Genomic DNA, 144,179 nt, shown 5'->3' with positions numbered 1-144,179 from the left:
TTACAAACAACATGGTATTTTGGTGTGTGTTGACTGCAATTTATGACCACTGAAACTTAGGAATGTACCGTTTCACACACATTCCTGGATTGATGGCGAATGTTGGTTTCCATTACTCCATCTTCCTGAGAGTTTCCTCAAATGGGTCAGTGTGACTTCATTTACAAACTTAATTCCTCTTTTCTATCCACCCTACAGCTAATGATCCAAAGCACTTTTTTTTCAGCTAAAAATACCTAAGCAAATGTCAGGGATTTAATGTGAAGGAGATTAATTAGAGCATTAATCAGAAGCCATGTGGTTACTCCTGTAATTTAGTTTCAGAGATACAGTGTGGAAACCGACCCTTCGGCCCACTAAGTCCGTGCAGACCTACGATCGCCCTTACACTCGTTCTATGTTATCCCAGTTTTGCACCGTACACACTAGGGGCAATTTACAGAAGTCAATTAACCTACAAACCTGCACGTTTTTGGAATGTGGGAGGAAACCAGAGCACCGGAGAAAACCCGTATGATCACAAGGAGAAGGTACAAACTCTGTACAGACAGCACCTGTAGTCAGGATTGAACCTGGGTCTCTGGCGCTGTAAGGCAACAACTCTACTGTTATGCCTGTGTGCAGCCCTAAAGTGTTAACTTTTCCCACAGAGTAGTTGTTTGCACATTTGTGTTTTTTAGTTCCTGATTTATGAATAGGGCAGTAAGCCCGGGAAGTGAAAATTACTGCATTAGAAACCACAGAATGATTCAGTCTTTCAAAACTAAAATCAGGAGGAGTAAGTAATAATAATACTGAGCCTCTGCCTGTTCCACCGTTCAAGAATATCATGTGCTCCAATTCCATGTGGCAGCCTTGCCTCAATGTTTTTTAATTCCTTAGGTTAAAAAACAGATTTAATAATATCAATCTATTGGCATCAATTGCTGTTAACAGAAGAGTTCAAATTTCTATAAACAACATATGTAGATATTTTCTAATCTTGCTCCTAAGCCTCATCTAGTTTTAGACTGTTCCCTGGACATAGATCCCAAATCAATAGGAGAAAGCTTCTCTCGCCTGTCGCCAAAGGATCCTGAACCGAAGCGTCGTCTGTCCATTCCTTCCACAGATGCTGCCTGATTCATTGAGTTCCTCAAGCACTTCTGTGTTTTGCTCAAGATTCTAGCACCTGCAGTTCCTTGTGTCTCCCTTTCCTCGCATGCAGTCTCATCTGTTGCCTTTTTGAGAGAAATTGTACAAAATCAACCCACACAAGTCAAACAGGCTTTGTGAGTTCCAAAAATACAAGCTTGGTTTCTATAACTCATTCATAATTTGATTCTTGGTATCCAGTAGCTTTCTGATTAATGGGGTGGGTAACTCCCTGAACCAGAAGGTTCCAGAACTACACACCATGCTACAGATATGATTTAATCAGGTTTATTGATGCTGCAGCATAACTTGTACCCAAAATCAACATCTACGTTTAGTTTAGAGATACAGCACGGAAACAGGCCATTGGCCTGCCGAGTCCGCCCCACCAGCGATCCCCACACATTAACACTATCCTACACACGCAAGGGACAATTTGCATTTACACCAAGCCAATTAACCTACAAACCTGTACGTCTTTGGAGTATGGGAGGAAACCAAAGATCTCGGAGAAAGCCCATGTAGGTCACTGGGGGAGCATACAAACACTGTGCAGACAGCACCCGTAGTCAGGATCAAACCCGGGTCTCTGGTGCTGTAAGGCAGCAACTCTCCCGTTGTGCCACCATGTTGCCCAAATTTGATTCCATTTCAGAGTTGTTACCAGGCCTTGTATGAGTTGGAGTTGCAGGGAGAGTTATGGAATGTTTTCATTACCATGGGACTGCTGTGGTTTAGAACAGTACAACACGGACTTTCGGTAGGCAGCAGAGCATGGTGGCTGATTAGACGGAAAGCTCCGTACAGTCGGACAAATAAACCTCCCCTAAATTCAAAGTAAGTGAGTCTTTAAGTTTTAAATGAGTACAGTATGAGTGGGGGAGTCAAAACAAGGAGCAGAAAGATACACGAAAAGCAAGAAACAGAAGGTCAGGCTCGAAGCAACACAAACGAAGACAAAAACAAACAAGTTGGAGGAGACGATGCAACAGAGGTCCTATCATGAGTGATTAAAAAGCATAAGTACACAAATCAGCAACTTGAGAAGAGAATTAAAAGCGGACCACATCATTCAAAGACGAATTCAAGCAGAATATGAGGGAAGAGCTGGCCGAATTTAAACATGAAATGAATCATCAGATGGCGGTGAACACACAAACAATACAAGACCAAAATAAAAAAAACAGAAGAAGCCGCCGCCCGAATAGAGGAGCTGGAAACATGGAGTGCTGCTGCAAACAACGTACTCCAAGAAACACTGAAAGATCAGAAGATACTTGTCGACAAACTGAATGACCTGGAGTCCAGATCCCGAAGAAATAATCTGCGGATATACGGTTTGCCGGAGGGTGCGGAAGGCAGCTCAGTACCTCAGTTTGTCGATAAACTGCTCAGAAGTGAAATGTCAATCCCTGAAACGACAGATTTACAGATTCAATGAGCACACAGAGCCATGGCACAGAAACCATGGCACTGCTCACCTCCGAGATCCATAATTGTCCACTTTCTCCAGTTTAAAGTTAAAGAGATGATACTCAAACAGGCATGGCAAAATAAGATCCAACTTGGAGAACGAATGCTGTCTTTTGACCACGACTATACTACCGCTGTAGTACAACAACGCAAGGCATACAAACATGTTAAAAGCATCCTAAAAGTGGAAGGAATCCGTTTTCAGACACCATTCACCAAGATGCGTATTCACTGGGACAGCGGACCCCAAACCTACAACAATGCAAGGGAAGTCATGCGAGAGCTACAATGGAGAGGCTACAAAGTGAAGAGCCGCGGGGAGACACGGACATGCCGTCGCTACTTGAACAACTCTGCCAAACGGCGCCTCGTCGGGAGACACGGAGAATCAGAGACAGTCAGACGGGCACAAGAGCGTCTCCAAGAATTCCAACGAAAGACTCGTGCTTGAATTGAGATATGATTATGAAGGTACGCATAGACATGGATAATACAGTGGTCTCCGCCACAATATGTTAGAATACTGAGTTCTTATGGAATCCTAGGTTTACAAATAAGTGCATAGATATGCATATTCATAGACAAATCCGTTTTTAAGCCTGGTTCTAAGAATATCACCAAGCATCTAAATGTGGACTATAAAATATATTCTTCAATTATCTCCAAACGATTTGAAAAGTTCATGCCAGATTTAATTGATGAAAGACCAGACTGGTTTTATAATAGGCAGACAAACACAGGACAGGTTTAGAAGAACCCTACATATAATACACGATTCAAAAGGAAAGTACGCGTGCTGTCCTGATAAGCCTTGATGTGAAAAGGCTTTCGATAGGGTTAATTGGGAATTCTTATATCAAACATTAGGAAGATTTGGCTTTACCAAAGATTCAATTCAAGTTATTAAAGCAATTTACCAGCAACCTACTGCAAGAGTAAAGGTGAATGGGTCCTTAACTGATAGATTTGTGTTGGGAAGAGGAACGAGACAGAGATGTTGTCTTAGTCCTACCCTGTTTGCTATATATATTGAACCATTGGCTCAAGTGATCCGTCAAGATTGGGAACTGAGGGGCGTAACTATAAGAGACAGAGAACATAAAATTGGCCTTTTTGCAGATGACGTAATGATGTATCTCACGGATGTAAACACCTCCTTTCCAAGGATGATGGGGATCATAGAGAAATTTAATTTCTATGCAGGATAGAAATTGAATATTTCAACAACTCAAATCCTCCTATTTAATTGTGCTCCTCCAGAAGAAATCAAGCAAAAGTATAATATTAAATGGGATTCAAAATCAATCAAATATCTAGGGGTGTATATAACAAAAAATATATCAATGTTGTATGGGGCCAATTATAATCACATCAACCAAAACATAAGAAAGGATATAGAAAGATGGTCCACCTACCCAATGGATTTTAGTAGTAAGGTAAATGTGGTGAAAATGAATATTTTGCTAAGGCTATTGTACTTGTTTCAGCACTTCCAATAGAGGTACCACTAAAACAATTCACAGAATGGAATAAATTAATATCTAGACTTATTTGGGGAGGAAAGAAAGCCAGAGTTCGATACATTACACTCCAGTTGCCAAAGGACAAAGGTGTAAGGGCACTTCCAAATTTTAGGATATATTTCTATGCAGCCCAACTTCGACCACTAATTAATTGGTGTGAGGATAGCTACACAGCTAGGTGGAAAGAGATTGAGACATATATCCCTGACTTCCACATCCAAACACTCTTGGGAGAAAAAAAACGCTTCCTGGACATATCAGGAGTATAATCGATCCAATAACGATATTTACTTTAGAAACCTGGTTCACTCTTACCAGACAACTTAAATTGAATAAAGGACAAAAAGTGTTAAGATGGATAGCTTTGGATAGTGAATTTAAACCAGGGATGTATGACTCGACATTTAAAGAGTGGATGAAAAAAGGAATGACTGCATTCCGTACTGTTACTGAAAATGGAGACCTAAGAAGTTTTCAAAATTTGAAGGACAGGTTTGCACTTCGGAACCAAGACTTGTTTAGATACCTCCAACTGAGAGAATATTACAACAAAAAAGTAAAAAGGGAGGCACCAGAAGAAAAGAATCCAGTAGTAGAAGTGATAGTCAATGCGTATCATCAAAAAACATCAAGGATTATTCTAAACTTTATCATAGTTTAATGGAATGTCAAGCTAAAACTACATTTTATGTAAAATTTAAGTGGGAAAAGGAATTGAACATCACAATCTCAGAAGAAGAATGGCATCATATGTGTGTAACACTACAGACATCCACTAATTCACAAAAATTGAGAGAATTTAATTGGAAAAATTTGATTCGTTTCTTTATTACGCCTAATATAAAAAGCAAGCAAATTCTAAGGCAACAAACATGCTGGAGGCAATGTGGCCATACAGACGCAAACCATGCACACATCTTCTGGAGTTGCCCCAAAATAGAACCATTTGGGGACAGAGTGAATTCAGTATTAAAGGAGGTATTAGGATATATAGTCTCCAAGAAGTGTTCCATTTTATACCTGGGTAATATAACTACAGTGGTGCTGAAGGAAGATCATTACTTGGTTAAAATCCTACTCGCAGCTGGCAGAAAGGCCATTACGAGAAACTGGCTTGTAGTGGACACATCCAGACTTAGACAATTGTTAGACATAGTACGGGAAATATTTGTGATGGAGAAAATGACATATTCTCTAAGAGTGAAAGAAGATGAGTTTAACGGAAAATGGGAAACATGGATTAGGTATAGAAATAAAGACATAAACACTATAATTTTATTGACAATAATGTAAGTTATTGGAAAATGTTTTAATAAGAAAATAGTTCTGTATACTGCATCATTAATTGTAAACTGAACCCCCAGCTGCACTGTTGTAAGTTTCGTTGTTATATGTGTGTTTTATTTGTGTATGTATAAAAGCAATAAAGATTAAAGTGAAAAAAAGAACAGTACAACACAGGAACAGGCACTTAGGCCACAAAGTCTGTGCCGAACATGATGCCAAATCAAACTAATCTCTGCTTGCACGATCTATTTCCTTCCATTCCCTGCATATCGATGCATCTATCTTAAAGCCTCTTAAATATCACTATCACATCTACCTCCACCATCACCCCAAGAATGCATTCGAGGCACCCACCAGTTTCTGTGCAAAAGCAAAATACCGTGCATATCTCCTGTAAACCTTCCCCCCCCCCCCCCCCCCCCCACCTTCATTTTACATACTTCTTGGGTCTCCCCTCAACCTCCATCATTCTGGAGATAACAATCCAAGTTTGTCCCATCTTTCTTTATAGCTAATACCCTCTAATCCAGGCAGCATTCTGGCAAACCTCTTTTGTATCCTCTCCAAAGCCTCCACATCGTTCCTGTAATGGGGCGGCCAGAACTACACACATTACGCCAAATGCAGCCTAAACAAAGTCCAATAAAGCTGCAACGTGACTTCCTGGGACCAGAAAGTTTAGTAAGATTTTTTTTTAAAAGTTCTGGAGTACATCAGTGAGTCAGGCAGCATATCTGGAGGGCATGAACAAATGAAGTTTCAAGTCAGGACCTTCAGTCTGAAGAGAGATCCCATCCCAAAACGTCACCTATCCACGTTCCCCGGAGATGCTGCCTGACCCGTTGAGTTAATCCACCACTTTGTGACTTTTTTTGTAAAGTACCGTCTGCAGTTTCTTTTGTAAACTAGCATATGCAGTTCCTTGTATCTTCTGGTTTCATAAAATGGTGGCCACTATTTTATTGTGAGATTTAGGTACGGCACTTTTATGGTATAGCCTTAAGCAAGGCAGACGTCTGTTTGCAAACATTTTCATCTTGTGTGTTTCCGTTTCCTGCTCAATGTTTTTTTGCTCAACAATGGATGCACTGTCTCAATTATTTCTCCTTGGCTTCTCCCTCTGGCTATTTGCAGCTTTGTTCTTTCTCCATTTTCTCTCTAGCCAAATTCTCAGCTGCTCCACTGTGACTCTTTAAACTGGCAACAGTCATCAGCTTGTTACTGGGAACTGAAGCTTGAGTTGGCAGCTGAGCCAAAAGTGAGATTGACAGAAGCTTGGAAAGGTGTTGCTTCCAACATTTGGTCTTCAGCATCTCGGTCACTTATTTAAATCTGATTTTTACAAGATTTTTTTGTGAATTTGAGTCTCTCCTATTGTACCTATTTAAAAAAATTAAAATAAAAGCAGAAGTCAGTGAATCTGAAATAGAAACAGAATGTACTTGGTGTACATTTAGGGTGGCACAGCAGTAGAGTTGCTACCTCACAGAGCCAGAGACCCGGGTGCGATCCTGACTACGGGTGCTATCTGTACTGTTTGCATCATTCCTCCTCAACTACACAACGCAGAAGAAACTTGCGTTTGTTGTACTTTTCAAACGGTGCACACTTCAATCTTAACATTAGACAGAATGTAGTTTGTATTGAGTGAACTACTCAGAAGATCAGAACGAGGTCAAGTTTGAAGTATATGCAACATGTCAAATTCAGCTGTGAACTAAAATAGATTGAAGCCAATCAATGTTCATGGCTTGTTTTCAACGATATGGGTCTCAAGCAACGGCTTACATTGACATTAGCTGAACAATCCAAATTCGACACATTTGACACGAGACGCAGGGAACTGTAGATGCTGGTTTAAATATTATGAATTATGTATTTAGGTTTTTGTATACTGTCACAGTAACATCAAAATTATCCATGGTTCTTTTGACTGGGCCATTGTTGTATGCATCCAGTACACTTCAATGGAATAATCTAAGCTTGGTATAGCAATTTTTGAGTCACATCATGCTTGGTAATTATTCCCAGGGATTTAGTGCATAAATTAGGCTTTCTATCAAGGCTTTCTGCGGGAGGTGATGCATGTTTCAACACTAAAGGAGATTGTGCACTGCTGTAGTGGTCAGTTTAAATGAGGAATTACATAGAGGGCTTTTTACTCCGGTGGTGCAGTAATTGCCACGATGCTAGTAAAAGAGCAGGAGATTGCCTCGGCTGTTTGACCTATGTTACATTTCTCAAACATCATTGTTATAGGTCTGGAGAAGGGTCCTAAACCCAAATGTTACGTATTCTATATTCTCCATAGGTACTGCCTGACCCGCTGGCTAACACTTTGTCGTTTGTTTGTAAACCAGCATCTGCAGTGTATTAGTTTATTATAGTCACATGTACTGAAGTACTGTGGAAAAACCTCTCTTTGTGTGCTATTCAGTCAAAGCACAGACTATACATGAATACAGTCTAGCTGTCCACAGTGCAAGATAATCGGTGAAGGTACAACATTTGGTGCAAGGTTTTTTCAATGTGCTAGTTGGCTGTAACATTAATTGTTTGTGAAGTTCCTGATTATGAAAACCATTATGTAAATATAACTTCTTAAATTACTTTTATTAAATCCATTGGTGCCAAATCAACTATTCGATTATTAATTGATATTAAGCATTTAACGTCTTTAATATTTATCTGTGAAATTGGTGATTATAATTTCCTTTATGGCCTTGTTTCTAATTCTCCAGCCTTAATACACGAGTGCCAATTAATTAATCTTAATACGGCAGGATTACATCCATTAAAAGATTGTGTAAGGTTGTATCACGTGGCTGCTTAATGTCAATGGAGAGGAGGTCATTGCACCAGTCTGGATTAAACCAGAGACTCGGCATGGAAAGCCACTTTTTGTTGTGCTGTTGTGCGTGTGTTTACTACCATGCCATTTTGTTGAAGCACTTCATACTCTGAATTGGTATGAATTTGGTAGTGAACATGCATCTGTTATGTAAAGCAATAGCCATTGTGCCAAAACATTCAGTAAGTTTTAGTTTATAATTTAGTTTAGTTTATTATTGTCACGTGTACCAAGGTACAGTGAAAAGCTTTCTTATTTGCATTCTATCCAGTCAGCGAAAACACTATACATGATTACAATCAAGCTGACCACGGTGTGCAGGTACATGATGAGGCAATAATGCTTAGTGCAAGATAAAGTCTGATTAAAGATAGTCCAAGGGTCTCCAATAAGGTAGATGGTAGATCAGGACCACTCTCTAGTTGGTGGTGGGATGGTACAGTTGCCCGATAACAGCTGGGAATAAACTGTCCCTGAATCTGGAGGTAACAAAGTAACTGGTTCTTTATTATCACATGTACCAAGGCACGATGGAAATTCTTTTTTTTTTGCATGTGGTTCACTATGCATAAGAACTATCCCAGATTAAGTACAAAGTGTATAGAAATAGTCCGCGGAAGTGGCGGCGCCTAACGGCTGCGGCTCGCTAGCAGTCTGTTTGTCTTTTTTCCTTTTTTTTTTTGTTGTGTGTCGGTGTTGGGATGGTTTTTGTGTTTTTCTTTGGTTGTGTATGTGTGGGGGTTGGGGGAAACTTTTCTCTTCCTCACGGCGCGGGGTGTGGCTCGGCCGCGGGGCCTAACATCGCTGGTGCGGCTTGGCCGCTGGACTTAACAGTGCCCGGTGCGGCTCGGCTGCGGGACTTTACATCGCTGGTGCGGCTCGACCACGGGACTTTTCATCGCTGGTGCGGCTCGGCTGCGGGACTTAACATCGCCCGGTGCGGCTCGGCTGCGGGACTTTACATCGCTGGTGCGGCTCGACCAAGGGACTTAGCTGCGCAAGGCTTGGTCGCGGGGCCTTTCATTGCCCGGCTCGGCCGCGAGACATTTCAGCGCCCGGTGCGATTCGGCCGCGGGGACCTCCGCGGGTCGGTCGGGGACGAGCTGTCTGTTCGTGGGCGTGGGGAAGAGAGTGGAAGTTTTGTTGCCTCCATCACAGTGAGGGGGTGTTTGGAGTCACTGTGATGGACGTTTGGGTTGGGGCTATGTGTCTTGTGTTCTTTTTTTCTATGACTGCTATGTAGTTTTGTTCGGTACTTCGGTACCGAATGACAAATAAAGCTCTGTTATACTGTTATACTGTTATACACCATATACAAGAGTCACCAGGTTTTGGTGTCATTTTCAAAGTCCACGGTTGCTTTAAGAGCAGCTGGCCATAAAGGCCCGTTGTCCTGGCGACGTTGCAGGGTCGGCCTGGCCAAGCAAAGCTATAGGCGTCCTCTCTGTGCCGCATCAGGCTGCATCTGGTCCACGCGCTCGGCCCCCTAGAGCGGGACCCGATCCATGCCATTGCAGGGCTGTTGCTTTGATCCGGATCAGCTAGCGAACCGTCGTCCCTCTGCTCGCCCGGCCACCGTCAGCCTTTGTGCTTCTCTCTCTCTATTGATTGAATTGAATTGAATTTATTTGGCATTCAAAAAAGTTTGAACGAAATGTTACCATAGTCATAACAATAAAAAGCAAACAAAACACACAATTGCATAATTTTAATATACACATCTATCACAGTGACCCTCTTCCTGGCACCTCCTCACTGTGATGGAAGGTAAAAAAAGGTCTTGTCTCTTCCTTGCTTTTTCTCCCGCGGTCAGGCAGTTAAACTGCTGCGTCGAGGCGATCGAGGCCCCTGATATTGAAGCCCCTGCTGGCCGATGGTAGATCCCGCAGCTGAGCCGTGCTGGGCGATGAAAGGTCCTGCGAACGGGTCGATTGAAGCCTTGTGATTCGGGGCGGCTGTGGCTGGAGCACCCGAAAAGTAGGTCGCCAACCAGGGACCTGCGAGTTCCCGGTGGTACAGACCGCAAGGCCCGCGGCGGAAGCCTCCGGCCCCTGAAAGTAGAGTCGCAGCTGCAGTCGCAGCACCACCACGGCCTCCGAACGTCAGCCAGCTCTGTCCACAGGCTCTGCGACCGGAGGCTTCAAGGTCAATCCCAGCTGGAGGCCGCCAACTCCTCGATGTTAGGCAGCAGCGCAGACGGAGATACGGCACGGAAAAAAAGTCGCATCTCCGTTGAAGATAGAGATTTTTAAAAGTTTCCCCCATCCCCCACCACATAATACACAACTAAAAATAGACTATTACATACATTTAGCATTAACGATAAGACAAAGAAGGAAGGAAGACAGACAGACTGCAGGCGAGCTGCAAGCGCAGCGCCGCCACTGGATAAGTAAATGATTCTGGTTGAAACATTGACTTAACTATTAGAATAGTGTCATGGAATCTTCAGGCCCAAGTCCAGTAGTACCTCTGACGTTAGAGTCATAAAAGACTGCAGACACTAGAATCTTGATGCACAAAAACACATTGCTGACAGAATGCAGTTTGTGACAGGCAGCATCTGTGGAGAGAAATAGACAAACTCTTTTTGATTCAGATTCTTTAGACAACATTGACCTCTAAAGAATTGGATTTAATTGCAACACCGCTGAAGTTCACTTGGTCATTAGCAGAAATCCTTTTAGTTTAGTATATTGTCACGTGCCCAGGGTCACAATGAAAAGCTTTTATGCATGCTGTCCAGTCAGCAGAAAGACTATACATAATTATAACCAAGCCATCCATAGTGTCGTGTACATTAAATTCCAAAAGCAACCTTGAATAAAGGGATTGCAATGTAAGAATACAACTTTACAGGGAATGTTATGATGATTTTCATTTAAATAAGAAAGCAGCAGAACTGGTGAGAAGGAGCATTGAGTGATATTGGTCAGGCCCAAAGGAAGCCGGCACCTGTTCTAATTTTGTCTTGTTTGCTATTTCCACTTATGGAAACCTTATTTCAAGCAGGATTGCAGCCCTGAATGAAAAGCTATTGTGTTCCCATCAAGCGAGCCCTGTTTTAACTGTTGGGCATATGATGGCGCTTTTTCCAGATGCAGTCCTATTAGTAAAGTTCTTGGACATCCAGACTGTCATCTGTTTGTCACTTAAAATACTTTTGTCTGTGCCTAAAGATTGCTGTAAAAATATTCCTTTTAAATATTCATTCAGTGCAGAATGATTTTTTGCATGGGCCACACCATATTCTGCTAATATCCTTTTGAAATTTTATCTTGATCCATGCATGTGGCATTGAGTTTATTTATTAAAATTGTCACATTAAAAATTATTGTACCTAAACAAGTGGAGTGTACATTTTGCAACCCATTTGTGTATCCTTTTCTATCTTCCTTTGTAAATTCAATGGCAATAATAAAATTTGACTTCACTAGCTGTTATTGTCAGATTTATTTCTGCACATTATAACATAATTCAAATGCACATTTTGTTCATAGCACAGAACGCTTCAGGTTTTCTCTCGGGCTTGTATGATTGCCTCTTTAACCAATTTTGTTTGTGACTTTATCCGCAGGAGGGTATTGTCAGCTCACCCCTGAGATGAGCAATCCAACCTCCTGTCCCTTTTATTGCAAACTAGTCTGAATAGTTACGTCAAATCTTAAGATTATGTATCCGTCAGGAAAGCAAATAAAAATTACAGAGCAGCAGGATGTCTAATGCTCAGCGCAATGAAGACATCTTAATGTTTAAAAAAAAAGTAAATTGGAAAATGCATTTGGAGCAATTGTCTCAACAGCTTGTAAAACTATGTAGCAGGACATCATCCCGTTCTTCCTGCGGAATTGAGATTGCTGGAAACCAGCTGCTGTCATATGTCCACATATAAAGCTCCTTGCGACACCAGGGGAGCACATGCAAATAGTTTTCCCATTTTTGGCTGTGCTCATTGTCTATTGCTATTTGTTTTCTCTTCAAGGGCACAGAAGCTTAGCTTAGCTTTTCACCCACTAACTCCCATCAAAGAGCGAAGATTGAAACCTAATTAATGCAAAGACGTATTTCCTATATATGGTTGGACTTATATCGCTCAGTTCCTTAATTCGTTATAATCTCCTCAGAAATCAAAATAGTTAAAATTTTGACCAGAAATTATTCTGGAAAAATGCTACTGAAGCTTAATAAGCAACTTGACCTTATTGGGGAAAATTTCTTGCAGGGTATGCAGCTGATTGGTGGTGGCTTTGTTTGAGGGTTTTTTAAAGGGAATGTTTGTAAATATAGTTATTAGTTAGAAAGATCTATTGATTGCAGCATTTTAATGGAGCTGGGTCATGAAGTTGTTTTGAGGTTTGTGCTTGCTTTGTATTAGTTATGACATCATGTAAATGACATTTTGTCTTGTAGCTGGAACAGCTGATGGTGCTAATCTTCCAATGTGACATTAGTACGATCACTGAACTCTGTGCCCAATTTAGTTTAAAAGTTTAATAACTTACCATTATTCGTTAATTTTTTTGAACCCATTTTAAAACCGCACAGCTGGTTTACTTTCATTGTATGGAGTATTTTCATAGGGCTGCGGGCTGTTGAAATCCACAATTGTTTCTCTATTTAGTGCTCGGAGGTTGGAGGGTCATTGCAGAGTGAAACCAGCAAAGTGTTGAAAGGTGTTTTAGCTACTTTAGTATTGTACTTAATTCTGCAGTGCAGTGCAGAGTGCCCACTTACCTCTGAGATGGAAACCAGATTTCCAAAAGCACCGTTTTACATTTTCATGTCAATGCCTGCAGAACAGATTGTCCTTTTGCAATATGCCGACATTAGTTTTGTGCAGGTTTTAAGCTCCACAGGAATAATACTGTGGTTCTACTTTGATCGGGTACAAAATGTTTTGGATACAAGAACTTTAGATTGCAGGTTTCTAAGTTGAGATCTTGTTCAATGTAGTGTTTTGATCTCTGCATATGATTTAGGTTTACGTTAATTATTGTCAGGTGTACAGTGAAAACTTTGCTTTGCATGCTATCCAAACAGATCAGATATGCTGTGCATAATTACAATCAAGTCAAACATAGCACATATGCAGAATATAGTTCTCAGCATTGTGGCGCATCAGTTCCATAGACAGTCCAATGTCCACAATGGGTTAGAGATGACTACCCTAGCTTGTGGAAGGACCGTTCAGAAGCCTGATAAGAGGGGAAGAAGCTGTTCCTGAGTCACGCTTGAATGCACGCTTTCAACCTTCTGTTCCTTCTGCCGGATGGGAGCAGGGGCAAGGAATGACTGGTGAAGCAAGGCTTGTGTTGGCTTCTGGTGCTAAGTGTTTTCAAGCTTCTGTATCATTTACTAATACTGGAGAATGTAATTATTGGTGTACATAAGACGTGACAGAAGTATGCGCATGTCTATGTGTAACCAGTATTGCCGAGGATCTGTTTCCTTCTAGACCATTGTTGCTGCTTGCACTGTATTAAATGCATTTGACTGCATTCTTCTTAAGCTGTAAAATCATTTGCCGTGTAGTTGTACGTGATTCTTCACCAATGCATTTCTTAAACCTCTTTGTTATTCATGGTAAAATTTTGACGCAATCCAGTGCGTCTGCATTGTGGGACAGTTTTAAAATCTTGGGCGTGTAGGTTTTCCGAAATCATGTCTGACCCCTCTGGCAATTACCTCACGGCCCCCAGGGTGAGCAGTTTCTCATCCCTTCGATGAAACTTAGTGCAAAGTAAAAAGAAAAACACTTGTAATTAAGGCCGCCTTTGCCTCTGCTTTGGAAATATAATCTTTAATATTCTTCAATTTATTAAGAGGAAAGGGTGAATTTATTCTGTTTTGTTTGCAGCTCTATTGTACCATCCATGTTTGTGCGACCTTGAGGGAACGGGCATGTGAACCATTGATGGAATTTTATGTTTGAGGAGCATGCTTTTTATTGGATTCATTCTGGCAGCTGCAGAAAGTGGTGTATTTTTAGATGGAAGAATTCCAATTGACCAAATTTGCTTTCTGTTAGCACCTCCATCCACTTGGAGTTGGATATTATCATCAATCTTCCACATTTGGTTTTGTGTATCTTATTCAACTTGATTCTTAGGGTTTGTTTTCATAATATTTCTTTTAAACAGGGTGAGCTTCACATTTTTCTTGAGTTATTGGTCATTTCTTTCAGCAGAAAGGAATGTAGTTGGTTTATAATAATAGCACTTTACCCAGATAAAACAATCACAGAAGAGGCAGATAACATGTTCCCAATGTTGGGGGAGTCCAGAACAAGGGGCCACAGTTTGAGAATAAGGGGTAGGCCATTTAGAACGGAGATGAGGAAGAACTTTTTCAGTCAGAGGGTGGTGAAGGTGTGGAATTCTCTGCCTCAGAAGGCAGTGGAGGCCAGTTCGTTGGATGCTTTCAAGAGAGAGCTGGATAGAGCTCTTAAGGATAGCGGAGTGAGGGGGTATGGGGAGAAGGCAGGAACGGGGTACTGATTGATAGTGATCAGCCATGATCGCATTGAATGGCGGTGCTGGCTCGAAGGGCTGAATGGCCTACTCCTGCACCTATTGTCTATTGTCTATTGTCTAAGATGCTTTACCAGAAAGCTGCCTGGATTGGAGGGTTTCAGCGACAGGGAGTGGTTGGATAGACTTTGTAAGTTAGTAAGTCACAGGAGCAGAATCAGGCCATTTGATCCATCGCATTTATTCTGCCATTCAATCAAAGCTGATCTATTCTTCCCTCTCGATCTCATTCTCGTGCCTTCTTCCTGTAACCTTTGACATCCTTGGTACTCAAGAACCTGGCAATCTCCGTTTTAAAAATACCCAATCACTTGGCCTCCACAGCTATCCACGGCAATAAATTCCACAGATTCATGACCCGCTGGGTAAAGAAATTCCTCCTCATCTCAAGTTCACAAGTTATAGAATTAGAATTAGGCCTTTCAGCCCATCTAGTCAACTCCGCCATTCAATCATGGCTGATCTCTGCCTCCTAATCCCATTTTCCTGTCTTCTCCCCATAACCCGTGACACCCGTTCCAATCAAGAATTTGTCTACCTCGACGCTAGACGGCATTAGCTACAAGGTGAGAGGGGGAAAGTTTAATCAACATGTTTTTTTTAACATTATAGTGGGAGCCTGGAATGCATTGTCAGGCAGATATGATAGTGATGTTTAAGACTCTTAGACAGCCACATGGAAGTGCAGGGATAGAGGGATGGGGATCATGTGTAGGCAGATGAGATCAGTTTAACTTGGCATTGTGTTCGGCACAAACATTGTGGACCGAAAGACCCGTTCCTGCATTGCACTGTATGTTCTATCTGATTCCGGGAATGGCGGGACTGTCGTATGTTGAAAGGCTGGAGCGATTGGGCTTGTATACACTGGAATTTAGAAGGATGAGGGGGGATCTTATTGAAACATATAAGATAATTAGGGGATTGGACACATTAGAGGCAGATAACATGTTCCCAATGTTGGGGGAGTCCAGAACAAGGGGCCACAGTTTGAGAATAAGGGGTAGGCCATTTAGAACGGAGATGAGGAAGAACTTTTTCAGTCAGAGGGTGGTGAAGGTGTGGAATTCTCTGCCTCAGAAGGCAGTGGAGGCCAGTTCGTTGGATGCTTTCAAGAGAGAGCTGGATAGAGCTCTTAAGGATAGCGGAGTGAGGGGGTATGGGGAGAAGGCAGGAACGGGGTACTGATTGATAGTGATCAGCCATGATCGCATTGAATGGCGGTGCTGGCTCGAAGGGCTGAATGGCCTACTCCTGCACCTATTGTCTATTGTCTATTGTCTATAACTTAAAAAAAGATGCTGGGGATACGCAAGAGTTTAGGCAGGGTAAGTGGATAGAGAAATAGTTAACATTTCAGGTCATCAAAATTATCAGATGTTTTAAGTTGCAGGTGAATGATAGGATTGGGGAGAATGATGAGGAGATCTTTGCTAGGGTGGAGACGGTCTGAGTGACAGCAGTGGTGGGGCTAGCTGAGAGATGAAGGCTTGTTAACCACAACTTATCTGCCTGGAGGAGCTGGAACAGGGGCTCCTGTAATAAGTGAGAAGAAAGGAGGGAGGAGCTATGCCAGATACAAGCAATGGAGAAGGATGAGAAGCAATGAAAGGAGGGAGGAACTATGCCAGATACAAGCAATGGAGAAGGATGAGGAGCAATGAAAGGAGGTGAGAATAAGCCTTCTAAAAAGTGACGGGTTAGTTTATTTTCCAGAGCTACAGCATGCAAACAGGCCTTTGGCTCACCAAAACCTTACTGACCCTCAATCACCCATTCACACTAGTTCTATGTTATCCCATTTTCGCCTCCATTCCCAGGTGCAACTTTACAACAACCAATTAACTTACAAACCCGCAAGTCTTATCCACTTTCCCTGCGTAGCTTTCCCAGCTTTTCCTCACCTTGGATTATTTTTTTTCATAATGTTATATTTCCTATCATATTGAAGGTATCACAAAATGCTGGAGTAACTCAGCAGGTCAGGCAGCATCTAGGAGAGAGGGAATGGGTGATGTTTCGGGTTGAAACGCTTCTTCAGACCCTTTCCTGTCATATTGTTCAGTTGCATACGTTTGCATTTCTCCACTCACTGTGGTTCAACATTGCTGGTTAATTCTTTTACTTTGGCCCCTTTCTGTTTAGTTCTCTGGGAGGGGAGGCACTAATCTGTTGGCTCATCCTCCTGCTCTGCAATTTGCAACTCCCACGCTCTCTTCTCCAGGTCCTCCTGATGCATCCTGACCTGCTAACTATTTGCTGCATTTTCTGTGTTTGTTTTAAATGCAATGTTACCAAGTTTCAGTCGCAATGTACCTCCTTGTGGAACTGCTAATCATTGCTGCTTGTCTGAGCCACCAACATTAAAATCATTGTCCTTCCCTTTTTCAATCCCTAATCCCAGTGTGACTTGTCCTCACCGTTGCTCAAATTTCTTCCCATCTTTCCAAATTTTATATTCTCTATCATATTGTTTGGTTGCGTACATTAGTGCATTCCTCCACTCCCTTTGATTTGACATTTCTCTGAGTGCATTCTTTAGAGCTCTGTGTTGCTTCAAGCATTCTCAAAAGGTTTCAAACAAAATTAGTCATCTCCAATTTAATAATTTAGTAATTCTACGGTACCTTTATCTCTAGCATACAAATTCAACTGTTATTACTGTACCCAAAATCATGTATTAGTTTGAATTCTCCAGATTTTTTCCTTTTAAATTACATTGAGTCCATTGGCACATGGACTAATGTAGGATAATAATTAAGCTGGATATTTTGAACAGATTGTAGATCAGATATAATGCATTGCACAAAATGTTTACATTGTTCTTCAGGCTTTTGGAAGGTGGGTGTGTGTTCCATCCTGTACATGTAGAAGGTTATCAGATTTTGTACAGGACCCTTCTGCATTTGAGAGTCAGTGATTCCCTTTCATGTCCCCAATACAAATAGAGTAGCCATTATCTATACAGCAAAACTGGAAAGGGATGAAGAGTATTTAGGCAAATTGCTATACTGGTGCAGCTGGAGGGGAAAATTGATCTGAGCACTTGGATGTTTGAGACTTGGACAGAATTAGGAAAATTGTGCTTTCAATGCAGAAGACCTTTCCCACCCTGGTCATTCTTTCTACCCGCACCCGTTGGACAGAAGATGCAGAAGCTTGACAACGTGCACTATCAGACTCAGGAGCAGCTTCTCCCCCCCCCCCCCCTCTGTTCCTCTTCCTGGCTTCTGAACAGTCCTTCTGGAAGTTAGGGTTTTGTTCGATTCACCTCCATCCCACTGTGAACATTGGACATTGTTTCTGGAACTGATGCGTTCTAATGCTGAGAACCATATTCTGCATTCTATCTTCCTTTTGTTTGATTGTATTCATGTATAGTATTATCTGATTTGATTGAATAGCATGCAAAACGGTACATCTGACAACAGTAACTCTAAAGCTAAACCTAAATCTTTTCTTGGGAAAATAAAAATGGGAAATTGAAAAGTGCAGGCTGGTCTCTGCAATAGCTGAGTTTATCTGCCTGCATTCTGGTGTCAGGAACAGATTACTTCACCATATGCTACTTATAGCTATGAGACCGCAGACATTGTTCTGACACTTAATCAGAACACAAAGTGTTGATGTAACTCGGCAAGTCGGGTAGCATCTGCGGAAGGAATGGATTGTCCTGATTTTGGCTCAGGCTCTTCTTCAGTCTATGATTTCAGCATAATTCAAGTTCAGCATTTCAGCATCTGCAGTTCCTTGTGTGTGTCTCTGAAATTTAATTGTCTCTTTTTCTCTCTGCACAGTTGGCGACAAGGTCCCTGCTGACATCAGACTGACTGCAATCAAGTCAACAACCTTAAGAGTAGATCAATCTATTCTTACAGGTAATGAGTTGAAATCGTGCTTCTTTTGCAGCTCTGAGTAGTTTCATTTTACAATTTAAAAATAATAATAATTTACTTTGCATTCATTCGATGACTGTTGTTTTCTACTGTGTTCTTGTAAATCTGAAAGTTAAAATGCAATGAGCAGGGGGGTTCAGTGTGCTTTGGAATTGTACATGTAAAGATCAAGTATAGCACCTCTAAAGTATCTCATGCTTTGTGAAACATTGCATTTGCATGCCAAACAGTTGTGTTTGTAACTTTTATTCTGCCAAGACTTTTCATCTGATCTTATTTCAAATCAATTGGTCACGACTAAGCAGTTTTTGAGTTCAAAAAAATGTTCAAAATTTAGGGTGCATCAGATTTTTATCTCACATCTTTCATTAGTTCAATGGTGTTTTATTGTACAATGTACAATGATATTCCTTTTTTGAATACAGTTCAGTAATAATCTCAAGAGATTAGCTTATCTTGGCATCGTATTCGGCACAGAGATTGTGGGCTGCAAGGCCTGTTCCTGCGCTGTACTGTTCTTTTCTTCACTTAGACTGTAAAAAGTGAATGATATCTGTGTTGGATTTAGGGGTAGCATGGTGGCACAGCGGATAGAACTGCTGCCTCACAGCATCGGAGACCAGGGTTCGATCCTGACCTTGGCTGCTGTCAGTGTGGAATTTACACGTTCTCCCAGTGGCCGTGTGGGTGTCCTCTGGTTTTCTCCCACATCCCAAAGACGCGCAGGTTGTAGGTTAATTGGCCACTGTAAATATACCCTAGTGTGCAGGGAGTGAGTGCGAAAGCGGGGGAACGTAGAACCAGTGTGAATGGGTGATCGATAGTCGGCATGGACTCGCTGGGCTGAAGGGCCTGTTTCCATGCTGTATCTCTAAACTCCAATCACTGTTATTTTTTTTGGTGTTAGGGTTTCTTATTGGTGACTGCCTAGAATATGTTGTGGATTAAAGTAATGAACTTCACTATTTTCCCTATTATAAATAGGGAAATTTTCCCTCTTCCCAAAATAAGTTTCCCTATTTTGGGTTTAAAGTTTAGAAGAAAAGATACTTTTCCATACTTAATTTAAACAGTCCTCTCCAAGTCTGAGCACAGCCAAGATAAATAATGTACTAGTTGAAGGCATTTTTCCACAAACTACTTGGTTGAGATATTAACACAGTGGTGCAGAAATGCAATTAAAAGAACAGGTTTGCATGAATTAACAATAGTTGGAACTCAAAGGGTTATCCTAATTCAGTTTATAATTTTACCATAATTTTATGTAATGCACATTGCTTCATTCATATCATTGTAAAATGAACATTTTAAGCAAAGTACTTCATGAATAAATTGTGAATAATTCTGAAACAAGTAAAAATTAAATTGTGTTTTTCCCTTAATTACTTTTTGGAGAGATAAATAATAAAAGGTTAGACTGGATTTAGCATTATTCAATAATTATTTCAACTTACCACAGAAGATTCACGTCCTCTGTGCACAGGATATGATTTGGTGGTTATGTGATGTGTTGTTGAAGCCTGCTTAAACTGGCTGCAATGATTTTGTGTGTCAGTGCAGGTTGCCTCTTGTAAAGACCTTGCGTCAAGGAGACGGTGAATAACACAGCTCTGTGTGTGCTCTCATCCCTAGGTGAATCTGTGTCGATCATCAAACACACCGACCCTGTTCCTGACCCTCGTGCAGTGAATCAGGATAAAAAGAACATGCTCTTTTCAGTAAGCAAGTTGACTGTCACAATTTTATTTTGTAATACGAGTTGAGACTGAGGTTATGCGGCTGCCCAGTCACTCTGAAGCAACACAATTAGATGCCTCTTTGCTGTGAAATTGTATTTTTACGCATATTGACTATTTTTAAATCGTTTTGAAATATTATCCAATTATTACAAGTCCCTGTAGACAACTACTGTACCTTAGCGATTAGAGCTTTTTAGGAGGAAGTGAAATCTGACGTTAAAATTTTCCTGACATAGTGGACAGAAATCAATGGCACATATTGGTCCTGGCACTTACCAGTGTGGAGCTGACGTGTGGAGGGGATAGCTCTCCATTTCTTGGCATTATCCCTCGTTGGTTTGGCTCCGGATTTGCTACTGTAGCTTTGACCTGATGCTGTAATCCTTTGGGCAGCGTTCAAAATAATATGCTTGTTCATTTTTTTTAATATGTACATGTTTGGTTCTGCATTTTGTTCAAGGGAGGGGGAAGAAAATAATGACGTGGCTTTTGTTTTAGACATTTCTGGCTTCAAATGAAGCTTGAAAGTTGCTTCCTAGTTACGCTTCAGGGTTATGCGGGTGTTTGCCAATTCCTGACACACTGGTCTTGAACAAAACATGACATCTCCTAAATAAGAATGCCAATCAGCAATATAACAATCTTTTTCAAAGATCTTCCCAATTGTAAGTCTTCTATGTTATCCCACTTTCTCATCCGTTCCCAACGTACTTAGGGCGATTTATAGAGGTCGACTAACCTACAACCCCAATTGGGATGTTTTTCGTGGGGGCAACCTGGGGATACCCACATGGTCCCAAACTCCATGCAGACTGTACCCCAAGGTCAAGATGGAACCCAGGTCCCTGGGGCTGTGTGCCAGCAGTTCTACCAGCTGCGCCCCTGCATCGTCCATAATTAATCAGACACGCAAATGTTTAGTGATAGAAAGGAACTGCAGATGCTGCTTTACACAAAGATAGACACAAAATGCTAGAGTATTCAGCAGGTCAGGCAACATCTCCGGGGAAAATGGATAGGTGATATTTCGGGTCGGGACCCTATTTCAGACTGATTGTACTGGGTGGGGGGGGGGGGGGGGGGGGGGAGAATAAAACTGGAAGTGAAATAAAAACAGGACAAATTGGGACCGGCAAAAATCAGATGACCTCAGGCAAGGTTCCAGGATAGGCTGCCTGTTGACGAGTGACGGGTGTGAACCCAAGGGGGATACAGAGTTGTGAACCGTGGAACTAATTAACCGGCCTTTAGTGGAGGTGGGGGTGGGAGGGAGGTGGGTGGTGTTTGTACAAATTACCTAAAATTCGTAAGTAACCAGGAAATCGACTAGGCCTTAGCGGATTGAGCACGTGTTCAGTGAAACGGTCGTTGAGTCTACGTTTTGGTTTCGCCGATGTACAGGAGCCCGCATCTGGAACACCGGATGTCGTAGATTTTCAATTTAATTTAACCCCTCAGATTTTTTTTACATCGTGTGTCTTTCTCTCCTTGAACCTGTGTCCTCTGGTTCTTTGCCATCATTATGCAAGCTGACTGAGTGGGAAAGGTGTTCCTGCTATTATACTATATAGTATAAAGTCGTCCCAGATGAGGTTGTTTGGGGCAGCCAAGTCAAACAGTTTGTCCTATCCACCCTGTTGCAAAATCTACATTTGGAGATCTGTTGTATAGGAATAGAGTTACATCATAGAAGTAAACCACAAAGTGCTGGTGAAACTCAGCGGGTCAGGCAGCATTTGCAAAGGACATGGATAACAGATGTTTCGGGTTGGAACCCGTTGAGTTCCTCCAGCACTGTTTTTCTCAAGATTATAGATCTGAAGTTCTTTGTGTCTCTACCTCATAGGTACTGTAAATGGTTCTGTCCAACAAGGAGATATTTCAACAGTGACAATTTAACGTTATGGTGACATGCCAAAATAGTTAATTCCAACGAACTCTAAAATATGAATAGTTTTATTGTGGAACTTATCCATGTTTGGATCTTCATTGAAGAGTAAAATGGAGTTGTAGATTTCTATCCAGTTGCTTCAAGCTTTCACAATTTGAATGCAAACCAAGTCAGATTCAGGAAATCTTATCCTTGCCATTGGTATGAAAACCTGTCCTCATCCCTCCAGCAATCATTGGATTTGTTGTGTAATATCTTCACACTCAATGTTTTAACATTAAGTTTGTTACAGTTTTGGATTTCAGTCACCAGGAGCTTTAATTGCCATCAAATGCATATCCCGACAGCTAACAAAGAGCCCTTTATGATCTCTCGCTGGATAGTAAACAAGTGAAAGACCAGTTCTAATTTTGTGCAGAAGAAAACCACTGGAATGATTGATAGTAGTTGTCGGGAGCAGCAAAAGACCATGAATATGCTGAGCGTGAATTACAGAACATAAATCCTGCTGTGTTTACACTTTGCTGGGGAAGTGATCGGTGACCCTCTTGTTTCATTACTGATAAGTGGTACTGATTTTGGTCCTAGGTTTTAGTAAGATAGGGTTGTGCCAAGTTAATCAGGGTAAAGTGCAGATTTGAACCTTCCTTTAGTTTTTGGCCTGTCTTTAGAGTCCATGCCCAACTCGTTGGTGCCAACCAAGATGCTCCATCTAAGCAAGCCCCATTTACTGATGTTTGACTCATATCCCTCTAAACTTTTCTTAACCATGTACCCGTCGGCAAGTAATCCATATACCCATCCATATGAGTGGAAAAAGTTGCCCCACAGGTTTCTATCTTGTTCCTCTCACCTTAAACCTATGTCCTCTGATTCTTTGCTAAAAATTGTGCAGACTGGGTGAGTGGGATAGATGTTCCTGCTGTTATGTAGTGTACTATATAATACATTGTCTCAGTTGAGGTTGGTTGGGGCAGCCAAGTCACCAAACAATTTATTGTCATATCCACTGGTACAGTGAGGACAGGTGCAATGAAAATCTTGCTTCAGCATCACAGGCACATAGACTCAGACGGCACACAAAAAGATAAATCATACATAAATTTACAGGAGTTCTGAAAGTCAGTGAAATAAAAAAAGACTGGGAAAAAAAGCGACTAGTGATACAAACCCTATTTTGCACTGCTGTAGTTCTTCCTGGCTGCACATTCTAGCTTTTAAAGGTCAGAGCATGAGTAGACAAGTTTCTCCGGCATGCTGCCTGCAAAATGTCACAATCTTTGGTGGTGCCATCTGGAGATATTTTTCCCCAGGGAAATGGGGAACACGCTGAGGAACAAATGGGGAACAAGTCCTGTGTTTAAGACTTATTTATTGAACTTGCATTTCCAAACCATTGGTGATGCTGCATTAAAGTAGGTGAGCCTGACAGTGAACAAAATCATACGATGAAGCCTGCTTAGGAATGTGTTTTCGTGTTTGTAAATCAGGCTTGCAGGATGCTTGTGGTCTACAATGTTACAATTAAACCCATAGCATGAATTCATGACTTCAAAGCCGCAGATTTAAACTCTGCAGGAGTACAGCGTCACAATTTTATAGGTCATCTTTGAGTGGCTGCTAATGCACTTGGATTCAAAAGCCATTTTTGGGGGTGGAATAATAAGGATCAAGAATATCCTAGTATTTATAAACTGCTTGTTTAAATAAATGGTTGTTCAATTTTGTAGCCAAACTTTGGATGGGGAAAATGTCTGGGTGCAAATTGTGTGTTTTTAATTTGATAAAGTGCATCCCTGTAGTTATATTTTTTTGTTTTAACCCTCATTAATTTTAGAAAAGAGCCCAATCCAAAAATTTAATGTGAATATTTACCTAGAAATTCACTCCTGTTAAATTTAGGTGTATTGTAGTCTGCCTCCCAAGATCCAGACTTGAGGTTAACGCAATGAATACTCCACCCACAATTCAATGTCACTGACCAAGAATGAGTTTCTAGTTAACTGTTCAATTCATTCACATTTAATCCATTGTGACAAGCGTGCTATGGTTGTTAGTAAAACTGTTTCATATTCATTCACTAGTGCATTGGTTCTTTTGCCAATAATTAAATTTAACATAAGGTCATAAGTGATAGGAGCAGAATTAGGCCATTCGGCCCATCAATGCAAGGGCATTGCGTAAAGATGAAGGAAAAGTGGCCTAGAAATAATAGGCGCTTCCATCACTTGTAGGCCTCATTAGACACTCAACCTGAGAGAAAAGGTCATCTGCTTTGATAACTTTTGTGCTCAACGATATGTAATATTTTCATCAATTCTCTTTATTAATGAACTAAACGCACAAATAAGTCCGCAATCACCCCGTACACTAGCATTGCCTTACACACTAGGGATAATTTACAATTTTAGCAAAGCCAATTAACCTACACACATGTACGTCTTTGGAGTGTGGGAGGAAACCAGAGCACCCGGAAAAACCCCACGTGGTCACAGGGAGAACGTGCAAACTCCATGCAGGTAACACCGGTAGTCAGGATCAAAACTAGGTCTCTGGCGCTGTAATGCAGCAGCTCTACTGCTGTGGTGTCTGTCAGCTGACCCACTCATTCTTCTTGGCTCCTGTAACTATATCTGCATGACAAATGGTAAAGATGAAAGGAAAATCTCTGAATATTTAAAATATTGATAAGCAAATCAGAAAGCCGAACAGTTCTGATGAAGGGCTTTAACTGAAACTTGAGTCCATCCTTGCTTTTACACGGTAATTAAACTGGTATCTCCTGACACCTGTGCAATTAGCTTTAGTTTAGTGATACAGCTTGGAAACAGACCCATCGGCCCACCGAGCCCACGCAAACCATCGATCACCCGTTCACAGTAGTTCTGTTATCCCTCTTTCGTTTTCACTCCCTACACACTAGGGGCAATTTACTGAGCTCAATTAACCCGTAAATTTGCACGTCTGATGTTGGAGGAAACCGGCGCATCCGGAGGAAACCCATACGGTCACTGGGAGAACGTGCAATCTTCACAGACAGCAGCCAAGGTCAGGATCCAACCTAGGTAATTTAGAGATACAGTGCGGAAACAGGCTCTTGAGCCCACCGAGTCTGTGCTGACCAGTGATTCCCGTAGACTAGCACTATCCTGCACACTAGGGAGAGTTTACCATTTTACCAAAGCCAATTAACCTACAAACCTGTTTGTCTTTGGGTTGTGGGAGGAAACTGGAGCACTCGGAGAAGACCCACGTGGTCACACAGAGAATGTACAAACTCCACACAGTCAATAGCCGAGGTCAGGATTGAACCTGGGTCTCTGGCGCTGTGAAACAGCAGCTCGACCACTTGTGCCACTGTGCTTCCCTTATGCAGGCATAGATTTTGTAGTTCATCATTTCAAGGAGAATATTTTCTTTTTTTGCCTTCAGGGTACAAATATCGCAGCTGGTAGGGCAATTGGGGTTGCTGTTGCTACTGGTACGAGCACAGAAATTGGCAAAATCCGTGATGAGATGGCAGCAACTGAACAGGAGAGGACTCCCCTGCAGCAGAAGCTCGATGAGTTTGGTGAACAACTCTCCAAGGTTATATCGCTGATCTGCATCGCGGTTTGGATCATAAACATTGGCCACTTCAATGACCCCGTCCACGGTGGCTCCTGGATTCGCGGAGCCGTCTACTACTTCAAAATTGCGGTGGCTTTGGCAGTGGCTGCAATTCCCGAGGGTTTGCCGGCTGTTATAACTACCTGCCTGGCCCTTGGCACAAGGCGCATGGCAAAGAAGAATGCGATTGTGCGGAGTCTGCCGTCCGTTGAGACACTGGGCTGCACTTCTGTTATCTGCTCTGACAAAACTGGCACTCTCACAACTAACCAGATGTCCGTCTGCCGGGTAAGTGCTTTGACAATCGCTTTTGAGATCATTTTCTAATTACTTTTTTTTTCAAAAGTGCTGCTTGCTTCTCTAATCTGTTGGAATAGCAAGAGAAGATTCCCAACCGTTCGGCTGGTCGTGTGCAAGATTTCTATCTCTGCATTTTATTCCTGCAGAATTTTTACCCATTTTTACACAAATTCTCTAATTTTAAGATGGACATTGAATTCTCCAATTTTAAGTAACATCACCCGTCCCTCCTCATTCCTGTCCCCTCACTCCAGAATGCACCCATTTCTCCCCTTGTCCTACATCTATCTACTATGAGCTGCTATCTACCTCATTGGAGACCCTCGGACTGTCTTTGATTGGACTTTACTGAAGTTTATCTTGCACTAAACATTATTCATGTTATTCTCTTTATCAAATATCTGTACACTGTGGATGGCTCGTTTGTAATCATGTATTGTCCTTCCGCTGATTGGTTAGCATGCAACAAAAGCGTTTCCCTGTACACGTGACTATCAACTAAACTCAAACTCTTTCTTCCCTTTTGCCACCTCCCCTCCCATCCTCGTGCCCATTCACTTTCATTTACTCCACGCATCTGCCAAACAAACCCTCTCACCTGTATCCACCTACCACTCGCCAGACTTTGTTCCATCCGCAACTCTTTTCCAAATTTCTCTCCCGCTATTACAATCAATCTGAAGAAGGGTCCTGACTCAAAGCACTGCCCATCCATGTCCTTCAGGGATGCTGTTTGACCTGCAGTTCCTCCAGCATTTTTGCACTGCAGCATCTGCAGTTCCTTGTCAAGTCAAGTCAATTTTATTTGTATAGCACATTTAAAAACAACCCACGTTGACCAAAGTGCTGCACATCTGATTAGGAAAAAAAAGAAACATACAGTGGCAGGCAGCCAAACACAACGGCGCGGCCATCTTGAACAAAATGTTTAACTAAAGCAGAATGGTGTCCCGCGGCCGCGCCGCACCGGGCGATGGAAGGCCCCGCGGCCGAGCCGCACCGGGCGCTGTTCAGTCCCGCGGCCGCGCCGGGTGATGGAAGGCCCCGCGGCCGAGCCGCACCGGGCGCTGTTCAGTCCCGCGGCCGAGCCGCGCCGGGTGATGGAAGGCCCCGCGGAAGAGACCTAAAAAAAAAAGAAAGATTTCCCCCCCCCCACCCTCACCACCCCCACCCCCCACATACACAACCAAAAGGACAGGAAAGGATTACTACCCAGACATTATGAGTGTTGTGTCTCTAATCTTTACCCCGATCAGCTTGTTATTGCCTTATCTGCATAAACCTGTTGCCCTACAATTACCTACATAATTACATTTAAGAGATTCAATGGCATTATGCAAATGTATGACAAGAAGAAATGCTTTTCACATCTCTCAAAATGATCCGTTGAATGATTAATATTTTTTGCATTGTAAATGCAATTAGCTGCCTTGCATATATTCTCCGCTTTACCAATTTGTTTGAGGCAATTGAGAGTTTGGACTTAATTTAATGAAAGCAATTACTTTCTTTTGTTCTAAATAGTTTGGCCTTTTGCTAAATATTTAACGCAAGTATGAAGTTTGAGGAGTTCAAATAAGTTCCATATTTTTGTCCTTGCTGTGCCTTCTACAGCTTGTGCTAGATTTATGTGTGCTGTCAGATATTTGGAATTGGCTGTGAAAACATCGTGATTGCTTGCATCGTGGGCTAAAAATGGACTCCTCTGGGAGTGTGATTTCTTTTAATCCAACGCCGCACAAAAGAAACCTCTTGGCCTGCACAGTGCGATCGACTGCGTTCCCGGCTGTCACGAGGCATTTAAATATATTTTTTTAACTTGTGTACATATTGGATTAGAACGAAATTCATTTATTGCATGTCCAAAAAAAAAGTAGATAAACGGCATTGCAGGAAGCATTATTATTCAGGTCTGACGTCCTTCTGACACGATGGTGCTATGTTGCATAAAGCTCGTTTGCCGATTCAACAATTGTCGTGCGTTTGCACCTTGCTGGCCACTTTGATTTGCAATGACCAACCATTGACGTGCTATTCTTCACATAGAGTGTTGCTGTTTTGTGTCATTTTGTGTCATGCTGTTTTGTGTCATTCTCCTAGATGTTCATTGTCGACAAAGCTGAAAATGACAAGTGTTCCCTGAAGGAATTTACTATCAGTGGCTCCACATACAGTCCCGAGGGGATAGTGTAAGTACACGTACTCCAATCTTTTCCGACTAGCAAGTTAAAAAACAAAATGAGTCCCTTCTTTAATGCCATCGTCTTTATTCTCTGTTGAAGTGGCTTGCATGTGCGTACATTTATTTTGTGCTCTACAAAAAGAAAAAAAAATGTGTTCATTGTTTAAATGAGGTGGGGTGAATGCGCAGAATCTTTTACCCAGAGTAGGGGAGTCAAGAACCAGAAGATGTGGGTTTAAGGGGAGAGGGGAAAGATTTAATAGGAACCTGACGGGCAATTTGTTTTACACAAAGGGTGGTGGGTATATGGAACGAGCTGCTGAAGGAGGTAGTTGAGGCAGATACTAGCGCAATGTTTAAAAATCGTTTGGAAAGGTACATGGATAGGACAGGTGTAGAAGGATATAGGCTTAAGTCAGGCTGGTATGACTAGTATAGATGGGGCATGTTGGTCAGTGTGGGCAAATTGTGCTAAAGGGCCAGTTTCTATGCTGTATGACTCCAGACTGAGACTAAAAGGGCTTCTCCCCTTCCCCTCCCCCTTCCCCTCCACCTGCATCCCTTCCAATGGCTACATGATTAGCAACTTTTCCAGTCTTGAGTTTCACAATTTGCAACTTTTTATCATTTTTGAGCTCGCACCTGTCTTTTCATCTCTGGCCCTTGCCCAACAATCTGCCTATGACTCTTCTCCCCCCCATCCCCCCCCCCCCCCCCCCCCCCCCCGTCTGTGTCCACCTATTACCGGCCATGTTTTGCTTTGTCCTGCACCACCTCTTTTCCAACATTCTACACCTCCCACCCCCACCCCCCCAGCAAGTCTGAAGAAGGGTACCGACCCGAGACGTCAGCCATCCCCGTTTTCCAGAGATGTTGGCAGACCCACTGTGTTATCCACCATTTTGTGTCTGACTGTGGTTTGAAACTAGTACCCGCTGTTCCATGTTATTCCCAGAACGGATGATATGTTTACTTGCGATAGATGAAGCTTTCCCAGCCTGTTGCCATTTTCCTTTCACGTAGTAAAACAAAGGGGATGTAAACACCTTTGTTCCCCTGTGCCATGAAGTGTCAGAGCCCAATAACAAAATACCATTACTGTATATAGACACAAAATGCTGGAGTGACTCAGTGGGTCAGGCAACACCTCGGGAGAAATGGAACAGGTGATGTTTTGGGTCGGAACCCTTCTTCAGACTGCTCCACTGTGTTCCTTCCTACTGTTACTGTGAACCTATTTGCACGACATACGGCGTGTTTAAGAGACTTTTGGATGGGTACATTGATATGCAGAAAATGAAAGGATATGACTCGTGCAGGCAATTGATAGTTTATCTTGGCATCTGAATCGGCACACATTGGTTGGCCGACGGACCTGTTCCTGTACTGTTGTCTTCCATATAGGGCCCTTGCACGGCAGGCGAGGCCACGACCCCTGACCCGCAATGTTGCCGCGCAACACCTTCTGGAGGACAAGCGGTGTACTGGAGGCAAGCACTTACTATGGCTGCCAGTACAGCGAGTCCGTCTTCGGTCCCAGTAGCTGTTAAATTGTCGTGGTTTTCTGCCAGAATTTAGCCAAAATTCTGCCAGAGACTGAAGCCAAAATCACCGCTAAACTTGCGACACCTCAGTCCCAACCAAAAATCGTATGAATGGCACCACATAATTACAGTGCTTAATCACGTCAGGCTGCTTAGCTGTTGTTTAGCTGTGTGTCATAAATGTGCCTTGACCAGTGCATGAAGTGAAGCCTCTCCCTGGCCACGGATGGCAGATCAGTTCTCCACTCATTACAATACAATGGTTGACATCGCAGTTTGGAAGCCGCTCCCCCTTGAGGCGATGCTGTGGAGGACACGTTAAATACAAAATGCTGGAGTAACTCGGCGGGACAGGCAGCATCTCTGGAGAGAGGGAATGGGTGACGTTTCTGTTCCAGATCCAGGGCGTCACCCAATCCTTCTCTCCAGAGATGCTGCTTGTTCCGCTGAGTTACTCCAGCATTTTGTGTCTATCTTCGGTTTACACCACCATCTGCAGTTCCTCCTTACACATTTTGGAGGACAACATGTTCTAAGCTTTCAATTCCCTGCAAATTCAAAGATGGCAAGACACGAGAGGGAAGAGGTCAGACAGACTCTAGACCTGGCCGTCTTGCTCCAGGACACGCCGTGTAATTATGGCGTTGATGGGTTGTGGACATTTAGTGAAGCATCCATCCAGAGTTGTAGCATGTCTTGGCTGGGCTCCTTCTGGCGTCTCAGCCCAGAGTTGCTGTAGTGTATCTAGCTCTGGAAGGGCATTGGCAGCCTAGAGGGAATGTAAACCCGAGGTATTTTGAACAGTAGCCAAAATGTTCCACGTCTTGTACTGCAGAGATAGTTGTTTGTTTTTGCGTGGAAGTTAAGCTCTCTGCTCTCTTGTGTCTCCGTTTCCACTGGCGCCGTTTCCAATGTGACGACCGCCGTGCCGATAAAGTACTAGATAAATCATCGTGATGAGAAACGCAGTGTAAACCTGACACCTGGTGACCCACGGCGCACTGTAGAGCTGCTGGGGGGGGGGGGGATGTAAGCGCGGATGTAAGCGCGGAGGAGCTCTAATGAATTCTGAAGGCTCGCTGTACGGTAAGTGTTCAGCGTTTCAGATGCCTGACCCGCTGAGTTACTCCAGCTTTTTGTGTCTCATCGGTTGAAGCCAGCGTCCGCAGTTCCCCCCTACACAAGCGTTCAGCGTTGTCAGTGTGGCGTCGCTGGACTGACACAAAGCCGGCTTGTAACGCGCAGTCATCTTGTCAATCTCCTTGAGGAGATTTTGCAGTGGAACGGACAAAATGTGTAGGAAAGAAGTGCAGATGCTGGTTTAAATTGAAGGTAGACAAAATGCTGGAGTAACTCAGCGTGTGTGTGACGAGTGTATGCCGGAGGCTTGCTTGCCCTCCAGAACGCTTTAGCGACTCTGTGCGTCACACCCTTTGACCTTATGACCTACCGTGCAAGGGCCCTAGTCTAAATATCTTTGTGCGACCTGTCTATTGGCAATGGTAAAATCCAGGGAAGACTAGAATATTTGGTGGATGCATGTATATTTTTGTGGCATATGCCTTCTTCAGCAGTGGCTGCAGAATCTAAAGATTTCTCCCCTCTGGCTGCATGTTTCAACAGGCCTCTGGAGGTGACTCCACCCACTTTGCTAATTTTAAATGACATTTTAAAAAAGGGATAGTATTTTCAAGACTTTGGTCAGAAGTAGGTCCTCAAATCAATATTCTGTTATTCTCAGAGATTTGTAAACGAATTCCTGCCTATATATCTTATTTCTTTTGGTAATTTTTTTTGTTTTTTGGGTTACACTGGAAACAGGCCCTTCGGCCCACCGAGTCTGCGCCGACCAGTAATTTCCGATACACTAGTTCTATCCTAGACACTAGGGACAATTTACAGACACCAATTAACCTACAAAGCTGCATGATTTCGGAATGTGGAAGGAAACCAGAGCACCCAGAGAAAACCCACACGGCCACAGAGAGCATACAAACTCTGCAGACATAGGATAGGGTAACAAGGAAATGGAGATATCTCGTTTAAGATAATATATCATGAATGGTGCAGCACCAGCCTTGATCATTGTGGGATGTGGCTAGTCATATCCTGCCACTTTAAATACCAGTCAATTATCATCTCAGCCTATTTCTGAACCAGGTCAATAATGTGTCCTAATTCCACAAGCTTTGTCTTTACCTAATTGTTTCTTATGAGGTACCTGACTACTTTCTAAAGTTCCGTGACGTTCTCCTGTTCTCTTAAATGGCACTTATATATTTTTTTAATTGTCTGGTTTGTCAGGTTGTGACTTGCTCGTCTCAAGTATGTGCTGACGCTCTGATCTGCTGAATTAGTTAAAATATTCATTTATTCTCTCCTTAATTCTAGGCATTTTCTCTGGTCACTTACTAGCAACAGACATTAGGCTAACTAATCAATAGTTTGCTGGCTCTCTGCTTTTTATCTTTCTGAAATGGTTAAATTATTTATAGTTTTCCAGTAGAATGTTTCCTCTTTCAGGAAAAGGTTGCTTTTTTTCTAATTATAATGTTCCAATATATTTGTCTTGTACTGTTAAATCTTGCTTCAGGAACTATGGTTCTAAATATGTATCACTTTTTAGTCCAATGCTGTTTTTGTGACGGTGTGCACAGTGTGATGTGCAGACACCTCTAACGTGACAAGCGTGTTATAGTCATACAGTGATACAGTGTGGAAACAGGCCCTTCGGCCCAACTTGCCCACACCGGCCAATATGTCCCAGCTACACTAGTGGAAGTCCCAACTGCCTGCATTTCGTCCATCTCCCTCCAAACCTGTCCTATCCATGTACCTGTCTATAACTGTTTCTTAAATGTTTGGGAAGTTCCTGCGTCAACTACCTCCTCTGACAGCTTGTTCAATACACCCACCACCCGTGTTCTTGGAACGTTTGAAATATGTTGTGTCATTTCTTGATTTTCTCTGTATTCCTCTCTTTGGCAAGATTGGACTTCATTTGTTTTTAAACTTCATGTTGCCCTGTCCCTTTGCTCACCCACGGTTGTGATTTTTTTTGTCAGAGTTCTCCCCCTTGGTTTATATTCCTGTTTGAATGCTCCCCACTCTTCTTGTTCTGGGGTTGCCTTGTTTATTGTAGTTAGGGAATTGATTCATTGCACGTAATTCAACCATGAATCCAAACTGCATGCAATTCAACTTAAACCGAAAATCTTAGCTGTTTTGTATTTCTCTCTTTTTGAAGTCTAATGATTTGAATTGAACACACTTGTTATAATTTTAACACTACATTTAAAAAAATGGAATCTGCCTGATTACTCGCTTTTTTCTAAGGATCTCTTCACTTTTGGTTAAATAGAAATAGCAAAGCAAACAAAAAATCATTTTCAGGTTGCATGATTTCTATCACATCCCTTGCAAGATAAAATAGTTGCATTTATGTATCGTCATGCAGAAACTCTGGGCAATTTAATTCTATTTGCAATCAGTGATGTACTGATGAAATGCAAGCTCTAATGTAATGAATCACGGCACAGCATGAAACCACAAACATTAATAAGATAATTACTAGATTTTCGAATGTTAATCCTTCAGTAAAGGATACATAGAACAATGGGGATAATTGTCGGACAGTCACTCAAACAGTGCCATGTGATCTTTTACATCTTTCTCAAGGGCAAGAAAACACTTTGGTTCAATGTCACGTCTGAATGACAGGATCTTGAACTGCGTGTTCATCCAATACTGAAGTATCAGACTACCGATGACGCTGTGTCTCTAGAGGGGAAATCATATTCTCAACCTTTTGTCTTGTGGAAGAATAAAAGCATGATGCAGACAGAGAAATAGCATTGCTGTAACAAAGTACACATCAAACAGTCTAACCATCTGACTGGGATTTTGCTGCATGCAACCTGCGAAGCAGAGTTAATTTTACGCCAGTTATGGTTCATTTTTGTTTTGCGCTCTCTGCTCTTTTTCCAATTGATTGCTTAACATTTGTTGTTTGCAAACAAGTGTTACATGATTACAGCACCAAACATTAAATTAGTTGTGTGCCTTGATCTTTTGCAATGCCCCAGAATGAGATTTGAGTTGAATAATTCCTGTACTATGGAATTAAATGCCACTTATCAATGCAGATTTGATCTTGTAGAGCAGTGGACTTCTAGTGAGAGAAATGTTTATATAGGACTTTGCAGTTCTGGTAGGTTGAGTTGAAGACCTTGATAATGACTGAGGGGGGTTCAATATTATTACACTGATGTAAAGCTGATTTCTTTTAAATGGTTGTAAGAAAACCCATATAGTCATGGGGAGAATGTACAAACTCCGTACAGACAGCGCCCATAGTCAGGATCGAACTCGGGTCTCTGGCACTATTAGGCAGCAACTTAACCGCTGCGCCACTGTGCCGCCCTTCCTTCCCAACATGTCTTCCCAAAGGGTGATGCAAGAAGACAGCAAGGCCATAGGCCCTCTGCCTGATTTGCACCAAATAATCCAAATAAGGGGAGGCACAGTGGTGCACCTTGTAGAGCCGCTGCCTCGCAGCTCCGGAGACCTGGGTTCAAGCCTGATCTCTGGTGCTCTCTGTATGGAGTTTACACGTTTTCCCTGTGACTGTGCGGGTTTCCTCCAGGTGCTCTGGTTTCCTCCCACGACCCAAAGACGTGGGTTTGTAGGTTGATTGCCCTTAGTGTGTAGGGAGTGGACGCAAAAGTGGGTTAACATAGAACTAATGTAAACGATGATCGATGGTTGGTGGGACTTGGGCCAAAGGGTCTGTTTCCATGCTGCATCTTAGAACTAAACTTTAAACTAAAACTACTTCTCAGCATTAAACTAAAACTTATTTTCTCAGCATTTTCAGCCACCCCCCTCCCCCCCTTCCAAACATATATCTAATGTGTTGTAGTGACTTCTGAAGTTCCATGGGATATTTTACTCATCAAAGTGTCAGCTTGGCAGTGGTGTTTTCTAAAATAAATGCTTTTGGAAGTAAATCAGTCTCCACTATTCTACACAATATTATGCAAATCTTTAGTTGAATTAAAAAAATGTCTAAGTTGAGTTTAATTTCTGTCTTGCAGAGAACTGGATAACAAAGTGATCAAGTGTTCTGAATATGACGGCCTGATTGAGTTAGCGACCATATGTTCACTTTGCAATGATTCTTCTTTGGATTTTAACGAGGTATGATTCAAATATGCTCTAACATTACGTTGTATTTTGTTGCATTGGTATTGGTGATGAAATGCAGTTGAAAGATGAGCTGGGTGGGGAGGTGGAAGGAACAAGGAGGATGCAAACGTGAGGTGGTATATTGGACCAATGAACAGAGTTCTGTATATGTTTAGTTTTTGAGATACAGCGTGTGAACGGGCCCTTTGGCGCATCAAGTGTGCGCTGACCGACTATCACCCCATACTCTAGTTCTGTGTTATCCCAGTTTTGCATCCACATATACACTAGGGGCAATTTACAGAGGCCAATTAACCTACAAAGATGCATGTAGGAAGAAACCGGAGCTCCCAGAGAAAACCCACACGGTCACAGGTAGAACGTACAGACTCCATACAGACAGCACCTGAGGTCAGGAGTGAATTTGGGTGTCTGTTGCTGTAAGGCAACTGCTGCACCACTGTGCTGCCCTGTTCTCGGAAATTGCCTTCCTAAAGAGTGGTGCAACAAGACTGCGTGGGTATATTAGAAGAGGTAAAAAGATACTGGGAATGGTGTGTTTGTAGCTCAATTAAACACATTTTACTGCTCTGCGGCGTACTACATTTGTAGATGAAGGAGAACTCTTTATCGAGAAGGAATTGAACCCCTCATCTGTATCACTCGCCAGGCTTTGTTCTTCCCCCATCTCTCTTCCAGCTTTCTCCTCCAACCCCACCACAATTAGTCTGAATAAGGGTCTCAACCAGAAACATCACCTATCCAAATTCTCCCGGGAAGCTGCCTGACCTGCTGAGTTACTCCAACACTTTGTCTTTCTTTGTAAACCAACATCTGCAGTTCCTTTTTTCTACCTCACCCAGCCATGATTTCTAGAGATGCTACCTGACCTGCTGAGTTACTGCAGTACTTTGTCCTTTTTTTGTGAACTTGAGTCTGCATTTCCTTGTCTCTCACAGAGTGTGGGTTGGTGTTTATGGTAAAAAGAAAATTATGCTTGGTTAATTTTGTACCTCCATGCACTGTCAAGGCAAAGATGATGGAACCTCACCAATCTTGGGCAAGTTCTAAAGCAAAAATGAATAGAGGGGGCAAATTGCTGAGAGTTCCTTATTTTGTCATTTAGGAGATGGATGAGACTTGCAATCTTTGTCAGCACTTTTCTTGTGATCAAATGTGTCTTTCTGGCATGATTAAATCAGCATAAAAACTTACGTAAAACATTTCTGCTTAATTGGAAATGCTGGTAATTGTGTTAGATTGTAATCCAAGTCTCTAATGCACCTTTGATTTTGACACGTGGGGAGGGAGAGAAAGTACTTAAGTTGTCATATGCTCTTTCATCAGAAATTACTCAAAAGAATGTATTTCTTTAATATATTTTAACTGCATTTTTCAGGCTAAAGGAATCTATGAGAAAGTGGGGGAAGCTACGGAGACCGCACTGTGTTGCTTGGCAGAGAAAATGAATGTGTTTGACACAGACCTAAAGAGTCTAACCAAGATCGAACTTGCCAATGCTTGCTGCAGTGTAAGTTTTAATTTTGAATATGGTTTGTTGTTGTTAGAATTTTTATATGGGGAAAGGGGATAGAAAATAAGAACCATAACCAAATATTTTTATTCCCCAGGTCATCAGGCAACTGATGAAGAAAGAGTTCACTCTGGAATTTTCTAGAGATCGGAAGTCTATGTCAGTGTACTGTACTCCTAACAAGCCCACTCGATCGTCCGTGGGCAACAAGATGTTTGTGAAGGTAACATTTGAAATATATTCCATTTTATTTTCCTTCTGCAACTTGTTGTTTCAGCATGGGAACAATATGTTGGTATCATTGCAACTTAGTAGTTTAGGGTTTTTTAATTGTCATGTGTACTGAGGTACAGCAAAAAGCTTTATTTGCATGCTATCCCAGTGGATCAAATAATACCATACATGAATATAGTCAAGTCAAACTCGATGATAAACACAAAGTTCTGGAATAACTCAGCGGGTCAGGCAGCATCTCTGGAGAAAAATGGTGGGTGACGCTTCGGGTTGGGACTACTCAGCTTGACTACTCAAACTCGAGTGCAATTGGTAGAGCGAAGGGGAAGATATTGAGTGCATTGGCTGACTGAGCTCATGTTGTCTTGTTGACATCTTTGAGCAGACCTGGCACATGCAACCATTGCCCATTATTCAAGATGGACCTTCTCCCTAAAAATCAATCTCCCCATACCCTGTTTCAGATAATGAAATGTGCAGAGTGCAGACTGTTAGAAAATCATTGAGAATGGTTGGTATCTCACAGAGGTCTACCTCCAGCCAATGACTCCATCTACATTTCACGCTGCCTTGGAAAAACAGCCAACGTAATCAAAGGCTTCCCCACCCTGGTCATTCCTTAACTCTACTCCTGTCCAGCAGAAGGTGCAGAAGCTTGAAAGTGGCAGCACCAGACTTGGAAACAGCTCCTTCCCCCTTTGTTGTCAGGCTTCTGAATTGTTCTTCCACAAGCTTAGAGTACAGTCCAATTCACCTCAAACCCATTGTGGACATACCATCAGCACGCACCACCAGCCAGCGTGCTCCAGTAGCCAACATTATCAAAGACTTGTCTCACCCCGACCATTCCTTCTCCCCGCTCCCATCCGGCAGAAGGTACAGAAGTTTAAAAGCGCAAACCGCCATACTCTGGAACAAGTTCTTCCCCTCTGTTATGGGGCTTCTGAACGGTCTTTCCACAAGCTAGGTTACTGACCAATTCACCTCTACTCCATTGTGGAAATTGGACTTGGTCTATGGATCTGATCCACTACAATGCTGAGAACTATATTCTGCACTCTGAATCTTTCCCTTTGCTCTATTAATTATGTGTTAGTTTGGCTTGATTGTATTGTGTATAGATAGTAGTATCTGATGTAATTGGATAGTATACATAACAAAGCTTTTCACTGGCCCTCGGTAGTCATAGCAATAATAAGCCTAAACCTCGCTATGGCCAAGATGTCGTAAAGGGACAACAGCTGTTTATCTTTTGCATTTGCAGGGTGCACCCGAGAGTGTGATTGACAGGTGTACTTATGTTCGTGTTGGAACTGCGAAGGTTCCCCTCACTAAGGGCATCAAGGAGACGATTTTGAGTGTTGTGAAAGACTGGGGATCTGGCAGGGACACCCTGCGATGCCTGGCTCTGGCCACACGAGATAATCCGTGCAGGAGGGAAGATATGAATTTGGAAGAATCATCAAATTTCCTTAATTATGAGGTTAGTAATCATCAGAAAAAAACACCTTGTGCTGACCAGTGCTAAAAAAAATGCTGTCAATTAATTACAGGTATTTGGAAGTCAAATGTCACTTTGGTGGTGGAGGTCATTTCTTATGGCTCAAAGATTCTCACACTTTCTTTGCAAGTGTCCTAAATGTTTGTCCTGAGAGAATTTCATCATTTAAGATTTATTAATTTCACGTTCATGAGTCATCTGAGAATTCACTATGCATTGTTAGCTAACTTGAACATTTGGGTAACCAATGGACTCTGGTCAGTATTCCGTGGTGTTATAATGAATTTATCAGCTGGGTTGTGGGTGACAAAAATATAATTAGATGTAACGGGTAAGTATCTATAACAGTATTGATACATAGAACATAAAACATAGACCATAAGACCATAGGTACAAAATTAGCACATTTGGCCCATCAAGTCTGCTCCGCCATTTCATTACGACTGATCTATTTTTCCCTCTCACCCCCATTCTCCTGCCTTCTACCCATAACCTTTGACTAATCAAGAATCTGACAAGAAGGGTCTTGACCAGAAACATCAATCTCCGCTTTAAAAATACCCAATGACATGTCCTCCACAGCCATGGCAATGAATTCCGCAGATTCACCAGTCTGGCGAAAGTAAATCCTCCTCGTCTCTATTCTAAAGGTGTATCCTTTTCATCTGAGGCTGTGCCCTCTGGTCCTAGATTCTCCCACTACGGGAAACATCCTCTATACATCCACTTTATCTAGGCCTATCATTTCTGTATATATTTCAATGAAATCCCGCCTCATCCTTCGTAAGTCCAGCAAGAACAGGCCCAGAACCGTCAAAAGAAAAATCGTAGATACCTGCAAGTTGTGTTGATAATATTAATTTGTGCACAGAACTCAGAACTGCACGGCAGGGTGTAAAAATGCATACTTCCTCCAGATAACTAAAGTGTTATTTTGGAGTGAACATGATTTCAGTGTGATAGAGCCAAGCAATTGAAAGTTGGAATGAAAATATTCCCTACTGGCAGGGCAGACCTGCAGTTCTTTAGATGATTTGATTAATGTGATTTGCCATTGAACGTCATTGCTGGTAGCATGCTCTAGATAACCTTGCAATGTGATGAGATAAGCCATTTGTATTGTTACATGAGACAATTTTAGAATATCACAAGAACTAGGAAGGATTTTTACACCTCAAAATAGATCATTTTTGAGCACACTCGTTCTTCTGAAATCGTATTGGAATGATCATTGCTAGCAGTTCACTGGTCATATAGCATGGAAATAGGCCATTTTGCCCACGATGCCCCAACTACACTAGTCCCACCTGACGTGTTTTGCTCATATCCCTCTAAATCTTTCCTATCCATGCACCTGTCCAAATGTCTTTCAAATGTTGTTATAGTACCTGGCTCAACTACCCCCCTCTGGCAGCTCATTCATATACCCACCACCCTCTGTGTAAACTATCTCGTCTTGGTTACCTAGATGATTAGGTTATGTTTCCCAATTAAAAAAATTAAAATGTCTGTTTTCCGATTTCTGGACCATTTAATAGGTTTAGAGGATGTACTCCATAGTGAAGAATATCCAACTGCATGCCGTGCTTTTTTGGTGTGGAAACGGAGCAATGTGGTTAGTTTTTGGGTGTCCATGTTTGCAGCATCTACCGTGAATTACTGAAAATAAATGTTTCTTGAATACTTTGTGTCTGACCTTTTAACCTTGATGCATTCTAAAATTTCCAATTTTGGAAGCAGCATAAGTGAATTATTTTGATTAGCATGTAATTAAATCCATCCATATTAATGAGGTTATAGCACATTACATCATATTGTTTCAGAAGTTGCTCATTTTCTACCTGCTCAAAGCAAGGAAGTAAATTCAACTGCAGTGACCCCTCGAAAGCGAGCATTTGCAGGATTCAGTAAATGTTGTTGGACATCTATTCATTGATGTTCATCAACTCCTCCTTGGATTGCCAGCTCTCACAAAGACTGGATGTTAACAAGGGAGTGTTAAAATGAACAGCCATGTATCTATAACCTGAAGATTTCTCTGATACTATGATTTTAACTTGATCCTGGAATAATAGGGTATTGTCCAGTAAATCGGTTCCTGCGAGATTTTGGGAAACAGACGGCTTGGTTAGGGTTGGGTTGAGTGGGATCGGGCTGGGAGGAGAGGGAGGGCAAGCAAGGGTTACTTCAATTAGCAAAGGCACTTTGTTTCAAAGGCACTTCAAGTAACCCTTGTTTTCCATCCCTCCCCCATCCTATTTCTCCGACCAGATCCTCCTGATTGAATTTTATCTTTGTATGCTTCGTTGCCACCTTTCCCTAGCTAACAATGATCTATTCTACATTTTCCTTGAGCAACTTCCCTTTTTTCTCGTTTTCACACCTTACCCATCCATACCTCTGTGCCTCCCTCTCCCCTGACTCAGTCTGAAGAAGGGTCTCAACCCGAAACGTCACTTATTCCTTCTATTCAGAGCTGCTACCTGTCCCGCTGAGTTTCTCCAGCATTTTGTGTCTATCTTCGGAGGGAATCTACTTTTCTTCTCTGCCAAAAATAAGAGTACATTTATATAAGCGTTTCCTTGGTTTAACATTACAAACATGTGGTGTTTACTTTACAATGTTATTAATCTTTGGACAAATGCAGCAGTCTATTTGATGCAATTATTGATTCCCACTCCAGGTGGACCTCACGTTTGTAGGTTGTGTGGGTATGCTTGACCCGCCAAGAACAGAGGTGGCTGCTTCTATCAAGATGTGTAAGCACGCCGGCATCCGTGTCATCATGATCACCGGGGATAACAAAGGCACTGCTGTAGCCATTTGTAGGCGCATTGGTATCTTTGGAGAAAGGGAAGATGTGGACAAAAAGGCTTTTACTGGCCGTGAGTTTGATGAACTGTCTCTGGCGGAACAGAGAGAAGCTTGCTTAAATGCTCGCTGTTTTGCTCGAGTAGAACCTTCCCACAAGTCCAAGATTGTGGAGTTTTTGCAAGCGTTTGATGAAATCACTGCTATGGTAGGAACTCCAGCTTTTGAAGTACAATTTCCAATAACTTTTTGCTGTTTTACTTTTTAAACTGCTTAGTCAAGCGAGTTCAGTGCGTTAAATTGCAAATGTAATAACAATGAAACAATGAAATTCTTGCAGCAGTATAACAGGCCTTGCAACACAATACTCAGAGAAATTGTTTAGTTGATTCTTGGTAAGTGATTCAATATTTATCTTGCAGATGAGCAGACTGAAAAGGATTGACTACATGGAAAGATGAATGTGTTTGTGAATAAGCTACTCATATTCTCTACATTTGATTATTGCATTACTTTGCAAGTAATTCAATTAAATAAAACATTGCTCTCTCTCTCCATCCTTTAAATATACCTTACTGAACCTTTTCATGAAGATGGTAGGCATTTAGCATCAAAACAAATCATGTCAAAACAATGCATTTGAAATGCCAAATTAGTTTTCAAATTGATTTGCCCTTTAGTGTTACGTGTAAAGGCACTGTTTGTTGAAAGACGTTGAACCTTAAGATTGTGGAATTCCTAACGACTGTGCAACAGAGACTGGGAGGTTAATTAATCTTTAAATATTGAGAGGACCACAAGAGGGGTAATGGAATTGGCTTCAGCGTCACAGGAGTAAGGAAGAAGCATTCAGCCAAGATTCTTGGTCACTAAGCTGTAAATCCTACTGAATGTTTCCATGCTTAGACATAGTGCGAAGAAGCAGCATTGGACTTGACTGACATTAATTTGGTAAAATAATATTTATAACCCAAGTTGAATTCTTTAAAGAGAGGCTTTTGGAAACTGCACTGTGCGTGATGCATCCAAGACCTTATTCCAACCATGCCTTTGTGTAAAAATGTGATAAATAGGGGTGGAGTTCTTGATCAGATTTGTGCTAACAAATGGTTCCATCATTCTGCTCCTTTACCAAGTTGAAACCTATTCCGAGAACATAGAACAGTGTAGCTCAGGAACAGGCCCTTTGGCCGACAATGTCTGTGCTGAACATGATGCCAAGTTAGAGCAATCTCCTCTGACTGCACATAATCCACATCCTCCTCCCATTCCTTGTGTATCCATTTGCCTCACTAAAAGTCTTGTAAGCTTCACTATTGCATCTAATTGTTATTATTATAATTACTTTTATATTCTAAATATTTGCAAATACTTTTTCTGAAATGATTGTTCATGTTCCTTGTAAGTTTTAATTGATATTGGAAGGAGGCACAGGTGTCTGCAGATGCTTGAATTTGAGTGACTTTAGACTTTACTGTAGAGATACAGCGGGGAAACAGGTCTTTTGGCCCACCGAGTCCGCGCTGACCAGCAATCATCTTGTACATTAGCACTAACCTATACACTAAGCACAGTTTACAATTTTACTGAAGCCAATTAACCTACAAACCTGTACGTCTTTGTAGTGTGGGAGAAAATAGAGCAGTTGGAGAAAACCCATGCAATCACAAGGAGAACGTACAAGCTCCGTATAGACAGCACCCGTACTCAGGATCGAACCTGGGTGTCTTGCATTGTAAGGTAGTTACTCTACCACTGTGCCGCCCCAAACCTTTCGACTCAACCTTTAGTTGATAATATAGGGGATGGGTTAAGATGGAAAATTGGCCAATGGGAACCATCTTGTATTTAATGCTATACTTTACTGGTAGAAAAAAAGAACTGCAGATGCTGGTTAATATGTAAAAGAACACAGAGTTGAATAACTTGGAGTCAGGCAGATCTCTGGAGAATATGAATAGGTGACGTTTTGGGTTGTGACCCCCTTTCAGATTGGTATGGGGGGGGAGGGGAGGGAGAAGAAAGCTGGAAAAAGGGAGAGGCAGGATTAGACCAGTTTGCTCTGCTGCAGCTGAGTTTTAAATTGTAATTATTTTAACTTGTATTGTCACTGTCCAGTCTTCCCATTAAATAAAATAATTTCACATGTTTTAAACTTTTAATCTACCAAATGTCTGCCTAGTTCACCAGTCCAAGGTGAAAATAGGGAAAATAATGCATTGTTGTGTTTTTATACATTGTTTCTCACTAAATTTTGCCTCATTTAAGTCTATCAAGTATTTGGATCTCTGTAGAAGTCTTTCAGATATTCAAACATTTGTCTTTAGACAATACTGGAGTAACTCTGGGTCTGCCATCATCTCTGGAGAGCATGGATAAGCAATATTTCAGGTCTGGTCCTTTCAGAGACTGAAGAGAGCAGAAGAACGTCGATAGACACAATGTGCTGGAGTAACTCAGTGTGTCAGGCAGCATCTCGAGAAAAAGGATGGATGACGTTTTGGGGCTGAAAGTAGAAGGTGTGGGGGGGGGGTAAGGATCTGGAGGTAGGAAAAGGCCAAAGCAAATCAGGGCTGGCAACAGATGACCAAGGAAGGGTAGAGCCCATAATGGCCTGTCGTTAGCTGGGGAAGAGGTGAAAACAAAGGGATACAGGGATGCAGACAGTGGAACAAGCAGGACAACTAGGATGGGGCATGGAGAAGAGAGGGAATGCAGCGGTTACTTGAAATTAGAGAATTCAACTTTCATACCTCTGGCTTGTCGACTGGCCAAGTGAAATATGAGGTGCTGTTCCTCAAATTTGTGTGTGGCTTCACTCTGATAGTTGAGGAGGTCAAAGACAGAAAGATTAGTATGGTCAGAAGAACATCGCCTAGCAATGCTGTCTGAAGAAGGGTCCTGACCCGTCATCTAGCCATATTCTCCAAAGAGGATGCCTGACCCGCTCCAGCACTTTTTTGTTTGCATTCCTTGAGTCTACGTCTGTCTTCAGCTTGTTCTCTTAATTTTCAGCCAATAAATATTGTAGGTGGTAATGTTCCTAATCTCGGCTAATTTTACGTGTCATCTTTAGACTGGTGATGGTGTGAATGACGCACCGGCCTTAAAGAAGGCAGAGATTGGAATTGCCATGGGATCTGGTACAGCTGTGGCAAAATCTGCCTCTGAGATGGTACTGGCAGATGACAACTTCTCAACTATCGTAGCGGCAGTGGAGGAAGGCCGCGCTATCTACAACAACATGAAACAATTCATTCGCTACCTCATCTCTTCCAATGTTGGGGAAGTAGTTTGGTAAGAGATACTGCTGGTATACATCTATCATTCTCCTATCTGGCTATTTCACAAATAAACATACATTGTATTTCTCATACTCAAGAATGCAGAAAAGATTTACAAGGATGTTGCCAGGACTCGAGGGCCTGAGCTATAGGGAGAGGTTGGTCAGGCGAAGACTTTATTCCTTGGAGCCCAGGAGGCTGAGCGGGTGATCTTGTACAGATGTATAAGACCATCATGGGAATAGTAGGGGTAAGCACATCTTTTACCCAGAGTTGGGGAATCAAGAACCAGAAGACATGGGTTTAAGGTGAGATTGGAAAGATTTAATGGGAACCCAAGGGGTGACTTTTTATCGAGGGTGGGGAGTATATGGACTGAGCTGCTGGAGGAGGTAGTTGAGCCAGGTACTATAACTAAATTTAAAGTACATTTGGACAGGTGTATGGATAGGAAAGGTCTGGAGGGATATGGCAGGTAGAAGCAGTACATGGGCAGTGGAAGGGATAAGTTGGAACAAAGGGTCTATTTCCATGCTGTATAACTAATCTTGTTCATTAAATGGAACTCTTTTTAAGTGTCCCCTATTAGTATTGTGGAATCAGTTTTATTTGCAATGACGCTGACGGAAAACTAATCATTTGAAATGGTATAAATATAGAAACAATCCCCATCTATATTATAAACTGTTTTTAATCTGAATGTAACAATGTAATTATCCCCTTTTCTCTACCTGTCTGCAGCCTTTAGAATACAACCCTGCCCACTGACTTTGGGCTGCCTAGTTTTACTCTTGCTAGTCCTAAGAATTACCTCCAAGGGCTTCCTACTCCAATGCTATTTCTTCTAATGTCTCATAAGGATCTACCCTTTTGTTTCTGAATTACAGGCTTTCTCTATCTGACACCAAGAATTGGATGAACAGTAATCTCTCCCAGCTGAATATTTGGATAATGGAAGGCACTATTGAGTTCATGTAGCAGATTCATTCATGCAATCAACTCCATTATTCTACCTTGGAACTGTCCCAGGCTGAACAAGTCATACTCTCCTACCATGGGAAAGATCCTGTCACCATTTACCTTCTCTATGACTTTTATAATCATCCCATCTCCTATAAGCTTGCCCATCAGTCCTCTATGCTCCAGAGAAAACAACCCTACCCTAAATGTGTAGGAAGGAACTGTAGATGTTGGTTCATACTGAAGATAGACACCAAATGCTGGAGAAAGTCAGTGGATCAGGCAACATCAGGATGCTGCCTGATTAGCTGAGTTACTCCAGCATTTTGTTTCGATCTACAGCCCTACCCTACCCATTCTCTCCTTATAATCCAGGCCATCAAGTCCCAACAACATTCTAGTGAAACTTTTCCACCTCACACAATACCTCCAGTTCTGGTTGGTTCTTTTTTTTTTAGATTTTAGTGATACAGCGCGGAAACAGGCCCTTTCGGCCCACCAAGTCCGCGCCGCCCAGTGATCCCCGCACATTAACACTATCCTACACACATTAGGGACAATTTTTACATTTACCCAGTCAATTAACCTACATACCTGTACGTCTTTGGAGTGTGGGAGGAAACCGAAGATCTCGGAGAAAACCCACGCAGGTCACAGGGAGAACGCACAAACTCCATGCAGACGGCGCCCGTAGTCAGGATCGAACCTGAGTCTCCGGCGCTGCATTTTACTGCAAGGCAGCAACTCTACCGCTGCGCCACCGTGCCGCCCCAAGTTCTTGAAATACTTGAAATGTGTAAATGTACCTGAACCCCTTCTACTATTTAAGCCCTGAGAAATGTGTGTTGGAACAAGGTTCTTGCACTGTTGCCAATGCTTTGAGGGAAAATTTGTGGAGTTGTTATTTAGCCACACTAAATTCCACATTTCAGCATTTTTTATGGATTAGAGACCAGGGCAAGGCGCTGTGTTAATCTCCAGAGTCCTTCAAGTAAGTATTGATGGACTAAAGATATAGACATCCTTATTGTTACTTTATTTCCAATAATACTGAGTTCATCAGATGGTCCTGATTGATGGATGCAAAATGGGTGGCACTGTGGCACAGCGGTAGAGTTGCTGCCTTACAGCAGCTGAGACCTGATTTTGATCCCGACCACATGTGCTGTCTGTGCAGAGTTTGTACGTTCTCCCCGTGACTGCGTGGGTTTTCTCCGAGATCTTCGGTTTCCCCTCACACTCCAAAGACGTACAGGTTTGTAGGCTAATTGGCTTTCTATAAATGTAAATTGTCCCTAGTGTGTGTAGGATAGTGTTAATGTGCGGGGATTGCTGGTCGGCGCGGACTTGGTGGGCCGAAAGGCCTGTTTCCGGGCTGTATCTCTAATCTAAACTAAACATTCAACTAAATGCTGGAATAACTCAGTGGGTCAGGCAGCATCTCTGGAGAAAAGAAGTAGGTGACGTTACGGGTCGGAACCCTTTTTCAGACTGCAGAATCGTCACTTACCCTTTTTCTCCAGAGATGCTGCCTGACCCGCTGAGTTACTCCAGTATTTTGTGTCTATCTTGTATAAACCAGCATCTGCAGTTCCTTCCTACAAAGATAGTCCTGATTAGTTGTCCTCTTACATAAACGTATCTTAAATTGAAAGCAAGGATAATAGAAAAAAGGAGTACAAATTGTTAGAATTTTGTTTTCTTCTTGCAGCATTTTCCTAACAGCAGCTGTGGGCTTTCCTGAGGCTTTGATCCCTGTACAACTTCTGTGGGTGAATCTGGTGACTGATGGACTGCCTGCCACCGCTCTAGGCTTCAATCCACCTGATCTGGACATCATGGATAAGCCACCACGCAGCCCCAAGGAGCCGCTGATCAGCGGCTGGCTCTTCTTTCGCTACATGGCGATCGGATGTGAGTAAACATAGAAACATAGAAAATAGGTGCAGGTGTAGGCCATTCGGCCCTTTGAGCCAGCACCGCCATTCAATATGATCATGGCTGATCATCCTAAACGAGTACACCGTTCCTGCTTTCTCCCCATATCCCTTGATTCCGTTAGCCCTAAGAACTATATCTAACTTTCTCTTAAAAACATCCAGCGAATTGGCCTCCACTGCCTTCTGTGGCAGGAGGTACAGAAGTGTGGAAATGCACCCTTCCACATTCAGGGATAGTTTCTTCCCAGCTATTATCATGCTACTGAACCATCCTATCACTAACTAGAAAGCGGTCCTGTCTAATATCTACCTCGTTGGAGATCCTCTGATTATCTTTAATCGAACTTTGATGGACTTTATTTTGCACTAAACCTTATTCCCTTTATCCAATATCTGTCCACAGTTTACAGATTGATTGTAATTAGGTATAGTCTTTCCGCTGACAACGCAACAAAAAGGGTTTTCACTACTTCTGTATACATGGCAATAAACTCAACTAAACTAAAAAGGGCTAGGGTCACAATCAGCCAGCAAGTCCCCCTTTATGCATACCTCTATGAGCTGTGTTAGGTATGAAAAGTGGTTTCATCCACCTCAGTACAAACCTGAATTAAAGATCCTCAAACTTGCATAGTGAAAGTTCCAAGTTCTTTTCAAAGAAGCATTGCACTCATCTAATTCAACTTTTTGTATTTGATCTTGTTGTGAGGAAGAGCCATTTGGAATATCTTCTTTTCTTCCCTCAAATAAAGAAAATTCCTTCACTTTTATCTATAAATGATGTATAATCATAAGGATTTATTTGGTTTATTTTTAAAACTGGTCTTTCAGTAGCAAAGTTCCTCTAGTGCTTGTAATACCAACTTTTAAAACCAATGTGCTGACAAGAGGATCTGTCAGAGTAGACTAACTGTGGTCGTCTACCAATATGGAAATATGTCCTGATAGTTTTCATTAAAAATCCAAATACCTGATAGTAATCAATGGTGCTTTATTGTCATATGTACCTAGGTGCAGTGAAATTTTTGTTTGTTACATACAATTTGCAAAAAATCTTATTATACATAAGCACAAGAGTCACCACATTTTCAGCGCCATCTTGCATCCTTCAGGTTTTAAAGTTCTTAAAACTATCGAGTCTTAACTTGGCCTTAAGCTCATGGTAGGGCCTTGGACAGTGAGGAACATCGATGCATAAAGTTGCACTTCAATGCATTGGATGCCAGTTCTAATATCTTTAACAAATTAGCACAGTAGCGTTTATGCAGGTGTAGAAATAGAATGCCCATCTTAGCCGGGTCCCTCAGAATTCTTCGACCACTTGATACACACTGAACTGGAATAGAGGCAAATCATTCTTGACTGACGGAATGCTTAAACAGAAGATGATGTGGTAAATCAAGTCAGATTGATTTCCCTGGGGTGGAAATGTCAAGGACTAGAGAGCGTAGCTTTAAAATGAGAGTGGGAAATGTTTAAAGGAGATGTGTGGGCAAGTTGGGTGGTGGGTGTCTGGAATGAGTTATAAAGTGTGCAGTTCCTATAATGATGTTAACAATTTCAGGACTCGAAGGCCTGAGATAATAGGGAGAGGTTAAATAGGCTAGGACTCTATTCTTTGGTATGCAGGAGGATGAGGGATGATCTTATTGAAGTGTACAAAATCACGAGAGGAATAGATCGAATAGGCGCACATTCTTTTGCCAAGAGTAGGGGAGTCAAAAACCAGAGGGCATAAGTTTAAGGTGAGGGGGAAAAGATTTAATAGGAACCTGAGGGATAACCTTTTCACACAAAGGGTGGTGGGTGCATGGAACGAGCTGCCGGAGGAGGTAGTTGAGGCAGGTACTATCGCAACGTTTAAGAAACATTGGGACAGGTACACGGAAAGGATAGGTTTAGAGGGATGTGGGCCGAACGGAGGCAGGTGGGACCAGTGTAGATGGAACATGTTGGTCGGCGTGGGCAAGTTGGGCCGAAGGGCCTGTTTCCACGCTGTATGACTCCATAAAACATGAAATCGATATTTTGGAATGATTTAATGAGAATTATTTTCTCCTTTCATCTATTCTCAGGTTATGTGGGAGCTGCTACCGTTGGAGCTGCTGCCTGGTGGTTTATAGCTGCTGAGGATGGACCGAGGATTACTTACTATCAGCTGGTAACATATAGTTATATTGTTAACATGGAAGCTCTTCATTACACATTTTGCCTGTGCACATAACTCTGATGTATTGGATCCCGGTTTTAATATTTTTAACACATTAGCACAAGTAGCGTTTATGCAGTTGTAGAAATACAATGCTCATCTTACCTAGGCGCAAATAACAGCGCACATCTCGTTATTTTATATTTGAGAACTCAAAATGTAATGGTTATGCCAGGCAATAAACTAAATCTGAGAGATTCAGTCTGAAGAAGGATGCCAACCCAAAACAACACCCTGATTCTGAAGAAGGGTCCCGACCCAAAACATCACTTATCCATTTCATGTTGGGACCCATATTCAGACCAATTGTATGGTTCCGACCCAAGATGTCTCATGTCCATTCCCTCCACCGGTGCTACTGGAACTGCTGAGTTACTCCAGCACGTTGTGTTTTGAATAAACTAAAACTTGTATTTAAAATAGTCACCAAATTTTTTTAAATGCCTGTGCTCCTTGTTTCTTACAACTAAGGCACACGATACAAAGACCTGTTCTCTCAACCTAATGATTTAGAATTCATATTGTTCCTTTACTGATGAAATTGAAAAATTATTAGGGAGTATGTTTGCAGGGTGACTTCCCCAGACTGTACCCAAGTAACTCATTCTTCTTGGATCATAAACATTAATAGGCTTTCCTCTGCATCACTGTTATGCCACTTTTTTAAAGGGTGTCCTAATTTTAGCATGTCATTGGATAATGAAAAAGAAACATAGAAAATAGGTGTAGGAGTAGGCCATTCGGGCCTTCGAACCAGCATCGCCATTCAATATGATCATGGCTGATCATCCAAAATCAGTGCCCTGTTCCTGCCTTCTCCCCATATCCCTTGATTCTGTTAGCCCTAAGAGAGGCTTCAAATGATTTTCCTCCTTTCCCCTTCTCCGTCTCAGGGCATTGAGGCCAAGGGTTATCCACCCTGCTGAAATTGACTAATTGAATTGTACTACAGATTAAGTCAGAAACTTTAATTTAGAGATACAACATGGAAACATGCCCTTCGGCCCTCAGAGTCCACGCCGGCCATCACCCGTTCACACTAGTTCTATGTTATCCCACTTTCCCATCCACTCCCTACACATTAGGTGTGAGTTACTGAGGCCAATTAACCTGCAAACCCGCACGTCTTTGGGATGTGGGAGGAAACCCATACGGTCACAGCGAGAACCTGCAAACTCCACACATAGCTCCACAAAATGTCAGGATGAAACCTGTATCTGGCGCTGTGAGGCAGCAACTCGACCAGCAATTGTTATCCATGCAGGAAAATGTATGATGGCAAAATGCATTTGCCCAATGGAAGCATTAAAATTCTATCAGACTTGTTGTTGTTCATTCTGTCGTTTATTTAGTCTTTGTTTTATTGCAGAGCCATTTTTTGCAATGCGGTCCAGAAAATCCAGATTATGATGGCATTGACTGTGGAATATTTGAATCCCCTTATCCCATGACTATGGCACTCTCTGTCTTGGTGACCATTGAGATGTGTAATGCTCTTAACAGGTTAGAAATTTTGCGCTCTCGCCTTGAAATTATGTGCTTTCTGCTTATAATTATTAATGTGGGAGGAAAAAACACAATTAGGTTAAAATATGTGCAATCTGTTACGGTGAAGCAGGTAGTTGAACAGTGGACAGTGTATCTAATTGTGTGAATTATCATTTTCGAGGAGATGCTTTTTCATTTCATTATCTTTGTTCTGTGGACAGATAAATGGTTATTTTAGCTAGAATGTACCACTTTAAAGTGCTTGAAGTATCAAATGTGTAATTAAAGTTATGACTCATGAGAATCCCATCCATTTTCTTTGCATATTTATTCTAACAACAGATTTACATTCTAAATGTTTAGAACTAGTTGATTAATTTATGCCCATATGAAGTGACCTTTAATTCTCAATATATATATATTTTAAAACCATACCTTTGGAGTTTGCAAATAATCTGTTGGGTAGTTGATCTATTTAATTTATCATACAGAATTAGACTGATTCATCTGGCCCACGGTGATTTTTAGCTTGCTCCTGTGGAGAAATGAGGTGGGAACATTGCTCAATGTTTAGGCGTTTCCACAGGCTCCAGGTGGCAAAAAACATGAAAGATTAGTCATCTTGCATTTATCGCATATTTAGAACTAGACTGGCTGGCAAAAGCTTTGACTGAACATTTTTGAGGATAAATTATTTTTCTGGACTAGTAATTCCGTGACTCAGTTAATGATCTCGAGATGGGAACTTAATGGGGGAATTTAAGTAGTGTTAATAGAACAAATCTGCTTTATTAAATATATGGGTGACTCTAAAAATAGCAATTTATTGATTTAAAAGCCTGTACGATTAACTGATTCGCTTCAGGAAACATAATTTGTTGTTCTTGACTAGTCTGTGATTCTCTACCCTTCATCTTTATTGCCCTGGCAAACTCTTCCATTCGGGTAATCAGGGGTGGGCAGTACACACAGGTTCTCCAGTGGCTGTGATGTTGTAGATGGCAAAGCGGTCTGTCTTAAACTACAACATATCAATCATCTGGCATGCCGGACAGAGATGGAATTTAATGCTGAGATGATGCATTTTGGTAGGTCAGATAAAGGTCGGACTTTCACTGTGTAAGTCGTAAGGTCCCAGGGAGAATTGGTGAGCTGAGCAACTTTGAAGTCGATAGAACCCTGAAAGTGACAGTGCAGATAGATGGGGTGATGAGGAATTAATATAAATGTAATAAAAATGATCAGCAGATGCTGGTTTATACCAAAGATAGACATAAAATGCTGGAGTAACTCAGCAAGTCAGGCAGCACCTCTGGAGAAAATGGGTAGGTGACGTTTTGGCTCGAGACCCTTCCTCAGACTGATGGGAGATATTTCTGGTCGGAAGATTTCTTCAGAGTCTGAAGAAGAGTCCGACCCTAACCTATCCATTTTCTCCAGAGACGCTGCCTGACCCGCTGAGTTACTCCAGCGTTTTGTGTCCATAATTAACATAGCATGCCAGCCTTCAACAGCCATGGCATAGAAAATAAGCGCAGGGAAGACATGTGACTTTATTTTAGGTTATTACTGTCACATGTATCGAGGTACAGTGAAAAGCTTTGCTTTGCATGCTATCCAAGCAGATCAGATAATACCTTGCATAGATAATCAGTTCAAACTCAAGTACTCAACTTGTAAAACATTGGTCAGTCAAGAGTGACATGCAAATTGTAGGAACACCACCTCATATTTCACTTGGGCAATTTGCAACCCAGCGGTATGAACATTGATTTCTCTGATGTCACTGCTAGTTCCACTGTTCACATCCTTGTATCTCTTCGTTATCACCTCTTCCCCAGCCAACAACGGGCTCCACCTTTCCTTGTTCATCTTTTGCTGGCCCTGCTTTGTTCTGGACCTTTCCTACCTCCAGTTCCCTCCCCTCTACTTTCAGTTTGAAGAAGAGCCCCGACCAGAAACGTCTCCCATCCTTTTTTTTCCAGAGATGCTGTGTGACCCACTGAATTACTCCAGCACTTTGTCTGTCTTTAGTCAGGCCACACCTGGAGTATTATGTGCAGTTCTGGTCACCACACAATAGGAGTGATGTGATGCACTGGAGAAGGTGCAGAGGGGATTCTCTAGGCTGTTATCTAGATTGGAGCATTTCAGTTGTAAGGACAGATGGGGCAAACTGAATTTGTTTTTTCAGGGTCGGAGAGGGGAGGCTGAGAAGAGACCTGCTAAAGATATGCTAGATTATGAGAGGGGAAGGGATGAAAATGCAGGAGAGTAATAATCCTCTTCCCATGGTGGGGGGTATCTAGTTTGAGTGTAGTTTATTGTCACGTGCACCAAAGTACAGTGAAAAGCTTTTTGTTGCGTGCTAACCAGTCAATGGAAAGACAATAAATGATTACAATCCACAGTTTATAGATAAATAATAAAGGAAATAATATGAATAACGTTTAGTGCAAGATAAAGCCAGTAAAGTCCAATCAAAGATACTCCGAGGGCCTCCAATGAGGTAGATAGTAGTTCAGGACTGCTCTCTAGTTGTTGGTACGATGGTTCCGTTGCCTGATAACAGTTGGGAAAAACACTCTGATTCTGGAGGTGTGTTTTCACACTTTTATATCTGTTGCTTGATAATACCTACAAGTATTCAGTTTTGTTGGGGAGGGGGATACTTTGTCTTAGAGAGTGGTTGGAATCTGGAACAGGCTGCCAGGGCGGTTGGTGGAACGAACCATGTGGACAAGCAGATGAGTCGGCATGGTGAAGTTATGAACCAAATGCTGGTAAATAAGATAAATAATTATAATGATGGGCATGGGCAGAAGGGCATGTTTCTGGTCTGTACTCTGCAATGACATGTGACACTGCGTCCAACAGATTAATTGTAAACAAATAAAACCTAAAGAGAACTCTGTAGGAAGGAACTGCGGATGCTGGTTTAAACCAAAGATAGACACAAAATGTTTCAATGTGAAGAAGGGTCTCGACCAAAAACGTCACCCATTCCTTCTCTCCAGAGATGCTGCCTGTCCCGCTGAGTCCAGCATTTTATGTCTATCTAAAGAGAACTCTTCTCCCTTAGAAAATGAATCATTCAGTCTAAAGATAACTACTGATTATTTTTTTTCTGGAAAATTTACTTTAAAAAAAACTATAAATACTGACCCGATGTCTCGTGGAATTCCGTGCAATTTTATAATATTTAAACCAACACTGTTAATGGTACTTTTAATGATGCAGAGAAGTCTAGTGGGAGGACGAGGGTTTAATTTTAAGTAAGCAATGCAAGCAAGTGTGGCTTTCAGAAACTTATCTCTGTTATGTTTCTATTTCAGTTTATCGGAGAACCAGTCACTCGTGAAGATGCCTCCTTGGGAGAATGTTTGGTTATTGGGTTCAATTTGCCTGTCAATGTCACTTCATTTCCTCATTTTATATGTGGAGCCACTACCGGTTAGTCAGATGGCATTACATTCTTTTGTCATTTCTTGGGAACATAAATATTCTGTTTTCTGAAAAAATAATAGTTTGAAGTTATTTAAGCCTCTCCTTTGTTCTGGAATACTTTACAAGATGTATTTTTACTGCAACAGTCCTCCACACACTAGGTTTGTAGAGTGTTCACTTTTCCAAACACTTTGGTTGCCTAATTTAGGGAATGAAAATGTTCTGATGTGCCAGAGGTGATGATTCAAAGAGGAAGTGGATAAAAAGAACATGAAAATTATATTGGAAACGACTGTCCAGTTCATTACCATTGCCCCTGTCTTTTCCATTGATGCTTTAGTGCCACCCATGTTGATTTCATTCTCAAAAATGAGCATCTCGATTACAACAGCTGCTCGATATCCAATAGCATTTTGTAATGTAATCTGGTTTACCAGTAGTTCCAGCACCAGCCACAGGGTATTTGGTGGAGAAACCTCAGTGTTCCATCAACCACGTGTTCAGTTCTGGCAAAACAAGGAACTGCAGATGCTGGTTTACAAAACAAGACATAAAGAGGAAGAAGGGTCCCAACCCCGACCCGAAACGTCACTTGTCTGTGTTCTCCAGAGGTGCTGCCTGACCTGTTAAGTTACTCCAGCACTTTGACTTTTTTTACATTCAATTCCGGTCTCTAGTGAATACATTCCTAGTTCAGAGTTCTTATTTTATGCTATTCTCTCCTTGGAGTTACAATTTTGTTTTTTTGGTTTTGATATTCTCTTAACACTACATTGATTTTTATTTGATATTGTTGTATAAAACATAAATCCCATTTACCTTTTAATTTTGAAAATCTTCACTACAGTCCCACTTTTGTCCAGCATGATAAACGATCTTTAAGTTGCCGATTCATTTAAATTTGATTCATGAATAGCTTTTGTTATGTGCTAACCAATCAGCGGAAAGACTCTAACACATGATTACGATCTAGACGTCCACAGTGTGCAGATACATAATAAAGGGAATAACTTGAATAACATTTAGTGCAGGATAAAGTCTAGTAAAGTCCAATCAAAGTAGTGAGACGGTTTCCAATGAGGTTTATAGTACAGAACTGATCTCTCTTGTTGGCAAATGGTTCAGACGCCTGATAACAGTTGGGTAGGATACGTATAGAGGTTTATGGGCCAAGTTATGGGCAGGTGGGACTTGGGTAGATGGAGCATGCTGGTCAGTGTAGTCAAGTTGGGCGGATGTTAATTAATGCAGTACTGTTCTGTTGTATGACTCTGACTCTCTAAAGAGGGTAATGTGACATTTGCTTTCTCATTTCAGCTCATCTTCCAAATCACACCATTAGATGTAACGCAGTGGCTGATGGTGCTGAAAATCTCCCTACCTGTCATTCTGCTGGATGAGACACTCAAATTTATTGCTCGTAACTACCTTGAACCGGGTAAAGAGTATACTTTGCCTAGTGGCAAACAGTATGGTTTCTCAGCATGTACAGAGGGGATATCCTGGCCATTTGTGCTCGTTTCTCTGCCTCTAGTTATCTGGCTTTACAGCACAGACACTAATTTTGCTGAAATGTTCTGGTCTTGACTGAACTAGATCTGTCGTGGAATAGTCTCAAGGAAAAGACATGGCATTTGATTAATATTACCAAAATTTTTATCATTTAAACACCTGATTCCAAGAATCTGTTTCTGCTGAATTTCATGTATGGATGAAGTTAATATTTTTTCCTGAACTCAAATGAAACGGGATTGATTTTTACACAATTAAAAAAAACATTTAAAAAATATAAGCTGTGCATTGCGTGTGTACAGAGATTAATACTATTTTCTGTAGTATTTTGTTTTTGTAGATGAAACGGCATGTACAAATGTGTTCTGTTTACTAATTTGTTCATCTTTTGTGTATAAATTAAGAACCAGTAAGCCACGGATGTATTTTTTTTGGCTGCAGATATGGAACAATTACTTGAGAATGTTAAATTCTTTGGAAAAAAATTTAAAAATAATTTCATAGGTTGTCACCTCATGGCTATTTTTGTTGGGTTCTGTTTTAGTCTTTGTGCCTTGTCATTGCATTTTTAAAAATTTTATTTACTCCAAACTTCTTAATTTCTGACCGCAGCAGTCTACTGCTACCTCAGCCTGCTATTTGTTTTATTTCTCAATCATTTCGGTATTCTCGGCTCTGTCATGTTTACAGTCCAAACGTGCTTGAGGTATGCTAATTTCTCCCTGTGTAGAACACACTATTTCCACCACCCCTCCCCTCCCACCACTCTCTCACCCAGCCTCCTTGTGCTTTATTTTTTCTCTCTCTCTCCCAGTAAGTCTAAGGAGTATTTATTTAAAGCACTAATTGTATATTGTAATGGTCTTAGCAGATTTCTTTACGTTTTTTTGCCACTTCAACTTGGATGTCGAGGGTTAATGCACATGTCGAGAGAAAAATAAAATGTGTTGGACTGAGAGAGGAATTTCTCAATGTCTCTTTTACCAGGCTGATTCATTTCCGTCAAATGCAAAACAATAGCCCTGAATCTTAGGCCTTATTTGTTAGACTCTTAATTTTCACATAAATTTGAACAAGGTTTAAAGAAATATTTTACTCATGCTCATTTGAAAACTTTTAAGTAGCTGAAAGCTGATTATGTTTAGACAATGAAGCAGAACACAAATATGCCACAGCGATATCTTAAAACTAGAAAATGTAAACGCAAGCTGTTAGTAGCACACAGCCAAATACTCATTTGACATAATGTATAGAACTAAAAGTAAATTTTAACATACTGTCATCATACTAATTACAGCTGTAATAATCTAAATGTTGGATAATAGTGTTCTAAAGCATGTTTTCTAAAGTGAAATTTAAGTGAGGTGGTTTTTACATGTGTTAACAAGCCTAACAAACAGTGTTTTCTTCACTGCCTTCCAAAACCCATCAATTAAAGTGAGTATATTTTAATTTTTAATTGCCTCATTCCAGTTCTGGATCTCTGCCCTGAGTTTAGTCCAGGATTCTGGTATATTAGACCAACATGGATCGTTCAAATAAATGTAAAAAATCATTTTAAAATGTAGTCCTTTCTTTGTGAAATTTGATGTTAATTAATGCAGTACTCTTCTGGGAAGATGTGATTTTTGTTTAGGACTAGATATGATTTCCGCTGTACAATTAGTAGTTCATCAGTAGCAAACTAAATTACACATTTTGAATGTACAAATAGTGATTGTATCTGAATCCTGGATCAGACTGCCTTCAGCATGCCTGTCTGGTAACAAGTTGCTTGTAAACACATTAATCCAGATGGAGAAATCAGATGAAAGCAGTTGAGATCTTTAATATTAAATATCCTATCTTTTTGTTTCAAAAAATTAGTAACTTTAAAAAAGAAACTTGGTTTTACTGTAATATGTTCATTTCGACATTCCACAGTTGAAAAAGGGTAGTCCATTCATCAGCTGCTTTCAACATTAAATGGTAACATAGATGGCATGTGTCACTAAATGATACGCCGTGCTTACATTGGGTTTGTTCTGAAGTCTCAGTTGTTCTTTCTTGTTTTATTGAAATGTGGCCCAGTGTGAATGTCAGGTTCTAAAGGATTGCCACTGGTACTTCAACCATTCCTCCGTTCTGAATGCCATCTGCACCTGACAGCAGTAATATTGTCAATACTCCTAATGGAAACCAAGGATAAATTTCTAGAGCTAACTTTGAAAGTTAGATCTGGATTGTTGGTTATTTAGTGACATGCGAAGGCAGCTTTGCCATGGACGACGTTTGCTCAATGAAAACAACTTTGAATCCAGTCAAAAAGCAAGAAGGAAAAACTGCATATGCAAGAAATTGAGGGGGGAAAGTGTGCCCAAAATACTCAGTAGATTAGGCAGTTCCAATGAAAAGGTTGACCTGGAATGATGATTTTTATTTGAAAACTAATGAAAGAACAACAGGAATAATCTATTCCCCCCCCCCCCCCTTCAGCTGCCTCCTGCCAATGACCAATTCAATCTTAGCCTGGTCACCACTGTCTCCAAACCCCTTAAATTTGGCTGTCTTGGGTAGAGAATTCCAAAGAATTGCAATCATCTGTGTAAAGAAATTCCTCCTCCTGTTTTGTTTTAGATAGATGACTTATTCAGAAACTATGTTCTCCACTTCTAGAGTCCTACGGAGTGAAAAGACCTCTTCGCATCCACCCTGTCAACACCCCGTAGAATTTTAATTTTATAAAATTGAAATAAAATCTTGCATCCTTCTAAATTAATGAACTGGTTAGGGCAATACTCAAACATTCTTCACAGATCAAATCCAGAAAGCAACATTCTGTGCGTTGTATCTAATGCAAGTATCCTCATACACAGAGACCAAATCTAATGCAGTCTTTAGCTAGTCTAACCAGCGCTTGTAAAGTTGCATCAAAACATCCTGACTTGGGTATTCCTTGAGTGCTGGCTTTGGTATTATATACTTCAGGGACATGAAGGGACTCCAGGTCCCTTTGACTCAACATTTTGTAGTCTCACACTGTTTAGCTAATTTGCTTTCACATTCTTCCTTCCAATTAATAACCTCACTTCCTTCCACATTATACTCCACCTATGTATATATATGATATGATATATATATGATATGATATATCAGCCTCCTGTTCATCTTTAATCTATTTATCTTGCCTTGATCCCTGGTGTCCCACAGACTGACTACCAGGAGCCAATTTGAAAATTATCTATACATCTGTTTTCTGTTAGTCTGCCACTTCCTTGGCAATATCTTATCCTGACCCATGTCCTCTTATCTTGTACATTAACCATTTAAGAGAGAACCTTTCCAATGTCTTCTGGAAATCCTCTTTACTCACTTTCTTAACAGCCCCAAAGAATCTACCAAATTTGTCACACAATTTAGTAAAACGGTAATTAGTCATACACAATTTCATAAAACATGTCAATTTGCTGCTTGACTAAACGATTCTCAATGTCCTGCTGTTACTTGCTCAGTCATGGACGTTATGTACTGATTTTGTATGGGATGATGTTTGTGTGCTCTAAATGACTTGGGGCAAGTCTGTCAGGGCTCTAAGTCAATAATGCTGGATGTCAGCTGAAAACAAGATCATATTGAAACTTAAGTTTACATGTAGACACAAGGAACTGCAGATGGTGGTTTTCATCTCTGGCCTTTGTCCACCCCTCTGCCTATCAACCTCCCTTGCCCCCCCCCCCCCCCCCCCTCCTCACCTGTATGCACCTGCCACGCTTTGTCCCACTCTCGCCTCTCTTCCAGCTTTCTCTCCGCTATTACAGTCTGAAGAAGGTTCCTTGCCCAAAATGTCGCCTGTCCATGTTCCCTAGAGATGTTGCCTGACCCGCTGAGTTATTCCAGCATTTTTGATATGCAAAGGATTGAGTGAGAAATTTGAGGACAACTGAAATTTATAGAATAGTAGCCAAGGAATCAATTTGCGTGGTGTTGGGGAGGAATTAAAGAGGGCACATCAGCGATATTCATACTCTGGCAAGAAGGCAGTCGTTCAATCTTTTGATCCTTCATCGGCCATTTCCTATTTTTAACCCCCGTTATGATATTAAATCGAAAGCATTTTCAGTTGGAGAGGTGATCAAGGCAGTAAGCCCAGCAGATGGTGTTCAGCACACTGCCTATTTGGCTACACATTGTCGTAAGGAACAAATTTTGACAAAAGTGTCAAAAGCTTCATAATTCTGAAGGAAAAAAATCTATGGAAGAACTGGCGTGCTCAAATTGATTGAAACTGTTATTGACACGGGGGGGGGGAGAAGGAATCAATGTTCTGACTGGCTTTGCTTTCAACTGGGTAACAGTATTGACAGCAGTGTTGGCACATTGTGTCTATCGTTCTCGTCTCTCCACTCTCCCACAGTATTAATGCAAGTCTTTGTGCATGTTTCACTCATGTTCACGGTTCCTTTCACAGCTGGTATGTGTGCTGTCTTATCTGTGGCACGGTTGCTTTAATTGTTTACAAATCCGAAGTCGCCTGTTCCTTAAATGTAATTCATGTTCCTCAGAATGGCTTTCACATCTTCTATTGGAAATGCTTTCTCTTACTTGTCAGTAAGCAGTTATCTAGCACTTTCTGTACTTTCTTTTCTGGAGCCGATTTGGTGACTCTTGTATCTCTTTTTTTTATTTTAAATGCATTATTTGAGCATCCAATCTGAATATATTTTTTCCACTTTCTCAACAGCTATGGAAGATGAAGAGGAGAAGTAATTCAGTTATAACAATTTTCAGAAAACTAAGGTTCTTTTGTTATTGCGTGCATGTGTGTTTTTAAGCACAACTACCAAGACCATTGCATGTATAATGTGCAACAATAGTATGCTATTTGGAGGAAAAGTGTGTTTAAAAATTAGGACTTCAGAGAAACTGTACATTTGTGCAATACATCCTCATGAACTTTACAGTACTCCCAGAGAAGATATGTTCTTTGCGAAGACGATGACTCACAATCGTGGAAGACCCACATCTATGTGTAAAATTTTATTGAATTTATAAATTGTACATTATGGAAATGCACGCCTTCTGTTAGGTAACAGAGTCTGTGTATTAGGTCATCGAGACAAAGAACTACTTTATAAAAATGGCTATGTACAAATGCAAATATATTTATGAAAAACTTAAGAGAAAAGATACAAATCATGAATGTTTGAACTGTAAATGACATCCTGTAGGTTAACAATTTCACAACTTCAATGTATTTTTTTCTAAGGAAAGTTTTTTCTCTTCGATGTGAGGCAAAGTGAGAGAATTCCCTCTTGCACTGTAATTTGACAATTTTAAGTTGTATTGCATTAGCAGAACTGTTAGTGCATTAGGAATATTGTGATGCAGATATAACAAGAACCTTTCAGATGCCAGAAAACAGCATGTTTAATGTTGAAAACTGTAAATAAGATTTTATGTTTATTTCAGTGCTGACATTGTAACATGCTATACACACATTTCGTAAATTCAGGTAAATAAAGTTACTCTACATTATTTCCTCTGTACTATTTCCTACTTGACCGCAATCCAATGTATAGAATTCCCCTGAGTAAAAGCATAAAGTGCTGGAGGAATTCAGCGGATCAGGCAGCATCTGGAGAGGGAATGGACACGGGGGTTAACACTTCTTCATAGTCGTGTTCTCTTCCTCCATCCACGCAAGTTTAAAAAGGGTAGGGTGAGGGGGAGGGTTGGATGGAAAATAGGGATTTTAAGTGTGTACTGTAATGTAATTGGGGAAACACAGACGTGCAGGAAATGGCTGAAAGTGGATCATAATGCACAAGAACAGATTAATGTCACCATATAAAATAGTATGCTACCTAAAATATGAATGTTAGTAATATTTTAGAAAATATGAAAAGTGGAATCTGTGGTCAATCAGTCAATGTCTGGTCTTTGGCAATATTCCCAATTTATTGCAGCATCACAATCATTGGCTCTATGCTGCAAATGCTTTTAAACTTTGAAATGCATTGAGTTTATGGATTTTTTCCCTTTAAATTAGTTTGTAATAAGGGCACTTTACCTCCCTTCCCTTTCCTCCCAGATTTGAATTTACAGGTAATTGTCAATTTAATGAGATCCTAATTTTAGATCACCTTTCATTTAATTGTCCAACCAGTTACTTTGCAGAATTTTAATTTGGAAAATAATCTTTAGACTTTAGAGATACAGCACGGAAACAGGCCCTTTGGCCCATCGAGTCTGTGCCAAACGGTTTTCACCCTGTACACTAGCACAGTCCTACACAATGCGGACAATTTCCAATTTTACCGAAGCCAATTAACCTACAAACTTGTAAGTCTATGGAGTGTGGGAGGAAATTGGAGCACCTGCCGGAAACCCATGTGGTCACAGGGAGAGCATACAAACACCATACACACAGCACCCGTAGTCAGGATCGAACCCGGTTCTCTGCCGCTCTAAGACAGCAACTCTACTGCTGCGCCACTGTGCTGTCCATCTGTTCTCCATGCTGTAGAACTAGAAGAAAGATTCAACCAGACTCGATCATATACACCTGTCCACCTGCAGCTAAAAGTTAATCAGACATTTGGTCTCGCCAGCCACATTTTAAGATGGCACAATAACAGATTGTCAAAATTATTTGATTTTAATTTTAGCTGTAATTAGTTATCTCAAAATTAAAGTGTTAAATAAAAATCGAATTAAATTATTGAAAACAAAATTAAAGCTCGAAATCAAAATGTTTGGACCTTCCCTCACCATCCCAGTTTCGATCTTTCATTGTCTGACTTTGGTTGGAGGTTAGCAACCAGTGTATTAGGCCTTGGAAACACGAACAAAAAATACAGCTGATTTGGGGCAAGATACAAGTAGGTTGTACTCGTTTCAATTTGTTTTGAATATATTGGAGAGTTTTAAAAATGTATTCCCTTCTCCATTTTCTTTTAAAATGTAATGAATGAAGCATAACTATCTCCAATAGTCGTAACAGAGCATAAAATAGGTTACTGGCGATGGTGAGATATTTGATTTCGCTCCTGCCTTTTGTTTCAAGCAACTCCCAATTGTGCATTGAGTACCTCATAATTGATGAGCCACCGATTAATACTAAGTGCCAGGGTGGAAATCCCAAAGACTGGAGGGTATATGTTTAAGGTGGAAGGGGAAAAGTTTAAAGGAGATGTGTGGGGCAATTCTTTTTTACAGAGAGGGTGGTGGGTGACTGGAAGGTGCTGCTTGGGGTGGTGGTGGAGGCAGATACGATAGGCTTTTATGTAGAAGCAAGGCACTGCAGATGCTGGTTTACACAAAAGTACACAAAATACTGGAGTAACTCAGCGAGACAGTCAACATCTCTGGAGAACATGGATAAGTAATGTTTCGGGCCAGGGCCCTTCTTCAGACTTTTTTCATATTGACTTTTAAATAGACGTGATATGGAAGGGTATTGATCATGTGCAGGTAGATGAGATTAGTTTATGATGTTCAGCACAGACATTGTGGGCTGCAGGGCCTTTTTCTATGCTATCCTTTTTAAAGTTATATACTAGACCAAGTGGACCCATTGGGTCCAAACCTCTCCTGCATTGGTGCAGCACCCTCTCCTTTCCCCCCCTCCCATCTCCCCTCCACCCCCCCTGTATCTACTGGGTTTTACAAAACTCGCACAGAATAGGAAGATAAATAACCAAATCTGCTATTAATGCAAAACCATTGTCAGCAGCTCAAATATATTACAAAATTATAAATAGAATTAACAAATGGATTATAACATAGGTTGTGGGTTTTAAAACTAGGACAATGTTATTTCTGAAATGCTTAAAGTCATGAAAAGATTTGGAGAGTCGAACAAAATTCATTAAAATGCCATAAATCAAAACAAAATGCTGGAAATATGCAAGATGCTATTGAGGGGTGCAAAACAAAAAATCAAAGTAATGCCCATAAGGATATAGCTATAATCAGCCCATCTGCATTCTGTAAATAGGGCAGGATATCTTGGCTTTGTGGGAATGTTGATTTTCTAGAACAATTCCTGGAATCCAAGGGTAAAATTACAAAGATAGATGACATGAACGAGAGATGTATTCCCTGGAATATGGGAGGCAATTTGATTGATGTGTCTGAGATATTTAGGATAAAGTGAAAATATACTGTCGGGGAACCCGGGTTAAGAAATTAGTGCGGGATCCTTCAGATATTGGGAAAGAATGGCCAGTTCAATAGTTTATTCACTGTTCTGTCCTTGATACATATGACAAAGATATTCTTGCACCTTCTCAAGTCTGTTCACTGTGTCTAATAATCAAAAATGTAAAAATTTGATAACTAATACTAATGCAGAACCAAAAAACCAAAGTCCTTAGTACAACCAATGACAGTCCACAAAGTTCTTGGTTGAGGTTAGTGTTGTGTAGCTTTCAAGAGCCTGATGGTTGTTGTGAAGAAGCTCTTCTTGAACCGGGTAGGTCAGGGTTTCAGACTCCTGTACCACCTTCCTGATGGTGGGCATGAAATGAGACCATAGAAAGGGCATGAAATGAGAGATGGTGTGGATTTTGATGATATGAGCTGCCTTATAATAGATGAGCTGCACTTTCAATAGACCCTTTCGATGGTGGGGAAGTCAGTGCCTTAATTGAAAGTCGTAGCATGGAAACAGGGCCTTTGGCCCACCGAGTCCACGCCGACCATCACACAAGTTCTATATTCCACTTTCTCATCCACATCCTACACACTAGAGGCAATTTACGAAGATCAATTAACCTACAAACCCGCACATCTTTGAGATGTTGGAGAAAGCCAGAGGAAGCCCACGCAGTCACGGGATTAAACGTGCAAACTTCACCCGAGTGGACAGACAGCACCCGAGGTTAGGATCGAAGCCGCCTTACCCAGATGCCCAGCGTGCGGTTCCGTGACGCGGAGAGGCGCGTATTGTACAGGGTGCTCCTGCACATTCCACTCCCTCGCCCTCGTCTTCCATCCGGACACGCCCCGTGTTGCCACCTGACGGCGGGACCCAGTGGAGGTCTCTCTATAAGGGGGTCCTCCTGCTTTACATCGGGGAACTGGGGTGGAGAGAGTTGCATAAGGCTGTGGCCTGTAGCAGATACTTGAGCCGGTTCATGGACTCGTCTGCCGCCTGTCACTTCTGCGGCGAGGAAGAGACCGTGTACCATTTGTACATAGAGTGCGTGAGGTTGCAGCCCCTGTTCGCGTATCTGAAGGGGCTGCTCCTCAAGCTTTGGCTCCATTTTAGCCCTACACTTCTGATTTTTGGTCACCCGGTACAGAGGGGGGAGGGAGGAGGGGGTCTCCCTGTCGGTCTGCTCCTGGGCCTGGCCAAGATGGCCATCCGCGGGTCCAGGCAGCGGGCAGTCGACGGCCGCACAGAGGTCGGCTGCCTGCCCCTTTTCCGGGCTTACGTCTGTGCCCGCATGTCCTTGGAGAGGGAACACGCGGTGTCGACGGGGATGCTGGAGATCTTCCGTGAACGCTGGTCGCCGTGAGAGGTCGAATGTATTGACAAAGTTGGCGGCATTTTAATTTGATATTTGTTGTTTTTGTAAACTGCCGATATAGGCAGCTTTTGATCTGATCACATTATCACCTTGTATGTTTGTTTTGTTTTTGGAATAAAGTATTTGTAATAATTTTTTTTTAATTTAAAAGAGGTTAGGATGGAACCTGGCTCTGTGAGGCAGCAGTTCTACCCGCTGCACCACTGTGATAGGCTGACCTGAGACCGCAAATTACAATTTATACAAATGTTAAATCTGAGAGTGATTTGACTTTTGTTAACTCAAGAAATATGGAAAAAGACAGGTTTGTAGAGTTCTGTCTATCAGCTCAGGAAAGTGTAAGAAAATAACTGCAGATGCTGGTACAAATCGAAGGTATTTATTCACAAAATGCTGGAGTAACTCAGCAGGTCAGGCAGCATCTCAGGAGAGAAGGAATGGGTGACGTCTTCAGTCTGAAGAAGGGTCTCGAACCGAAACGTCACCCATTCCTTCTCTCCTGAGATGCAGCCTGACCTGCTGAGTTACTCCAGCATTTTGTGAATAAAAGCTCAGGAAAGTTGTCAGCATCTGCACTCCCACACAATTCTGACGCTCGGGGTACAGGATCTAATATTTAAGCCACATAGGTCTATGAAAAAAAAATCATTTACAGAAACAGCAGATAGCTTGCAAACCCAAATACATTTGTCTGCAATGTTTAACCCAGACATAAATGAAGAACCTCTGCAATATGCAACTCTGGTGATCAGGAACTGACCTGCTAAAGATCTGATTGCTATTCTTACATATATATACGAAGATGGACACAAAAAGATGGAGTAACTCAGCGGGACAGGCAGCATCTCTGGAGAGAAGGAATGGGTGACGTTTTGGGTCGAGACCCTTTTGTGTCTATTTTCGGTTTAAACCAGCATCTGCAGTTCCTTCTTACATATAAATATGTTCCACAAGAAACCTAGAATACAGTTCAGTGATTCTAATCACTTTAGAATATCGATTCAGTAGATAAGATGAAACTAAACCCAGACACATCAACCAGTGAATTAATTAAATTCAAGCATTTCAGTAAATTAATTGACAAACTATTTATTTTAAATAAAGTGCCAGTCTAGAATGGAGTTATGCAATATGGAAAATAATTTATTGCAATTAAAAAAGAGTAAACTATTCACTAGTCTTTTTATTCAAATAAAATAATCTCAATTTTTTCTCTTTGAAAGTCATGCACATATTTAACACGATGTGAAAAGTGTGGTTATCTAAAATTAACGCTGGATGTGAGGTTTCATCCGTGCTGTGCTCAGACTTAGTAAGTGGAGAGACGAGCCATTCCAGATGCTGCTAAACGGCTCAATGTTCAATGGGAATGTTCTGCACAGTGCAGCAAACTTGCACACTTCGTCTGCACTGAAGATAATGTATAAATACAAGTCATATGTACCCGACGTTGTTGATCCCCCTGGAACCCCTCATCTGTTTTGAAAATAATGCATAAATACAATGTGTAGGAAGGAACTGCAGATGCTGGTTTACACCGAAGATAAGACACAAAATGTTGGAGTAAGTCAGCATCTTGTGAGAGAAGGAATGGGTGATGTTTCAGGTTGAGACCCTTCCACAATTTTAATGTGCCCTGTGTTGCAGAGCAACCTGCCACCCTTCATTTGCCCTAAAGATAATGTGTAAATACAAGTTATATGTACCCTACACTGTTAATCTCCCTGGTACCCTTCACATGCACTGATGCCTGAAGTTTAGAAGAGTGAGAGTGAACTTGATTGAACATATGAGATCTTGGGGCACTTAACACTTAACTGATAGAAGATATTTTCCGGGAGAATGTGGAACTAAAGTAATTGTTTTAAAATTATGGCAACAGAACTGGTAAAAAAAGTTGTTAGTTTGAAAAGTTAATTCTGTTCCTCTTTTCAGAGATCCTTCCTGACATACTGAGTATTCCCAGTGCTTGCTGTTTATATTTTATGCTTTCACCATCTATGTTACAGTGTGTGGGACTTGGTTGTATTGTATTTAACAACTGGTGCAGTGTTGTGAGGGCCCTATACTGCCATCATGTGGTGCTGCGCTGTAATGTCTGATTATCTTTCTCACCCAATTTTCCAATACACTACTCAATTAATAGCAACGATTGCATTTATATGCAGCTTTTAATGCAAGAAAACAGGCAGGCAAGACACTTCATTTTTTTTGTCATTACATTTCTAAGAAATATTGAAAGGACGGAATGTCTGGTCAAATAAATGAATAGTAGTCCTATCTGAAATGAACTGCCAAAAAAAAAAGATATTGTTGCCAGGATTAGAGCATATCAGCTATGAGGGCTTGGGCAAACTTGCATTATTTTCTTGGGAGGGTTAGAGGCCGAGGGGAGATCTGATAGAAGTATATATGATATGACACGATAGAACTATTTATCCCAGGAGGGAAATTGATCTGCCAAGAGTCATGAAAACACAAAATACATGAAAGATGAAATTAAAGTGACAAGTGGAAAGGATTGGGGATGTGCAAAGATTGGGGAGTGGGGGGGGTGGAAGGGTCTGTCTTAGTCTACCCGACGACAGAAGGGGGAGGAGTTGTACGGTTTGATAGCCACACGGAAGAAGGATCTCCTGTGGTGTTCTCTCCTGCATCTTGGTGGAACCAGTCTGTTGCTGAAGGTATTCCTCAGGTTGACCAGTGTGTCATGGAGGGGGTGAGCTGTGGGAGGCGTGGATAGGGTAGACAGCCAGAACCTTTATCCCAGAGTGGAAATATCAAAGACTAAAGGACACAGCTTTCAGGTAAGAGGGGCAAAGTTTAAGGGAGATGTGCTGGGCAAGTTTTTTTACAGAGTGGTGGGTACCTGGAACACTCTTCCAAGGCTGATATATGCATTTAGGAGGCCTTTAGATATACACATGGGTGTGCAGGGAATGGATAGATGTACATCATGTTTATGAGAATCTTGTCAGGACTTGAGGGCCTGAGCTCTAGGGTTTTTGCACACAGAAAGTATTGGGTATATGAAACGAGATGCCAGAGGAGGTAGTTAAGGCAGGGTCAATGACAACATCCAAAAGACATTTGGACAGGCACGTGGATAGGAAAGATTTAGATGGTATGAATGAGTTAGGCTGAAGGACCTGTTTCCGTGCTGTGTGACACAATGTACAGGTATAGGAGATTAGTTTGACCTGGCATCATGTTTGGCACGGAGATTGTAGGCCTGCACTATACTATGTTATGTTCTATGTTTAAATCACAGGGTCCACATTAGGGACAAGTGTCTAGTCTTGCGACAGTTGTGGCGGAGACCTTGGCTGTTCTAATCAGTAAAATCTGCTGTACTTCTGAACTGTCCCCAGGCGAGACTATTCGTGGAATATAGGCCATTGCCCAGTGCAACTTCTTAGCCAGCTAGAGAGCATATTAATCTGAAAAAGTCTCCTTTGGACTTGTTTTGGAACAGTATCATCCTCTGGGATTCATTTGCTATAACATTAAAGCACTATTTTGGCGGTGACCTAATTCAGATTTTAAAAATTTCAACTCAGCATTATCAAAATACATTTAAAAAATCACTTGGAGCGCTGAATAGTTGTTTGGGTTCAGATTGTTTAGATTTAGAGATACAGCGCGGAAACAGGCCCTTTGGCCCACCGAGTCCGCGCCGCCCAGCGATCCCCGCACATTAACACTATCCTACACACACTAGGGACAATTTTTACATTTACCCAGTCAATTAACCTACATACCTGTACGTCTTTGGAGTGTGGGAGGAAACCGAAGATCTCGGAGAAAACCCACGCAGGTCACGGGGAGAAAGTACAAACTCCGTACAGACGGCGCCCGTAGTCAGGATCGAACCTGAGTCTCCGGCGCTGCATTCGCTGTAAGGCAGCAACTCTACCGCTGCGCCACCGTGCCGCCGTTCACACGGGAGATCTATTCTGCTAGATGACTGCAGGCTTCATTTACACAATATCAATTGGGCTTATTAGTCAATTGTTTGTACTTTTAATTATATATTCTGTGTGGTTTTCGAGAGTCATGTTGTAATTTTGTGCTACTTATAAGTCTACAGTGTGCTCATTCCCTATCTTGGCAATACTCCCTCTGCCCTCAAATGCTTCCCATTCTCACATTAAAAATCCACTAAGTTCTTGGATTTGTGTTAATGTATTAAAATGTCTTCTCTTGGACTGAAGGCGACTTGTTTCCACCCCAGTTCTGTGGATTTGAAATGGCTAATGGGGTCAATGTGGGAACTGTAGACTCTTGCAAAGAGGGAGCAGAAAGTGGCTGCTGGGGTGGGGGGAGAGTTTGTGTGGTGGGTTGTTCCTTCTATTGCTTAAAGGACCACTGTCGGCACTGCATGCACGAACTTGCAGTGCCAGTACTGTCCCAGGTGACCCTTCTATGTTTTTAGAAGCTATGACTTGAGACTTTAGAGATACAGAGTGGAAGCAGGCTCTTTGGTCCACCGAGTCCGCACTGACCAGCGATCTCCCCGTACACTCGTTCTATCCTACACACTAGGGACAATTTACAAAAGCCAATTAACCTACAAACCTCTACATCTTTGGAGTGTCGATGGAAGCCGGAGCACCCAGAGGAAACCCACATAGTCACATGAGAACATGCTAGACAGCACCTGAGGTCAGGATTGAACCCCGGTGTGAGATAGCAGCTCTCCCAGCTACACAATTGGTAAGGAGAGAGACAAGGGGAAGGGATGGGCAAAAACTAGCGAGCAATAGGTAGATTCAGGTGAGAGGTTGATTGGCTGATGAGTCAGGTGGGGAAGAGATGGGTGGAGATATTAACCAAGGCTGGAGGTGACAAGTGGAGAAGACAAAAGGGGGCTGTTTGTGCATAATTGCAAATGAGCTCGTATTTAGATTCTGGACTTTTTGATTCTGCTTTCAAAATAGATTCTACACGAACAATAAGTATCGATAAAATAAAAGACCTTTTACAAATGTGATTCTCTTCCTAAAAAAAAAAAAGCAAATCACTTCAGCCTGGAAATAAGTTTAGACCCTTTCCCTAAAACAAATGAAAAATAATTCTGTAATCAAGCTTGCAACAATTCAATACATGTAATTGATGTAAAATATTTAATTTTCCAACATTGTTTAAAGTGAAGATTAAACTCATTGAGCTTAAAAGCAATCCCTAATGCCACAAAAGGCTAAACACCACAACAGCTGGACTGTTACTGCAATTATGCCATTAACTCAAATGAAATGATTGAAATCAAATATTTTTTACATATTTGATCTTAAAATAAAACAAGCATAGATAATACTAAAACCATTTCAGTACGAGTAGTCTTGTATATCTGAAATTGTGAATTTGAACCCGTCTTGGGCACATATCCAGCCCATCACTGGTGAGAGTGCCAATTTTCATACAATAATTAAACTACTGCTTCTTCAGGTGAATGGAAAAGGAGTGCTGAACTCGAAGATGGACAGGATAGTTATCCCACAGTTTAAACAGATTAACTGCAGAATTGATCCTTTACAATAGTGACTGTAGATATCTCATTGTGAAGCTCTGGGAACAGCCTGTGGCCACAACAGATACCTAATGGCTGCAGGTTCTTACTTAATTGGAAAAAACTTACCTCGATGACTTGTAGTTAAGTCAGTTTACTCACAGGAGTCAGACTTGACCATTACTAAAATACCAATCTTTGGTTATAAATCAAGTTATAGATTAAGTTAATCGGATAGTGTTACTGTGCATGCTGGTCGGCATGGACTCGGTGGGCCGAAGGGCCTGTTTCCACACTGTATCTCGAAACTAAATAAAAATATACAGGGCACTAACTTTAAATAACAATTTCATTGTTTTCAGCCACTCGTTTGCATCGTTTCATTAAGACAAATGTGTGTACACATGTACTCAATTTTTAACTATCATTTACTCACTTTTTACCACATTTTAGGGACAGTTCCAAAAGGCATCCAAACTACAACTGCTTTCTGCATTATGATCTCTTTATTTCCATTTCTTTTTCATTTTATTTGTAATTAAAAACATAGAGGATTTGTAATTTTCCCCAATTACTCCTAACAGTGCATGTATTACACACTGAAGTGCCTGAGGCATGTTGTGTTAAATGACTGATTATCACCTCCAATATTAACCAACCAGGTTCAGCCTATAGATAAATGTACATCTATACATTCCCAGTCCTGGTAAATAAATCCACAATAGATGAGGAGGGAGCTCATTGAAACTTACCGAATAATGAAAGGCCTGGATAGAGTGGACGTGGAGACGTTTCCACTAGTAGGAGAGTCTCGGATCAGAGGCAATAGTCTCAGAATAAAAGGACCTACCTATAGAATGGAGACGAGGAGTAATTTATTTTATTTCTTTAGTCAGAGGGTGGTTAATCTGTGGAATACATTGCCACAGACGGCTATGGAGGTCGTCATTGGATCTTTTTAAAGGCGGAGATCGACAGATTCTTGATTAGTAGGGGTGTCAGGGGTTATGGGGAGAAGACTGGAGAATGAAGTTGCGAGGGAAACGTAGATCAGCCATGACTGAATGGCAGAATAGACAATGCGCTGAATGACCTAATTCTGCTCCTATAACCTATGATAAAAATAAAATCATGACCAGCAAGTCTGGAGTGGAAACAGGAGAATGCAATAAACCTCCTTGAAACAGTGTAATGTTAGACATAAGATTTGAAGGGAAACAAAAGGTCACAAAATATAATGAGACAGGGAGCCAGGGTTAGTTATATTGTAATGCATTCTGTGTAATTACAGCACATGCAGGTATCAGATGTGCTGATAAGGCATAATTGTCAATAAAGGCATAATTGTCAGAAATGTCCCAGTGCTTCAGTGGAAGAGACTGTGGCAGGACAGTTGGAGTGAACTATTTTTGAGTAGGTTTCTTGCCAAGGGGGTGGTGAAAGCAGTTTTCATTGGGATGGGTGGAGCCAGCTAGCTCGTGTCAAGCTACAAAATGTGACACAACGTCTTCACAAATTCAGCTCAGATAATACAAGAAACAGATGGTGGGCTTTTTCCCCAAACAGAAGGAAAGAAAACTGAAAAGGAAACCAAAGATTGACTGCAGTTAGATGGAGGGCAAGTAAAAGCTTTGTAAGATTGGGTGCAAGGGCAAAAATGGCTGCTTGCAACTGGCTGCAAGTGTTTGATCCAGACACAGTGAATACTGGATAACATCAATGTGTAAGGAATAGGATGCTGAAACTACAACAATTATGTGTTTGTGTAACTTTGTTTATTTGCTATAGATTTTTTAAGATCTAATTAATATGGAAAGAATTTAGGAACAAGTTATTGCAAAAAACAGGAATTAGCAACTGATTGATTTGCAGCAGGGGTATTTCATAATCAGTAGTTTTTGTGTGTGGGTAATATATTATCATGGAGTCAGTACCGGGTCATAAGCAACATGACCCAGATACTGGCTTCATGAAAGGACGTGAAGTGCTGGAGTAATTCAGCTGGTCAGGCAGCATTTCTGGAGAACATGGATGGGTGACATTCCAGGTCAGGAGCCTTCTTCAGACTGAAGGTTCTGAAGAAGGATATTGACCAGAAACATCACCTGACCATGTTCCCCAGAGATGCTACCTCACCTGCTGAGTTATACCAGTACTTTGTGACCATTTGTGTATTAACCAGCATCTGCAGTTTTTTGATTCTCCATATTGGCTTCCTGAACCTGCCACACAAAATGGGTACATTTGGAAGAATAAGCTGTTGGCCAAAAGAAGAGTCAGTTAAGTTGACACACATTTTGAAATACAATTCCTTGCAGACTACATTGCACATCTAAAACAAATCATCCCGTTCTGATATACTAATCAAAAGTTACTTTAAGTACCATGTAATTCACTTATGAAAAAGAAAATATGAGCAGTTTCTAACAGAGGACATTAATTTTTATTTAAAGGAAAAAACATGCATTTCATTTACAATGATGCTCACAACTACAGTGTATACACTGTATACATTTCAATTAGTACTGCAAAATGTCATTTTACCTCTATTCTTTACAAAATACACAATACGGCTATCAAAACAGTTATTGCAAGAACGAGCTGGTGAGACAGTGTAGAGCATCACAGCTGTCAAAAGGATTTAATACAAACAATAAGTCATATGATCCACGATGTCTGGTGAAATTGGATGTAGCAGTGTACAAATTTAGTTCTTGCAAGGAGCACTAAGAGCTCGCCAGCACCAAAGATAGGAGCAAGTCCAGGTCTTAATGACAAAGCAAAATTGGTAATAGATCGAATTGGCAATGGATCTGAGACTACTTTAGAGATGCAGCATGGAAACAGAGCCTTCAGCCTACTGAGTCCAAGCCGAACATCCTATTTTGGTGGATGTGGCCATTGGAAATAGATATATTCAATGGAGAACTACATTACGACGTTTCAAGGTAAAAAAATTACAGTAGTCAGTGTAAATTTTTAAACACAATTTTATGAAATCTATCACTTGTTCTACAATCCAACTTCAGGATTCACGCATTTTAAATGTTTCAGTCACTCTGCTTAGATTTTAAAGCTTTCGCAAAGAAAATTAGAAAAATATTTCAGCATTTGGAGTTCAGCTTGGCCTTAATTCGTGCAAACCTTTACCAAAGACGTTAGGCTCACTGTATAGATTTCATAAATTTGGAAAATTAAGTCTCAAATTGACATGTTTAATAAGTGACGTAACAATAGTCACACAAACTCAATCTGTTGTCACCGTATCAGTTAACTGGCTTGAATATACATTATGGAAGGGCAGAGTATTTCTGTAAAGAAAATAGTACAATGATGTACACCTATAATCAAAACACAACAAGTAATAACAGATATCTGACAAAGTATTTCCCTGTGTAATATGAAGCAATGATTACAATTCATTATAAAATCCAAGGTACCTGGTTAACAGAACCATGGATTCCAAACATGAGAAGTTCATTTGAAGAGGCCCATGTGTTATTTGTGCAGTTTCTGTGCTTTTCCTACTGCATGCCAAACCACTGTTCTTGATCTGCCCACTGTGCAGTCTCACTGTCACTCCCCTCCAGGTCTCCCTCTTCTCCACTACCTTCCATGTCATCCACGTCCTCCTCTTGTGCTGCCTCAGTCTGACTTTCTTCCTTCTCCATCTTCTGCATGCCTTCCAAAGACTTCTGATCATTGGGATCTAAGCTGCAAAAGATAAAGTGAGTTACTTCTAGAAGTAATACCTTCTGGATAGGAGATCAAGGCCCATTTCCATTCATTATGAAATTAAGTCAAAATATGAGTATGGGGAGAAGGAGAGATATGTTCATTGATTAGAGTTCAAACATCTAGTCAAGAACAACAAAGAACAAAAGTAACAAATTTTAAATAAGGTGCAATTTAGACTTTACTTTAAACTTTAAAGATGCAGCATGGAAACAGGCCCTTCAGCCCACTGAGTCCACTCCAACCAGGAATCACCCTGCACACTAACACTATCCTACACACTAGGACAACTTTCACCGAAGCCAATTAACCTATAAACCTGTACGGCTTTGGAGCGTGGGAGGAAACTGAAGCACCTGGAGAAAACCCACACGGTCACAGGGAGAACGAACAACCAAGAATCAAATCAATTTCAACTTATATTAAAGAACAAATACATAATGAATGAAAAATCCTATTTTACTGCAATGAGTCAAAGCTCTTTTCCACAACTGACAGTCAATTGCAATTCTTCTAAATTGCATAATCTGAAGGTATTTTGGACCAGGGCATGAATCCTCTATTTTAAACACTGGTACTACAAACAACAAAATGTTTATTCCTATGGCCTCTGTAAATTGCCCTTAGTATGTAGGGAAGAGAAAGTGGGATAACATAGAACTAGTGTGAACGGGTGATCGATGGGTGGCATGGACTCGGTCCATGCTGTATCCCTAAATTAAACAAACCAGTCGGCAGGCAAGACGCTGTGTACCTTAATGCAATGCTGTATTGGTCCATTGCTTCCTGGTAATCGCTTATAGCCACCAGAAAATCTCCAAGCATCCGATGCAGAATACAAACACTCTGGTTTGCCAATGCATTTCGCAGAAGAGCTATGCCTTCTTCGTACTTCTGCTCACGACCTAAAAGAGAGTTGATAAGATATGACTGGCAAACTGGCAAAGGTTAAAAATGCAAAGTAAAAAAGATTATTTATAACAGATTCTTCACACCATCCCTCTAATTTCCCCGACACTGGGTGAGTGAGTCACCAGTTCTCAGGCTTGTGCTGTTCTCAAACAGACTACAGGAGGTGCAGGCCTCCATTTGCTCTACTTTTCGTTTCCTAACTATGGAGAAGCATTTTGCTTTAGCTCTAACCTCTCTCAGATGGATCAATTGAAAGCAAGAATCAACCACTTTATGAATTTGCTGTCTTCCTGAGGCAATTGTTAGAAACTTGATTTTCTTTTTTTAAACAAACCAGAAATTAAGCCATAAAATCTTCCACCCGACTTAAAAAATACACCAATATTTAGTTGATTTAAAAATAATGATATTTTAACACAATGATAGATTTAACCAACATTGGTTAATTCAATCCGTCCCCTTCCTAGTTGCATGCCTCAACATAAAAGTTTTCGGAGCAGAATTAGGCCATTCGGCCCATCAAGTCTACTCTGCCATTCAATAATGTCAGATGTATCTTTCCAGCTCAATATCCCAATACACTCTCAATTCCCCCTCAAAATACTGGTATTATAGGTGAAAATTCAGTTTTATAAATATTATTTAAGACAATACCAAGCCAGTTTGGATCTTTTTTAATATTAGTATTTGTATATCTATGCACCTGTGACCCAAATGACCTTTTCCATTACATAACAGCATTACATTTAGCTGTTAGTTTTAAAGATACAGCAAGGAAACGGGCCCTTTGGCTCACTGAGTCAATGATGATCATCGATCACCCATTCACACTAATTCTATGTTATCCCACTTTCACATCCTCTCCTTACGCACTTTAGAGGCTACTTAAAGCTGCAAGCTCGCATGTCTTTAGGGACGTGGGAGGAAACCGTAGCACGGGGCAGAAACCCACATGGTAACAGTGAAAACTTGCAAACTCCAGACAGGACTGAACCTAGATCTCTGGTGCTGGGAGGCAGCAGCTCCACCAGCTGTGCCACCTGTAATACTGAAGGCTTAATGGCCAAAGCAGATTTTGTTTAGAAATTGGGGGGGGGGGGGGAATTCAACAATTTGCATAAATATGAAAATCACATGCAACATTTCTGCCGTAATTTCCCCCAAAAATGTAACTAAATGGACAAACATAAAAGATGAGTTCTCTTGTACATTTGCAATAATTTTGTCTGAAGACCGCATTTGTTCTCAATTCCCCACGCGTTAGAGAAAGTCATTATTAAATTATTTTTATACATAAACTTGCAAGTATGCGAATTATACATGGTCATACCTTACAATTCGTTCACACAATTTATACTATAAAAGACAATAATGCTCATGGTTTTCATTAACACTGGGACTCGCACCTATCTCTTCCCTCTCCTCCTACATTCCTTCCTCTGACTTCAGTATTTGCAACTCTTCAATCCTTCCGTCTCACACTTTCTGTTTTAATCTCGGACCTATGTTGAAATCATATGCCTAGCAAAACCCCCTCCCCTCCTGGGTCCAGCTAATACCTGCCATGCTTTGTACTACCTCTCTCAGCTTTCTTGCCACCCTCCTCCCCATCAGTCTGAAGAAGGGTCGCGGCCTGAAACGTCACCTATCCATGTTCGCCAGAGATGCTGTCCGACCTGCTGAGTTACTCCAGCACTTTGTGTCCTTAAATTATTATTTTTTTTGATTTAAGTTTATTCCAAAATGCTCAATGAAGAGTGGGGGATATTTAACCAGATTCCTGCCAACATTTCTGCCCCATGTCTATAACAAAACATGCAGGTTAACTATTCATTCCTTATAACATTATTTGCTCACAAAACAAATTCACAACACTTCAAATGCAATTCCAGCTATAAAGCAGTTCGAAGACTTGAAAGATGTAAAATAAATGCAACAATTTCTGTCACCAGCCACAAATCTATAATCTGATTATTGATTCGCCAGCCGGCAGAAACAATATTTTTTAAAACTTAAATTTTATAACACCAGTTCCCTTCTCTGCAATGATAAAAAAATACAAATTCCAAGATACCCCATTAACTAACAGCTTTTGGAACTGTAAAATTGAATCTCTGCATTCCCCTCTCGGTTGTACACCTTTTTGATAATGAAACACCTCAGAATCATACAGCTTGGAAACAGGCCCCTCGGCCCATCTACACGACTCCCACCTACCAGTGTTTGACCCATATCCCTCTAAACCTTTCCTATTCATGTACCTGTCCAAATGTCTCTTAAATGTCTCTGAAAAATCCATACATCTCTTTTTGTCTGGTATTTACCTCACATTTGACCACTTGTATATATTCTTGTAATGAATGACAAATTATACCACACACACGCATGGACAAAATAAAAAGGATTAAAGACATATCTTACTCAGAAGTTCTGCTTTCTTGACCACTGCTTTTAGATAATCGGATTTCTGTGCCAGGGCTTTATCCAGAAGTGTTCTCGCCTTCTCTTGTGTCATTGGGTCTTCCAAGCAAACAGTGGCAAAGAGAGTCAAAGTCTGGGCATTCGGACCCAGTGTTTTGAAGACATTATTTGCCATCACCATTGCCTCACGAATGCTGTTTGAAGCTAAATAGCATTCAACCAGTCCTGCAGTTGGAAAGTAAAAAATGATTGCATCCAAGACCTCGGGAGAAAATAGGAAAAAATCTTACAAAATTAAAGTCCAAGATTATGATGGAACAAAGTTAATGCCTTGAAGACAAAACCAGTTCTGTTTTTAAAATACAAATAAAATGTCAGCAGGTTTGGAGCGAGAAACAATATTTTTGATCAGTGACCACAGTAGAAATGGAAGAATTAGAGAAATCACATAGAGCAAGAGTGCTGGATGGAATAAACAAAAGCAGAGATTTGCGAGAATAGAAATTAGTAGAAGCTAACCAATAAAAAGGAATTTCTTTTCTCCCTTCTACTTCCTGGAAGACACAGGAGCTTGAAAACTCGGACATTCAGATTTAAGAAAGCTTCGTCCCCACTGTTATCAGACTCCTGAGCCGGCTACTTGTCTCTCACAACCTTCCCAGGGGCGCTGCTGTGTACTCTTGCTTTTAACTACCTCATTCAGTTATCCTGTTACTGTTCTTTAATATTTATTTGCTCTACTTCAGATTGAACTAGTCTTTACACCATTCTGTTGTTTTACACTTGTCGTACCTCATACGTATTTATCATTATCATGTATACTGTTTACTCTGAGCTTTACATGAATACGGAACTTCATTGTACCCCAGTGTATATGACAAACAAATCTGAATAATGCGAAAGAGTATTAAATGAAGTCCAAGACTAAATGGCAATAGCAGAAGTCAAAGTACAAGACTAATCCTGCAAGGAGGAACTGCAGATGCTGGTTTACACTGAAGACAGACACAAATGCTGGAGTAACTCAGCAGGTCAGGCAGCATCTCTGGAGGAAAGGAATAGGTAACATATCAGGTCGAGACCCTTCATCTCCATCTTACAACTTTCCTTTTTGTTTCCTCCTTCCCCATCTATGTCTTATAACTATTTAAATTTCTAACATTTCCCAGCTCTGCTAAAAGGATATTAATCCAAAAGATTAACTGTCTCTCGCTCTGTACAGTTGCTGTCCGATATGTTAAATTTAAGCATTTGCTGTTTTAGTTTCATCCACGACATTTTAAACTTTGCTTTTAAAGTTAATGATTTAAATTGGGACGAGACATTTAAAAAAATTAGGACAATAAGTTGAAAGGAAGATCTATGCGTATTCAGAATATCTGAATTGAGGTAGAAAATACCAAGTCAGTGACACCACGAACAAGTCACATTAATTCTGGATTAGAAGTTGAGAACGTATTTTGTAAAGGTTAAAGAACAAAACGCATTTGGCTGAAGAAGTCACACCGAGGGAACGAGTTAAACAGTGAAAGAAAGTATAAAAAGGAAGGAAAATAACAAATTTGGGATTGGGGGCAGAAGTGGTAGCACAACCAAAGTGGTTTCAGCAATCTATCCAACCTTCCCTTATAATGATAAGTTTGTTATTATTAGCAATACACTTAGTTGTTTTTGCTTTGTAATGCCTACAAGTTAAATTTATTTTTTTATTTAAAAGACATGTATATATCTCTATATATACAGGTTGAACACAGATTTTTCCAGCACCGGTTTTCTGAACCAACAGAGGTCATGTGATAATGAAATGACAATACATCCCTGGCCTGCTAATGACATCCTTTCCATGTCTCTAAAGCACCATGGAGTGCCGGAAATTTAAAACAAACACGTGGATAGGAAAGGTTTAGAGGGATATGAGCCAAATATGGGTAGGTGGGACTAGTGTGACTGGGGCATCTGGTTGGCGTGGTCAAGTTGGCCAAGGGGCCTGTTTCTATGCTCTATGACACTATGACTAAGGATCAGATTCTGGAATTTAGAAGGATGAGAGGAGATCTTATCGAAACATATAAGATTATTAAGGGGTTGGACACGTTAGAGGCAGGAAACATGTTCCCAATGTTGGGGGAGTCCTGAACAAGGGGCCACAGTTTAAGAATAAGGCGAGATGAGAAAAAACTTTTTCAGTCATAGAGTTGTGAATCTGTGGAATTCTCTGCCTCAGAAGGCAGTAGAGGCCAATTCTCTGAATGCATTCAAGAGAGAGCTGGATAGAGCTCTTAAGGATAGCGGAGTCAGGGGGTATGGGGAGAAGGCAGGAACGGGGTGCTGATTGAGAATGATCAGCCATGATCACATTGAATGGCGGTGCTGGCTTGAAGGGCCGAATGGCCTCCTCCTGCACCTATTGTCTATTGTCTATGACTGGTGGCAACGTTTCAAATATCCAAGGCCACTGAATTGAAAAACTAACTGAAAAGCTGCAACTTTAATGTAGCAGAAGCCAACAGATCAAAATAATTCTGAGCTGTTCTACTTTTCACTACTTATGGGGTTTTAAAAAAACATAATTTCCCTGGCTAGAATTCAGAGCAACTATACAGACGCAAGAATATGTGAAGAATAAGTTAATACCCTTTATCATGTATCCATGTACTGCGGATGGCTTGATTGTAATCACGTATAGTCTTTCCACTAGCTGGTTAGCACGCAACAAAAGCATTTCACTGTACATGTGACAATAAACTAAACTAAAATAACTTGCCTTCATAGCAATCCATTCTGCAGGGGGAGAGACGCATGGCTTCTCTGAAGTGTATAATAGCTTCCTGGATTCTTCCCAAGGCTCGCAGAGCAGCACCTTTTAACAGCAAGGCTTGCACACTGTTGCTATTCAATTGAATTGCTTTTGCTCCCAGATAAAGTGCACGTGAATATCGTTTGCTGTACAAACACTGATAACTGCACAGACAGTAAGGCAGAGCAAAGTCAGAGGTAACATTACCACCATTACTTCAGTGACTGTGGTAAACTATTCTTACAGTTAAAGTAGGAAATCAAGAGATGCTTGATACTTCCCGCCAGTTACAGTGCGGATGCTTGATTAGATTGTACAAATTAAGAGAACGTATGCCACTCCTGTCAAAATGGATAATTTCACAATTTCCCGCATTGCAGTCCATTTGCCAGATATTTGCACACTCACCCAACCTTTGTGGTTTCCTTATATCCTCTTCATGAGTTATTTTCCAATCTTTCTTTTAGTCAACAAAAAAACTAGCAGCTGCAGGCCTACCACTGATTTTCCAGCACCATTGGTTCCAGAGGCTTTTTAGATTATCCTTTTTGCCAGATTAATAGAGGTCAGGGCCTTTGAGGGGAGTCGATAACTACCGGAGCGGCCACTGAGGCTGCCGAGGGGCTGAGATAACTATGAATGTGATTCAGAGTTTCCCAAATCTGGACTGGTTATCCGTTTGGATCAAGGCGTTTTGTTCACATTGGTGAACGCCCATTAACACCCATTTAAGACGGAAAGAATTTCTTCCCTTGAAAGTTTGTTAGAATTTGAACTTGTGTAACCAAGAAAGCTGTGGTGTCAGGATCATCAAACTGGTGACTGGTACTGATGAGTACTGGTAAATGGGATCAGTGTAGGTAGTGATGGTCAGCATGGACATGGTCAGTCAACAGGCCTGCTTCCATGCCCCATTGCTGTCAACTTACTTGGCATCAGAAAGTTTGAAGTGAGGAGCGAGAGGAGAGGGAAGAAGAAAGCTGTTATTTGCCAAAACCTTACATGGAGCAAGAATTGGGGTTAGGCAAGTGCAATGTGGTCTTGTGCAGCTCAGGTCTAACACATAGATCAAGATGAATTGAGACCCTGCCCAAGATCTGCTAGAAAATGGAAAATCTGATACCTGCTCTTCAATTATCTCTACAACTGTATAAGCAAAGCACATGAAAATCTCTCTAGTAATGCTCTCGAGCAATGAAGATCAAATTACCTGAAGAAAAATTACACTCTGTAGTATTAATCATGGTTTCTATTAACCAGAAAAGAATGCTTTGTTTCATTTTGCAACAATAATTTAAGACTTTGTACCTACCCCGAGACAACCCACGGTTCTGCATGCTGATCAGATATATTGAATAAACGTCCACCTAAATTTTCAACGTCCTCTAGTCGACCCTCACCTGCTAGAAGATACCCATAGACATCCATTCCTAAAGTGGAGTAAATATTTGATAGCTTCTATTAGATAGTTTATGATACACAGCATGCTTGTTCAGCACTATATTTCACATTTCAAAATGTTATGTTAAGCTGGAAAGAATGCAGAAAAGATTTTAGAAGGATGTTGTCAGAACTTAGTCTAGTTTATTGTCACGTGTACCAAGGTAGAGTGAAAAGCTTTTGATGCATGCGAACCAGTCAGCGGAAGGACTACATGATTACAATCGGGCCATTCACAGTGTAAAGATGCATAATAAAGGGAATAACCCTTTATGCCCAAGCTATAGGGAGAGGATGAGCAGGATAGGACTTTATTCCTTAGAGCGCAGGAGGTAGAGGGATGATCTTATAGAAGTGTATAAAATCACAAGGGAAATAGATTTAAGGTGAGGGGAAAGATTAATAGGAAACCTGTGGGCAACTTTTTTGCAGAGGGCAATGGGTATATGGAACGAGCTGCCAAAAGTAGTAGTTGAGGCAGGTACATTTAATGCAACATTTAAAAGACATTTGAACAGGTATATGGATAAGAAAGGTTTGGAAGGATATGGGCCAAATGCAAGCAGATGGGACTAGCTTAGATGGGGCATCTTGGTCAGCATGGATGAATTAGGCTGAGGAGCTTGTTTCATACTGTATGACTATTACTATAAATGTCCAGTGGCCATCCAAACATCATTTCTGCTTAAAAATGTATGAAATCCATCTTTCTTCTGAAACAGAACATTACAAGTTCAAGTACCATGTCAGAAACTAAGCTCACAACAAATTCTAAACTAATCTGTTTTCCAATATAAAATAAGTGATGTGCAGCAAGAGATACAGTCTTCAGAATGAGTTACTCATCCATGATTCTAACTGCTTTGTGGTGGATGTAATAGATCTTATGGCACATTCAAAGAGCCTGCGTTTTGACCCTGGCATTCTGGCCAATATTTATCCCTCGAACAATATGTCTAAAAAAAGGATGACCTCAAATTGCTGCTCGAGGGAGATCGTAGTGTAAATATTGTGTGAGTTTTCCCAAATTATAATAATGGGCAAGTAAAAGTCACTATGTAAATGCAAAGGTCTTTAAATATACGGTTAAATACTCATTTAACTCTCATCAAGTCTTCAAACATTTAGGCATCCTTTTTAAAGCAAAATTTAGAACTATAATTGTACAGTGAAAAGCTAGTGATTACTCAACTGGAAATTCCAAATATATTTGTATCTATTTCAGTGTTACTTACCCTTAATGATATATGGATCCAGCATCTGAGCTTGCTCAAACTTAAGGATGGCATTTTTGCTGTCACCCACTCGGAAATACAAGTCTGCAAGGCTTCCCATTAAATCCACGTTATCCCGCAATAATGATTTCTTCTCCAACGAACTGTGAATAAAATGATTGTAGAAGTATGCTCTTAATTGTTGTGCAGGGATTAGAAAACGACACCTTTTACAGAAAAGTCTTGCTAATATCCTTTCCAGAAATGACCTCATGGGGATGATGCCCACTTCATATAAAAGTGCAGGCAGATTAAACCATGGCAGCGTCCAACAGGCCCCATTTTGTTCTTAAAACTAATAAATTAAAGTACGCTTCCAGAAAAGGAATGCCCCTTTAAGTAGAGATACAATAAATACTGATGAGCAGCACAACGTTTTAATACATATTCGTGGACCATGAAGTTCAGTCTCCTCACCAGATAGCATTGATTGCCCTGGTATTATCACCAGTGTGAACAAAAGCATACGCCTTGATCCAAACAGACAACCAGTCCAGATTCGGAATACTCTGAATCACATTCATAGTTAGAGATGCTACCTCCGCACCCTTCACCGACAGAGAGAGCAGACCTGGAGAAAAGGACAGGAAAGAGAATTTATTAGTTTACTTTAGAGATACAACATGGAAACAGGACCTTTGGGCCACCAGCTTATGCCAATCAATGATCACCCGTTTACACAAGTTCCATGTTATCTCACTTTTTCATCCACTCTCTACACACTAGCAGCCACTTAACCTACAAATCTGTGTTTTGGGGATGGGGAGGAAACCAGAGAACCCAGAGGAAACCCACATGGTTTCCAAAGACGTACAGGTATGTAGGTTAATTGGCTGGGTAAATGTAAAAATTGTCCCTAGTGGGTGTAGGATAGTGTTAATGTACGGGGATCGCTGGGCGGCACGGACTTGGTGGGCCGAAAAAGGCCTGTTTCCGGCTGTATATATATGATGATGATGATGGTCACAGGGAGAATGTGCAAACTCCACACAGACAGCACCCAAGGTCAGGATCGAACATTTTGAATCATTTGTAAATATGTTTAAAAAAAGGATATTTGAACAGCAATCTTAAGATGACCCAGTATTTACCAATCTCAATACCGTATTTTTATGATTAAAGTAGCCCCATTAGGAGAATTATTTTACCCATGGAAATATTTCCATGGATGAATTTCTTTAGTGTAGCTCTACTGGAAAAGAGAGCGCTGATCAAGGTGCTTCTCCCAATTCAGCAATGAGCAAGCACACCTCTTGCCCAACACCAGCCCTCAAACTCAGTCTTGTCATACTAAAGCAGGTTATTGCAGGATATGTGCTGCAGACCAGGCAAACCAATGTGCATTAACAAAGAGCCGGGTTGTTTGTATCAGGTTCCCAGCACAGCAGCACCATCTGTAATGTGTGTGTTTCTCTCTCTAAACAAAAGCTGTTATGATCAGTGCTTTCAGCACTGCTTCCGATAGCTACCCTGGAAACACATCCTAGGCACTAAATAAGGTACTAGTACAATCAAACATAATCTTTAGGATAGAAACAAAGTGCTGGAATAACTCAGGTCAGGTAGCATCTCTGAAGAATATGGATCCATGTTTTCCAGAGATGCAATCCAGTTGTCTTCCTAATCACCACCTGCTGGTTTCCAGTTCCATTTCTCCACAGCTTGTCAATTGTACAAATAAACAATTATAGCCCATATTAAAAAACCCTACCTAATATCGCATCCATAGCCAAGGGACACTGTCGTAGAACTTCCTTATAGCTGGTTACAGCTGATCTTTCCTGCCCTGCCTTCTTATACAGATTGGCCAACATCATGTTAATCTGTTACATAGAGAAAAAATAAGTTGATAATAAATATAATTTGTTATCTGGAATAATTCCAGATAAAGCCATGCAAAAATTGCATGGAAGTACCAATATTCTAAAAATCTAATACACAATAAGTCAACAACTAAACCATGTTAAGAATGAAATAGGAAGTCAAATCAACCTAGCTTCAGGCTTCAATGTAATAAAAAAATTTAAAAATCAAAAATATAGGTGCAAAATCATTTTTTTTAAACTGTTCATTAGCAACGTAACTGTAGTTCCAAATTACAGAAAGCTAAACAAAGTATTTTAATACAATATTATACAAAGAAAATACTTCTATTGTGTTTTAAAAATAGGATATCTTAAGGTAGTTAAAAATAAGCTGTAAATGTGGGAGAAATTCTGTTTGTAACATTTTACTCAAATTGCACAAACTTTAATATAAAATGAATAATCAATGTTAACCTTTGGAGTGCGCTGCCTGGTGGGAATAGTGTCCAGTATTGCAACTGCATCCCTTTCCTGACGGAGCATTGTATAACATTCAGCCATTTTATATTTAACTTCGATCTCCGATGGCAGACACTAGAATACAAGTAAAGATGTTATACACAATTCATTTCTTTCTTCTAGAATTTATATGATCTTCAGCTATAACAATTACTGTATAGATCTGAATACACGGTGCTGTAGAAAAGCCCTCTATTCCTCACTGTGAAGGATATATTGTCTCTAATTATTTTCTGAATAAGGTGGAAAGTTTTGTGAAAATTGCAGTTGCATCCAATACATTTTCAGATCAACAAACACACAAAATGCAGGAGGCATTATTGACATGTTGTGCCTGCACTTACTCATATTGCTGACCACTTTGCAATTGTACAATTATAAAACATCGTTGCCATGGATTTCCATTTTTATATACATCAAACTGCACCTATCATTCAAAAGAACAGTTAAAATTGGACAAGAGAAATTTTGAGTGTCCAACATGTTGGATTTCTAGTGCACTGAACAGAGCATCAAGCCTATTTTATAAGCCTTAGTTAGCTACCAACACAACACCATGACTCCAAGTTTGTAAATGCAGTTTAACAAATAAAAGCTTCTCCTTTTAGTGCCAGCACAATTTAATCTATACAGGCATTTCTGCTAAAACACGATGGTTGCAATCTTAAGAAACTGTGTTAGACAAAATAGCATTATAAAGAATTGATTCAAGGGGGAAAGGGAGCTGGGGCAATAATATTTTTCCTTCAGGATTTTCAAAAATTAAGGTCTTTCTAATAACAACTTTATTTTTGTTACTGCTAACAATAGTTTAGTAGAGTATCATACTAAACAATTGTTTAACAGTATCATTGCACAAGTGCAATGCATAAGCCATTATCGTCAATTTCAATGGCCACCAGGGCCACCAAGAGAGCAGGTTTATAAGGAAAATAAAAATGGCTTGTAAAGGTTTTTGCAAGTATAAAGAAGGAAAAAGATTAGTGAAGATAAATGTACTTCATTGTCAAAAATAGGAAGATGTATAACGAGGAACAAAATTTGGAAGGCGATTAAACAAATACTTTGGTTCTGTCTTCCCATAAGAGGAATTAAATAATTTTTCAGAAGTGCTAGGAAACAAAGTTAACAGAACAGCGCAAGAAAAGGAATTTCCGCCCACAATGTCTGTGCTGACCATGATACTAAACTACACTGATCCCATCTGTCTGCTCAGAAGGTAGGTATGTCTCGAATGACTGTTAACCACTTTTACAGATGTATTGTAGAAAACATCCCATCATGATGATCACAGCTTGGTTTGGCAATAGGTCTGCTCAAACCCGCAGGAAATTGCAGTGTTGTGAAGTCCAGTCCAAGGCACAAACCTTTCTTACACCACCAACATCAACTCAATCTGCAAGTCGCCCTGCCTGCTGTTGAATTATTAAATGCCCTGTTAACCACTTCCTCAATGCAGATAGTTCAGCCCCAATGTGTGTTTTCATAACACAAATTGATGATGACATGATTTCTATCAGGCATTAGAAAACCATTTAAAAGTTACTTTGGAAATTGACAAGCAGTTAAGAAAGCGGTTTTGTCGAAAAGGTCAAAGGGAAATAAACAGTTTTCATCTAAATCCCGCAATAATCGGTCACCAATGTCTCTTAAGAACACCCTCTGTTTCACCGTGGGTGGTCATTGAAAATGACAAGAATCACCTCTATTGACACGTGTGCAATGATACTCTATTTACCAATGTAACATTGGTCATGAAAGATTGTTTTCTCAACTGTTTGTTGACCAAGAATCAGAGTGTCAAACAATAGCTCTTTTGAAAGTAAACTTACAAAAATGCTCGTAAGATGAACTCCAATCACAGGGTTTGAAACAGTACCTGCCACATACCACAACTAACTAGACAGTTGTTAGAGGAATGTAATTAGTCTGTTCCAAAACAGGGCATTTTGTTGCCATTAAAAGGAAGCACCATTGCTTAAAAACACAATTTTAGCTGAAATTGTTTTATATCATTCATTGGTATTCAACAAATTGAAAAGCTGTTTCAAATAGTAATCAGCAATTTTCATGGATTATCTTTCTGCTAATGGGACCTCCCTTTACCTTTCTTAATATTTCTAAAAGGGCGGCACAGTCACGCAGCTGGTAGAGCTGCTGGCTCACAGTGCTAGAGACCCGGGTTTAATCTCCACGTCAGGTGCTGTGTGGCGTTTGCATGTATGCACTGTGACCATGTGGGTTTCTTCTGGGTGCTCCGTTTCCACCCACATCCCAGACATGTGGGTTTGTAGGTTAATTGGCGTGTGTATGGAGTGGATGAGAACATTTAGTGTGAACAGGTGATCAAAGGTTGGCGTGGAATCGGTAGGCTGAAGGGCATGTCTCTGTGCTGTATCTCCAACTAAATTTGCCCAGAGTACTTAAAAAAAAGAAATCATACTAAATAAAATCTTTAAAAATTCTTCTTCTTTACACACTACCTGTGTTTGTGGTGTTGATGGGGCGCTTCCACCAGCTGGTCTCACTTTTGTAGTTTTAGTCAGCGCCTTCTTCTGCTGCAAGGCGATTTTGTATTTAGATTCAGCGTTACGATATTCCTTATCATGAAAGAGAGAATCGGCATGGTAGACGAGGAGCTGGTACTTCTGCACGGGAGAGAAGAATTCTCTAAAAGCAAAACGCAAACACGGAGAATTAATGTATCGGTTACGCCTTCTCCAACCTTTATCCGATTGACATTTCTGATGTGGTATGAAGTAGCTGCTCACCAAGATCACAACTGCTAACAATCACATTGTTCCAGATAACCAAATTAGTTTCTCAATCCCAATGTCATCTTTTCATTTCAGGTAAGATTAGAATGAGGCACAATTTTTGCAAACATTAGCCTAACTTCTACTTCAACATTTTCGCACACACAATTGTGAGAAGTCCAAAGGACAGATAAATGAAAAAAAAGACAACTAACTATTAACTGCAAAATGTGCTGTATAGAGTAATAGAGTCACATAGTAATTCAGTTTAAAAACAGGCCCTTCAGCCCAGTTTGTCCATGCTGACCAAGATGTCTCATCTAAGCTAGTCCTATTTGCCTACCTTTGGCTATATCAGTCTAAACCTTTCCTATCCATTTTATTGAGCAACAGAAGTGAAAACTGATCATGTTACAAAAGCAGAACTGTGCAGTGCAGCATGGATATGTAGTTAAATACTGCTTCAGTAGAAAGGATCCCAGAAAACATCATAGCAAAGGTTAATGAATTTAAAAGCATCGAGTGCTGCTCCACCAATTCTGTTTTTTAAAACCCCAAAATACTATTGAAATCAAAGCATGGAAGCAGCTCATGTGGAAGATCAGATGCTTTTTATGAATGGGAGGAGTTTCCAGCTTCTATTACTTTAGGGAATGAAGTCTAAAATTGGAAAGTGTAGGTCCATGACTAGTACGTTATAGGCAAGCTGCAGCAAACTACTAGCACGAGGTTACAGGGTGTAATTTTGTGTCCACTTTATGATAGTATTTGGTTACTATCAGGGATCTCTCACCATGGCATCAGAACACAGGGGGCCTGCTTCACTAACCTGGTTGTGCTCTTTCTGAAGACCAGACTGACGAGAGTCCTGCATATCTTGATTTCCAATAAGTGTTCCGATAAAGCTAATGGAAAGAATTATATGGGATGACAGGACATATTATGCTAAATAATTAACTATTTTTAATACTTCAAGCAGGTGGCTATTAATTAACAGAACTAAGCTAAACTCACTTTTAATTATGAGTGGAGTTACAGAAAATTCTGGGATCACTGCCGTTTAACATTTTCATTAATGGCTTAGAAGGTTTTTAATCTGCTGATGTTAAAATGTTAGTGATTTAGTCCTAAGCAAAACATTGCAGAGCATTTTGGACAGGCAAATGACACTGCTTTTGTCTGTACGAGCATCGTGTGCCATACAGGATGTTACTGAACCCACATGTGGCAGGCATTGGCGAATACAGACAAAAGCAGCGTTTTGGGGGTATGGAAAGTTCAAGACACATTTTGAAAATTAAAATGTATCTACTCAAAAGGGGAATATATTATGTAAAATATCTTTTGTCAAAGGGGCTACTACTACTTGCATATGGTGTGCACAGCCTAAAGTTTAGGTCAAGGGTAGTCATCCAGGCCAGGGCAGCATCAGTTGCTGGGTGGATGGCCTTGATGTCACCAGGGAAAAGCCTTAGTGAGCAGTCATTCACGATGTGTGGGATGGTCTGGTCTGGATATCCGCACTCGCAAGCAGGGCTGTCTGTCATCCCCCCATTTGTGCAGGTGATGGGCTGTTCTTGCATGGAGGGTGCGGATCCTGTTCAGGGTTAGCCACTGCTTGCAATGGTCAAATCCCTGTCAAAGGGGCAAAGTTTAAAGGAGATGAGTGGGGCAACTTTTTTTTTAAACACAGAGGGTGGCTCGTGCAGTCAGGGTTGGTAGTTGAGGCAGATATGACAGTGGCATTTAGGAGGCTTTTGCACAGACATATGGATAGGCAAGAAATGGAGGGATGTAGATTATGCGCAGGTCAATGAGATGGTCTTAGCATCATGTTCGGCACAGACATTGTGTGTTGAAAGGCCTGTTCATGTATTGTACTGTTCTATCCTGAAGATAATGGCATTTCAAAGTATTAAACATTTTTATATACAAAAATAATTGGATTGTTAGATAGGGTTTAAAGAGTAATGCATTTACAGTAGTTGCTTCTCCTCCTTATTCTGAAGAAGTCCTTTGGAGCGGAGGATGATTTGCTTCCATTCGGCTTTTATGATTTTGAGGGGGGCTAATGGGAGAACAGCAGACTCTTGCACATATGGGGTTGATCGGAGGGGTGACCAGATAATTAATGAAGTACCCCCACCATGTGAAGCCTTTGTGTGCTCCTAATGCACGGCTTTCTCAATTCCATTGCGAATGCTGCTTCTCCATTGAGTGGTCATGGGCCAGAGGTTGCCAGGAGTCAGCAGGGACACTGCACAACGTTTTGGAGCGTTAGTCCGCCTTAGTCCGGACTTAATCCGCCTTAACCAACCTGATCTCCTGGTGGCTCAGCATTTCAGCTCCCTCTCCCACTCCCAGTCTGACCTTTCTGTCATGGGCTTCCTCCGTTGTCATAGTGAGGCCCACCGCAAATTGGAGGAACAGCATCTCATATTTCACTATAATTTCATCCTAGAGGTGCTCTATCTCTAATTCCATGAGCTGCCTCTAAAGCTTCTGATCTGCTGCAAGACCATAAATTGTCATTTAGTTCCCACAATGAATACCACCGCTGAGGAGGAAAACCAATAAAACCATCAATAAATTAAATGTGAGGATACCATTGAAAACAGATTCAGCAGCGAATGAACAGTGATCACTGCACTTGGTCAGCCAAAGTAAAAGAGGCAGGAAGATCTCTGCTATAAGTGCTCAACATAAAGACCCTGGGAGTATATTGTTTTGCTGTGACCATAAGGAAGAAAATTATAATTAATTTAGATCATCCCATTTCTCAGAGTTTGATGATTTTTTCCTTTACATACGCTTCTTAATATTTTGCACAAAACATTTGCAGTTATTTTTCTTTATCCAGATAATGTTGACACTACATCAGATTCATAGAGCACTGAAATAGGCCCTTCTGCCTAACTTGTCTATGCCAACCAACATGGCCCATCTATGTGTAGGAAGGAACTGTAGATGCTGGTTTACACCAAAGATATAGACACAAAATGTTGGAGTAACTCAGCAGGTCAGGCAGCATCTCTGGAGAGAAGGAATGGGTGACTTTTCAGGTAAAGACCCTTCTTCAGAATGCTGCCTGTCCCACTGTGTTACTCCAGCATTTTGCATCTATCCCATCTACATAGTCCAATTTACCCATCTCTCCCTTAAACCTTTATTATCCATATACCTGTCCAAACGTCAACTAAATGTTGTTACAGTGCCTGGCTTAACTACCAAGCAGCTTGTTCCATATCCCACTACCTTCTGAGTGGAAAAAGTTGCCCCTCAGACTCCTGTTAAATCTTTCCACTCTCACCTTAAACAAATGTTCTCCAGTTGTTGATTTCTCTACCCGAGGGAATCAGAGTCATGTTGCAGAGTAGTCAGGTATGTTGCGAGTGTATCAGTAAACAGTACCTCATTACAGACATTGTTTAGAGGTCGGTGAAGTGGCAGCAAGAAAGAATTTAATTGTTGTGTTATTAGTACATAGACAATTAAACATTTTTGACGTTGTCTTTGGAATTGTTACACGACAATGCTGAGAACCATACTCTGTACTCTGTATATTTCCCTTTTTGCTATACCTTTTGTACTTGGCTATTCACGTATAGTATGATCTGATCTGTTTGGATAGCATGCAAAACAAAGCTTTTCACTGCACCTCAGTACAAGTGACAACAATTAAGCTAAAACAAATGCAAAGTTTGTAAGAAGGAACTGCAGATGCCGGTTTAAACCGAAGATAGACACAAACTAATCCAAAGGACAACTTAACTCTGAGAAAACGTTATATTTCTGCTTCACGGGACAGATTTGACACACTGAGCACAGACAGAGTTGCAGGACAGCCCGGGGAAAGTTGGGTGCATCCAGACAAGTGGGATGGGGCTGGAATGGGCCGGTTATCACTCACGGGTTGTTGTCGCTCATGGTGAGTAACAAGCTGCTGAGCAGCCTGACGTTGGAGTAGAGGCCGGCGGCCACCATGTCACGGACATGGTCGATGACGTTCATCTTGTTGCCGGAGCCGAACGCGAGCGGTCTCAAAAATGGCGCCGAGGACCTTCCGCCAGCCCCCAGCTGCCCGGTCCGCGCCCGGTAGATGCACTCACTAAATATGCCTGAAAAAAAAAACTGAGCGAGATTTGCAGATTGAAAGACAAATTACATCTCATGGCAGCGGTTGTCATGCATCGAAATATTTATAATGATTTGAAAGCGCGGTGTACAGGTTAAGGTCGCGGCGCAGCGCGGGCGGACTGCGCATGCACCGCGCTCCTGTTGCCGGGCGGACTGCGCATGCACCGCGCTCCTGTTGCCGGGCGGACTGCGCATGTGCAGCCTGTTGTTGCTAGGCGGCGGGCGCGGGCGCGGTGCGGCCGTTACTAGGCCGGCGTCGCGCATGTGCGGCACGGATGCCGGAGAGGGGGGCGGGGAAGCGGGAGGCTCACAGGCCGCGGCCTCAGCCTCAGCCTGCAGGCGGCGAGCGCCACGGCTACGGCCCGCTGGACGTGCAGCGGGCGTTCCTCACCTTCTACCTCACACACTTGCTTTATTTTTATTACCTGTTTCTGATACTGTACCTGCCCTGACGCCGGCTCCAGTGATGAACGACCAGTCGACCCTGCTCCTCAGGAAACAGCTGGCAGGTACGAGCAACGCCGAGCCCTGCTGGAGGTTGTGGCGGCTCAGCCTCGACCAGCAGCTCCCCCCTGTCGCCTGTGGTGTGCAACATGCAACAGTGATGTTCAATAGCTAACAATGGCCTGTTTCCTTTATCATCGTTACTTTTTTGCATATCTTTCATTCATTTGTTCTTTATCTCTCTACATCACCGTCTATATCTCTCGTTTCCCTGACTCTCAGTTTGAAGAAGGCTCTCGACCCAAAACGTCACCCATTCTTTCTTCACGGAAATGCTGCCTGTCCCGCTGAGTTACTCCAGCTTTTTATGTCTATCTTTGTGTTCAATAGTAATGTGTGAATTCCTCCTGACTTCAATTAGGTCGATATAAACATGTATTCCTACTAGTGCATCAAATCTTCCTGACTTTAACTCGAGACTGTCACTATTGATATTTATTCCTATTAGTATTTAAATTCTTCCTAATTTTAACTCGAGACTCACTATTGATATTTACTCCCTTTAGTATTTCATTTCTTCCTGACTTTAAATCGAGACTGTCACTGTTGATATTTATTCCTTTTAGTGTTTCAATTCTTCCTGACTTTAAATCGAGATTGTAACTATTGATATTTATTCATATTAGTGCATCAATTTATCCTGACTGACTTTGATTCAAGACTATTGATGTTTATTCCTATTAATGTATACTTTAGACCAGTGTCATCTGTTATTTTTGCAAGCCATTGTGTTGTAACTTTTTTATCCCCAACCCCTCCCCCTCAAAATCTGCATTATCATTGATATGATTATCATTAAATCTGAAGAAGGGACCCGACCCAAAATGCTGTCTGTCCATTCCTTCTGCTGAGTTCCTCAGCAAACTGTTTTGCTCAGTATTCTACCATCTGCAGTTCCTTGTGTCCAAAATAATTGCAGGTTGAGCAGAAGGGAATTCTCCCTGTTTTCAGATGTGACGATGGCAGATCATTGATCTGAATTGTTAGATGCTTCCTCTGTTGCTGCCAGGCCACCTGAGCCATAACAGTATTTTCTGTTTTCTTTCAGGTTTTCAGCATCTGAAGGATTTTTTTTTAGCCAGGAGTAATTCTTTAGAGGAACAATTTATTTAGCCAGATGGGTAAATAAATGACTGGAGGCCCAGTCATTAGGTATTTTAAAAACAGAGATTGATAGATTCTTGATTAGTAAGGTTAAAGGGAGAAGGCAGGAGAATGGGGTTGAGAGGGAAAAATAGATCAGTCATAATTGAATGGTGGAGAAGACTCGATGGGACAATTGGGCCTAATTTGATCCCATGTCTCATGATCTTATCTGATCATACATGCAAGAAACATCTTTCCTGCCATCATTCACTACTGTTATAACCGTTGATGAAGTATTTTTAACCTGAAGCATTAACTCTGTTTCGTTTCCACAGAAGCTACATGGCCTGCAGAGTGTCATGTCATAAGGAATAGCAGTAGAAATAGGCCATTCGGCCCATCAAGTCTACTCCGCCATTCAATCATGGCTGATCTATCTATCTCTCCAAACCCCATTCTCCTGCCTTCTCCCCATGATCTCTACTAATCAAGAATTTATTTAACTCTGCCTTAAAAATATCCACTGATGACCTCTATAGCCTTCTGTTGCAAAGAATTCCACAGATTCACCACCCTCTGACTAAAGAAATGTCTCCTCATCTCCTTTCTAAAAAAACGTCCTTTAATTCTGAGGCCTCTAGTTCTAGACTCTCCCACTAATGAAAACATCCTCTCCACATCCACTCTATCCAAGCCTTTCACGATTCTGTATTTTTCAATGACGTCCCCCCTCATTCTTCTAAACTCTAGCGAGTACAGGCCCAGTGCTGACTAATGCTCATCATAGGTTAACCTACTCATTCCTGGGATCATTCTTGTAAACCTCTGGACCTGAAATGTTTCCAGCAATTTCTGTTTTTTTATGAAAAACGTATTGATTACCTACTTGGATTTGTTCTTTGAACGCTGCAAACATAAATGTGAAACATTGACCAGTGGCACCCGATTTCAATTACAAATATTACAGTACTTATGACAAAAATAGAGACACAGGAACTGCAGAGGCTGGAATCCTGAGTAAAACACAAAATGCTTGAGGAACTCAGTGGGTCAGATGGCATCTGTGGAGGGAATAGCCAGATGACATATAAGTTGGGAACCTTTTTCGGACTGTTGAGAATGGTCCTGTCGCAAGATGCTGCCTGTCCATTCCCTCTACAGTTGCTGCCAGACCTGCTGAGTTGCTCCAGCACTTTGTGTTTTGCTTATGGCAAAAATAATTTTTAGATAATATTTGGTGATGCTTTTATTTGGCTAAATAAGATTGTTAAAATCCATCTTTTACTTTGGCAGTTACTGTAAAACTCCAATAATTTAGCGCTCTTTCGGACTTTGGTGCCTGGCTGGCAGGTTTTCCACACTATCACAGCATACTTTTGTTTCATTGTTTCTTTACGTGATGGTACAATAGATTTTCCAATTGACCCAGTGTGTTGAAATGGAGTGGGGAATGCTTTTGCAACTTTAGCTGCAAACTTGTACATGTGTTTGAGACCTGAACTCCTGCTTCATCTGGCCTGTACTCTGGTCCCATGGCTCTAGTTGCATAGTCTGCTTGCACTCTAGACCCTGGCTTACATTCTGTACTCGTGAGCAAGCCAGTTGCTGGATCATCAGAATTTCTGAATAATCAGATGCTGATTTATCTTAGTTTTAAAATATTTGGGCTGTAGACTGGCAGTTGAAATGGAAGAATATTTAAGGATATATGTATTTAGACTCATACAGGCCCTTCGGTCCAACTTGCCCATGCTGGCCAACATGCCCCAGCTACACTATTCCCACCTGCCTGCATTTGGCCCATATCCCTCCAAACCTGTCCTATCAGTGTACCTGTCTAACTTTGCAATAGTCCCTGCCTCAACTATCTCCTCTGGCAGTTCGTTGCATGCACCCACCACCCTTTGTACGAAAAATTTATTTTCTGGTATGGAGTGAATATTCTGGTCAGAAAATGCTTTTAATTTGTAACACTTCCTTTTCTAACAATATATTTTTAATGTTACTAACAGAAGGCATTTTTGGAAAATGAACAAAAGCTTGCAGTCTCCTAATCACTTGTGCCAAATAAGAGTTTATACACTTTGCATGCTAACCCACAAAAGGTTTATTAGAGTCATGTTCAAAAATAACCTTTATAATATAGAAACAAGGACTGCAGATGTTTATTTACCAAACAAAACCCACAAAGTGCTGTAGTAATTTAGTAATAAGATTGCTTATTGCTAAATAAGGGTTTATCTTATACAATCTTATTACTAAATTACTACAGCACTTTGTGGGTTTTGTTCCTGGAGAAAATAGATAGGTGACGTTTCAGGTTGGGACTCTTCTGACAAAAGCATTGTTTCTGGTTAATTTAAAATTTCTTATGACACTGTTTCATTTGTGTGTCTTTTCTTTTTCCCCAAGAACTAAATAAGAATCCAGTGGATGGGTTTTCTGCTGGATTAATAGATGATGATGACATATACCGATGGGAAGTTGTCATCATTGGCCCACCCGATACTCTTTTGTAAGTTTGTAACACCAAAAATGAACTAAGCTAAAATACTAACTGAACTGCCAATTAACCACTTAACTTTAGTGTTTGGAAGGTCGGTATCGTTACAATATTGAGAAAGTTGGTATTGTTACAAATATTTCTATACTTAGGAATTATCAGGATCTTGATACCAAACCAAAAACTATTCCTCAGGTATGGGTAATCTGGGATTTAGTAACTGCATCATGTACTAATTAACATGGTTTACTTCACTACAATGCTTCCACTTAAGAAGTACATTGACTGTGAGGCACTTTGATAAATGATAAAGGGGTTAAAAGCAACGTAAATGCAGATTTTGCACCCTAGATATTACCATAGCCTGTGACCACTCGCTTTAGGTCTGATTTAGCTCTTGGGGATTCTATTGTTAAGTAACGTACTATTGTGTGAAGAATTTCATTGTTCCAAAGTTGTGCAAAGATTAAGTCCCTTAATACATTTTAATTTTCCAGCAAATTTGCCATGGATGCTGATATATTGCTTACATTTAAAAGCCTCTTTTTACAATTCCTTGTCTCATGAGGCAGGTTAATATAATTTGACAATGAATGTTGTGATGTTCATGACATCTAGGAGACTGATTAGGAAAATATTCTATTATTCAGCAAAATCTTATACAACATGGGATATATACAATATATCCCATACAAAATGGACATGTTTTTATTCATCCTTTTTCATTTATTTTGCCTAGTGAGGGTGGATTCTTCAAAGCTCACCTTACCTTTCCCAATGATTACCCTTTGCAGCCGCCAAAGATGAATTTCATCACGGAAATCTGGCATCCAAATGGTAAAAATGTCTATTTATGATATCAAACATATTGATTGAATTATAACTTTTTAAACCAGCAGACAATAGATGAATTTTGTGTCTTGTTTTATTTTAGAACCATTTGAATCTCTTAAGTTTCAGAGTAAACTGTAGTTCTGTTTCTGGACTTGATTATGAGCGTGGAGCTCACAAAGTTGATACCCACTTGAGAGAGGATTTATATAATGGATTAAATCCTACAAATGTTTTATGCAATTCTCTGGCTCCTTGTGGCCAATACTGACAAACTCAGCTGCAAGAATAGCTGGGTTAAATTAACAGTTAGAGTTTAGGATAGAAAGTACAGTTCTTGCTTTATATTTGAGGGATTGAAAACGGAAAATGCTGAAAGCATTCAGTGGATCTGGTGGCATCTGTAGATGAAAGATGGTTAATTTGGTTAACTTCAAATACAAGACTGAGAACTGGGAAAGACTGTTTATACAACAAAAAAAAGACAGATTGCTGGAATAACTCAGGTAGCATCTCTGGAGAACATGAACAGGTGATGTGTACCCTAGTTTTCAGTTGCTGAAGGAGTGGGGGAACAATAGGTTGAACCAATCTCTGATGGGGCAAGACCAAATGGGATAATATGACTGTTATAAGAGATTCTTCTTTAAACGTTGCTTATAGTATGGTTTTTGGACATGGGGTTACTAATGGAGAGAGACAATTTAAATCACAGGTAGATGACCGGTGGGAAAGGAGAGTTATGATATGATAGGAAGAACAAGTCACCAAATGTTAGATAACTCAACAGTGAGTTCAGAAGACTACAACGTGCCCAGATGGAAGATGCGGTGTTGTTCTTCAAGTTTGCAATGTGCCTTGTTGCAATGGTGCAAGAAGTTGCAGTCAGACAGGTCGGAGCAGGATGGAGAATTAAAGAGGCAGGCAACTGGAAACATGTAGTCACTCCCGTCAACTCCATTGTGGAGCTCTTGCCTTCAGTTACTAAATCTTCACAAAGTGTTGGAGTAACTCAGTGGGTCAGGCAGCATTCCTGGGGAACACAGATAGGTGATCTTTTGGGTCAGGACCCTTCTTCAGACTCAGTTCCTCAGCATCTGCAGTTCCTTGCTTTTAATGTCTGCAACTGTAAATGTACCAACATCAGTATTGGATGCAGTGTGACCCGCTGAGTTACTGCAGCACTTTGTGTCTTTTTTGGTAAACCAGCATCTGCAGTTCCTTGTTTCTACTAAATCTGCACTTGGTTTCTCTAGTATGGAGGAGACTACATTAACAGTATTGGAAGAAATGCTGGTAAAAATTCCTTCACCTAGGAAGGCTGGATCCCCGGGTAGGAGAAGGAAAGAGATTAAAGGACAATTGCACCGAATGCTTAGAAAAATACCATTAGACGGAGTGATTGAACGAGATAGAAGAGTGAATAAGCAAAGGGAGTGATTTCTTTGAAATGCTGAAAAGGGTCGGGGCACAGTTGTGTCTAGTGTAGAACCTGGTTGGATAGGTATTCAAGAAGAGTCTTCTGAATGCAGGATCTGGTGAACGGAAGATGAGGACTCGGGGAACTCTGTTCTTGGTATGTGGAGTAGGACTGAGGGTGAGGAAAGGTGCTCTCTCCATTAATGTAGCCTGGTGTACTGGGCATAGCCCAAAGACAAAGAACCATAATCTGCTACTGAATGCCACATTAATCCATTTAGTCTCAGACCTTCAGGGATATTCCCTTTGTTCTCACGATCACTGCAATTGAAAACTGACTTTCTTTTGTTTTCTATTCCTTGTGAAGGATTGTAGACCTGAAACATTAACTCTGCTTCTCTTTCCGTGGATGCAGCCTGATCTGCTGAATGTTCGAGCATTTTCCATTTTTATTTCAAATTTTTAGCATAAACAATTTTTTTAATTTTTGTTTTTTTGTTCAGGGAAGGTTTAGAATAATTTATTTGATTTATTTAATTGCCCAAAATATTTTCTGCAGTTATAACTGATTTTGAAATACATTCCCTGATATTTGTAGACTGATAAAACTGTGGATGTATTTTACAATAGAGTGTTTGTAAACTTACATCAACTGTAATCACCCCATGCAGGACACTGTCACTGCACTGAGTAGCTCCTTCAGTGACAGACTCCTTCACCACAAGTGCGTGAAGGAGAGATATAGGAGGTCCTTCCTTCCCTCTGCTGTGAGACTGCACAACCAGCACTGCTCCCAGCAGACGAGTCAACAATAACAGCTAAGAACACACAGAAAACTGATGACAATTTATGTATCTTTTATTTATAGTGAATGATCTCTTGCTATCCACTTTGCTGCTGTTACACTAAATTCCCCCGGTGTGGGACGAATAAAGGAATATATTAAGTAGAAAGAAACACAGAGTACGTCCACATATCTGGTAGTTATTGTTTTTGGTTTAGTTTAGTTTATTGTCATGTACATCAAGGTACAGTGAAAAGCTTTTTGTGCATGCGAACCAGTCAGAGGAAAGATTATACATGATTACAATCGAGCCATCCACAGTGTACAAATACATAATATAGGGAATAATGATTAAAGTCAGATTAAAGAAAGTCCAGGGGTCTTCAATGAGGTAGATAGTAGCTCAGGACCGCTCTAGTTGTTGGAAGGATGGTTCAGTTGCCTGCAGATGAATGCTGCATTCAGTTTATACGTCGCTGTAACTTAACTAGCTGTTGATTTGATATTACCTTTTTATAGCTTTGCATTTCATTGATAAAACTCTGGACCACTCAAACCATTTTTCGTTTTACAGTTGGCAAGAATGGCGATGTATGTATTTCAATTCTGCATGACCCCGGTGAGGATAAATTTGGTTATGAGAAACCTGAGGAACGTTGGCTCCCCATTCACACTGTGGAGACTATTCTCATCAGTGTCATCTCCATGCTGGCTGATCCCAACAGTGACTCCCCTGCTAATGTTGATGCTGCAGTAAGTATTTGAGAATTATTCATTTTTCATTGGCCAAGTGATTAGTAACTCCTTAGGGATGGATTTCTTGGGAAAACCAAATGTGTTTAGATAGAGAATAGAAAACTCAGTATCAAACCTCGTCAGGAGTTTAAGAGATGAAGAAAAATAAATTAAATACATCAATTGAATAAAAGATATCAGTTGAACCAACTTTTTCCTCTGTATAATTTGAGCTGACGATTTTAAACTGCAATTGTCAACCTTTCATGCAGAAAGAATGGCGAGATGATCCTTGGGGTGAATTCAAGAAGAAAGTTGCTCGGTGTGTAAGAAAAAGCCAAGAAATGGCATTTGAGTGAATTCTTCCTCCAACTTTGTGGTAAGTGTTTGTGAAAACTCTTAACTGAATAAGCTGTATTCATATTGTGACAAAATACTGCCCTCTATTTGAACTATCAAGTTCATTTATTTTCTTTTAATATCAGAATATAAATAAGCAGGAGCAAGCCAGGTAGTCCCTCTAGTCTGTGCCACTATTCAACAAAATCATGCCTGATTTCTGCCTGTTCTCCATATCCTCGACTCTTCTTTAATACATAAACGTGTATCAACCTTGAATATATTCAATGTCTCAGCCTCCATTAAATTAGTGTAGAGCATTTAAAATATCTGTTGTCGTCCCCCCCGAGAGACAATTCCCTCTTATCTGTCTTAAATGGATTACGTTTATGGAAATATGGCCTCTGGTAGACGCAGAAAGCTGGAGTAACTCAGCGGGCAGGCAGCATCTCTGGAGAGGTGTGGAACCTTGTCAAAGGCTTTTTGAAAGTCCGGATACATCACACCCACTGGCTCTCCTTTATCCATTCCACTTGTTACATCCTCAAAAAATTCAAAAAGATTCGTCAAGCATGATTTCCCCTTCATAAATCCATGCTGACTTTGACGGATCCCGTCACTGCTTTCCAAATGCGCTGCTATAACAACTTTAATAATCGACTCCAGCATCTTCACCACTACCGATGTGAGGCTAACTGATCTATAATTCACTGTTTTCTCTCTCCAGTCTTTCTTTAAAAGTGGAGTTACATTAGAACAGTTCCTGTGAACTGGAAGGTAACCAGAATTGAGAGAGCATTGGAAAATGATCACCAATGCATCCACTATTACTAGGGCCACCTCCCCCAGTACTCTAAGATGTAGACCATCAGTCCCAACTGTTTACCTAACACCATTTTCTGACTAATATGGATTCCCTTCATTTCCTCCCTCCCACTAGATTTTCGGTCCCCTAGTATTTCTGGGAGATTATTTGTCTTCTGTGGTTCTGCTGTGTGCGACCCGGTGGAGACAAGAACAACTTGTGTAGTCCTTTCTAAAATATACTGTGTTTGTGAAATAATAATGGAAAGGAGCTCTTGAACCCCAATAAGGGGGATTAGGTGACTTTTAAAAAAAATGTGACCATTGATATTATCTGTGATTTGAAATCTATTTTCAGGAATCATGAAAGAGAAGAGACCTCTTTTCTCACTAGCCGCTGACAATTACATCGTGGATGCCAGCCTGCAGCTCAGAATTCTACGCTGATAAGCTTGGACACAGAGGAGCCCTCATCCCAGAAAGAAACATTCACTGAGAAGAAATATGGTTCCCCCCTCCCTGGCAATTGATAGCAACAAAAATGTTTTAAAATACCTTAAGTTTCATCTCTGTTATTTTCTGCTCCTGCCAAGAATTAGTTGTATTGATTTAAGTATATTTTGGATTTGGTAGGGAATCTGTCACATGAAGTGAGGCTTATCTTTGCACTTGTTAAGAGTGCTGCTGCGTTTGCCTAAAAGTAATTTGCTAAATCATTACGTAGCATTTCTCGATCAGCAGTTTTGCAGACAAATCTTCTGGGTACAGTAATAGTTCAGAGCTCGGTATAAGAGTGGATAACTCAAAATACCTTCCAGTTTCCCAGTTAAGCCATTTGCCAATTTCAGGAAGTGCAGAGGCAGTTGCCGTTACTGCATTTGTTGCCATATATTTGTAAATTATATGTGAAGAGTTATTTTTGAATAACGACGCATTTAGATTTTATCAGGAGCCATTCGGGATGTTATTTGCTGTTTTTCTTGCTAGAAAATATGACTGTAAAACTATTCATCTTTAATTCTTTCACATTATTTCTATATTTGATCTGAGCCTAATAAACCAAATTTATTGTAGAAGTTGGTTGTGTCACCAATGGTTCTGTCTGTCATAGTCTTAAAATTATGAATATAACAAGATGGCCAAAAGAAGTGGCAAATATAATTGTACAAATAAGTTTAATTTAGAACTCCATTATTGTAACATTCAAATTGATTTTGGTGTGCCTAGGTGAAAAACAGAATCCAAAACACTTGGAAATTTGAACTCAAAGTGATTTACTTATTTAGAAACTGATTGGTATTGCAATCAAAATATCAGTTTGGGCTGCAGTGTGTTCTGGTGCAGTGCCGCAGCTTGCTAATGCTTTTTTAAAGCTGCTTTTGCATTTAAACATAGTCTACCATTTAAACACTTTTTCTAACAATTTCAGAGCACCAGCTGAGACAACTACACGCAAAGGATTGATAATGTTATATGTAACGTCCATTTACAGCATTGACCAGGCCTTTTAACTCAACAGGTCCATATTGCTGTATTTTGCTAGTTCAACTGTTCTTTTAAGATTGCATGATATTATTTGAAGAGGAAAGCATTCTGATGGTCTACCAACTATTTATTGCCATTTGAGACTTTATGCAAAGTGGCTCCCATATTTACTGCACCTTTAATCCATGGTCATGCAGCATGGAAACAGGCCCATTGGCCCAACTTCCCCATGCTGACCAAGATGCCCCATCTACACTAATCCTATCTGCCTGCATTTGGCCCATATCTCTCTAAACCTCTCTTATCCATATATCTGTCCAAATGCCTTTTAAATGTTGTTATCATACTCGTTTCCACTACTTCATGTGCCAGCTCGTTCCATAAAAGTTACCCCTCAAGTTCCTGTTAACTCTTTTTCCTCTCACCTAAAACCCATGTCCTCTAGTACTACATTCCCCTACTCTGGGAAAATCAGAACTGGCCATTACCTTAAAGCACCTGCCAAATTATAACATTGCCTTGATGTCTATTGTAGTTTTATTAGTCTTTTAACAGCCTGTTTTTTTTTTAGAAAAATCTATCCTTTGGGAATGTTTGGCAAAACTCCCAATTTAAACTAAGCACATATCTGGAAGAACTGTTCATACAAGACAATAATTATTCTCCCATCACTCGCATAATTCATACATGTTCTAAGGTTTTAACTCGTTTGTAACAAAAGTCATAACATTGGGGCGCAATAGATAAGACCACCACCAATTTCACTACATTGTGCACTTCTGTTAATTATTGTGCCTTTAACCAATTGGATCATCTTGAGATCTTCCTCCACAAAATCCATCTTATCCTTTAGGCTCGCCTTTTTGAATAGTTGTCTTGGTTATTTCTCCTTTCACATGCTGTTTATCTTCAATAATTGATTCAATATTGTTTATCACAACATGAAGCACCTTGGGATATTTTCAACATAAAAAGTTCATAAATGCAAGTTCATCATTTGTGTCCTATTCCAAAAGGATTAAAATGTAGCAAATATGTTTACTTGCTCAAATAAAATGGGTACATTTAATTCTTAAGTCTTAAAAGTAAAATTTAATGGATAATGAATAAAAAATTTATTAGTCAAGTATGTATACATACATGGAATTTGCCTTGGTGCATTGCTTGCTTGCAAACACTATAAACAGTAGACAATTAAAAATAAGGCATTATAATTTAAACGTGAAAATAAAGTACCAGAGTAAAAAGAGGCTATAGAGGGAAGTACTATAAAGAGTTTGTGGCCAGGGTGAGAGGGGTCAAAGATGATCTTACCCACTCGCTTCCTGGCCCTTGCAGTATAGTTCGGCAATGGGGGGTGGGGAAGGTTGCAGCCAACAACTTTCTCGGCTGATCGAACGATACGCTGCAGCCTCCGGATGTCATGCTTGGTGGCTGAGCCAAATCAGACCATGATGGAGAAGGCGAGGACAGACTCTATGATGGTGGTGTAAAACTGGACCATCATTGCCTGTGGCAGGTTGCGTTTCTTCAACTGCTGCAGGAAGTACATCCTCTGTAGGGCCTTTTTAACTGGAGTCCTACACAAGCCTATATATTTTTTAAATACATCCAAATGCAATAAACCTATTTATAATCATCAAGTGGAAGAGACTGTTACTGTGAACACTCATGCCTATCAGCTTGTGAAGTTCACCTGGATAATGAAGAATAAAGCTTTTGGTTTAAGGACCACTACCTGTAAATATTATCAGTATTAACAAAAGCGGTTCTATTATTATTGACTTTCCAATTTAACAAGATGGGTCCCTTTAAACTGGTTCAGTGAATAGAACCAATTTATTTAATTGAATTGAATAAATTTTATTAGCCAAGTATGCAAACATACAAGGAATTTGCCTTGGTGCTTTGCTCGCAAGGATAACAACACGATATACAGTAGACAATTAAAAATAAAACATTATAATTTAAACATGTGAAGAATAAAATAATAAAATAAAATACCAGAGCCTCATTCAGCCGACACTAGACCAGCAAATTAACAGCACAGATAAATGACCCAAATATCGACAGAGGAATTGTAATTGCCGGAATTGAGTATTCATTTTTATTTGCAGTGTTTTATCATTAAAAAGATAGGCTTGCTGTGTAATTCGCTGAGGTCATGACATTGACTCTACTTTGTCTAAATTCCATAACACTCTATAGTTTCTCTAATCAAGGTGTCTTACCATATTTCCATGATTCCTACCAACCAGGATTCCTCATGTTATGTCACCTTTTGCCCATTCAATTAACCCGTGCATATCCCTTCTGCAGTCCATCGCCTCATAACTTAATTTCTCTTTCTAACATCGACAAACCAAGATGCAAAATACTTGGTCCATTTATTCAAGTCATTAACTTGCAAATAGGTACCAATTCCTTGGCACATTACCAGCTATAGCCTGTCAACTTAAAACAAACCTATGTATCCCTACGTCCTGTATAGTCAGCTAACCACACCTCGGCACCAGGCCTGGCTCTTCTGCCGAGGAACCGGGAAACTCGCCTTAAGAAGGAGCCGCCAACCTTGCTCGTCCCCGAGGAATGGAGAGAAGTGTGGACACAAGAACAAGCAGAACCAGGGTCTTATCTTCTGCACCCTCGTGGTCGACTGCCAGAGACGCCCCAGAGTACAAAGGCTGAATGGTGGCCCGGTGAGGAGAGGGACGGTGGTTCGCTGAACGATCCGGATCGAGGCGATGACTGCAACAGGCCTTTATGGCCAGCTGCAGCTGGGACTGAAAATGGTGCCAAAACCTGGTGACTCTTGTATATGGTCTCAGTGAGCTATTTCTATACACTATACACTTTATACTTAGATTAATTTATACTAATTTACTGAACTTTATGCAAAAAAAAAATTCACTGTACCTCTTTAATATTGTGATAATAAAGAACCATTGAACCAACTTATAATCTGCCAGTTTGTTCTTCTCCTCCCCTTCCTCCCTCCTCAACAATAGCCTGAAGGGTTCCAACCCGAAACGTCACCTATCCATGTTGTCCAAAGTTGCCGCCTGACCTTCTGAGTTACTCCAGCACCTTTGTGTCTGTTTTTGTAAACCAGCATCTGTTGTTCATTGTATTCCATTTATAGTATAGTTCTTCAGTGTTAATCTATCCAACACAACATCAAATTGCCCCGAATTCCATCTACAATTCCCATACATGATCAAAAAAATTAAACATTATAAACTTTTAGAAACATTCTGCAGCATTTAACTGTTCATCACAATATTGCTGCCTCAAAACAATTTAAACTTTAATATTCCCATCTTTATACTACCAGTTCAGGGAATGTTTTTGTTAGATGTATTTTTATCAACATTTATATTTATTGAAACTTTTCAGAAGTTTGTCAACAACCCACATTTCACAAATGACTTCAATCAGGTCCATTTGATATTTAGCATTTTATTTGTGCTTTAAAAAAAAATCCACATCAGCTATATATTTGCTAAATCCTTATTAATCTAAAAGCGTTCAATTAACTTTTTTTCGTGTTATACAATTTAGAAAATCACATTCATGCACTTGAACCATGAATTCTGTTATACAAACCACAACTAATTTCATAATGGCAATCCAATGCCAGTTACAGGAGCGATAGGACCTTTGCTGTTAATACTAATATAGTTGTGCAGGTATCTTTAAATGATTAGGTACTCTTTTCCAATGGACAATATGCAATAAGAGTACCAAAAGGAAATCAAGGTACAGCTTTGAAATACCAGACAGCCTTACCTTGTGTTAACTAATGTACTAAACACTGTTTAGGCACCAAATTCCGCAGACGTATTTTTAAAGATCAGCCATTAGGTAGAAGCTTTCAAGTACATAACATAAAGCAGTTAATCTTGTTCACGTTCAATTGAAAAACTCTTCAGAATGACACTGTTCTTTTTATTATAACCAAACCCAGTATAAAATCGTACAAGACAAACCAAAAACTTTGTACATCTTGCTGCGTGACACATTGGCCTGATGCATATTTGTAGCATTATTACTGCCCAGGCGCTGATAGGCTTTTGTTCATGAACTGCTTCTTTATAAAGCATATCCACCACTAGAAAGAAAAACAAAAAACAATATTTTATGAAAAATTGCCGATGTGGTATCAAACCAGTTTAAATCAGCACCTGAATTATTTTGTAGGAAAGAACTGCAGATGTTGGTTTAAATCGAAGGTAGACAAAATGCTGGAGTAACTCAGCCGGTCAGGCAGCATCTGTGGAGAGAAGGAATTGTTTGGAGAGAAGGAATGGGTGACGTTTCGGGTCGAGACCTTTCTTCAGACTGAAGAAGGGTCTTGGCCCGAAACGTCACCCATTCCTTCTCTCCAGAGATACTGCCTGACCTGCTGAGTTACTCCAGCATTTTGTGCCTACCTCAATTATTTCTGCAGTTATAAAATTTGCCAAGCTATATGCAATGCAGATTTTCAACTTTTATCAATTTTCTGCCATCATCTTCTTAGACAAACCTGAATACAGTGTTAGTACACGTTACTTATATATCCAGTACTTTATTGTGACAGTACATAACAGTACGTATTCCTGCACCTCTAAAAACATGACTCGTACCAAGTACCAGCACCTCTAAAACATGACAGTATGCATTGGTACCGTGTACAAAATAACAGTACGCACTGATTCAGCATTCTGGCACCTCTAAAAAGTACTGAAACTATACCCTAGGTGATGGTAGAAAATTGACAAAAAAATGAAAATCTGAACTGGATAGTATAGTAGATTTTAAAATTGCAGTAAAATACAAATAAAGCAGTTTTAAATTATTGCAAGAAATCAACAATATACTTATTTGCCACATAATAGACTGTCATTTAACTCGTATATTGCCAGCCAAGGATCATAAAAGGCAAATGTATCATTTAAGGATAATATATGTTTGAAAAGTATAATCCATTAAGGTGTATGCATGTCCTTACCAGACTCATTTTAAATGAACCATAAGATTCTCGGAAGTCGAAACAGTAAGACTTGTACAGTAAGCATTGCTGCACTGAAAACTATGGTTAAGTCCCATTGATAATGGCAGGTTAGAAATCACTTCATTTTCATATCATGCGCATGTTTCCATGCTTTGCATGTTATTCCAAAAAAATGATATATGGTCAGCACACGATAATTAAAATCTCAAATTATCAGAAGCAGCAAAAATATTTCTGAATGTCATAAAGGTAACAAACTATTAAATGAACACGAGACAGAAATAGTTTATGATCATCCACATGAAGCATTTTGTTATTTTCCCATGTTTCTTTTGACTGCTTCGCTGGATTGTTAACATTTATGACAAATTCATTTTCAGAGTTTAATCTGAGTCACGCCAGACTTCAGGAAACAGATGTCTTTTAAACCACTAATCACCAGAGAAATAAAGTTTGGTAAAACTGCACATGTTAAGACTTCTAAAACTGCAAACCGATGTAATTTATAGTATAAGAAAATAACTGCAGATGCTGGTACAAATCGACGGTATTTATTCACAAAATGCTGGAGTAACAGCAGGCCAGGCAGCATCTCAGGAGAGAAGGAATGGGTGACGTTTCGGGTCGAGGCCCTTCTTCAGACTGATGTCTGGGGGGCGGGACAAAGGAAGGATATAGGTGGAGACAGGAAGATAGAGGGAGATCTGGGAAGGAGGAAGGGAAGAGAGGGACAGAAGAACTATCTAAAGTTGGAGAAGTCGATGTTCATACCACTGGGCTGCAAGCTGCCCAGGCGAAATATGAGGTGCTGTTCCTCCAATTTCCGGTGGGCCTCACTATGGCACTGGAGGAGGCCCATGACAGAAAGGTCAGACTGGGAATGGGAGGGGGAGTTGAAGTGCTCGGCCACCGGGAGATCAGTTTGGTTAATGCGGACCGAGCGCAGGTGTTGCGCGAAGCGATCGCCGAGCCTGCGCTTGGTTTCGCCGATCTAGAGCAGCGGATGCAGTAGATGAGGTTGGAGGAGGTGCAGGTGAACCTTTGTCTCACCTGAAAAGACTGTTTGAGTCCTTGGATGGAGTTGAGGGGGGAGGTAAAGGGACAGGTGTTGCATCTCGTGCGGTTGCAGGGGAAAGTGCCCGGGGATGGGGTGGTTTGGGTAGGAAGGGACGAGTGGACCAGGGAGTTACGGAGGGAACGGTCTCTGCGGAACGCAGTGAGGGGAGGGGATGGGAAGATATGGCCAGTGGTGGGGGTCCCGTTGTAGGTGACGGAAATGTTGGCGGATGATTTGTTGGATCCGCTGGCTGGTGGGGTGGAAGGTGAGAACGAGAGGGATTCTGCCCTTATTGCGAGTGGGGGGAGGGGGAGCAAGAGCGGAGCTGCGGGATGTAGAAGAGTCCCTAGTGAGAGCCTCATCTATAATGGAAGAGGGGAAGCCCCGTTTCCTGAAGAATGAGGACATCTCTGACACCCTAGTGTGAAACACATCATCCCGGGCGCAGATGTGGCGTAGACGGAGGAATTCGGAGTAGAGGATAGACTTTTTGCAGGGAACAGGGTGGGAAGAAGTGTAGACCAGATAGCTGTGCGAGTCAGTGGGTTTATAGTAAATGTCCGTCACTAGTCTGTCTCCTGTGATGGAGATGGTGAGGTCCAGAAACGGGAGGGAGATGTTGGAGATAGTCCAGGTATATTTAAGGGCAGGATGGAAATTGGAAGTGAAGTGTATGAAGTCAGTGAGTTCTGCATGGGTACGAGATGTAATTTATAGGATAGCCAAAAGGTTACATTTAATTAACTGTTGCCATACGAGTGAGTGGTGCTGCATATAAAGTTTGGTATTTTCCAAATGATTATTCATTTGAAAAAATGTAGATGCTTATAAACTTGTTTAAATTTAAGTACAGCATAATATTTCCACACTAAGAATTCAAGCTTACAATATCTCGCCTCACTCCACTGCACCACTAGTGGGCATAACAGGATATGTTTTGCTTTAAAAAAAAAAGATAAAAGTGCTGGAGTAACTCAGGAGGTCAGGCAGAGTTATAAATCCAGCATCAGCAGTTCCTTGTTTCTACATTCTATGTTTAGCTTTCTTCAACAAGATGAATGAATCACATACCCATGTGTATTTTTAGCTGACTGCGTGAAATATTTCATTATAGAGAAATCCTCTTTCCAGAATGATGTGGGTATTATGCCAGTTCAATATCATTGCCTTGGCCCAAACAAATTGCAGCGTTTTGTTATATAAGCTGAGAAGCCCAGGCAGGATTAATGACTGATCGCAAACCCAAGAGATATCTTCTGGTGATGAGTCCGAGTAGGTTTCTTTGCTGCCCCCTTTTAAAAACCATCACTTGTGATTAAACCTTTGTGGAGAGTAAATTACTGTTTCAATCTGTTTCTAAAAAAACAACTTTAAATTAGGTCCTTTCTTAAAACCACAACCAGAACGCCTACCTTGCTGGGTTTGTCAGTCTGTGGATCAAACACTTTTTCACAAAGTCTCAGGCCAGTTTCTTGCCTGAGCTGCTGCAAGTAACCCCTCATCATCTCTGTAAAGGTAACCAGAATTATAGGACGTTGAGTAAATCATTTCGCAGAACATCGATTTCCTCCAAACAACTGGGGCTTTGGAGATATAGCGTGGAAAATAGTTTTCCTTAATTACTGTACCAAAAGATACAGGGGAATGCTTAAATGTATTTTAAATGCAAGAAAGATATTTTTCTAAAACTAAATTCCCAAATGGGAAGTAATAATTTCTGCAGAGGAACTTCCACAATAAATCTTTGGATAATTGAAATCCTGCTGGCAAACTAAATTAGATATTTCACAATTAAGAAATAAATTTAAATTCATGAAATTCAAAGAGGAAAAATGTTAAATTAACAAAATATACATCCTCAGTTAAAATCTCTGGGAAAACAGTGAGAAAACATTTGTACGTACAATGAAGCAGATAATTTTTCACTGCAAGTCCCAGTTCCTAATCACAGCATCCTGTTCTCCAAAGAATTGGGAGAAAAGTTTACATTTCAGAATATCAATGATGGAGACAGAGAGCAAATAGGGTGCCTTTTACTCAATTGTGGATGGGGAAATAATATGAAGAACAGGAGGAGAAAGGAGGAGGATGCAAGGAACTGGTTTTCAAAAAAAAGATACCAAGTCTGGAGTAACAGCGAGTCAGGCAGCATCTCTGGAGATCAAGATTTGCTGATGTTTCGGGTTGATACCCTTCTTCAGATTGATTGTAGGAGGAAGGGGGAGAGAAAGCTGGAAGAGAGGAGAAGCAGAACAAAGTCTGCGATGGGCTGATACAAGTGATGGTGGGGGTTGATAGGCAGACGGTGGATGAAGGCCAGAGATGGAAAGGCAGAAGGTGTGAATCAAAAGGGTTGAGTTCATAAATGAAAGCAGAATTAGGCCATTCGGTCCATCATGTCTACTCCGCCATTCAATCATGGCTGATCTACCTCTCCTTCCTAACCCCGTTCTCCTGCCTTCTCTCCATAACCTCTGACATCTGTACTAATCAAAAATCTATCTCTGCCTTAAATATATCCACTGACTTGGCCTCCACAGCCTTCTGTGACAAAGAATTCCACACTCAGCACCCTCTGACTAAGAAAAATCTTCATTTCCTTCCCAAAAGAATGACCTTTAATTCTGTGGCTATGACTTCTAGTCCTAGACTCTCCCACCAGTGGAAACATCCTCTCCACATCCACCATCCAAGCCTTTCACTATTCTGTACGTTTCAATGAGATCTCCGTCATTCTTCAAAACTCCAGCGCGTACAGGCCCAGTGCCATCAAACACTCATCATATGTTAACTTACTCATTCCTGGGATCATTCTTGTAAACCTCATCTGGATCCTCTCCAGAGCCAGCACACCCTTCATCAGATATGGTGCCCAAAATTGCTCACAATATTCCAAATGCGGCCTTACCAGCGCCTTATAGAGCATTAGCATTACACCCTGTTTTTGTATACAAGCCGTCTCGAAATAAAGGCGAGCATTGCCCTCGTTTTCTTTACGACCGATTTGCCTTGCAGATGACCTTTTTGGGAATCCTGCACCAACATTCCCTAGTCCCTTTACACCTCCGATTTCTGGATTCTCTTCCCATTTAAACAACATCTACTGCCTCTCCTTTGTCTGCAAATTACAAATTGTGAAACTAGAGGAAGGAATTTAGGTGAGTGAAAGAAATTTAACCCAAAATAAATTTGTATTAATACACAAGACTGCAGATGCTGGAAGTTTGAGTCAAAAACAAAGTGCTGGAGGAACTCAGCGGGTTGGGCAGCATCTGAGAGAGAAACAGATGACGATTTGGGTCGGGACTCTTCTTCAAATGAAAGGATCCTAAACCAAAACATCAACTGTTCATTTCCCTCAGAGTGCTGCCTAACCCGTTGAGTTCCTCCAGCAGTTTGTTAAATTTGTTTCTCTTATGTTTTTTAATCAATTTTAAATAGAACTAAATTTGAATCAGTATAAATGCGCCACTTGCGTTGGAGGATAAATTTTGTGCTATAAAATAATTTCTAAAAAAAGGTCCCGAGTAACTGAATTCCTTGAAGCATTTTACACACTTTCCCGTGTTTTATATAAAAAAGACTAATGTTGCATTGACGTACCATCTTCCTGCTTGCGTCCTGGCTTTGCGTACATGGCATTGAGCGGGAATCCGGGCTCGCCAGGAATGGGGAAGTTAGTTATTCCCAAGGTGTACATTTCCTTCTCGCCCTGATTTTTGGAGTTGCACTATGTTTGGAATAAATATGAAACATAATTAACAGGTTCTAAAGTAATCCAGAAGGGATGAAAATACTGCACCATTTTACAATACAGAGACAACTGTTTATTAGTTTATTGATACTGTACAGTGAAAAGCTTTTTGGTGCGTGCTATCCAAAAGACTATACATTATTACAATCAAGCCGTCCACAGTGTATAGATACAGGATAAAGGGCATAATGTTTAGTGCAAGGAAAAGTCCAGTTAAGTCCGATTAAAGATAGTTAGAAAGTCTCCTATGGGGTAGATGGTAGGTCAGGACCACTCTCTAGTTGGTGATGGGACGATTCAGTTGCCTGATAACAGCTGGAAAGAAACTGTCCCTGTATCTGGAGGTGTGCGTTTTCATTCTTCTGTACCTCTTGCCTGATGGGAGAGGGGAGAAGAAGGAGTCTTTGATTATGCTGGCAGCGTGAAGTGTAGATGGAGTCAATGGAAGGGAGGTTGGTTTGCGTGATGGTCTGAGCTGCCTCCACAACTGTCTGCAACAACAATCTGAGTGGCAAGGAGTTCCTGGAATGTTTCTACTTTTTTCCTGCAGAGAAGGAAGTGATCACTTCTCAAGCTAATGCATAGCAAAACAGAACTATTCCAATCACCGCTCTGCCCGACTGAAATCACTTCCTGGTTCTTGAATTACACGCATCGCGGCATCAAATCATCTCAAGCAGCACAACAGAAATTAACATGTGCGCGTTGCCAGGGCCTTATAAGGACAGGGTGAAGGAAATTTAAGTATATCAGCATTGCTCCTTACCTTTTGTAGTTTTTTGAGGCATTCAGTGATGTAAAGAGTAATATAAATTAAGGTTCTATCAGCTTCATTCTGCAACAAAAATGTTGGACTTTCATTTGAATATTCAGTGTTGAAATAGAACTTGTGCATATATACCACTGTTTAATTAATTCCAGGCTGATCGGCATTCTAACAGTTCATAAGTTGCAGGAGCAGAATTTAGGCCATTTGCCCCATCAAGTCTACGCCGCCATTCAATCATGGCTGATCTATCTTTCCCTCTCAGCCCCATTCTCCTGCCTTCTCATAACCCTGACACACGTACTAATCAAGGGCGGCGCAGCAGTAGAGTTGCTGCCTTACAGCGCCAGAGACCTGGGTTCGATCCTGACAATAGTTTCTTGTCTGCACGGAGTTCGTACGTCCTCCCCGTGGCCTGCGTGGGTTTTCGCCAGTTTCCTCCCACACTCCAAAGACGTACAGGTTTGCAGGGTAATTGGTTTGGTATAATTTTAAATTGATTTTAGTGTGTGTAGGATAGTGTTAGTGTGCAGGGAATCACTGGTTGTTGCAGACTCGGCAGTCAAAGGGCCTGTTTCTGCGCTATCAAGCTCCATCTTAAAGATATCCATTGACAGCTTCCACAGCCTTCTGTGGCTATGAATTCCACAGATTCAACACCCTCTGACATTATCCCCCTGCCTTAATTTGAGAGTCTTTAATAGCAATAACCAAGGAAAATCCATCACAGCTTTTCAGATACAGCATACTTGCAATAATTTTTTCTTTTGTAATAATTTCATGTGTTCAAGAAATGAATATTAAAGAGGATGCCCCAGTATTAACAGAAATATCTGCCAACCAAATGTCTCAAATGACTCAACACAAAAGTTAATATGCGAGAACGTTTTGAACCAGATTTTAAACAGTATAAGACGGTTATACTGTATGACAAACATTTTGGTCTTCTGACCTTACACCATGTAGTTTTATGTTCTTTTTCAAAATGTTTCTATTTTCTTTATCTTGTTACCAACATACCAAGGCTCTAAGTTTTACAACAGTGCTTTCACAAACCAGTAGAAGAACAAGGAAAATAATGAATCAGAGTGATTCACCTTCATAGAACACTGATTTGGTTCCTTCCCATTAATTGAATTGATCGAATAATACAACAATGAAACAGGCTCTTTGGCCCACTGAGTCCACGTCAACCACTGTTCATACTAGTTCCATATTATCCCACTTTCACATTCACTCCCTACACACTAATAAGCAGGTCAATTAATCTATAAATCCGCAAGTCTTTGCAATATAGGAGGAAACCAGAGCACCTGGAGGAAAACCAAGGGGTCACGGGGAGAGCGTGCAAACTCCACACAGACAACACTCAGACAGATTTGAACAGCGCTGTGAGGCAGCATTTCTTCCAGCTGTGCCACCTGATCTGGAAATGTCAGGAAATAATGAATAACTCACTCATCACCAATCCATTTCCCAAATTTTATGTCAAAGAGAATTCACTTGCTGCATTCTCTGCATTATTCCCTTCAATACTTTGTAGATATGACAATTTTCTAGCCAGTGTCATATTCTTCAAAGTTGTCAAAATGACAAACTTACCTTTATTTCATAGTTTTTAAAGAAAACATTTGCTTTAAAATAGTAGATGGCTTCATCAATTACATCGATATCTTTGGCTGGAAGAGAAAAAATATTGTTGCTACAATAACCAAAGTGTATGGCTGCATCCTTCAAGCTAGTAATTAATAATCGTCCTTATTCTGTCCTCCCTGCAATCCAGCCAAGCAAAACATTCTACTAATTCATTAACATTCTTCTAAAAGCAACCCAAACTTGAAAAGGGAAACTTTGAGTATAAGGGTGGGCAGATCACAAAAAACTATGATTTATTGTTTGCCCCCTAAACAAAGTGATAGATTTCTTAGAACATAGAACAGTAGAGCACAAGAACAGGCCCTTCAGCCCACAGTATCCAAGACCATCATCAGCCCAAGAGCATCTCTTATCTACCTGCACATAATCCATACCTCCATTGCCTGCATATTCATATGCCTATCAAAAAGTATTTTAAATGCCACTATTCTACCTGCCTCAACAGCCACCCCTGGCAACAGAATTACCTTCTGTGTAAAAAAATTGCCATGCAATTCTCCTTTAACCTTTGCACCTCTCACCTTAAAGTTGTGCCCGCTAGTATAGTTGTGTAAATATATGTACTAAATCCAACACTTTGCAGGGACTTGTAGACACTTAAGCTGCAAGTCCCTGCAAAGTGTGTGGATTTAGTACACATATTTAACCAGTCTTTACTGGTTAAGAACTGCATTTTATGCATTTCAAAACAAAAATATTCCCCAGCAAATTTCATTGCCCCGACTTGCTCACATCTTTCTAGTGAAGCCCAGAAATACAATTTACTTCATAACCACTCCTTGCATTCTCTAAAAACATCCCCCATTTAACAGAAAAGTAGGTAAGATGGCTGCCAACACTCATGTTAAAAAGCTACCAGGTCTAAACAGTAACAAAATTACTTATCTTACAGTACCTCATATTACCAATCTCAATTTTATAAATTACTAGACAAAGTGGACCCATTGGGCCCAAACCTCTCCTGCATTGGTGCAGCACCATGTCCTCCCCCCCCCCCCCCTCCCCTCTCTCCTCAACCCCCCCCTCTCCCTTCCCCCCTCCCTCCTCCCTCCTCCCTCCTCCCTCCCCCTTCTCTCCTCCCCCCTCCCCTCCTTTTAAACTTTAAAATGTGAATAACTTTAAAAATATAACACCGATTTCAATAAAACTACTTGCATTATCACTAAAGTGACACTGGCGAGTAAGTTGGGCCTAAAATTGTCACGCTATCGTGTACCGTTTTGGCTGAAGTTCAGTCACAAACAAGATAACAAACGAGAGTTTTAGTATATAGATTGGGAGAAACTTGGAGAATGAAAGCTTGTACTCAGTAATTGCAGTGTAATGCTCTCAATGCAGCAGCAGCAGCAAGACTAATTGCGTTGCAGTTTAGGAATTTTGAAAATAGTGTAATGCAGCTGTTTATAAAATGACAACATGCAATGACAGAGTCTGGAGGGTGACAGTTGAATGTCAACATTTAATCTGTACGTACTTGGATAAGACAATTCTTTGTTTCTAAAATAACAACATGCAATGGTGTGCACAAATGTTTGTTGATCACCAAATCTTTTATTATTTTCCATTGGGTAGCACTGAACATACATTCCCCTAAATTGCATACAAGTTATTTTAAGTGTGCAACTACAGCTTCTCATTTAAGGTTTTCATTTCCTCTTGCAGCATGAGAATTTATAAGTTAATGCACACTTGTCTCCCTCACACTAGGAACTTATTAAAAATTATTTTGTAATTTAAAAATAGGTTTAGATTACAAAATTAACACCTACACCGCTTTCCCTCAGCACAACAGTATAACTATATTTAATGCATTAACCTTAAAACTTACTCTCTTTTGCAGCTGGCCCTTTGAATTGAGTTTTCAGTGGCAATAATGCCATATTTCCAATGAGCTTCACATCCGGGTCCATGAGGGTTGAATGATAAGCCTAAGGAAGAGAGATACAACAATGAAACATGCTTTCCCTTTCTATTCAACTTGAATATTCAATATTTTTGTTCCCAAAATGACTTTTTTTGCTGATGGGCATCTCAAATCCTAGAATAATCTATATAAAAAAGTACATAACACAAGTGCGGAGGAACTGCATTCTTCAAATCAGAGGGGGGGAGTAAGCTCAAAAAGATATGTGGGTTCACCTGACAATAATAAACTAAATTGACAAAAACTAAAAATGAGTGAGAGGAGGATGCAAGTGTGATAGGCAGGTGGGTGGAATAAGCAGCAAAAGGGTCAGGTAAAGAGAGAAGAGGAATGAAATGTAAAGCGGGGGGGGGGGGATGTTTGTGAATCAAAGGGGACGGGTGGGGATGCAAGTGGGCCAGGATAGTGGAAGAAATGGGAGAGAGAGGGGCATGTTAGGGTCAGGGACAGACAAAAGAGAGATGGAGAAGAGGGTTGTTAAGTGTAAGAAGGAACTGCAGATGCTGGTTTAAACCGAAGATAGACACAAAAGGGTGGAATAACTCAGCGGGTCAGACAGCATCTCTGGAGAAAAGGAATAGGTGATGTTTCGAGTCTGAAGGAGGGTCTCGACCCAAAACGTCACCCATTCCTTTTCTCCATAGATGCTGTCTGACCCGCTGAGTTACTCCAGGTTTTTGTGTCTGGCAGGGGTTGTTAGGGTTGGGGTCAGGGACACACAAAAGAGAGATGGAGAAGGGTTTGTGTAGGAAGGAACTGCAGATGCTGGTTTAAACCGAAGACAGACACAAAATGTTGGAGTAACTCAGCAGGGACAAGCAGCTTCTCTGGAGAGAAGGAATGGGTGATGTTTTGGGTCGAAAAGTCACCCATTCCTTCGCGCCAGAGATGCTGCCTGTCTCGCTGAGTTACTCCAACATTTTGTGTCTATCTTGGAGAAGGGATTTATTAGGGTTGGGGGTCAGGGCCCACAAAAGAGAGATGGAGAAGGGGTTTGTAAGGGTTGGGGTGAGGCAACAGGAAAGAGAGAGGGGGGAGGGAGATACTACTTAAAATTGGAAAACCTGCTTAAAGGTGCAGCCTGGCAGCAACAAATATTATAAACTTCAATTCATTCATTTCAGGGGGCTGAAGGGAGCGGTAAAAGGTTTCTCCCTTAAGTACACGAATGGGACCAAGAAGCCCAATGATGCTCCATTGCCAAGGCCTCACTGACCTACTTCCTGATACCCCAATCCCGGTATTAATTTGACATTTTCAATACCACGAATTAACTCGCATTCACCGAAACTTTAATATATTCCAAGAGGTAAAGCTTTAAAGCAGAATCAGGTGGAAAACTTACCGGCATTTTACAAACTTCAACGGATCGACACAACCCTTTCACTCAGTGTCTGTCGCTTCCGCTTGTCCCACCCTGCCGGGAGCGCGCACGCCGAACCTCGGAGAGCGCGCACGCACGTCGCCGGCCGCCTTCCCGGGAGCGCGCACATCGACCCACGTGATACGGGGGGGTCCCCCACTCCGCGCCGGCGCAGAAGCTGACCTCCGCCCGCATTGTGACACAAAGCGCTGACAGTAACTGAATGGGTCGGGCAGCATCCCCGGGCAACATGGATAGGTGATTTGAGGGGACGGGACATTTCTTCAGACTGCAATTCCTTGTGTGTCCCGCCTGCATTGTGATGATTGCAGCGTGGTGCGCGGAGAACTCCTCGCCTATCGTGAATAATGTGTCCAGGTATCTCTGCTCAAGTTATCCATCTGTGTTCAAAGGCTCATCAGCCCTCCATGCATTCCTGTTGTGGTTAATTGCATGAGGACCAAACTGGTAGCTCCTATGTGCCCTGGAGCCCATCGATAGCTTGCATGTCTGGAGCCAACAGGACAATTAAGTAGAAACAAAAAACTGCAGATGCTGGTGTATACCAAAGATAGACACAAAGTGCTAGAGTAACTCAGCGAGTCAGACAGCATCTCTGCAGAGAAGGAATGGGTGTCGTTTCGGATCAAGACCCTTCTTCAGAATGCTGCCTGTCCTGAGTTACTCCAGTATTTTGTGTCTGTCCCATTTACATCGTCCCATTTGCCTGGGTTTGGCTTTCTCAGCCACTCCCTACACAACACGGACAAGCTACTGAGACTAATTAATCTACAAACCTGCACATCTTTGGGATGTGAGAGGAAATCGGAGCTCAGGGAGGAAACCCACCAATCACAGGGAGAACATATAAACTCCACACAGACAGCACCCGAGGTCAGGGCCGTCTTAACGCATGGGCCTGATGGGCACTTGCCCGGGGCCCCACGAGCATAGGGGCCCCATGCTGATCTGTGTATGTTAAGTGACTTGCAATAAATAAATACTACTTTAAAAATGTAGGTTCAATAAGTGCTTTTTTCACAACATTTTCGGTCCCTAAGTGCTTCTCACAGCGATCTGTAAGTGCTTTTCGCAACAATGTAGCACCCTAAGTCCATCGCTAAGTGCTTTTCGCCGGCACGACAGGGGGGGGGCTGGTAGGGAAAGGGGGGTGGGGGAGAGTAACGGTAGGGGCCCCAGTACACTGCTTTGCCCGGGGGCCCACAATGCTGTAAAAACGGCCCTGCCCGAGGTCAGGATTGAACATGCGTCTCTGGCGCTAAAAGGCAGCAGCTCGACCAGCTGCTCCGCCCTATGCCAGATGTATCAACATTAAGCACAAAATATCCTGGGACTCAAATAGTCTTCCTTTATTACAAAACAATTAAACAAAACATGAGATTATGTTCTTGGTGATGGGGAGAGTAACAAGGGATCAGTTTGAGCTTAGCCTTTGTTAGCATTCAAACTGTCACCTTCCAGACTGTCATTCATTTTGAGTGTGCACACAATCTTCATGATTAACCATATCCAAGAAAATGTATTGATAAAACATGGTTGGTTGATTGACTAAACAGACAGAGAGAACACTTTTCCGTTTTTAGTTCAATCCTTTGAGCAACCTAATTCAAGAGCCACGCTATTTTATCAAGTCATATTTTAACAACATCAAAATCTACATCTTCCAGCAAAGGTGATTCGGGGCACTTCCTTCAAACCAGACATTTTAGTCAAGCCAGGAATTTAAGAAAATCGCTTGGAGAGTTTACAAATAAATGATCTATGACACATGTAAATACTGTAAAATTATAATTGCAAAATATCTTCAGCTGTTACAAAAGTATGGTTTATGTGTATTAATATCTCAATTTCATCGATGAAACAAAATAATTTCACTTTAGACTTTTACCATAAAGTCTGGTGCTGGTGAGTGCGATGACAACATTTGAACAAAAATAAAATAGGAATTGGGCTTTTTTTCCCCCATGAAATACAAATGAAGAAATAAGTTTGATTTCCAGTTTAGCCGTGAATGCAGCTAGTAATGTTATAACAGAAGGAGGAAATCAACTTCTGCTACTTTATGCCCCATTTATTGAGGTAAAGAATGACCTGTACCGTAATCGCATTTTTTTACCTTTGTTCCACATTCCCAAGTAATCTGTTTAAAGTGTACCGTTATATGAATTGTTAAATTGAAATTAGAAGACATTTGATGTTATTTCAACTTTATATTAACATTTTATAATAATCTTCCTGGGATTAGATTTATTTTGACTTGTGTATATATATCTTGTGCTCTGGAAATACAATGGGTACTTTGCCTAAGACAGAACATGATGGATCCTACTGATCTCTGCTAACCACATGATTAAAACTGCTTATGATGCAGTCCTAAGTAGAAAATATTTTGGAGAATCCAAATATGACATTCACCAAGATAAAAACCACTGCTGCTAATTTTACAACTCCAGGCATGTCGCACTTTGCAAACTATCAGAAGCAACATTCATAAGGTGCCTGCAGAGTTTGCAGTAAATACATGGGGAAAATATACGTAAATCTTTGCAACAATTTCCAACCTTTTACGATCCTGATCTTTTATAGTTTAAATAAAATTGGTTTGCCAGTGGTCATTCCAAACAGCACTGAAATGTTATTGGCATCAAATGGAAGACCTCTTCAGCAGTTGGTAACTTGCCAGCACATAATTAATCCAAGCAACTTCAAACAATAGTCATCACTTTCAAATACCTATTGAAGGATCTGATTCATCTTCACAAAACAGTGCAAATAAGCCGAGTTCTCGAACAAGGTTTTAAATTGCCTGGTATTAGGCATCTTTGGAAAGGCACAGTGTTAATGGTTTCCAGATCGAATGTTTTACCGAGCCCAAGTACTCGATCATATCCAGGAGTTCAGTCAGCACTTGCACCTTGGAAAAGTTGATCGCTCATGCTTGGAGCATCAGGATCCTCTTCGTGCTCCTGTAATGAAGAATTCATTAGTAAACTTCATGATGCAAGTAAAAGCCGAAAAGCTTTAGGTCTTTCAATGCAATGTTTTGTATCTGAAAGATGCAGTGTTTTACTATTAGTTACATGTTATCACAAGGATTTTTGATACTAATTTTATAAGTTTTAAAGATAATCTATGGGAAACAAAGTATGGATCATGCAATTAGTTATTCTTCCTTCTCTCCTGGAGAAATGTCTTGTCATGGATTTCATGGGCATCAGAACCCCTTGGATAACTGATCGAAGTAAAACAGAACAATAGAGTAGAGGAATGGGCTCTTCGGCCCGACATCTGTGTCGATCGACCATGATGCCAACATAAACTGCAAATTTGCCTACATCTATCTTTCTATAGCTATCTATCTATACTACTAAAACTTTCGGTTTGTTTGTGTGTATGTGTTTATGTGTGTACCATGCCCTCTACACAGCCAAAACGGTACACGAGAGCACGACAATTTTAAGCCCACCCTACTCACCATTCCCGTGGTGTGAATAAACCCACTTTTGTTTCTCTTTAAAAACAATTTACCTAATAAACTTTAATAAATGCGTTCCCCCTCCCCCCTACCCCTGGAGGACAAGCGGGAGGACTGGTGCCCGTCCCGGCATGCCCCGCGCCTGACCTTCCTCCCGTGGTGCAGCGCGGTAGCAGTGAATCCACAAGATGGCCATCACCGCCGCGTTGCAGGAGAGGCTTCGGCTCCAAGCCCGGCCCGCAGGAGAAATGGGGCCGAGGTCAGTGTCTTCTCCCTGTCCACTCTCGCCCACCCACGGCCCCGGGAGACATTCCCCGCTGGCAATGGGTCCATGCCGTCACCGCCGTTCCCCACCGCTCACAGCCGAGCTGCAGGAGATGCTTCAGCTCCACGCCCGGCCCGCAGGAGAAACAGGGTCGGGATCAGCCTTTTCCCTGTCTCCCCTTGCCTGTCCACGGCCACGGGGGCACTCCCCGCCCGGCAATTGGCCCACGGTTGAGGGGAGTGGGGATGGAGGGGAGGGGGGAGAGGAGAAGGGATGGGGGAGAGGAGAAGGGAGGGAGGGGGGTAGGAATGGGGAAGGGGTTGGGGAGGAGGGGAGGGGGGAGGGAGGGACCTGCCTCAACTACTACTACTGGTAGCTCATTCTGACCCAGCACCTTCTGTGTCGAGGTTGGAAAGAGGTTTTTTTTTAAAATGAGGGATGCAAGGTAATGCAAAAATTGATTACATCAATTGCATCACATGCTAACCCATCATGGAATGTCTGTCCATGAGGGTGAAGATGATTGGCTGCAAGGGGAAGAATAGTATCACTGAATAAAATCCTACACAGAAAAACTTTCCACACTCACCTTTGGTTCTTTGACTTCAAAGTCCTCTCCATACTGAATGGAAAAGTCAATGTGCTGCAGTGTGATGGAAATACATTCATCATCGGAACGGTCAAATGGTAAAAAACGAACCATGCTGTAGTCATCAACCTAAAAAGACAGTTAAAGATCATCACTAAAAATCATCCCAATGACAAACCCGTCAAATAGTTTACCAAATTCTAGATCCCCAAAATTTTACCGGAGAAGGGGCGGCACAGTGACGCAGCAGTAGAGTTGCTGCCTTACAACACCAGAGACCCAGGGTCAAACCTGATTACGGGTGCTGTCTGTATGGAGTTTGTATATTCTACCCGTGACTGCATGGGTTTTCCCTGGATTCCTCCCACACTTCCAAGACGTACAGATTTGTAGGTTCATTTGGTTTGAAAAAAATTGTAAATTGTCCCTAGTGTGTAGGATAGTGTGGGATCGCTGGTTCATATTCATATTCAGCTAATTACAATTTTGTTTCTTTGATTTCAGCAAATGATACTTACCAATCCACAAATTGCTTTGGTTAATTTCTTAAATTTCTTGCTTTTCCAAATATCAGAGGAGTCTTGCATATGTGAATACATATCGGGGTCTAAATATCTTAATGAAAATAATTAGATGGAAATATTATTGATATTGCCACAGGACAAATTCTGTAAATGTAGACAACTATTACGAAACACTGCAGTTTTACAAAGTATATTTTCAAATGATGGAGACGGTGAGATCAAAGAGATATCCATCACAGGAGATAGACTATCGACTGACGTCTATTATAAACGTACTGACTCCCAGAGCTATCTAGGCTACACTTCTTCTCACCCTGCCTCCTACACTTGCTATTGAGGGCGTGCAGCGTAGGTTTACTAGGTTAATTCCCGGAATGGCGGGACTGTCATATGTTGAAAGACTGGAGCGACTAGGTTTGTATACACTGGAATTTAGAAGGATGAGAGGGGATCTTATCGAAACGTATAAAATTATTAAGGGGTTGGACACGTTAGAGGCAGGAAACATGTTCCCAATGTTGGGGGAGTGCCACAGTTTAAGAATAAGGGGTAGGCCATTTAGAACAGAGATGAGGAAAAACTTTTTTAGTCAGAGAGTTGTGAATCTGTGGAATTCTCTGTCTCAGAAGGCAGTGGAGGCCAATTCTCTGAATACATTCAAGAGAGAGTTAGATAGAGCTCTTAAGGATAGCGGAGTCAGGGGGTATGGGGAGAAGGCAGGAACGGGGTACTGATTGAGAATGATCAGCCATGATCACATTGAATGGCGGTGCTGGCTCGAAGGGCCGAATGGCCTTCTCCTGCACCTATTTTCTATTGTCTATTGTCTACACTCTATCCCCATCTCCCAATTCCTCCATCTATGCCGCATCTGCACCCTAGATGAGGTGTTCTATACCAGTCTTTAGGGAATGGGGGTTCCCCCCTTTCCTCAAAGATAAGGCTCTCACACGGGTCTCCTCGGTATCCCGCAGCTCCACTCTTGTTCCACCTCCCCCAGTCGCAACAGAGATGGAGTGCCCCTAGTCCTCACCTTTCACTCCGACACTTTCACCACCCCAATGGGATCTCCACATCTTCCATCTCCATCCCTTACCATTTTCTACGTAGACCGTTCCCTCCGCAGCTCCCTGGTTAACTTATCCCTTCCCACCCAAACCACCCCCTCCCCAGGTACTTTCCCCCTGCCACGGCAGTAGATGCAACACCTGTCCCTACACCTCCTGCCTCGTCTCCGTCCAAAGACACCAACAGTTCTTTCAGGTGAGGCAGAGATTCACTTACACCTCCTCCAACCTCATCTACTGTATGCGCTGTTCTGGTGTGGACTCCTATATATCGACGAAGCCAAGCGTAGACTGGGCGATCGTTTTGCTGAACACCTTTGCTCAGTCCACTTGGGACTACACAAATCGACTGATTGCTAAACACTTTAACTCCCCATCCCATTCCCATACTGACCTTTATGTTCTGGGTCCCTTCCACTGTCAAAGTGAGGCCAAACGTAAATTGGAGGAACAGCACCTCATATTTCGCTTGGAAGGTTTACAACCCAGCGGTATGAATATTGATTTCTCTAACTTGAAGTAGCCCTTGCTTTCCCTCTCACTGTCCCTCCCCCACCCTAGTGCTCCAACTAGTTTCACTGTCCTGATTAATTTTGTTTGCCTTATTGTCACCTTCCCCTCAGCCAACAATGAACCATTCTACATTTCCTTGATCATCGTCTGCTTTGAACTGTCCTTTTGCTATTCAAAAATGCAAAGGCTGGTAAACAAAATTCCTCTCCGAAACCGTACACCACTTTGTGTAACGTGTATTTGTCAATATGATCATTAGTCACAAAATAATATTTTGCTTACTTTTCAATTTCTTTTTTTGCTTTCTTGTTAAGTAAATCCATTTTTGTCATGATGTTAACCTGCGGAATTTCCAGAGATACCATAGCACTGAGGGCTGCCATTACACCTGATACAAACTAAGAAAATTGTAACGTTACATATCTGCATGTTTAGCAGGAAGAAACAGAATTATGCCATGCACATACAATTAAGAGAAATCATGCACGATTTAAGATTGGCACCGTGGTGCAGCTGGTAGAGTCGCTGCCTCACAGCGCCAGAGATCCGGGTTCAATCCTGACTTTGGGTGCTGTCTGTGGAGTTTGCTCGTTCCCCCTGTGACTGCATGGGCTTCCTCCGCATTCCTCCCACATCCCAAATTCATGTGGGTTTGTAGGTTAATTGGTCTCTGTAAATTGCTCCAAATGTGTTGGGAGTGAATGAGAAAGTGCAATACAATAGAACTAGTGTGAACGGGTGATCGATGGTTGGAGTGGGCTCGGCGGACTGAAAGACCCGTTTCAGCCCAATCTATCAAAAAGAATGCTGGTGGAAAATGTTTGGGTCAAATGTGTAATGTAGATCCCAGATTCTATTTCTGACATGTTGATTTCACCCGTCTCAGATGGAGTTAGTAACAAATGACCCTGGTGTTCTTAATCTAAAATGGGGGGGGGGGAAACAAACTGCTATCTGATCTCTTGAAAAGCCCATCCCAATTAATTAGAACGGAACTGTATCAGACGCAAGCCTACTACTGTGACTCCAGTAATCGAATAGGCAGCTGGCACTCAGAATCTAACCTAACATGGAACAATGTATACAATACTGCCGATTGTCTGGAATTGTTCTCCTCTAAATCAAAGATTAAACCAATGCAAAAAACAGGAAAATATAATTGGGGGAAAAGTAGATTACACGTTCTCCTTTTGCATGTCAATTTAATAAAAATTGGAGATTATAATAACGCAAGTTAAACAATAATTAGATGGCAACAACAACTTCAATTATTGAATGGTGTTCATTACCTTAAACGACTCCACCATAAACTGAGAATCAACTAGAAATACCCCACAAACACGAAACTCCCACTGCTGTAACTGGTCCACAAGCTGTCTCATTATTGGCAGGTGAGTATATAGCTCAATCTGTCCTATAGATAATCGATAAAAACACATTAAGGTACAATGCATTTGTAGATCCAACAGTTAGAGCTTATTACATTTGAAATAAAGGGCTCTGATAAGAAGTGAATCCGGAAATACAACTCTCCCATAAGAAATGCCTATTTAAACCCCAAATCAAAATCACCAGATGGTGCTGTGGTAAAAGGATCATCATGCCGGATGCTTGGTTGTACAGATCACTAGGTCCTATCCAAAACATATCTATGCGACTGTAGATAGAAAATTCTAATATGGATGTTGAATGAGAGATCAGTCAGGACTGTTTTTTCCTACTTTCTTTTAATTGGGTGTTGTTATGATTCATACTAATGATTACTGTTTGAATTCTCCAAATAAAGAAAGGGTTTTGGGGCTGCTAACATTCATATTGTCCCACCCCCAGCTTTCTCCTTCATGCCATAATCAGGCTGAAGAAGGGTCCCAACCCAAAACATCACCTATCCATTGCCCTCCAGAAATGCGGCCTGACCCCGCTGAGTTATCCCAACATTGTTTCTTTTTTTGTAAACCAGTTCCTACATTCATATGTCAAGAGTCAATAGCTTCAGGAGAGGAAGGGAAAATAATCATAAGGCATTTGGAATACCATAACTCAATACAATTAAATTATCATTAACTAAATTATATATATATTTTAATAGTGTATGTCATTGGGCTCTAGCCGAGGAATGGAGCAAGCAGCCAACTAGATTTTGCTGCAGGGGAAGCTAAATGTTACTAGAACTTAATAGCATTTTAAATAAAAATGAGTGTATAACCAGAGGTCTCAGATTTACAGTAATTGGCCAAAGAGCCAAACCAGAAATGAGCAAAGTGGAAAGCACAATGTGCTGGAGTAACTCAGCGGATCAGGCAGCATCGGTGGAGGGTATGGACAGATGACATTTCGGGTCAGGACCCTCTTTAAGCTCCACTGAGCTACTCCAGCACTTTGTATTTTGCCCAAGATTCCAGCATCTGCACTTCCTAGTGTCTCCATGATAGATTCTTGATTAGTACGGGTGTCAGGGGTTATGGGGAGAAGGCAGGAGAATGGGTTAGGAGGGAGAAATAGATCAGCCATGATTAAATGGCGGAGTAGACTTGATAGGCCGAATGACCTAATTCTGTTCCTGTCACTTATGACCTTATAATGGTTTCCTATCACACAGATTTGCTAAAATTTAGAATATTTTTCTTGTAAAGGTGTTGATAGATGAGGAATTGAAGGATGAAAAATTGAACAGCTATTGGGTAACAGGAGAGAAATGTGACTAATGAGACAAGTCTTTCAGAGATTCAGTAGAGGTATGAAGAATCTCTAGTTTCTTCAGTTTCATTCTATGATTCTTTAACTGGTGGGTGCCTGGAATAAGCTGCCAGTGGCATTTAGAAGCTTTTGGTTAGGCACATGGATATGGATCATGTGCAGGCAGATGAGATTAGGTTATGTTAATATCATGTTTGACACAGATATTGTGGACCAAAGGGTCTGTGTCTGTGTAAGAAGGAACTGCAGATACTGGTTTAAACCGAAGATAGACACAAAAAGCTGGAGTAACTCAGCAGGACAGACAGCATCTCTGGAGAGAAGGAATGGGTGACGTTTCGAAACGAGGCTCTTCTTTAGCCTTCTGTGCTGTACTTTTCTATGTTCTCGGAGAACGATGATCATAGTTCAAAGCCTCCTGGAAGATATGCAACATCCTCTTTTGGGAATTGCCAGACCATGGGATGTAGGCCAAACGGGCCAAAGGGAGTTTAGATCAGGCATCTAGGTTGGCATGGTCAATTTGGGCCAAAGCGCCGGTTTCTGTCCTCTATGACTTTCTGAACTGTAAGACTGTTCAAACTGGCATGGAAGCACCTATGAAGGTACCGAGCCATTCAAGTATCATCAACAGGTGAAAGAAGGGGGGTGCAACCCTTCCTCCCCTCTGTTAACAAGCTTCTAGGTGGTCCTTCCATAAGCTAGGTAGTTCAATTCATATCTACTCAATCGAACATTGGATTATGTCTTTGGAACTGCTATGCTAAAATGCTGAGATAATATTCTACACCCTATAGCTTCCCCTTTGCTCTATCTATTGAGGTTGAACTGATGGTATATCTGGTCTGTTTGGATAACATGGAAAACAAAGCTTTTCACTGTACCTCTGTGACAAGTGACAATAATAAACCCAATCCTAAAATAACCCACCTACCGTCACCATCAAACTCCAACTGCAGTTTGATTGGTTGTGGTTTGCAAATTCTCACTTGTTACCTGACAACCCACAGAACGGTGGTGGTACCTAGTCAACCTCAATCCTGAGAATCTGCCAACAAAGATGCCCAGAGCAGTAGAGGAAATAAATGTAGATCGGTACGTACCTGGACAATCAAAGAGTATATAATCATCCTCCACGTGACCAAGGCAATCTGCCAACCAATCAAAGTTGTTGGCAAAGTATTCCATGCAGAAAATGAGCCCACCATTGGGACCAAATCTCAATGAGTCATCTTCCATCACATCGTCTACTTGGATGAGCTCCCGGATATCTGTATCAATTAACAATAAGTAGAAAGCTTAACTTACTCTGAGATATCAAATTTATATCCATTTTAAAACCAGACCTTGCAGCAAAATGTTTAAGTGAGAGTTGTGACATCTAAATGTTCACTTTCTTTTGCAAAACCATGTGAATATATCACAGAATCAGAATACTGTTAAAACTTTTGTACTTAATATAATTGTATTTATTTGTTTTTGCATTTATTGCATATATGTTTTTACGCACCGTCAGGATTGGCTATTTTTTAATTTTGTTGTACTCGTTGCAATGACAATAAATGAATATTATTATTATTATCATTATTAAGCTGATGAAGAGCTGCCAATTTTTCAGTGCAACCAATTCCCACACGGTTATCCTGCAAGTCTTTGTAATAACAACTGTGTACAAGGTGTCTTGGAACTTATGGCCCAGTGTATGTAAAAATGTACAGTGTGGGGAGGAGTGCAATGACAATTTAGCCTGCAGGCATTTTCTTGCTCCAAAGAACAGACTGTAGACTCATCAGGATATTACTAATTAGACTGGGCCACGTGTATATGCAGGAAATGGAGGGATATGGATTATTTATTAGTTTAACTTCGCACCATGTACGGCGCAAACATAGTGGGCCAAAGAGCCTGTTCCTGTGTCATACTGTTCTATGTTAACTAGGGGGGAAGCAACAACACTCCTATTCATCTGACTTCAATGATTTTCTTCAGCTCATAATCTGTCCCAAAGGAGAAATATATTTTCATGGATTTATTAACAGCCTTATTGTATTTAACTAAAACATAAGTACCGGCGCCACAGTGACAGAACATGTAGTGCTGCTGCCTCACAGTTCTGGAGATCAGGCTCAAACTTGGCATCAGGTGTTGGATGTGCAAACTCAACATATTCTTCCCGTCTGTGTGGTTTTCCCCTGGGTATGCCAGCACTTCTCTGGGAGGAAGCTGGCATACCCAGGGGGGGAAAAAAAAAAAATCACAGACAGGCTGTTATTTTGCTACTACAAATTATCTCCTGTATCAGTGAACGGAAAGTTAATGGGCATGGGATAAAGAATAGATTACAAGGAATAGGATTAATCTGAGAGCTGGTATTCCCCTCAATTGGTCAAATAGCCTCTTTGCTTACTGTAATGGAATATGAAATGTGAAAAGAAAATTTCATTTAATTTAAATCCCAAATTAAAGATGTTTCATGAAGGAGAATGATATGATATGCTCATATGTCTTCAACATTTAAGGATATTGAAAATAAATCACAAAGACAAAATATTAAAGAAAATCATCAGATTTTTATTAATGTATATTGTCTTAGACTTGCCCGTAAATCAACAGAAAAGGAAGTCTAGAATCATTGAGTCCTCCAGCAGGGAAACTGACCCTTTGACACAACTCATCCACGAAGAACAAGGTGCTTCATTTAAGCTAGCCCCATTTGCCCATGTTTGGCCCTCATCGCTCTAAAGCTTTCCTATCCATGTACATGTCCAAATGTTTTTTTAAATATTATTACTGTATCTGCCTCATCTATTTCCTCCAACAGCTCATTCCACATACCCATCATCCTCTGTTTGAAAAGTTTGCCCTTCAGGCTCCTAATATATATTTTCCCTCTTTCCTTAAACCTATGCTCTCTAGTTCTTAATTCCGCTCTCCTGGGGAAAAGACATTCCCTCATGATTTTATACACTTCTATAAGATCAGGCACTCTAAGGAATAAAGTCCTAGACTGCCCAACTTTTCCCTATAGCTGACTTCTCCCTTGAGTCCTGGCAATATTCTCGTAAATTTTCTATGTACTCTTTCCAAGATAGCATAAAATGAAATGTAAATGGTTTGTCGAGTATCGAACATCATTTCACAGAAGAGAATTGAGCGATATCAAATTAGAATGGAATTAAACAATCTTTTTACCGGATAATGTGTTTTCCCGGTAAATGTTATTCATTTATCAGAAACATGACATTCCCAAAGACTTTCCCATCACACAACATATTTTAATACATTTCAATAGTTTTTTGAGGTTTTATGATTACATCATTTTGTTTGCACAAAATTATATTAGCAGTTTATAGTCAATATCCACAATTATTATACACATACTTCAAAAGTATGTTTATAAATCTCATGTTTGTATAATTTTTTTAATCAACGTTTTAAAGATAATTTGTAAAAATCATAAGCCAACTTGCCTGCCGAAACAGGGTAGTCGAAATATTCGGCAGCAGGGTCAAGGTTCACAACCTGCACAGACCGATTCAACACCTCACAATGCTGCTGTATGGTAGAACAATAAGTGCTCTGGAATGAAAGAAGACTACATGTATCACATGGTTAAATATACAAATAAAAGAGCATTGACATTTTCCTACATCTCTTCACCTATAATGGTTTATGATTACAAATTTGCAATATTGTAGAGGGTCACTCAAGAAACATACAAATACCACATCTAAACACATTGACATCAGGTTGTATAACACCATTTAAAAGACATTTGGACATGGTTAGGAAAGATTTAAAGGGATATATGGGCCAAATGCAAACAAGTGGGACGAGTGCATATGGGGCATCTTGGTCAGCAGGGGCAAGATGAGCTGAAGGACTTGTTTCCATGTTGTTTTACTCTTTGACGTCTTGTCCAAAAGTATGTTTAGTTTAAAATTAAACTCCAATTAACTTTATATGATCATTTTCATCAAGACTATATAATTACTGTTTAAACCATCACAGAATATTTTTTTAAATAACTTAATTGATGCCTGATCACAAAATCACGAGGTCACAAGATCACATTAAAATCACAAAATTTCAGCAAATGGTTCAGATAATTTTATAAACTGCAAAGAAATGAAATCCACATTAAGACGTTGAAGCTTTTGTACAAAAATTAAATGTCCTTTAAAGGCCATTGAGAATTCAGCCACAAACCATTGTTCATTAGCTGAAATACAAGAGTCAAGAGTGTTTAATTGTCGTATGTACCAAAACTGAATAATGAAATTCGTACTTGCAGCAGCAGAACAGGTCTGTAAACACAGTACTCAATAGTGAAGCCTCGCGACGATGGGGCCTTGGCAGTGGTGAAGCCTCACGGCGGCAGCGATGCCACGTGGGTTAACGCATGGTCGACGAGAGCGTGGAGGCCCGCCGTGAGGGGGGGAGGGGAAGAACAATGGAGGACTTGAAGTGTGGGGACCGCCGTGAGGGGGGTGGGGGGTGAACAGTAGACAATGGGGGGGGGCAGCATGGGGGGACTGTTAGGGTGGGGGAGACAAAAGGGGAGCTGGCGTGCTTTGTAACTTTCTTGCTATTAAGTGCTTTGTAACTTTGGATGCTATTTGTATACATTGTGCATGCAAGCAAAGAATCTCACCATGCCTTGTCACATGTGGCAATAAAGTATTCCTATTCCTAAAGCAAAAAAAAATTTAAATAAAATTAAAAGAGTATTAGTTCAAAACAGAACAAGGCCTGAAGCCTCTTATGCAACCAAGACTGTTTCTAGTTCGCAGTTTTGTTGGTATTTGTCGTGTTCAATAGCCTGATGGTTTATGATTGTTACCAAAGATCTATAAAGTGGAATAAGAATACAATGAGAGGCATGGGACAGTTTTAGGAATCCTGTTACAGAAGTTTTAAGTGTCGTTTTGAGAAAAAAAGTGAGCAGTTTGTTTTTAATTGTCAAGGATCTGAATAGAAGATTGATCTTTTGATTCCTGGCATATTGAAAGGGTTTAAACAACATAAGAAAGTTTAAAATAAGTGTCGTAATGCAGTTGTTTGTTCTGAAACGCTGCTGAAGAGTTGAATCAGGGACCAAAGGATTTTAATTATTCCATGCTGCATGAATGTTCTTTAGTCTTGAGGCATTCTTGACATCGCAAAATTCATCAAGACCACTGCAGAATGACTGATAAAACGTTGCAACAGATTTATTTAGTGGAGTTTAACGAAGCCACGAGGGCAGCTGACTCAGGCAGCCAGACTCAGGCTCGGCCGATGTTGTCCACCTTCCGCGAACGCGCGCCGGCGCCATTTGCTGCCAAAGCCCGCAAGTACCTTGCCGCTGCCGGCGGGCCCCATCACCAGCTGGGCATATCGAGGCATCCCGGGCCAGTTAATGGCGGAGAATCTCTTCGGATTCCGCGGCCTTCAGGTAGGCCTCAACCTCCACCTCGTCGCCATGGCGCCCGGCTACGGAAACCCGGTCGCGGTGACAGCGGCGCAATCAACGCGCGCAGGCGGCGGCTCCTCCTGCAGGCAGTAACCCCTCGCCTCAAACACGAGTGGCAGCAGCCTGCGACACCAGCGGCTTGAGTAAGAGTCCAACGTGTTTATCATATGTACAGACTGCAGCACAACGGGCCTATCACACAATACACAGAGATTATTGTACAGAGCATTGGTGAGGGTATTGAGGAGAGAAGTTGGGAAGTAGACAAGGGTTTGTTTAACATTCTGCAGTTACCTGTGTCTCTAGGTTATGGTCATTCGGTTGTGCAGTGATAAAGGGATAGCTCCGTGTCTCCTCCACAAGGCTAATCTTTTATACCAGCTTCACCCCATCTCTTAATATCTAAAATGCTATTGCTCTCCATCTTGAACTGAACCTCCACAACCTTCTTTAGTATGAACTGCCAAAGATATTAAGGCAGCTCTTCCTATGCTCTCAGGGGTAAAATAGTGACATTTATAATTAAGAATCATAAATATTTTGAAGAATATTTGATTCCATACTTTTACCAGCAATTAAACAAGATGATAGGGGGAAAACGTTTTATTTAACTGTAGAAACAAGGAACTGCAGAATCTGGTTTACACAAAAGGACACAAAATAACTCAGCGGGTCAAGCAGCATCTCTGGACGACAAGGAAAGGTGAAGTTTTGGGTTGAGACCCTGCTTCACATATTATTTAACTGGTCAGTTTTCTCAGGCATTTCAATTGGCAAAATTAAATTCGGTTAATAGAGTTGTCACCACATTGGTGAAGTACTTTGCATGATTTTTTTTCTAGTGGTCACATCTGATTTGCTCTCAGTATATTATTCAAAAGAAAACAGATTTATTATCAGGAAAGCTGTGATTTATTTTCCATTCAAAGTCTTTCAATGAACTAACTTGTAATGAGCGTATGGGGTTAAAGGTGGAAGCTTCATCCTCATATGTAACCTCCCACAGGGAATAACTAATCCACTAATTGATCCACATGATAAAATGAATATTTCCAATATCCCTTTCATGAGCATATTAACAAACCAATCCATTTTTCGATGCCAAAATCTACTTGCTAATTGATCTTGTATGAACTACTAAGTATGATTTACATCTGTGAGAGTGTAAAATATATCAATTTATCATCGGCATATGTGCAGGACAGAACTACAGATGCTGGTTTAAACTGAAGATAGACACAAAATGCTGGAGTAACTCAGTGGGACAGGCAGCATCTCTGGAGAGAAGGAATGGGTGACGTTTTGGATCGAGACCCGAACAAGGGTCTCAACCCAAAACGTCACCCATTCCTTCTCTCCAGAGATGCTGCCTGTCCCGCTGAGATACTCCAGCATTTTGTGTTTGTCATCTGTATATATTGAACTCTGGCTTCAATTGGATGAATGTGAAGTCTACATAAAGACATTTGACCATTGAACCATTTAATTTAAATTGTAATCCAGATTCAGAAGAATGCAGATAGTCACCAATACAATTGGTTCAAATGGAGGTATATGTGATTTACTGTATGCTAATAAGCACATTAATGATGGAATGAAAATAGAATTATCTATAAGATAGCAAATTAGGTTAATTGATTGGTCAATCCAGTATCAGATATTTAAGCAGATTTTTCAGAATAGACAAGAAACAGTAGATACATTGCAATGACAGAGAAAATAATCCAATGAGAGGGTGTGCTTTCTGCAGTTAACTAAATAAAGTTGAAAACTAAGTCAAATTCATAGAAAAGCACATAATTGGACTAAGAGAGACATGGGTTATAGGATTTGAGGAAGTGGGTGTAACAGTTTATTAAATAAAACACAAAGGGTTGGGGTAACTCAGCAGGTTAGGCAGCATCTGTGGAGGACATGGATAGGTGGACATGGGGGTGGAAAGAAAGGGGGGTATGAGGGAGGGGAGAAGGGGGGTTATGAGGGAGGGGAAATTGGGGTTATGAGGGAGGGGAGGGGAGGGGAGGGAAAGGGGGGTATGAGGGAGGGGGGAGAGAGAGGGGGGAGAGAGAGAGAGGGGGGGAGAGAGGGGGGGGAGAGAGGGGGGGGGAGAGAGGGGGGGGGGGAGAGAGGGGGGGGGAGAGAGGAGGGGGGGGGAGAGAGGGGGGGGGAGAGAGGGGGGGGGAGAGAGGGGGGGGAGAGAGGGGGGGGGAGAGAGGGGGGGGGGAGAGAGGGGGGGGGGAGAGAGGGGGGGGAGAGAGGGGGGGGAGAGAGGGGGGGGAGAGAGGGGGGGGGAGAGAGGGGGGGGGAGAGAGGGGGGGGGAGAGAGGGGGGGGGAGAGAGGGGGGGGAGAGAGGGGGGGGGAAGAGAGGGGGGGGGAAGAGAGGGGGGGGGAGAGAGGGGGGGGGAGAGAGGGGGGGGGGAGAGAGGGGGGGGGGAGAGAGGGGGGGGAGAGAGGGGGGGGGAGAGAGAGGGGGGGGGGAGAGAGGGGGGGGGGAGAGAGGGGGGGGGGGAGAGAGGGGGGGGGGAGAGAGGGGGGGGGGAGAGAGGGGGGGGGGGAGAGAGGGGGGGGGGAGAGAGGGGGGGGGAGAGAGGGGGGGATTGTTAAATGTTACCTAAAATTGGAGAATTCAGTAAAGGCACCTGCACTATAAGTTTCCATTGCAGTTCATAAACAACTGTTGCAACAGAACAGGCACCGACTAGCATTGTACAAGTATTGTGCATGTTTACCCTGTACTGATTAATTTTTAAAAAACGATTAAGATAATTAATGAAAATAAAATTTTAAAAGTGAAGTGACCCAGCTAAAACACGTAACAGTTAATTGAGACGTAGTTATTAAATCAATTGTAACATAAATGGCACTAGGTGCATTTTCTAAATCCCTTACCTCAAGAGGTTATGAAGCAGAACCTTAAAGAGATGTGAAGTTTAGTTGGCATTTGTCTAACGGCGTTAGAATTCTCACGCTGTTACACTCCGCTTTGTATCAATTTCTCCCGCTGTCAGCCACGCCCACAGTGAGCGGCATCTCAGTAGAGAGGGAGACTCCCACAAACCAACCTAGTTACTGATGCTCGGATCTGCAGCTGTTTGGTTGAGGTGGGGGTTGGAAGTAACGGGAGCTAAATGAGATATGGACTCCAGGAAACAGGTCACCTTTCTGGAACGAGAGTCTGTTTGCCAAGATCTGCAGCAGCAATCCAAGACTAACGCAGGAGGAAGGCAAGGAGCGCATTTATTATGTCTTACTTTTTCATTCTCTTCCCAGCTCTGACATTTGCAAGAATCAAAACCACAGCTTTTGCTTATCGCCGGTATAAATCAATGAATTTCGCACTTGGAAGCCAATTTAAACTTTTAACGTAGTGCTGGAGTAACTCGTATTTTATGTCTATATTTGCTGGAGTAACTCAGCGGGTCAGGCAGCATCCCTGGAGGGCTGGATATGGGACATTTTGGTCTAGACCCTTCTTCAGACTCAATAATTTCAGGTGTTCAATGATATCTATGGCAGGAAATTAAAATCTGCGAGGAAAGTACAACCCTTTACTAAAGTGGTATTTCTCAAACTGGCAAATCTTACGATGCAAAACTAAAAACAAAAATCTTGTCACATTAGCTTCACATTCAAACATTAATATTTAATACAAGCATTTACAAATGGTCCATTAAAATTAAAAATAATTAATGTTTGAGTTCTAAATCTTTCCCCCAGGTCAGATTTCAGGGCGGTGCAGCTGGTAGATCTGCTTCGTCACAGTTCCAGAGACCCGGGTTTGATTATGACTTCGGGTGCTGTCTGTGGAGTTTGCATGTTCTCTTTGACCACGTGGGTTTCCTCCGGGTGCTTTGGTTTCCTCCCACATCCCAAAGACGTGCGGGTCTGTAGGTTAATTGGCCTCTGTAAATTGCCTCTAGTGTGCAGGGAGTGGATGAGAAAGTGGGATAACAGAACTAGAGTGAACGTGTGATCAATGGTCGGTGTGGACTCGGTGAGCCGAAGGGCCTGTTTCTATGCTGCGTCTGTGTGTTTGTCAATTTAGACATTTCATAAACCATTGGCCACCAGGTGAGATATAATGATATTTTATCAATCTGTTATTGATTTAGGACATCAGGATTTCAAGTTCCGAAAGTTCACAGTTCATCTGGTAAGTAGAAACTTCCTCTATAGTTTCTTGAGTGCAAGCCAATAATTTAATAATTTGGAAAGGTAAAGTGGTTACCTTTGTAGTTACTCATTTACTAAATGTAATAAATAAGGTCTGAAGAAGGGTCTCGACCCGAAACATCACCCATTCCTTCTCTCCTGAGATGCTGCCTGTCCTGCTGAGTTACTCTGGCATTTTGTGTCTATCTATGATGCAGTAAACCAGCATCTGCAGTTCCTTCCTACACAAATATTTATCCGGCGTTGTTGCTGAATACCAATGTACTGTTTCATTTACTATGCTTTTATTGCTGTGTTTTATATTAATATCAACTTTGGCATTTTTGGATATTATCGTTGGCTTAACTATCGTGCCTGCTTTAAAACTAGTTGTACTTAAATAGTGTGTAGGAAGGAACTGCAGATGCTAGTTTACACTAATGATAGACACAAAATGCTGGAGTAACTCAGCGGAACAGGCAGCATCTCTGAATAGAAGGAATGGATGATGTTTCGGGTCGAGTCCCTTCTTCAGTTTTTCAGTATTTAGTAGAATTAGATTTTGTTGAGATTTGGCATCTTTGACATTTTAACTGATGGGTTGCAATATATGTTTATTATACTAATGTTGTATGAGGCTGAATTAAATACTTTTTGTGCTTGAATTGAATAGTTTGTATTCTGATCAGGTCAAAAGATTCAGAAAATAAAGGGAGTCACATGTGTTTTGAGGAAAAAGACATTTGGATGTTTTAATGATTTCACGCACTTTTGTTGGTTGGGAAATAGATTGCAGTCTCTTTCCACAAGGCAATTGAAGGGGTGGAGTTAAGACAAGAGAGGCCCACATTGGTGAAGGAGAGGATCTGGTTTGAGAGCCACTCCTCTTCTGTCTTCATGCTCACATAATATAATTATATCTATTATTACTGTACTAAGAAACCAGTTACATGGCTTAACTAATAAGTGAAAAGGCATGTTATACTTGTCAGCATCGTGTGTATTTGTATACAGGTATTTGAAGGTCCAATGTCATCCACAGATGAAGTGCAATCAAAATCATTCAGACTGTACTTTGTAATTCTATTTATGCGCATTAATATGGCAAACTATACCTATAACGACTGAGAGAAACAAGGAACTGCAGATGTTAGTTTACTAGCAGATGCTAGTTTACAAAATGCTGGAATACCTCGGCAGGTCAGGTAGCATCTCTGGAGAACATGGCCAGGTGATATTTCAGGCCGGGGCCCTTCTTCAGACTTTATTTTTATTAATAAGAGATGCTGCCTGACCTGCTGAGTTACTCCAGCACTTTGTGTCTTTCTTTTAACTGCAGATCAATGCTGATTTATAAAAAGATCACAAAGTAACTAAGTGGGTCACGCAGCATCTCTGGAAGACATGGATAGGCGACGACTCAGGTTGGGAACCTTCTTCAGACTGATTGTAGTAGGGTGTAGAAAGCTGGGAAAGAGGTGGGGCAGGACAAAGCCTGGCAAATGATAGGTGGATACAGGTACATACAAGTAGAATGTTGTCTCGATGGAATCCGTGTCTGAGACCAATAACTGCCACATAAATAATTACTTGTATTGTATTTGAAGACTAAACAATTTATATTACATTACACAGGTACAGCTAGATTGCCAAATGGATAGCTTGAAATATTAAAACCTGAACTGTTATAACCATCCTCACACAATTGCACAAACAGTAAGGCTAAGAATGTAAAAGGATTAAGAGATAACAGACCAAAAAAATGGATAATATTCTTAAGCATCAAGCCACATTTGTTAAAATAGTAGCGTATGTTCACCCATTTCTGCTCCACAAATGTAACATTTAATATGGATTTATGATGTCCATATAAATACAGTGAACAAACCTGAGATGTAACATTGTTTCTGCATAACTCAATATGAAAAGCCAAGGTCGGCACAGTGGCGCAGTGGTAGAGTTGCTGCCTTGCAGCGCCAGAGACCCGGGTTCGATCCTGACTACGGGTACTGTTTCCACGTTGTTTCTCTAACCTAAACTAAACAATTAAAAACATTCTATAAACCATCGTTTCACCCTTCTCCCAATAACGTAACCCCCACACCAGATTTTCACCACCATGTCAAGATGCTTCTTCAGACCCTTCAGTCTGAAGAAAGAACGTAACCCAAAACGTCACTTGTCCATGTTCTCCAGAGATGCTGCCTAACCCATTGAGTTACTCCAGCACTATGTTTTCTTTCACTCTAAACAATTTGCAATGTAATCACACCCACTTGGCAAGTTGTTGCAAATCTATGCAGATTTAAGAATTGGTACTTAGAAAAGGAGATAAAGGTGTTGTTTAGGGCAAGATACGACATGAAATGTGCATGAAATGCCACTCATGACGGTTCAACCTTTGTTACAGATGCTCAGGAAACCTTCCAAAAGATGAGCAGCAAAGTTGTTTCACCAATTCCTCCACCATTTGATAGTCGCAGCAGTGTTCAGACAGCAACCCTTGAATGTGGCAGCCAACAAGCTGACAGGAACCAGGAGGGGGAACAAAAACCATTGGCAATTTCCACCTCAGATCTTTGCCCGATTCAGAGAGACCATCCAAAACAACAAGAATTTGCAACTGAAAATACCAAGAAGAGAGGCAAAAAAAGCAATACGTTAGCTGAGGGTGAAGTAGACGTGGGAATGGGAAAGGGATGGAAAACACAGACTGATTCTGATCTCCCAGTCAGCGTAGTAACACTGCAGACTGATGGACTGCTCCAGATGGGGGAAATGAAAAAGAATTTGCAATATAGGCTAGAAGAGCTCCAAGTCAATTTTCAGACTGGGGTGAATAAGCTTCAGAATGTATTTGAGTCCGGTAATAGTCAGGTTGAATTAAGTGTGGCCAAAATGAGCTCGGCTGTCACATCAGTTGAGACCACACTGCAGAGTATGGATTCCAATCTAGGCACGATTAACTCCAATCTGTTGCAGCTCCAAGAAACGGTTGAATTTGGTTTTAAAGAGCTCACCAAGGAAGTTGCTTCTCTAGTCAAGTGGCTGTGCCAGAATCTAAGTGCTGGACCTGCAGAGAATCAGTATGTTGCAATTTTCATCAGAACTGCCAAAGGATGGTTTCTAGTAGAAAGCAAGTTAGACTCAATGGCTATCCCCCAAGACCAACATGACCAATGGAAACTATTAACACCTTTTATTATCTTTATTTAGTGACAGAGGGACACGTTAGGGTCATTAACAACAAATAATCTGGAAAACAGTTAGTTTAGCTGCCTGCATATTAAAAACTTACTATTTCCATCACACCATGTGTCTGATTGTAATGGGCCAAGAACATAGAACATTACAGCACAGGAACAGTCCCTTCGGCCCACAATGTCTGTGCCAAACATGATGCCAAAACCAACTCTTATTTGCCTGCACATAATCCCTTTCCCTGCATCCCCTGCCTATCCATGTACTTAATAGAGTCAATGTAATGAATTTACGTTCTTTTTTTGTGAGCTATTGGCAAAAATATTATCACTTATTCACTGTTATTTAGGAAGGCGGCAACTTTGCTACAACCTTGCCATTACACTGGCATCACAAGCTTTTACAAGATGCTTAGGTTGCAAAATGAAATGGATATGAAACCAACAAATTAATTTATTAACCACCAAACATAGAGAATAAGTAATTAAAACATTGGAGTTAGGATTTTTGAGATTAGATATTTTCAAGTAATTGCAGATTTTTGCCATTACAATAGATTTGGTCAATCACAATTCTCTGGTAATCTCCCTACAAATCCAGTGTGACATTTCTCCATTCCCACACCAGTAAATGTATCTTCTATTTGAGTCAGATTGTTAAGTTATTTCCAAAATGGAGAGAGTTTTTTGATGTGGATCAGAATCTACACGATTGCAAGAAAATCAATGAAAAGTCTCATTTCATCTCTAAGCTGCTTTGGGTTCCGGCAATGCAAGGCAAGGTACAAGCCTGTGTCTCTCTGAGGTGGTACAGTGCTAGGGTGATGGAACTCAAGTCAATTATAGAGCCATACAGCATAGATACAGGCCCTTCGGCCTAACTCGTTCATGCTGACCGAGTTGCCCCATCTAAGCTATTTGATGATATTTGGCCCATGCCCCTCTAAACCTATCTGTCCAAGTGTTTGTTAAATGCGGTTATAGTACCTCCCTCAACTACCTACTCTGGCAGCTTGATCCATATACCCTCTTTAGTCTTCAGTCTGAAGAATGGTCTCGACCCGAAACGTCGCCAATTCCTTCTCTCCAGAGATGCTGCCTGACCCGCTGAGTTACTCCAGCATTTTGTGATACCATATACCCTCTTTAGTCAGAGGGTGGCGAATCTGTGGAATTCATTGCCTCAGATAGTTGTGAAGGGCATGTCATTGAGTATCTTTAAAGCGGAGATTGACGGATTATTGATTAGTAAGGATGTCAAAGGTTATAGGGAGAAGACAGGAAAATGGGGTTGAGGGAAAGATAGATCAACCATGATTGAATGGTGGAGGAGACTCAATGGGCCGAATAGCCTAATTCTGCCCCTATAACTTATGAACTTAAATTCCAGACTACAATTAATTGGGCTGCAGGAGAGTCGATGATCTAAAATGCTATTGCAAAAAAAAAGATATACAACTAAAATTATGTAACGAAGAAATGTGTCATAAGACGATAAGTCATAGGAGCAGAATTGGGCCATTCGGCTCATCGAGACTGCTCCAAAAATAGATCATGGCTGATTTATTTTCCCTCTCAACCCCATTCTCCTGCCTTCTCCCCATAACCTTTGACACCCTCACCAATCAAGAACCTAACAATCTTCACTTTTAAAAATACCCAATGACTTGGCCCCCACACCCGTCTGTGGCAATGTATTCCACAGATTCATCTGCCCTCTGGCTGATAATTCCTCCTCATCTCCATTCTAAAGATATGTCCTTTTATTCTGAGGCTGTGTCTTCAGATCCTAGACTCTCCCACAAATCAAGGGATATGGGGAAAAAGCAGGAACAGGGTACTGATTTTAGATGATCAGCCATGATCACATTGAATTCTCTGGATATTCTTGCTATTGAGAGCATGCAGCGTAGGTTTACTAGGTTAATTCCCGGAATGGCGGGACTGTCATATGTTGAAAGACTGGAGCGACTAGGCTTGTACACACTGGAATTTAGAAGGATGAGAGGGGATCTTATTGAAACGTTTAAGATTATTAAGGGGTTGGATACGTTAGAGGCAGGAAACATGTTCCCAATGTTGGGGGAGTCCAGAACCAGGGGCCACAGTTTAAGAATAAGGGGTAGGCCATTTAGAACAGAGATGAGGAAAAACTTTTTCAGTCAGATAGTTGTGAATCTGTGGAATTCTCTGCCTCAGAAGGCAGTGGAGGCCAATTCTCTGAATGCATTCAAGAGAGAGCTAGATAGAGCTCTTAAGGATAGCAGAGTCAGGGGGTATGGGGAGTGGGTACTGATTGAGAATGATCAGCCATGATCACATTGCATGGTGGTGCTGGCTCGAAGGGCCGAATGGCCTACTCCTGCACCTATTGTCTATTGTTTATTGTCTATTGAATGGTGGTGCTGGCTCAAAGGGCCGAATGCCTACTCCTGCAGCTATGTTTCTAACTAGAAGCATCTTGACATACCTGTAGGGTAAAACTTTGGAATAAAATTCTGAGGGAATTAGATATCAAGCATTCATTTTAAAGCAAACTAAGAGTACTTTCTGAAGATAGACACAAAAAGCTGGAGTAACTCAGTGGGACAGGCAGTATCTCTGGAGAGAAGGAATGGGTGACGTTTCAGGTCAAGACCCTTCTTCAGCATCTGCAGTTCCTTCTTACACAAGAGTACTTTCTTATGTTTCCCACAGATAGTAAAATTAGTTCTGCTAATAAAACTTGTTGGTGGTTCCATCCTGTGGGAATGCTGCATAGATTTCCATGGGAACCAGAAAACAAAATAAAAACTCTTCTAAATGCCAGTTAGGTCATAAACAGACCCGGCACCTGCATCATTCAGAAGCGCATATTCACTCCAATGAAGAGTCAGGAAAATCCTACTGCAGCCTGTCTACTTGTCTCTGCATGAAGTAATTCATTTGAAATCTTTCTGCTTTAGATTTATGAGTGTGGGAAATGTGCCAACAACATATTGTTAAATTAGATGTTTTTATTCTTCCAGCAGTAACTGACTCGATTGCTACCAAATTATATATTTCTATAGAAATGAAATACATTAGGACAACTATTAAATACAATTAACTGAAAATGTGGACAGCAATAATGGATTACTTCAATGCTGAACATCTCTCAATGCATTGACATCTCTTAAAGACAAAATTGATTTGTAAAAATGCACAAAAGAATGTTTTGCATTCTTGCTAATACCAACATTAGCAATTTCAGACCTAAATTCTGAAAAAAAATAGTATTATTAATTAATGAAATATTTAACATTAATTCTCTTAAAGTTCTGTTATGGTGTTTCATAAAGAATTATTT

General features: G+C 41.1%; 5 protein-coding genes across 8 annotated transcripts in view; 2 read left to right on the top strand and 3 right to left on the bottom strand.

The window, feature by feature from the left end:
• The window catches only part of LOC144605937 (sarcoplasmic/endoplasmic reticulum calcium ATPase 2), a 101,544-nt gene extending 39,970 nt beyond the window's left edge, over positions 1-61,574 (top strand). Inside the window, exons 6-21 of one of the 2 annotated variants that reach the window (XM_078421627.1) lie at positions 18,596-18,676; positions 20,327-20,412; positions 25,757-26,221; positions 28,334-28,422; positions 35,056-35,158; positions 36,546-36,677; positions 36,778-36,903; positions 38,179-38,397; positions 41,099-41,434; positions 44,303-44,523; positions 47,182-47,384; positions 49,486-49,571; positions 50,989-51,122; positions 54,443-54,560; positions 55,872-55,992; positions 60,787-61,574. In XM_078421627.1, coding sequence (XP_078277753.1) covers positions 18,596-18,676; positions 20,327-20,412; positions 25,757-26,221; positions 28,334-28,422; positions 35,056-35,158; positions 36,546-36,677; positions 36,778-36,903; positions 38,179-38,397; positions 41,099-41,434; positions 44,303-44,523; positions 47,182-47,384; positions 49,486-49,571; positions 50,989-51,122; positions 54,443-54,560; positions 55,872-55,992; positions 60,787-60,812 — 2,546 coding nt within the window. In that variant the 3' untranslated portion in view covers positions 60,813-61,574. Of the gene's footprint in view, positions 1-18,595; positions 18,677-20,326; positions 20,413-25,756; positions 26,222-28,333; positions 28,423-35,055; positions 35,159-36,545; positions 36,678-36,777; positions 36,904-38,178; positions 38,398-41,098; positions 41,435-44,302; positions 44,524-47,181; positions 47,385-49,485; positions 49,572-50,988; positions 51,123-54,442; positions 54,561-55,871; positions 57,025-60,786 lie in introns of those variants that run through there. The other variant, XM_078421626.1, reaches the window with a different exon arrangement.
• Positions 61,575-73,507: 11,933 nt separating this feature from the next.
• Positions 73,508-92,984, bottom strand: anapc7 (anaphase promoting complex subunit 7). 2 transcript variants are annotated; one of them, XM_078421602.1, is made up of 11 exons: positions 92,660-92,979; positions 88,477-88,663; positions 85,949-86,068; positions 85,381-85,492; positions 84,087-84,240; positions 83,631-83,773; positions 82,268-82,385; positions 80,923-81,119; positions 78,159-78,383; positions 75,580-75,730; positions 73,508-74,804 (listed from the first exon to the last, which is right to left on the bottom strand). In XM_078421602.1, the coding sequence occupies exons 1-11, from the start codon at positions 92,758-92,760 to the stop codon at positions 74,615-74,617; spliced, it is 1,698 nt and encodes a 565-aa protein (XP_078277728.1). In that variant the 5' UTR covers positions 92,761-92,979; the 3' UTR covers positions 73,508-74,614. The 2 variants fall into 2 exon arrangements, with proteins under 2 accessions (XP_078277728.1, XP_078277729.1); XM_078421603.1 differs by having other exon boundaries at positions 74,662-74,799; positions 92,660-92,984.
• A 156-nt stretch (positions 92,985-93,140) lies between these two features.
• Positions 93,141-102,967, top strand: ube2g1b (ubiquitin-conjugating enzyme E2G 1b (UBC7 homolog, yeast)). The gene is made up of 6 exons (XM_078421611.1): positions 93,141-93,395; positions 96,889-96,991; positions 97,719-97,816; positions 100,588-100,766; positions 101,021-101,127; positions 102,250-102,967. Exons 1-5 carry the CDS (start codon positions 93,149-93,151, stop codon positions 101,105-101,107), a joined length of 714 nt encoding a protein of 237 aa, XP_078277737.1. The 5' UTR covers positions 93,141-93,148; the 3' UTR covers positions 101,108-101,127; positions 102,250-102,967.
• A 1,566-nt stretch (positions 102,968-104,533) lies between these two features.
• Positions 104,534-119,009, bottom strand: arpc3 (actin related protein 2/3 complex, subunit 3). The gene is made up of 7 exons (XM_078421615.1): positions 118,875-119,009; positions 117,434-117,533; positions 115,552-115,628; positions 113,950-114,018; positions 113,033-113,159; positions 110,842-110,936; positions 104,534-107,487 (listed from the first exon to the last, which is right to left on the bottom strand). The coding sequence occupies exons 1-7, from the start codon at positions 118,878-118,880 to the stop codon at positions 107,425-107,427; spliced, it is 537 nt and encodes a 178-aa protein (XP_078277741.1). The 5' UTR covers positions 118,881-119,009; the 3' UTR covers positions 104,534-107,424.
• A 1,238-nt stretch (positions 119,010-120,247) lies between these two features.
• On the bottom strand, positions 120,248-136,523 carry gpn3 (GPN-loop GTPase 3). 2 transcript variants are annotated; one of them, XM_078421609.1, is made up of 9 exons: positions 136,389-136,523; positions 133,384-133,690; positions 131,514-131,622; positions 129,147-129,314; positions 126,636-126,760; positions 125,629-125,744; positions 123,761-123,857; positions 123,243-123,371; positions 120,248-121,879 (listed from the first exon to the last, which is right to left on the bottom strand). In XM_078421609.1, the coding sequence occupies exons 2-9, from the start codon at positions 133,429-133,431 to the stop codon at positions 121,811-121,813; spliced, it is 861 nt and encodes a 286-aa protein (XP_078277735.1). In that variant the 5' UTR covers positions 133,432-133,690; positions 136,389-136,523; the 3' UTR covers positions 120,248-121,810. The 2 variants fall into 2 exon arrangements, with proteins under 2 accessions (XP_078277735.1, XP_078277736.1); XM_078421610.1 differs by having other exon boundaries at positions 133,384-133,636.
• Between the last annotated feature and the right edge of the window lie 7,656 nt (positions 136,524-144,179).

Source organism: Rhinoraja longicauda, chromosome 25, assembly GCF_053455715.1.
Source record: "Rhinoraja longicauda isolate Sanriku21f chromosome 25, sRhiLon1.1, whole genome shotgun sequence".
Lineage (NCBI taxonomy): Eukaryota > Metazoa > Chordata > Chondrichthyes > Rajiformes > Arhynchobatidae > Rhinoraja > Rhinoraja longicauda.
The sequence above is the reverse complement of the archived record's forward strand: the minus strand, read 5'-3'. Positions and strand labels throughout refer to the sequence as shown.

What these genes read in the sequence shown, in the direction of transcription:
- anapc7 (XM_078421602.1), bottom strand. Translation starts at nt 92,760, where the DNA reads ATGAACGTCATCGACCATGTCCGTGACATGGTGGCCGCCGGCCTCTAC. An exon ending in GGCTATGGATGCGATATTAG is followed by an intron (nt 84,241 to 85,380) that starts GTAGGGTTTTTT and finishes CCTTTTCTCCAG; the next exon opens with GTCTGCTCTCTCTGTCGGTG. An exon ending in CAAGAAAGCAGAACTTCTGA is followed by an intron (nt 75,731 to 78,158) that starts GTAAGATATGTC and finishes ACTCTCTTTTAG; the next exon opens with GTCGTGAGCAGAAGTACGAA.
- ube2g1b (XM_078421611.1), top strand. Translation starts at nt 93,149, where the DNA reads ATGTGCGGCACGGATGCCGGAGAGGGGGGCGGGGAAGCGGGAGGCTCA. An exon ending in CCTCAGGAAACAGCTGGCAG is followed by an intron (nt 93,396 to 96,888) that starts GTACGAGCAACG and finishes TTTTTCCCCAAG; the next exon opens with AACTAAATAAGAATCCAGTG. An exon ending in CTGCTAATGTTGATGCTGCA is followed by an intron (nt 100,767 to 101,020) that starts GTAAGTATTTGA and finishes CCTTTCATGCAG; the next exon opens with AAAGAATGGCGAGATGATCC.
- arpc3 (XM_078421615.1), bottom strand. An exon ending in GCCTCAAAAAACTACAAAAG is followed by an intron (nt 113,160 to 113,949) that starts GTAAGGAGCAAT and finishes TTCCAAACATAG; the next exon opens with TGCAACTCCAAAAATCAGGG. An exon ending in AGACTGACAAACCCAGCAAG is followed by an intron (nt 107,488 to 110,841) that starts GTAGGCGTTCTG and finishes TTTTCTTTCTAG; the next exon opens with TGGTGGATATGCTTTATAAA.
- gpn3 (XM_078421609.1), bottom strand. Translation starts at nt 133,431, where the DNA reads ATGCCTCGATATGCCCAGCTGGTGATGGGGCCCGCCGGCAGCGGCAAG. An exon ending in TTATGGTGGAGTCGTTTAAG is followed by an intron (nt 125,745 to 126,635) that starts GTAATGAACACC and finishes CAATTTTCTTAG; the next exon opens with TTTGTATCAGGTGTAATGGC. An exon ending in GCAAAAAAAGAAATTGAAAA is followed by an intron (nt 123,858 to 125,628) that starts GTAAGCAAAATA and finishes ATTTTCATTAAG; the next exon opens with ATATTTAGACCCCGATATGT.